This window comes from Podarcis muralis, chromosome 4, assembly GCF_964188315.1.
Source record: "Podarcis muralis chromosome 4, rPodMur119.hap1.1, whole genome shotgun sequence".
In the NCBI taxonomy this organism is placed as follows: domain Eukaryota; kingdom Metazoa; phylum Chordata; class Lepidosauria; order Squamata; family Lacertidae; genus Podarcis; species Podarcis muralis.
This window is the reverse complement of record NC_135658.1, coordinates 15,783,297-15,927,475: the sequence shown is the minus strand read 5'-3', so window position 1 is coordinate 15,927,475 and position 144,179 is coordinate 15,783,297. Positions and strand designations below refer to the sequence as shown.

The 144,179-nt window shown below is 46.4% G+C and overlaps 1 protein-coding gene across 7 annotated transcripts; it reads left to right on the top strand.

Moving 5' to 3' along the window:
* Positions 1–38,726: 38,726 nt before the first annotated feature.
* On the top strand, positions 38,727–142,833 carry NOX4 (NADPH oxidase 4). 7 transcript variants are annotated; one of them, XM_077926977.1, is made up of 18 exons: positions 38,727–38,945; positions 45,492–45,587; positions 54,360–54,470; positions 56,326–56,410; positions 57,439–57,536; positions 59,422–59,449; positions 61,040–61,112; positions 62,726–62,806; positions 69,488–69,710; positions 70,680–70,847; positions 72,491–72,553; positions 92,468–92,528; positions 109,312–109,393; positions 129,406–129,525; positions 130,786–130,894; positions 132,089–132,199; positions 133,056–133,156; positions 142,262–142,833. In XM_077926977.1, the coding sequence occupies exons 1-18, from the start codon at positions 38,889–38,891 to the stop codon at positions 142,380–142,382; spliced, it is 1,788 nt and encodes a 595-aa protein (XP_077783103.1). In that variant the 5' UTR covers positions 38,727–38,888; the 3' UTR covers positions 142,383–142,833. The 7 variants fall into 7 exon arrangements, 6 of the variants coding, with proteins under 6 accessions (XP_077783103.1, XP_077783104.1, XP_077783107.1 ...); XM_028726030.2 differs by having other exon boundaries at positions 38,728–38,945; positions 132,089–132,157; XM_077926978.1 differs by lacking the exon at positions 133,056–133,156 and having other exon boundaries at positions 132,089–132,157.
* Positions 142,834–144,179: the final 1,346 nt, after the last annotated feature.

Below are 144,179 nucleotides of genomic sequence, written 5' to 3'. Positions count from 1 at the left end.
CCAATAAATAAATTTTAGAAAGGGGAAAGATTAGAAGCACAGAAAGCCTTTAAAAAAAAAAAAAAAAACTAGACTCCTTGCGATCCACTCTGTCTGTGGGGGAAATAGGGACATTCCAGGATCAAATTAGAAGCTGAGGTGGCTTTTGTAATTCCTTAATTTTAAAGGAGGGGCTGACTGAATGTGATTGGCAAGAGCCTTGAGAATCTGATCATGAGAGCTTTAAACTAGATCTTGGGGGGGGGGGGATGACAATAGGAACGACAAAAGAGCACCTGGCACTGGGGATAATAGCTTCATTGATGCACAGGAAACTGAGCTGGTGCTCCAAAAACCTGCTAAAGGGCAAGAAACTACAGGAAGGAACCAGCTGCAGGGAATGACTCATGGTTTCAGTTGTCTCTACACAACTGCACAGAGTATGGGAAACAAACAAGATGAACTGGAGCGTTAATACAGGATGGCAAATACGACCTGGTAGGCATTATTGAAACCTGGTAGGATGAGACTCATGATTGGAATGTGGGAATTGAAGGTTATAACCTGTTCAAAGGGAATAGATCGAACAGGAAGGGAGGAGTAGCAGCATTGTATATAAAGGATGTGTACACTTGTGAAGAAATCCATAACCTGGAGTATGAAAAGCAGATTCAGAGTATATGGGTAAAAATTGTAGCAGAGAGAAACAACAGTGACCTTACTGTGGGTGTCTGCTATGGACCACCAAGCCAGACTGAAGACTTAGATCAGTGTTTCCCAACCTTTTTTGGGCAAAGGCACACTTGTTTCATGAAAAAAATCTCGAGGCACACCACCATTACAGCCCCGTGACGTCAGCGCGCAGCGTCACGCCGGGAGGGACGCACGAAAGTGTAAGTTTCAATTTTTTCCCCTCCCCCTTGCCTTCCTTCTGTGCCAACCGCCAAAAAGCCAAGAAAAAAGCCAAGACTTTAGGGCAGCAGGTCGACACGGAAGAAGCTCCTACCTAAGGACAGGTGCGACGGCCGTGTCCTCTTCTGCCACACTTGGCAGCCCTGCCTCACGGTCGTGACTCCCACCCTGATTTCTCCCCGCAGGTCGAGCGGCACAGGCAGCCCAATGTGTCCAGCCCAGACACAAGCCCCGCTTCCCCACTCTAGATCCTGAATGCGACCAAGTGCTCTGGACTCCCGAGCAGGGTGGGAAAGAGGACTCGCATCTGGTAGCCTCCGGGCTCCTCGCCTGCTCGAGGGATGGCATTGCAGGCAAGCTGCCAGCCGTCGCCATCGCCGCCCCCTCATGCGAGTGGACCTGCCCGGAGTGGTGGGCCGGGGGAGGCTCGCTCTCTGTGGGGATGTGGCCCGCACGCGCGGCCCCGCTTCCTCCTGCCCAGGGCTGAGCTCCTTACCCGCGATCTCGGTCTCGCGCACGCGGATCCCACTTATTCTGAAGCTCGTGCCACTAGCCGGGGCTCTCACACCGTGCCAGGGCGAGGCGGCGCGGCCCACTGACGTCATCGCGGCTCGCCGCCGCCCTCGACTTCCCTGTTCCCTCCCCTCCCTCGGGTTGCCGTGGTTACCGAGGACTGCAAGCTGCTCGGGCGAGCGTGGGGCATTAAGTAGGAGAAGGAAAATTAAAATTAAAACTCGCCTGAAGGCCGCCTCTCCGGATACAGTGGTGCCTCGCAAGACGAAATTAATTCGTTCCGCAAGTCTCTTCGTCTTGCGAGTTTTTCGTCTTGCGATGCACGGTTTCCCATAGGAATGCATTGAAAATCAATTAATGCGTTCCTAGGGAAACCGCCTTCAGACCAGGTCCGGGGACAGTCTGTCCCCCGACCTCTTCTGAAGGCTGGGGGGGGGGGGGGACAAGGGCTTTTCTTCCCACCCCCAGCATTTTAAAAAACCCCGGGACAGCGGAGGACTTCTCCGCTGTCCGGGGCAATCTTAAAATGCTGGCGGGCGGCATTTTAAAATCACCCGGGACAGCGGAGGACTTCTCCGCTGTCCGGGGCGATTTAAAAGCCCCTGGGAAGGCAGGCAGGGGGGACAAAGATTTTCGCCCCCCGCCCGCCTTCAGAAGAGGTCCTGGACCTCTTCTGAAGGTGGGTGGGGGCGAAAGTCTTTGCTCCCCCCTGCCTGTCTTCCCGGGAGAGCGGAGAAAGGCAGAGCGTTTCTCCGCTGTCCCGGACGGCTTTTGAAGGCAGGCTTTTGAAAGCCGTCCGGGACAGCGGAGAAACGCAGCGCGCCCTTGCCGCTGCCCCCCGACTTGGCTGGAAGGCTGGCGGGGGGAGAAGCCTGCTCCTCCCCATCGCCAGCCCCGCAAACTCGGGGGACAGCGGGAGAGGCGCAGCGCGCCCTTGCTGCTCCCCCCCGACTTGGCTGGAAGGCTGGCGGGGGGAGAAGCCTGCTCCTCCCCATCGCCAGCCCCGCAAACTCGGGGGACAGCGGGAGAGGTGCAGCGCGCCATCCCGCTGTCTCCCGACATGGTTTGGAGGCTGGCGGAGGGCTTCCTCCTCCCCCAGCCCCGCAAGCTCCCAGAGCGATGCCAAAGCTGCGCGCAGCTTCGGCATGGCTCTGGGTCCCGTTCTGGGGGAGGGGGAAGCTCGGGCTTCCCCCGCCCCAGCCCCACGCCTGGCGGTGGGGGAATAATTTTTTCCCCTTTATTCCCCCCCCCCCCGCCAATTTTTCCCGCGGCACACCAGGCAACGTCTCGCGGCACACTGGTGTGCCGCGGAACACCGGTTGGGAAACACTGACTTAGATGATGTCTTACTAGAGCAGAATACCAAATATTCAAAAAGGAGTGAAATAGTACTCATGGGGAACTTCAACTTCCTCAATATCTGTTGGGACTCAAACACTGCCAAGAGTGTAAGGTCTGATGCAATTCCTCAATTGCATTGCTGACCATTTGATTTCCCAGAAGGTGGAAGAACCAAGAAGGGGACCATCTATCTTGGACCTGGTCCTCACCAATAGTGAGGAACTGATGGATGAAGTGGGAGTGCTCGGAAACTTGGGAGGAAGTGATCATGTTCACCTGGGTTTCAGTATACAGAGGCAAGGGGAAACCAGGTGTAGTCGGACACACACTTTGGTCTTTAAGAAGGCCAATTTCGAAAAGCTGAAGGAGTTTTTAGGATTCAGGATACACACCTAATACCTATGCCAAAACCTACTGACATCTGTAATCAATAAAACTGTGGCTTGTATAAAACCCAGGTTGCTTGTCCTGTGATTATTTCATCTTCCATTGCTTTGGGCCCACAATCTATTACTGCAAGGACCATGACTGCCTCTGTGTTCTAATGAGATATTTTATTTTCATACAAATGTCTCTCTCTCTAATTATTATTTTTTTAAAGAAAAGAAAACGTGGTTTGTACAAATTGTCTTTGAATACTAATGCGGACTTGCCTTGTGCACCCAGAATTAGATACTCCTTCTGCGGAAGATTGCCACATCCTGAAAATTGCCTCCATCCCTCTCTGTTCTTAAGGCTTCCCATTTTGTCCTTTTCTAATGAGAGCATTTCGCTTGTTATTTGACTAGGGAGGAGAATGCATCAGTGAGTATTTTGAGATTGCCTTAACCTCATCAGTCATAGTGCATCTTCCACACCTCTCTCCGTATGAGATAAGAGATCAGAGCTTTGCCAAGGTCAGAGGCAAAGCTTTTAAGTAGGTTTTAGTCTCAAGCAAGCTCTATTCGCCTACAGTGAATTAACTCTGTGCATTACCTTCTGAATTGCAGCCTAGCTTCCTCTCTTCCAGTGGCCTTGGCGAAACAAGACTGTATTAGCCAGTAATGGGGATAAAAGATATTCATAGATGCATAGAATTGTAGACTTTGAAGGGGCTCCAGTCCAAACCCTTGCAATGCAATTCGCTTTTACAAATGCTCCACTAGCTACCAGTCCATTTCCAGGCACAATCCAATTTAAATGTTTTCAGTGCTTTTTTAAAAAGAGGGCTACTTATTTAATTGTGTTTAATAATTGCATCGGCTTTAATTGATGCAGTGACCAGCCCTGGGCACTGCCTTGAGATAAAGGTGGGTATACTTAATACAAAAACTTTGTTCCATCTATGTTTCCCCAGAAATATGCCCCGCTCTTGTCAGTGGGGTTTATTCCACAGTCAGTGTGTTTGGGATTGCAGCCTTAATAATGCTTCTTTCTTGCGATTCATCAGCACTTGCCTGCTTTAGCTCTTCCATTAATAACCTCTTAGACCCGAGTATTCCCTCAGAAGAATCTGCCGTAAGTTATTGCACACACATTTAATTAAAGTGGCGCCCTTTAGTAATTATAAGACCAAACAGGATGAATGAATATCCGGCGTATCGGAAACCTGAATGTTGTAATGACTTCTGGGTGCAATGGCAACAGCTCAATACAGTACAGAGGAACAAACCACAGAGGTAAGAAATTACGAGGCAATTGCAAACCCTACATTTCCTAACAGCCTGGAGTTGTTAGGCTAGTTCACATAGCCATCTTTTCAGAGGTGGTGGCAGGAGGGAGCCAGCGAGAAAGCACACCAAACAACCTGGAGCTAACTATTAGCAAAAGCAGGATCTGCCAGGCCTAATGAGAGCAGCAACTCTCCTGCATCAGGTCTTGCCTCCCCCCAAAAAAACAGTTGCCAAGACTAAAGGTTCTCGCCTCCCCACAGCTGCCAATGTCTCCTCCTCTCCGTGGTTTTCCCCAAGCAATCTGAGACTGCGCCTGCATGAAGCTAACTTCTCCTCTGCTCTCTTCATGCCTCTCCTGGTTCTGAGAGACCAGCGGGAAGAGGAGCTGGACACAGTAGGATGGGAAGACGCTTGTGACTTCACCAGCTGGATTCATCTCTGCTGTTTGGCTTCCCTCCTCCCCTGCTTCAGTTTCTGGACTTCTTTTTTTGAAATACTTTTTTATTGGTTTTACTAAATAAATCACACAACACAATTAAATTTTGAAATAAAACGAGATTCTTCAGAATCTTAGGACTCCCCCCTCCCCTCTGTGAATCCTTTAAATATCTTAGTCAACTCCATATTATAGTTCATCCAAATTATAATCCTCCAATATATCCAAAGCCCTTGCAACACTGCAAGAGTTATACAAAGCCTGCCATAGAGTTCAAGCGTTTACAGTGTTCTTTTGAATACAATCTATATTTGTCCTATTCTCTACTGAAGTTTTGATCCTGCTGATTTCTGCTTTTCCCAGTCAATCTAGCCATCTCTGCATAAAGTACAGTGTTACCTCGGGTTACATACGATTCAGGTTACATACGCTTCAGGTTACAGGCTCCACTAACCCAGAAATAGTACCTTGAGTTTAAGAACTCCAGACTGTCTTCTCAACCACTCTAAACCCTCCCAAAAAACCCTCTGTGCTTAAACCTTATACACAGTTAATTCTGCTCCCTGGGTTCCCATTGGTTAGTCATTTTACAATTAGTTAACCCTTTCCCTATGAACCCAGTATGGTGTCACACGCATAGAAGGGCAAACGCCACAGTCACCAACTCTCCCAGCTCACTAAGGCCTGTCACTTCTTCAGCTTCTGACTCCTCTTCTCCCAGCCTTCTCCCTCTGGCCACTCTCCGTTGTCCCACCACCACTCCCCACGTTCTGAGCCTTCTTCCCTTAGGGGTTCCCCACCTGGTTCTTTGCCACCATTCCTCTGAGACCAACCAGTCTATGACCAGTGGGGAACCTCAGGCCCAGGAAACATGGCATTTACTGTGGTGGCTTCGAGACTATGGAAATCCCTCCCATTACGTATCAGGCAGTCTCTGCCTCCATTGTCCTTTTGGTGTCCATTGAAGACCTTCCTTTGCCCCAGTCTGCATTTGTATTGGATTTTGAAACTGTTTTAAATACATGGGATTGCTTTTAATTGTTTCCCCAAAGAGTAGCATTTGTATTGCTTTTTTAAACCTATTGACTGGCATCCATCTGAATCTCTTATGTTGTAAATAGTTCTAGTTGCTACCTTCTACCTATGGTTTATTTATTTTGGTTTCATTTTATGTCCGTATTTGTTTGGCAGTGATCTATAACTGTATATGGAGCAGAGCATGAGACTCAATCTCAGGGTTGTGGGTTTGAGTAAAAAGATTCCAGCAATGCAGAGGGTTTGGACTAGATAAACGTTCTTTTCCCTCCCAGCTCTACAATTCTGTGATTCTATGTACCGTATTTGTCGCTCCATAAGACACACTTTTCCCCTCCTAAAAAGTAAGGGGAAATGGGTTTGCATCTTATGGAGCGAATGCAGGCAGGAGGCAGGTGGGAAAAGCCCCCAAGAGCCACACACACACACTGATGGGCTGTCCTTCTCCCACCTTGTAAAATAGCCTGCAAGAGCCACACTCCCTTTAAAGAGCGTGCGACTCTTGCGTGCTTTTGCGGGAGGTGGGGGAATTCCCCACCTTGTAGAAAAGCCTGCAGGAGCCGCACACCCTTTAAGGAGCGCACAGTCCTTGGGGGCTTTTCCCCGAGGAGGGAGAAGGGACTGATGCGGCCAGTCAGTCCCTTCTCCCTCCTCAGGGAAAAGCACCCTTTAAAAAGCGTGCGGCTCTTGCGGACTTTTGGGGGAGGTGGGGGAAGGGACAGAGGGCCATGTGGAGCATGTGTGCGGCTCTTGGGGGCTTTCCCCCTGAGGAGGGAGAAGGACAGTCCTCCTGGGGAAAAGCTCCGCACAGCTCGTGAAAGGGAGCGCTGAGCAGAGCCTGGGATGCATACAGGTTCTGCTCAGTGCTCCCTTTAAAATTCTTTCCCCCCTTGCATTCCCCTTCTAAAAACTAGGTGCATCTTATGGTCGGGTGTGACTTATGGAGCGAAAAATACGGTATATTGCCATCAGATCCTGTGTGATGACACTGTATTTTGCAGAATCTTGTATAACAATTTTTAATAATTTGTTGTTGTTGTTTAGTCTTTTAGTCTAAAGGAAACAGTTCACGTTGTGCTGTATATGTCAATGCACAAATTGTTGGAGCATGCATGACGTATTTTGTTGTTGTTGTTTAGTCGTGTCCGACTCTTTGTGACCCCATGGACCAGAGCACGCCAGGCACTCCTGTCTTCCGCTGCCTCCCGCAGTTTGGTCAAACTCATGTTAGTAGCTTCGAGAACACTGTCTAACCATCTCGTCCTCTGTCGTCCCCTTCTCCTTGTGCCCTTAATCTTTCCCAACATCAGGGTCTTTTCCAGGGAGTGTTCTCTTCTCATGAGGTGGCCAAAGTATTGGAGCCTCAGCTTCACGATCTGTCCTTCCAGTGAGCACTCAGGGCTGATTTCCTTAAGAATGGATACGTTTGATCTTCTTGCAGTCCATGGGACTCTCAAGAGTCTCCTCCAGCACCATAATTCAAAAGCATCAATTTTTTGGCGATCAGCCTTCTTTATGGTCTAGCTCTCACTTCCATACATCATTACTGGGAAAATCATAGCTTTTACTATACGGACCTTTGTTGGCAAGGTGATGTCTCTACTTTTTAAGATGCTGTCTAGGTTTGTCATTGCTTTCCTCCCAGGAAGCAGGCGTCTCTTAATAATAATAATAATAATTTTAAAAAAGAAAATGAAAACTGAACATCTTTCTTACTCTCTAACTCACTCTCCCTCACACATATAAGCTTGGAGGTTTAATAGGAAGTGACTCATAAATGGAATAAAATCAAATAGTCTTTTCTTAACACGGCCCAACATACCTTGGGAACAAACAGTTAACAGCATCTTTCGTGTCTGCCACTGGACCCGCTAATTCCCAGCGCAAAGAGTGTTTCCACTATATCACATTGCCTTAACACCTGGCAATGTTTGTTCAGCACTCCAGCAGCAAGCTTGGGAAAAGAAAAAAATGGGGGTTGAGTAGGGGGTTGAAAATGAGCAAGGAGGTGGAAAGGAGGAGAAGAAGGGGGAGTTTTTCTATCGAAGCGCTTTGCCAGAGATGTCATCACAAAGAGTGCAAATTCAAAGCAGGAAACTTGCCAAAGCAAAGATTTTCTTTGGAGACTTGATTTGCAGCCATGAGTGGATTCCCTCTTCCAGGCAAGTGAGCTGCTGCTGCTGGAGGATCTCCCTGGCTTGGGAGGGAAGAAGACTTCAAGGGTTCATTTCCCATCCAGCCTTCATGGCAGAGGAACCACCATCTCGTTCTCCATCCACACTCATTCTTTCTCTCAACCATCTTGCAGTGTACCAGTCACAAGGGAGCAGTTTCAAAATTATTATCAATCAATCAATCTTTATTATGGTCCAGAAACTCAACAAATCATTACAAAGCAATGCACAATTCAGACAGCCTACCTCCAGGTTAAACAAGCATTTTGTTCAAACTTAAAGATAGGGATCATTGATTCTTGCAACCATTGATAAAAACTTTGCCACTGCTAATGTTCTAGTGTTTGTCTGGTCTTCCAATAGGAACCTGACATAGTGAGCCTCTGATTTTCCTGGAAAAGGTACCAGCAAGGGTAATATCAGTTCAGCCCTGGCTTGCTCATATTTCACACAGTGCAGCAAAATATGTTTTATAGAATCGATGTCTTGAGCACACGAGCAAAGTCTGTCCTGGTAGGGAACTCCTCTCAACCTGCCATCCAACACTGCAGAAGGAAAGACGTTTAGTCTGGCTTTGGTGAATAATCTTAGATAATTTGGTACTGTCAGGTTTTTAATGTAAGGTGTTAACTTAAAGACATGCCCATATTGTACTCCTACAGGTTGTTTCTCAATAAGGAAGAAAGAGCGTCTTGTTCCCTTAGCAGTTCTGCAGGACAGAAAAACCCAGTAACTGCAGCTTACTCTCTATTTATCTTTGCATAACAAACTGTGCCTGCTACCATCTCATACCCCAAGCAAAAGAGTGTTGACCCTTACATAGCCAGAATGATACCATCCGCACATTGCCAGGGAGGTATGATCAGAATCGGGAGCTTGCAAAGGAGCAGCAGAAACAGAACAGGAACCCATGTCTGCTTGTACACTGCTTTAACTGATTTTAATATTGTGGTTTTCTATTGTTATTGTATGAGGTGTTAGGGGATGGGGAAGTTAGGGCTGGGGGACATGTTGTGCTCCTTCTGGGGTAAGTGGCTCACCTTTGGTCCCCAGCCTGCACTCAGCTCTCACCTGTGGCTCCTAGAAACTGTCAGCATGTGTCAGCGGCCACATCCCACGAATGGCTTTGACTGGCCAGCTAAAACAGGGTAGTTGATAGGCCTCAAACCCTTGGTGAGTTAGGGACTCCCCCTGCATGTGAAGACAGGCTCTGGCACATTGAGTGGTCAAGACCAATGGATGGCGGCTAACGGATTGAGGTTGAATCCTGACAAGACAAAAGTACTGTTTTGGGGGAACAGGGGGCGGGCTGGTGTGGAGGACTCCCTGGTTCTGAATGGGGTAACTGTGCCCCTGAAGGACCAGGTGTGCAGCCTGGGAGCCATTTTGGACTCACAGCTCTCCATGGAGATGCAGATCAATTCTGTATCCAGGGCAGCTCCCTACCAGCTTCATCTGGTATACAAGCTGAGACCCTACCTGCCCACAGACTGTGTCGCCAGGGTGGTGTATGCTCTGGTTATCTCCTGCTTGGACTACTGCAATGTGCTCTATGTGGGGCTACCTTTGAAGGTGACCTGGAAACTGCAGTTAATCCAGAATGTGGCAGCTAGACTGGTGACTGGGAGTGGCGGCCGAGACCATATAACACTGGTTCTGAGAGACCTACATTGGCTCCCAGTACGTTTCTGAGCACAATTCAAAGTGTTGTTGCTGACCTTTAAAGCCCTAAATGGCCTTGGTCCAGTATACCTGAAGGAGCGTCTCCATCCCCATCATTCAGCCCAGACACTGAGGTCCAGCTCCGAGGGCCTTCTGGCGGTTCCCTCACTGTGAGAAGCGAAGTTACAGGGAACCAGGCAGAGGGCCTTCTCGGTAATGGCGCCCATCCTGTGGAACCCCCTCCCATAAGATGTCAATGAAATAAGCAACTATCTTACTTTTAGAAGATATCTGAAGGCAGCCCTGTTTAGGGAAGTTTTTAATCTTTAATGTTGTATTGTGTTTTTAACATTTGGTTGGGAGCTGCCCAGAGCGGCTGGGGAAACCCAGCCAGATGGGCGGGGTATAATAATTATTATTATTATTATTATTATTATTATTATTATTATTATTATTATGGCAATTGATTCCATCAACCTGGGAAGGGAAGGGCAGTGAAGGGCTCTGTTTGAGCACCATTTTTTTCAGGGTATTTTTTCAGCCAGAACTTGCCAGTACTCAGTTCCAGCATCTCTCAGGTGGGCGCCATTGCCATTCTAAGAGGATGAGGGAGCTGTTTATGGTGAGTTTCAGCATCTCTTTTTCTCAAAAAATAGCACTGGATGCATGGTGGAATGGTGAGATAACAATGCCCCTCCCACTTTTGCTCTGCTGGAATCAGTTGCCATTTGGCTCCTCCCTTTCTAAAACTGTCTTTCCATCACTGACCATTCCATTTGTCTGCACCAGGGATAAATTAGGCAGTAGCCTGGCAGAGAACAGCTGCCATTTAACTTCTTCCTCCCAGAACTGTCTTCTAAGGCAGCATTCATTTTTCAGTTTTGCTCATTTCCTTCTTCCTCCTAACCCTTTTTATCTTTTGTATCTTGTCTGCTAGTTTGGAAGCCGTTGCTTTAGACCCTGAACTGCCTTGAAAGACAGGGGCATATTTGTGTAGTGATTTCTTTAAATGTTTGAGGCATTTTTAGGGTTGCGTTTTCTGCCAATGAAGCACTGGCTTGTAGATTTCTGAGCCTGCCTTCTCTGCCTGACACACACATGACGCACTCAAGGTCACGTACAGGGGATATGAAACAAAAATGCATTCCATTGTGAACATTTTTTAAAATGAAAGAAAGAAAATGCTCCAGACCAAACCCAATAAAACCCAATGTTGATTTACTTATTTAGAAAGCATCCTGTTTACTCTAAGTCCAGCAATATTTAGGATTCTAAATCTAAATTCTGAAGACAAAAGAATTCAATTTATACATGGAAAAACACACACAGAGAGAAACTAGAGCATTGTCAGGACATCCTCAAATAAAAAACCTTGGGAAATGCCTTGAATGGATATTCACTGAATGCAAACATTATGTAGTTATCTCCTGCTTGGACTACTGCAATGTGCTCTACGTGGGGCTACCTTTGAAGGTGACACGGAAACTACGACTAATCCAGAATGCGGCAGCTAGACTGGTGACTGGGAGCAGCCGCCGAGACCACATAACACCGGTCCTGAAAGACCTACATTGGCTCCCGAAACCTACATCTGTTTCTGAACACAATTTAAAGTGTTGGTGCTGACCTTTACAGCCATAAATGGCCTCTGCCCACTATACCTGAAGGAGCTCTCCACCCCCATCATTCAGCTGAGGTCCTCCTCACTGAGGTCCTCCTCTGAGGGCCTTCTGGTGGTTCCCTCACTGCAAGAAGCAAAGCTACAGGGAACCAGGCAGAAGGCCTTTTCGGTGGTGGCGCCTGCCCTGTGGAACACCTTCCCATCAGATGTCAAGGAAATAAGCAACTATCCAACTTTTAGAAGACATCTGAAGGCAGCTCTGTTTAGGGAAGTTTTGTAATGACTGATGTTTTATCGTGTTTTTAATATTCTGTTGGGTGGGAGCTGCTCAGAGTGACTGGGGAGACCCAGGCAGGTGAGTGGGGTATAAATAATGAATTTTTATTATTATTATTATTATGTAGAGATAAAGTCTTGCTTTGTAGCATGACCCCCCCAATGGTGAAAATACTGAGCTCTGCAGTGCTAGGCTTTCTACAGCCAAATGCAGTGACTAGCTGTCAGCAGCCTAATGGTAATGATAATGATAATGATAATCATCATAATAATATATTTATACCCCAGCCACTCTGAGCAGCTCCCAACAGAATATTAAAAACAAGATAAAACATCAAACATTAAATGCTTCCCTTAGGAGCCAGGAGTGTTGATAGGAACCAAGAGTGTTGAGGACCAAATCATAAGCCAGAACTACAGACAAATCCAGAGCTGGATGCAGGAGCAAACCAGAAATCAAGATCAAAGTAAGATAAAGGTAAAGGGACCCCTGACCATTAGGTCCACTCATGACCGACTCTGGGGTTGCGGCGCTCATCTCGCTTTATTGGCCGAGGGAGCCGGCATACAGCTTCCAGGTCATGCAGCCAGCATGACTAAGCCGCTTCTGGCGAACCAGAGCAGCGCACGGAAACGCCGTTTACCTTCCCGCCGGAGTGGTACCTATTTATTTACTTGCTTTAACGTGCTTTCGGACTGCTAGGTTGGCAGGAGCTGCGACCGAGCAACAGGAGCTCATCCCACTGCGGGGATTCGAATCGCCGACCTACTGATCGGCAAGTCCTAGGCTCTGTGGTTTAACCCACAGCGCCACCCGTGTCCCTTTTCAGGATCAAAGTATAACCAATAATTTAGGAGCCCACCAGAGCTCAGGAAGACCTTGATGCTCACGCCATGCCCAACTGGAACTGAATGCCCTCTTAGACTCTTTCCTGCTAAGGAGGACCCAATGGTCATCTGGGGTAGGCCTGGACCTGCAAAGGTTCACCACATGGGGCAGCTGAAGACAGACCCACCGGTTCTTTCCTGACATGTCCTCCAACGCTACTGCTAGGAATGTGAACTGCTTCTAAAACTGGAATCAGGAATCTGTGGACTTCAAGATGCTGTTGGACTGAAGCTCTCATCATCCCCGCCCACTGGCTGCACTGGCTGGGGCTGATGGGAGTTGGAGTTCAAGTAACATTCAGTGACCTATCTAGTCCAGCATCCTGTTCTCACAGTGGCCAACCAGATGTCTGTGAGAAACCCACAAGCAGGACCTGGGTGCCACAGTGCTCTCTTCACTTAGGATATCCTAGTGTGTGATGGCCTGGGATTCGGACTCAGATGCTGAACCTGAGGGATCCCAGCCTGCACAGGATTCCCTGCCTCCAGAACCAGCTGGGGCATGAGCCTGAAGGGTCCTCACCTGTGCTGGATCCTCAGGTGCAGGCACCAGCTGAGTCTGCTCTGGCTCCTGAGGTGATGGAGGACCCATTGCCTGCAGGTGCTCCACTCTCAGCCCCATCAGAGGAAGCTGAGGTTGTCTCTGGGTCCAGTAACCCTCCAGCCTCTCCTGAGCTGCAGAGGCTGAAGGCAGAGAGGCGGAGGGAACTAAGTTCCCGCAGGAGGAGTGCTCGCCTCCAGGCCAGGAGAGGTGAGTCACCAGAGGATCGGGGCTGCCTCGGGGCAGATAAAAACCAGCCAGCCCCAGTCCCAAGTTGAGGGAGCAACTTTGTAGGTTGCCAGTTCCTGCCTGAACCCTGCCCTGTTCTCCTGCCCAGACTCCCTGCCCCCGCTTCAGCTTTAGCTTTTACAGACTGCCTCCATATTGCTCTTTCGACCTCGGACTGGACTCAGACCTTGCCTCTCAGTTGACCCACGGGACCAGCATATGGTGTAGCCTAGCATGGAGAGGTTAGAATCCAGCCAAGTCATGCCAGATTTCTTGCTTTCCAAAGTCTGAGTATTTTTTGTGCTTCTCTGCTGTTCTGGGAACTGTTCCTTCCCCCTTCAGAACATGTAGGGCTTCTGCCGAAAGCAAATATGATGAGGAAACATGATGACTTTGTCCAAAAAAGAAAAATAACATTGGCTCAGGCTGGGTGGGGGGGGGGGAGTTAATTAATTTGTATTCCTCTAGCCTATGTTTATCTCAGTCTTGTCCTCTGGATGATCTGTCTTCTCAAGAACTTTGGATTCCCCAAGTATCCTGCAGTATAATCTAGGAACATTGCATTATTTGAACATCCTATCTTGCCTGAAATAATAATGATATGATCTGATATGACATTCCTCAATTGCACAATGTAACATTGTTTTTGGCTTTGTAAGGTTGATGCATTTTGGGGGGTGGGTTGTGTGTGAAGGTGTATGTACACACACACACACACACAGAGAGAGAGAGAGAGAGAGAGAGAGAGAGAGAGAGAGAGAACCCCCCCCCATGCTGTTCCTTTCTTCTCTCGCACTGACCTAGTCACTGTGATCCACACAACGGTCACCTCCAGACTGGATAATTGTGACTCGCTCTACGTGGGGCTGCCCTTGAGACTGACCCAGAAACTCCAGCGGATGCAGAATGCCGCGGCGAGACTCCTTACAGGGTCCTCGCTGCAGGATCACATTCACCCAGTGCTATACCAGCTGCACTGGCTCCCAGTGGAGTACAGGATCAGGTTTAAGGCGCTGGTTTAAACCTTTAAAGCCCTATACAGCCTAGGACCCTCGTACCTACGGGACTGCTTCTCCCGGTATGTCCCACGGAGGACCTTATGGTCTTCAAACAAAACCATCTTGGAGGTCCTGGGCCACAGGGAGGTTAGGCTGGACTGAACCAGAGCCAGGGCTTTTTCGGCTGTGGCCCTGATCTGGTGGAATGCTCTGTCACAAGAGACTAGAGCCCTGCGGGACTTGACATCTTTTGGCAGGGCCTGCAAGACAGAGCTGTTCCACCAGGTCTTTGGCCAAGGCACAGCCTGACCCCCTCCTTTGGGGGTCTCTAACCCAATGGTTGCCATCAATTTGATTTGAACTGATTTTATAATGAATTGATTATAGAAGGCTGTATTATTTTACTGTTGTTAGCCGCTCTGAGCCCGGCTTCGGCTGGCGAGGGTGGGATATAAATTATTATTATTATTATTAATTATTGGTAGGAAATTTGGGGGTGGAGTTGACATTTTACCCTGTAGTTTATAACTTTCTTCTAACAAGACTCCTGCCCCAGGCCTGAGACAAGCTCTATGTGGCCTGGTTCCCACTCCTGCTATGAACTCCAACCTCCATCAGGCTCAGTGAGCAGGCCTGATGGGAATCATAGCCCAGTCATAAACTGGAGGGCCAAAGGATTTGCCATCCCTGCAATAAATGGTCTCCCCCTCGCTTCTGAGGGCTTTGATGACCTCGAGGTCCATAGTTTTCATTCTCTGCCTTCCCTTTTGATGGATTGAAGGATACACTTTGTGGCCGTTCAAGAAGTTCCTCCCTGTTCTGTTCCAGTTCTTGTGCCATTAAGAGCAGCTGTGTTCATGCATTCTTCTGCGTGACCTTTCTTCCTGTCTGTCTTTCGCTGGTGTTAGTCACCACCCTCCACATTTACAGGGGTAATAATGGATGTGTGATCATTCTTGGGAGGTGATGCCTCCAGCTCATCCTTGTTTCCTTCTGCAAAGATGAATTGTGCAGGTTCTTTGAATACAGGGCTGCCTTGGACATGCTTGTCAACAAAGCTCTTTCCCTCTTTCCCCACTTGCAAATTACATTCTTCAAGGCTTCACCGCAGGACTTCGCTGACGGATGTTTCCCTCTGACCTAATAGATCAGCCAAAGTTCCTGTTTTCACTTTCTCTCCTTTGGCTACTGCTAACCTCCCTCGATCGTTCCATAATGTCATTGCTTTGGGTTGCTTATCTCCTCCCTTCTCTTCCAAGAAGGCAAATGTGACTCATCAGGTTTTCAAGCAACGTTCTCCTTTAAGCTCAAGAAGTGATTCAGGTTCACCTTTAGTCAACATATATCGCCCAACACATTTCCCAGTAATTCTTAGCAATGTTAGTAACTCAGAGCAGCAGAGCATAAGAACCCTTAAGAACATAAGAAGAAGAAGCGTTTGGATTTGATATCCCGCTTTATCACTACCCGAAGGAGTCTCAAAGCGGCTAACATTCTCCTTTCCCTTCCTCCCCCACAACAAACACACTCTGTGAGGTGAGTGGGGCTGAGAGACTTCAAAGAAGTGTGACTGGCCCAAGGTCACCCAGCAGCTGCATGTGGAGGAGCAGGGAAGCGAACCCGGTTCACCAGATTACGAATCACAAGAGCCCTATTCCCTCCAGCAGTTTCCAGCAACTGGTGTCCAGAAGCATATAGCCTTGGGGGGCAGAGTATATGCATTCCTATGCACACTTTACCATGGTGTGTGCATTTTTTGAACCTATTACTTGCCTGGGGAAATGCATAGCAAAATTCAGAGAAGCGTGAATTTTGAAGGGTTGCTGAGTTTCGTTTCGTTTATTGCTCAGGAAAGTGCAGATTAGGTACTTTCCCTTTTGAATGCAAACTGAGGTGAATTTCTCTCCTAACCCCATAGACCAGTGTTTCCCAACCGGGGGCCAAATCACCCCCTGGAGGGCCCTAGGATATTCCAAGGGGGTCACAGGTGAAAATTGTGTAAATGTGTGTGTGGTGGGGGGGACAGCACGAGGCTAGGGGCCACAGAGGGAATTGAGAAGTGAATATATATACAGTCATACCTTGGGTTACAGACGCTTCAGGTTGTGTTTTTTTGGGTTACGGACCACCAGAACCCAGAAGTACCAGAACAGGTTACTTCCGGGTTTCGGCGGTTGCACATGCGCAGAAGTGCTAAATCACAACTTTGCACCTGTGCAGAAGCCCCGAGTCACAACCTGTGCATGCGCAGATGCACTGCTACAGGTTGCAAACGCTGCAGGTTGCGAACGTGCATCCCGCACGGATCACGTTTGCAACCCGAACATCGACTCTGTGTATGTCCTGATTGGCTGGCTATCCGCTTGGCCAATCACAAGCAGGTAAAGGGGCGACCCACTAGGGCCTAGCGCTCATTTTTGCCACGAGCGCTTTCTTGGTGCAGTCTTGGTTTGTTTCGGGCAGGAGAGGGCAATCGCTGAGGCTCCCATTTTGACCAGTAGAGCCCGCGATCCAGAACTCCCAAGTCAGGTAAGTGCGGTGGTGGGGTAGCAATGGGTAGGGCTGGACGAGCCGAGAGCTGCTTGTTGCTGCTACCAATGCTGGGCCTGGTAGCAGCCTGGGCCTGACTCTACAAGGCCCAGGGTGCAATCCACCACAGCACCTAGTGGATCAGGGCCTTCGGGGTCAAATAAGTGTTGTTTACTTTTTATCATACATGGAAGATGGATATTCCTCGGGAGCTTTCTAAGCAGAGGTTGGATGGCCCACCTGTCATGGATGCTTTAGCTGAGTTTCCTACATTGTAGGGGGTTGGACTAGATGACCCTCGGGGTCTCTTCCAGTTCCATGATTGTACAGTGCTACCTCGGGTTAATAACTACGCCCATGGGGGGCCATAGGAAGGAAACAAGGTTGGAAAAGGGTCACAGTCGGAAAAAGGTTGGCAAATGCTGCTATAGACAGCACAACCAGTTGCCTTTGGCAGCAGGGAAATGCCTGATACCCACACACCTGTTGTAGACACTTGAGGCAACACAAATAGGTGTGGAGACAATTGTGCTTCTCTTTTCCTTTCCTTTCTCCTAGCGTTGTGTGGGACCAGAAATCACTTTGGGGTGTAGTGAGGAAAACCCTTGAGGAGAAAATGCAGTTTATCCTTCTCTCTCTCTCTCTCTCTCTCTCTCTCTCTCTCTCTCTCACACACACACACACACACACACACACACACACACACACACACAAAACACAGAGGCACTCTGTACAAGATTCTGGGAAGAAATTTAATGGGTTTTTTTAAAAAAAATGTTTCTATTTCAGTTTTATGATTAACAGTGCAAAATACAACAATTCAGCACAGAGCAGTCCTGCCGTTCATACATATTTCACCGGAACAATCATGTAGAAGGATAAATAAGTTGGGTATAGGTCCATAATGTCGTGTCTATTTTAATGTTTGCATCACTTTTTTTTAATGCTTCAACACTTAGAAGCCTATTTTGGAATTAAGCAGTAAAGCAACAGTAACAGCAGCAGCAGCAGCAGCAACAATTTATTTATCTTCCTTTAGGGTATCCAAGCACCGTGAGCTGGTCCTGTGTGTGAAATTCTCCATTGACACAATTCAGTAAATAAAATAGAGCCAGCACTGCCTACCAGCTTTATTCCTCAGTGAAACTCTTTCGTCAATAAACCTGCCCTGTTTTGACGGTCACTAAAAGGTCTCTCTTACTTTACAGTAACTCCACAGCACGCCAGATACTTCTGGGAGCAGCCAGCAATAGAGTCAGAGAGCTCGATGCTGTATTTAGGTGGAATGAAGTGTTGGAAACATCAAGCGGAAGGAAAATCTGTCTGCAAACATTTGCTCGCGGCTTCTCAAGACCTGGTTTAAGGTCTGGTCTGCGGCAGCACATTGTGGACTGAGCAATGGGATGGAGACTGTAAAATTGGATCGTGCCATTTCAAACTGCAATGCTTTTTCTATTGCCACTTTGAATGAAAGTCCACATTAAACAAAAGAAGAAGGAAGTTTTCTTCCCAGAGTGGTTTAAGAGAGAACTCTGGGAATTGTAACTCTGTGAGGGGAATAAAGGTCTCCTCCTAGCAAATCTCAGCATCCTTAACAAACCACAGCTCCCAGGATTCTTCAGGGGGGAAAGCTCTGGCTGTTTAAAGTGGCGTAATACTGCTTTAAGGGATGCGGGTGGCACTGTGGGTTAAACCACAGAGCCTAGGACTTGCCTATCAGAAGGTTGGCGGTTCAAATCCCCGCGACGGGGTGAGCTCCCATTGCTCGGTCCCAGCTCCTGCCAACCTAGCAGTTCGAAAGCACATCAAAGTGCAAGTAGATAAATAGGTACCGCTCTGGCGGGAAGGGAAACGGCGTTTCCATGCACTGCTCTGGTTCACCAGAAGTGGTGTAGTCATGCTGGCCACATGACCCAGAAGCTGTACGCCGGCTCCCTCGGCCAATAAAGCGAGATGAGTGCCACAACCCCAGAGTCGGCCACGACTGGACCTAATGGCCAGGGGTCCCTTTACCTTTACCTTTAATACTGCTTTAAATGCATCATGCAGATGTGGCCATTGGTACATGCAAGTTTCCCTGTGTGTGGCTCATGGAGAGTCATAGTTAATTTTTAAAAAGATATTGGTTTTACATAATTTTATACATTTTAACTTTAACCATCTCAAACCATTTAAATAAAAAGGTTCTTTTGAACCTTTGGGCCTCCCTCCCTCCCTCCATGGGTTCAATTTCCAAAGAAAATATATTCTTTCTTCTTTTTCTGCATCTTTTACCATTATCTATCTGTTATATATTCATAGTTTCTGTTATGTACTGAGTTGAATAGGATCCAAAAGGCAGCAGTCTGATTGGTCCACAGGAGCCACCCAATCCAGCTCCAGGTGGAAGTGAATCCGTAACCTGAGTGGTCTACAGGTGAATCCCAGAATTAGCCAATCACGTGGGGCCCATTGTGTAAATAATGTATATAAAGCAGACATTCTAGGGGAACTTCCATTCCTCCTCACCACTATGAGCTGAATAAAGAGCATGAAATCCACTCTCGACTCAGAGTATATTTCAGTTTTCAAAGTTCATTTCACATTACAAGTGTTGTTGTATCCCTGCCAATGATTTTAACTGTTTACAGTGGTCTTTTTAAGTATGTTAAAAAAATATTCCAGTCTTTTAAACATACTTGATCTTCCTGGTTTCTGATCTGCCCCGTCAGCCTTGCCATCTCTGCATATTCCATTAACCTGGCCGGTCATTCTTCTCTGGTCGGCACTTCTCCCTCCTTCCATCTCTGGGCTCATGGAGAGTCATAGTCAATTGGCTGCAGCTCCTGAGCCACCATTTTGGACCTGGTTCCATCCCCACCTGCCACCATTTCCCACCTGGTTTCAGTCCTGTGTTCAATTAGTGTTGCCATATTTCAAAAAGGGAAAACCAGGGCACCCCAAAAGTTGTTTCCTTTCAGAAATCCCCCCCGGGCGTCAATTCCGCCTTTGAAATTCTGGTAATGCCTGGGGAAATCTGGACGTATGGCAGCCCCTATTTTCAATTTAAAAGCAAAGTAGGTTCTGCAAGCCTGAAATCTGCCCGTATTTGAACGCTGGCACCTCTTCTGAGAAACAAATTGCCAAGGCAAACCACCGAACTTTCCCTGTTGTGTTTTGTTTGCGTGTTTTGCGGAGGAAAGTGCTGCCAGTTGCATACCTCACCCGTTGCTATTTATGCAGTAAATTCTAGACATACCAATAGATCTAAACAGGGCTGTTCTAGGGGATAAATGGTCTTATCTCAGACGAGAACTGTGCAGACAAAACAGCGCTCATTTCCCAAAAGCAAGAAGGCTAAGAGCCAGCCTGCAAGATGGCCAACTATGTGGACTTAATGCTCACTGAGATTTCAGAACTATGGCTGCCCAGTCAGATTGTCACTTATCCCAAAAGCTTCCTGTGGCTGTTGTGAGCATGGGTGTGCTTTTTTGCGTTTATGTACGCGTGAATGAATTGCAGGTGTTTGAATGAGAATGTTCATGTTTTCTGTGAATTTTTATGGTATAATATATTTAGGTTTAGGTTTTCAATGCAAGCTGTTTGGAGACCTTGGTAACAAAGTGACTAATATATCTAATACAGTGGTACCTTGGGTCACATACGCTTCAGGTTACATACGCTTCAGGTTACAGACTCCGCTAACCCAGAAATAGTACCTCGGGTTAAGAACTTTGCTTCAGGATGAGAACAGAAATAGCACGGCAGCGCAGCGGCAGCAGGAAGTCCCATTAACTAAAGTGGTGTTTCAGGTTAAGAACGGATCTCCAGAACGAATTAAGTACTTAACCCGAGGTACCACTGTAATTGCTAGAAACAAACCCCACTTATTTGCATATCACTGTTGAAGCTATTTACAGCTCATAACACAACACCATTAAAACATAGTAATAAATAAATACATTTTAAGCAGGTTAAAGCGTAGCAGCATTTAAAACCAACTATAATTTTATAGTTGAAAAGTAGTGTGGAAATATATCAGTACTCGTAATAATATAAACTATAATTTAAATGAATAATATAAAGACAGAAATAAATTCCCACATAGCACAAAAGCTATGTTCACACACTGGGGAGTTAGTTACTACAGTGGTACCTCGGGTTACATACGCTTCAGGTTACAGACTCCGCTAACCCAGAAATAGTGCTTCAGGTTAAGAAGTTTGCTTCAGGATGAGAACAGAAATTGTGTTCCTGTGGCACGGCGGCAGCAGGAGGCCCCATTAGCTAAAGTGGTGCTTCAGGTTAAGAACAGTTTCAGGTTAAGAACGGACCTCCGGAACAAATTAAGTACTTAACCCGAGGTACAACTGTTGTTGTCCTTCCTAGGTAGAAACCCACCTAGGATCTTTCTACATACAAAGCAGGTAAAAGTATTATCTGGCCATACCCAAAGTCTTAAACAAACACACACACCCACACCTACATCTGAGGCCCTAACTTCCATTGACACGGCCAACACTTATTTCTGAGTAACTATATTTAGGGTGAGCATGCAAGATAATGCATGCAAGTCCTTTGTTTCTTTGAAGCGGGAGAGCATCCAAATTTCTTCATGCGTCTTCATCAATGGATTTTCTGGCCCAGCTCTATAATCGTTCTAATCTTGGGCAAAAGGCTTCCTGATAAATGAGGTTATCCTCTAGACACATCCAAAGCCCTTTTTTAAAATCCCCAGAGCCTGTTAAATTATTGAAAGCCAAGATCAGATACGCTTCTCGCTATGTACTTGTTGCCAAACAACCAACCAGCAATATATTTTATGGAGGCTTTTTCCATTTGCTGTGACCTTTCTTTTCACCCCCCAAATTGCAATTCTTCAGTCAACATTCAGAATCTAAGTAAGGTCTATTAATCCAATGCAACTTTTGGTATACCTCCAATCTTTGGAAGCAAACCTCCCTAATGGCTGTCAAAAGTCCCATTTCTGCATTCAGAGAACATGTGGGCAGTCCCTGCCCCTACATATTCCCATTTCTGCTTGCTCCACCCTAAAGCTCCCTGCATCAAGTGGGAAAATCTAGTGTGTTTGTGAACATTCTTAGACCTGTCAGATCTTCCTGGTCAGCTCAGGAGCAAGCAGCCGTGAGAGCAATGGGGAAAGGCAATGGTGTCTCCTTGGCTCAACTGCTCATCTAGAAAACCCTTCAGATCCCCAGTGAATTTCCAAAGAATAGTAGAGAACTGCTAGCAGGGCTGAGGTGGGAATGCAAAGCAATTACATATAGCTTTCTGAATCCTTTCCCCTGCATTTCAACCTCCCTTTCTAACTATACTTGTGTTTTCTCCTGAAGCAGGTGACGACAAAACAACTAGCTTAAAAGCCACCATATAATAAACGCCACTTATTTCAAGAGCTCCGTGCACAAAGGACTATTTTTCTGCCTTTCATTCCGAATTCAATTGGAAGGTGGCTTCATAAAATAATGGCTGCCATAGGCTGCAAACGTACTCATTCTCTGCATTTGATCGCTCTCCTTGCAGAGGGCTAATTCTCGTGGGCTTAATGGCCTGACTTAAGGCTCCTTGTGTGATTGCAAGTGTAACTTTTGCAAAGCCCCCCCACAAATTATAGTATGCATGTAGCAAGGAACCGAAATATCCCAAAAGACCAAACAATGGGCATAATCCCAGCTAATCTAACTTCTTCTTCTTCTTTTTTTTTAAAAAGAGACCCTGAAATTATTGTAGAAGGAACAAATAATGAAAATGGACAATTTTGAGATGTAGTCTGAAATTTCTTAGCCACCCACAGCACTTATCAGAAACCAGTGCCATTTTCATATTGCAACAGTTCACAGTATACCCTGGTGGCTGCAGTTTGTGAATGATGTGCATCCTACATGTTTTGCAATCAGTGTGCATCACAGAATAATAGAATTGTCGGGTTGGAAGGGATCTCAAAGGTCACCTGGTCCAGCCCCCCCGCAATGCAGGAATCATTAAAGATTCCCTTCAGATGTCAAGGAGATAAAGAATTACACAACTATTAGAAGACATCTGAACGCAGCCCTGTATCAGGAGGTTTTTAACGCTTGATGTTTTTATTATGTTTTTAGATATGCTGTAAGCCACCCAGAGTGGCTGGGGAAACCCAGCCAGATGGGCGAAGTATAATAATAATAATAATAATAATAATAATAATAATAATAATAATAATAATTCCACAAGGATGTTACACCCTGCACCTTTATAAGGGTATTCCCATTTGTCAGGGGTTTATGTTGGGAATATTGATGTGCCTATTAAAATACATAAATAAACATCTTCCCAGACTTTTGGCAGCCTTTCCATTGGGGTTGGCAATATTCATGATGTATGGGCTGTTCTTGGGACGCGGGTGGCGCTGTGGGTAAAACCTCAGTGCCTAGGACTTGCCGATCGTCAGGTCGGCGGTTCGAATCCCCACGGCGGGGTGCGCTCCCGTCGCTCGGTCCCAGCGCCTGCCAACCTAGCAGTTCGAAAGCACCCCCGGGTGCAAGTAGATAAATAGGGACCGCTTACTAGCGGGAAGGTAAACGGCATTTCCGTGTGCTGCGCTGGCTCGCCAGATGCAGCTTGTCACGCTGGCCACGTGACCCGGAAGTGTCTTCGGACAGCGCTGGCCCCCGGCCTCTTAAGTGAGATGGGCGCACAACCCCAGAGTCTGTCAAGACTGGCCCGTACGGGCAGGGGTACCTTTACCTTTACCTTTATGGGCTGTTCTTGGTGGCAGAAGAAGAAGAGTTCGGATTTGATATCCCGCTTTATCACTACCCGAAGGAGTCTCAAAGTGGCTAACATTCTCCTTTCCCTTCTTCCCCCACAACAAACACTCTGTGAGGTGAGTGGGGCTGAGAGACTTCAGAGAAGTGTGACTAGCCCAAGGTCACCCAGCAGCTGCAGGTAGAGGAGTGGGGACTTGAACCTGGTTCCCCAGATTACGAGTCCACCGCTCTTAACCACTACACCACACTGGCTCCCAGAAGCCTGAGAATCAGAGCCATGCTTGATTTCTGCTTGAATCTTCGGCTGTGGCTATGGGAGAAGCAAGACCTCTTAGGGTGTTAATGCTGCAAGCCGTCATAGGCTCAGGTTGTATATATGTGCAAATAAACCATGCATCATAAACACAATACAGTCCCTCACTCCTAGGAAAATGAATCCTGGGTAAGCGTCAGAAAGCCTTGGAATCTTGTGCTGCTTGGAGACTGGGGTGGCGCGCCACAATATAAGATGAAATCAGGAGTTTTAAAACAATTATACTTACTAAAATTACATGGTAAGTGGTTTAGCCTGGACTACATAAGAAGTCTGGCCCCACCTCTCCAAAGTCCTCAGGGTGCATTGGAGCATTGCAAGGGGTGGGAGTTTTCCTTCCTTTGCACTCAGTTCACAGGGAGTTCGAAAGCTGGGAAAGACTCGTGTTAATTTTGATTTTCCCAGGACGAAGTGAAAACAGCAGCACAGCCAGCTTGTTGGCTCATGTAGGACCACCGGCTGAAATATCTGACGCCAAGAGCAAACTGTGTGGAACTGGTGTGCAAAAATCCATGCCTCTGCAGTCGACTGGAAAATTCTCCGTGTTTGAAAACAAACAGAATTGTATCATTTTATCATTCTGCTGCTTTGCGTCACAAAGCTGTCGGCTCAAGATGAGGTCAACTCAAGATGAGGCCCTCCTGATCCAAAATGGAGGCTCGGGATCTTATGTAACTCCCTGATTCCAGAGGCGAGTGCTTTCTAATGCCCGGGGGGTGTTATCTTAGGACACCACCAGGCAGACCTACCTAACGCTGCTCTGCCTTTGAAGTTCTGGGTTTTTCTTTTGCAAAAGGGCATCTGCCCGAAGCAGCAAAGATAGACGCACCCGGTTGAATCTGGTAATACATAGATTAAGAGTTGTTTAACCAGAGAGTATTGTTGAGGTTAGCAAAGCTCCGAGGGGCATTCCTGTAGGACAAAGAACTTGAGAGGCAAAGACTGAATGACTCTTGGCATCTGGAGCAAGCAGAAGACAGAGAGGTTTTCTGCAATGAGGGGGTGACGAGGAACAAGGCAGTAATGGGAACTCCTGAGAATAAGTGAAACTCACCCCAACCTTCATATCTTTCCTAGACAACCAATGGTGTTCTACGGGAAGTGTGGTGTAATGGTTAGAGTGTCAGACTGAGGCCTCTCCAATTGTCTTTTTTATTTTTTTTATAATTTTTTATTAATTTTAACATACCATTTTCAACAGTAATTAAACATACTTTTACATCTTATTCAGTTTTTTTGACTTCCATCAGTCCTGTCTGAAACTTTTCCAATCTAATCTCTTAGTATACATTTCTTGTTTTCCTATTACATTTAAAACTCATAACCAATATCTCTATTCTTTATCTACTTTGTAACACTTCATATATTTCTCCTTACAAAACTTCTTGTAATCCTACTAGCGTAATTTGTTGGTTACAATTGCTCTTCAAATAGTGCATATACTTCTTCCAATCTCTGGTCCCGCAGGTTTCGAATCCTTCCTGTCATTTTGTCCAATTCTGCATAGTCCATTAATTTCATCTGCCATTCTTCTTTCATCGGAATTTCTTCTTGCTTCCATTTCTGGGCTAACAATACTCTTCTCACTGTTGTTGCATATAAAAACAATTTAACATCTTGCCTATTAATATCCTGGCCTAAAATACCAAGTAAAAATGCTTCTGGTTTTTAAAAATATGTTTATTTCAACATCTTTTTCACCTCATTATATATCATTTCCCAGAAGTTCTTTACTTTCTTACATTCCCACCAGTTGTCTTATTTTTTAAATCATGCATAGAATGTGTGCAGAAGAGGGCAACCAAGATGATCAAGGGTCTGGAAACCAAGTCTTATGAGGAGCGGTTGAAGAAGCTGGGTGTGTGTAGCCTGGAAAAGAGGAGACTGAGAGGTGATATGATAGGCACCTTCAAATATCTCAAAGGCTGTCACATGGAAGATGGAACAAGCTTGTTTTCTCCTGCTCTGGAGTGTAGGACTCAAACCAATGGCTTCAAGTTACAAGAAAGGAGATTCTGGTTCAACATCAGAAAGAACTTCTGACAGAGCTGTATGACAATGGAACGGTCTCCCTCGGGAGGTGGTGGACTCTTCTTCCTTGTGGGTTTTTAAGCAGAGGTTGGGTGGCCATCTGTCATGGATGCTTTAGCTGAGAATGATTCCTGCATTGTGGGGGGTTGGACCAGATGACCCCTGGGGTCCCTTCCAACTCTACAATTCTATGGTTCAATAATAATAATAATAATAATAATAATAATAATTTATTTATGCCCCGCCCATCTGGCTGGGCTTCCCCAGCCACTCTGGGCGGCTTCCAACAAAATATTAAAATACAATAATGCATCAAACATTAAAAGCTTCCCTGAACAGGGCTGCCTTCAGATGTCTTCTAAAAATCTGGTAGTAGTTGTTCTCTTTGACATCTGGTGGGAGGGCATTCCACAGGGCTGGTGCCACTACCGAGAAGGCCCTCTGCCTGGTTCCCTGTAACTTGGCTTCTCGCAGGGAGGGAACCACCAGAAGGCCCTCGGAGCTGGACCTCAGTGTCCGGGCAGAATGATGGGGGTGGAGACGCTCCTTCAGGTATACTGGGCCGAGGCCATTTAGGGTGATTCAGGATGACTTGTGCTCCTGGTTTCAGCGCAGTTTCTGCTTGCAAATGTTCGCTGTTGTACTTACTGCTTCAATTCCAATCAGTGTGTGTCACAGAACAATAGAGCTGTAGGGCTGGAAGGGACCTCAAGGGTCATCTGGGGTCATTAACCCCCTGCAATGCAGGAATCACTAAAGAATCCTGGACAGATGGCTATCCGACCTTAAAAACTTCATTTGACTGATCCCCAAGGCCAGACATGAGTTTATAGGAAGCCTTCCATGTAAGCACTGACCAATTGCAGAGCTTCCACAAGGATGCTACTTACATCCTGCACCTTTACAGTGGTACCTCAGGTTAAGAACTTAATTGGTTCTGGAGGTCCGTTCTTAACCTGAAACTGTTCTTAACCTGAGGTACCACTTTAGCTAATGGGGCCTCCCGCTGCCGCCGCATGATTTCTGTTCTCATCCTGAAGCAAAGTTCTTAACCCGAGGTACTATTTCTGGGTTAGTGGAGTCTGTAACCTGAAGCCTCTGTAACCTGAAGTGCCTGTAACCTGAGGTACCACTGTATAAGGATATTCCCATTTGTCAGCTGCTTGTGTTGGGAATATTTATGTGTGTATTAAAATATATAAATAAACATCTACCCAGGCTATTTGGCAACCTTTCCATTGGGATTGGAAATATTCAAGAAGTATGGGTTGTTCTTGGTTTCTCTTTTTTTGTCTTTAATTACAGATTTTTATCAATTTGTCTTGTTTTGTTTCTGCGACTGACTGCGTTTTAATTTGACGATAAGCTGTTTTGGGGGCAAAAAAAGATATCTCACAAATATATTTAAAAATTATTCAAGAAGCTCTGTGTCCAATGAAAGCTTTTGTTAATATTCTGTGCACTGGCTTTTAAATTTGCTTCTGTTGCCCATAATGGATATTTTGCCACTGATGCATAATACTAGGCTTTTCTCTCTCTATTCATTAGCTGTAAATCACACTGCGATTTGAAAATATGTATTCCCAGAAATAATCAGGACCCAATTTCTGTAGGACTTCAAAGCAAAGAATCCATACTTTGAGTTGGATCCAAAAACAAACTGGCCAGTCAGTGCAGGTATATATATATTTTCCAAAACAGGTGATATATGAAAATATCAGTGCACCTGTTAAAAGGTAGGCTGCCACATCTTATTCCAGCAGATGTTCCTGAACTATCTTCAGAGGCAGCCCCATGTATAGTGAATTATAGTACAGTAGTCTTATCTGGTTCCTACCAGCTCATGAATGACAGTTGGCAGGTCTCAGCCTTCCAGTAACAGCTGCACATGGCAAAGTTTATCAAACAGTTTCAATGAATGAAGCATCAAGGTCCTCACAACTGACTTCCTTCCACCAAAGGGAGGCCAGTAATTCATTTCAAAAAACGCTGTTGGCTTGATGGGATGTTTGGCAGAGGAACAGGGCCTACAGAAGGTCAGGGGGTGGAGCCCAGCAATTTGAGTCTGTGCACTGGATGAAGTCCATGTTCTTCTTAAATGGGATAGTTAGACAAATTGATGGAGGTCTGTTAAAAGCTACACGACTATCTGGAACCCCTGTTTCTCTAGCCTGAGTCCCACAGCTAACCCCTACAGCCCGTTGGATGTGAAGAAGAAGATGCTCAGCAAATCACAGCAGTGATATTTTAACAAACTAGTCCAAGAAGGCAGAGACTGGGGCAGTGATTTTTCAGTCGAAACTGCCCAGTAGTGATGTATGGAAGTGAGAGCTGGACCATAAAGAGGGCTGATCACCGAAGAGTTGAGGCTTTTGAATTATGGTGCTGGAGGAGACTCTTGAGAGTCCCATGAGCTGCAAGAAGATCCAACCAATCCATTCTTAAGGAAATCAGCCCTGAGTGCTCACTGGAAGGACAGATCCTGAAGCTGAGACTCCAATACTTTGGCCACCTCATGAGAAGAGAAGACTCCCTGGAAAAGACCCTGATGTTGGGAAAGATGGAGGGCACAAGGAGAAGGGGATGACAGAGGACGAGATGGTTGGACAGTGTTCTCGAAGCTACGAACATGAGTTTGACCAAACTGCGGGAGGCAGTGGAAGACAGGAGTGCCTGGCGTGCTCTGGTCCATGGGGTCACGAAGAGTCGGACACGACTAAACGACTAAACAACAACAGCCTTATGCAGAACCAAACCATTGGTCTGTCCAGCACAGCATTTTCTGCAAAGAAGAGGTGGTGGCTTTTCAGGGTTTCAGGCTGGAGATGAAAATGTCAGAGCTTGCATTCGGGACTGGCTATTTGCACACAGACCACTGATCAACAGTCCTGAGCAGATAGGAACTGCCCTTGTTCAGCAAGGGACAGTTGGAGCACGTGGGATCATCAACCAAGTACAACTTCTACACTGATGACTTCTCCTGGAAACAAACAACGCAGCTGCGTCCTATTCTCCCCTTTTGTTCTCATCCTTAAGCAGCAGGAGAATGTTGGCTTGTTTGGATAAGGAGGATTTGAAGGGATGGAACGTACTTGTCAGGAATGCAACGTGCAATCTGCTGCATTGTCCAAAGCCATTCCAAATGGTTGCCTTTGCATTGACCTTTGATGGTGAAGCATCCTTGCAAGTTTAAGCCCGGAGAGCCACTTTTTGAACCCTTTGATCTAGAGCATAGATTAATGATTCTAGACACCTTGAGCCCCAAAGATGTGTGAAATGCCCTCTTTGGCTGTGCAATTTTGCATGCTGAACACATGCTTGTTTAGCTCATAGAAATATATCGGAAGATTACATTGATCCTACAGCTCTTACCGACTACCCCTATAGGAAGTTCAGTAAGAAACTCAAGATGTACTCAGCCCTCCCAATTAAGTCTAGATGAGGAAGCATCAAAATGACAAAAGTCTAAATCTCATCTGCATTCTTGGCCATGCTTTGTCTAGTGATACCTGAGCAAGCTCTTCCTGCTGCTTTTAAGGGTGTACTATTATCTGCACTGCCACTTATATCAGTTTGATACCAGCTTGTCATGGCTTTGCCTCCAAATAATCCAGTGGACATGATGATAATTATCTGTTAAAGGTGACTTGCCCTCCTCAGTGAACTATGGACCACAGGCTTCCTTGGGCAGAAGGAGTGATGTTAAAACTAGCTTAAACAGAATAGGGATGCCCTGTCAGAATACATGTAAGTTACAGCAAAGAGGCATAGTTTCTCCTTCCCAGACCCATCTTCTCATATCTGCCCAGGTTTTTAGCTTTTGGGATTTTAGACCTGGACCAGAGATTCCCCATCCTTTCAGGGTCTGGAGGGATTAGGGTGCAGGCCAGGTTGAAAGTGAATGAACCACAAGGAGGAGGAGCAGAGATCCTGCCAGTCAACACTTAGCTCCCGGACAGCAGATTGAGCAGGGACACACCTCACCTGGTCACTCTAATGAGTTGTGTTTTGTTTATATTTAAGGTTTAGTCATCATTTTTAATTTTGCATATATGTATATAAATCAGCATGGGACGCGGGTGGCGCTGTGGGTAAAACCTCAGCGCCTAGGACTTGCCGATCGAAAGGTCGGCGGTTCGAATCCCCGCGGCGGGGTGCGCTCCTGCTGCTCGGTCCCAGCGTCTGCCAACCTAGCAGTTCGAAAGCACCCCCGAGTGCAAGTAGATAAATAGGGACCGCTTACTAGCGGGAAGGTAAACGGCGTTCCGTGTGCGGCTCTGGCTCCCCAGAGCAGCAATGTCACGCTGGCCATGTGACCCGGAAGTGTCTCCGGACAGCGCTGGCCCCCGGCCTCTTGAGTGAGATGGGCGCACAACCCTAGAGTCTGTCAAGACTGGCCCGTACGGGCAGGGGTACCTTTACCTTTACCTTTTATATAAATCAGCAGAAGAAAATTTGATTCAAATCAATATCCTGTTTTGTGCTCTTCCTGGGTGGGAGGGTTGAGAATAGAATCCTAGAGTTGGAAAGGACAATACAGGAATCACAGCAAATGAATCTCATCCAACCTCTGTTTTTAGAAACCTCTGATGAAGGAGACGCGGGTGGCACTGTGCATTAAACCGCAGAGCCTAGGGCTTCCTCATCAGTAGGTCGGCGGTTCAAATCCCCGTGACGGAGTGAGCTCCCGTTGCTCTGACCCAGCTCCTGCCAACCTAGCAGTTTGAAAGCACATCAAAGTGCAAGTAGATACTGCTCCGGCGGGAAGGTAAACGGTGTTTCTGTGCGCTGCTCTAGTTTGCCAGAAGCGGCTTAGTCAGGCTGGCGACATGACCCGGAAACTGTACGCTGGCTCCCTTGGCCAATAAAGCGAGATGAGCGCCACAACCCCAGAGTCATTCGCAGCTGGACCTAATGGCCAGGGGTCCCTTTACCCTTTATAGGAGAGCCCACCACCTCCCGAAGCAGTCCATTCCATTGCCAAACAGCTCTTACTGTCAGATGCCGGTGGCGCTGTGTTCTAAACCACTGAGCCTCTTCGGCTTGCCGATCAGAAGGTTGACGGTTGGAATCCCTGAGACGGAGTGAGCTCCCATTGCTCTGTCCCAGCTCCTGCCAACCTAGCAGTTTGAAAGCACGCCAGTGCAAGTAGATACATAGGTACCGCTGTGGCGGAAAGGTAAACGGCATTTCCGTGTGCTCTGGTTTTTGTCACGGTGTTCTGTTGCCCCAGAAGCAGTTTAGTCATGCTGCCACATGACCCAGAAAGCTGTCTGCGGACAAATGCCAGCTCCCTCGACCTGAAAGTGCGATGAGCACTATACCCTAGTCGCCTTTGACTGGACTTAACCATCCAGGGGTCCTTTACTTTTACCCTTTTTACTGTCTGAAAGTTCTTTCTGATGTTTAGCCAGAATTTCCTTTCTTGTCATTTGGATCCATGGGTTTGAGTCTTGATCGCTGGAGCAGCAGAAAACAAGCTTGCTTCATCTTGAGCCAGTGTGGTGTAGTGGTTAAGAGCGGTAGTCTCGTAATCTGGTGAACCGGGTTCGATTCCCCGCTCCTCCACATGCAGCTGCTGGGTGACCTTGGGCCAGTCACACTTCTTTGAAGTCTCTCAGCCCCACTCACCTCACAGAGTGTTTGTTGTGGGGGAGGAAGGGAAAGGAGAATGTTAGCCGCTTTGAGACTCCTTAAAGGGAGTGAAAGCTGGAATATCAAATCCAAACTCTCTCTTCTCTTCTTCATCTTCTACATGACCAGCTTTTTAGATACAGTATTGAAGGTAATGTCACTTCTCAATTTTCTCTTTACCAGGATAAACATACTCAGCTCCTTCAGTGTGCGTAGCTATACTATCCAGAAACCAGACCCCAACCAAATAACCCTTTTAGAACATGCTCAGAGTCCTTTTTTCCCCTTTCCCCTTTTTACATTGCTTCAGCTGTTCCAGAGTTGTTCTTGGGCAGCAGGAACCCAACTTCCGGACCTGACCTGTGGCTCAAATTCAGGTTTGGGATTGCTCGACAATGAAATAGTCTTGATCAACAAAAGATAACATGCAAAACAAAATCATAACAAGAGGCCAAGGTAATGGAGAAATCAATGTCATTTTCTGGCTATTCTAGTTTACACAGCATTCATAACATCTTAGACAAATAAGCGTGAGCAATAGGGCAGGAATTTTTATTTTGGAAGCAGACGCAACGGTTTGCACCAACCAAGGCCATATAATTATGATTCTTCCCCTCCAGTGAAACGAAAACAGGAATAAGTGATTTATAATTCATTGTAGATTTTTATGAGTTCAGAAATCAGCCCTGCTGTTTATAGGTAGTTGCCAGGGAGATATTTGGAGTTCTGAGCAATATTATGAAGGCAGAGCGGCAAGTGTGCAATAAGGAGAAAGAAACTGTATTATTCTAGGCCAGATGACAGTCCTAATGTCATCTAGATGCTAAAGGCCTAGGTGAGAGTAGCAGAAAGGAATTCAGGGAGAGAATTGTCCATGCCCATGTTTGGCTCTGACTCTCCCCACCCACTGTCAGCTTGTGGCCCCCAACAGATTGTCTCTGAAGGAATGTGGCCCTCAACGAAACAAAAAGGTTCCACACTCCAGTTTTAGGCTAGAAACTTGCCATGGAGATAGGGGAGAAAATAGGGCAATAAGCAGTGAGGGCAGCTGGTAGGATGAAAGGCAGGGAGCTGAACAGTAGGTGGCACCAGTGCCAGAGCCAACAAGATCTAATTTGGTCCCCATTCTCCTCCTCCTCCTCCCTGTTGCAGTCTACAAGGGCAAGACCTGAGGCTAAAGAGGAAGGGAGCTGGCAGGCAGTGCACTGGTTATAAGTAGCAGGAAAGGCAAGTGGCTGCTGGCTGAGGGCAGAATGAGGTTGATGGGGCAGTGTCCCATTTGCCCTAATGGACTAGCCTCCACTGGGCTGAGTTAAGGACTGGAGATGCAGGACATCCTCTGATGGCTCCAGAACTCTTGAAGGGAATGAGGTGATGGAGATGGAATGTACCACTTCAGGCTGAAGGTGGGGGACTCCGCTTTTTAGAGTCTTTCCCCATTGTGAGAATGGGGTGAGAAAAAGCTGTCACTCAGCGCTCTTGCCCTGCATTGGCATTTTCTGTATGTATGTATGTATGTATGCATGCATGTATACAGGGGACTATGCACAAACAAGGGAGGACTTCATAATATTATGGATACCGTGTTAACTCTGAAAAGGCACACATCTAATATTGGGTCCAGGGATATGATGAAGGTGTGGAACAAGAGATGTGACATGCCAGGAAAATTGGGAAGGGGGAAATCAGGACAAAAATAGAGGTCGTAGTGATTGTTGCTTCATTTTGGTAGAGTTTTCTCCGCTGGAAATTTGGAGGGATGCTGATGAAAAAACCCTTAGCTGTCAGGGCACAGAATAGTGTGCAAAAAGTTCTGTTGTGCTCAGGTTCTGTTGCCACTCTCTGCACAGTTATTTGGGAGTGAGGCCCATCGAATAAATTGAAATTGTCGTGCGAGTATGCAAAGGACTGCATTTTGATGGGTATTATTTTCTCTTTAGAAAGAGCTATTTTTTCAGTGTGCATCCCCCGCCCCATTCCTCAGCTTTCATTTTGGCACAATTCCTTCTCCCGACTTGCTTCTCTGCGCCTGTTATTGCTTTGCTGTAACTTAACGCGATCGTTTTTTCCTTTCCTGGCGATGTGAGACTCTTCCTGTGTTTTGCAATTTATTTAATTATTTTGAGCATTTATGCTCCACTCCTCAGCCGAAAGGGCTCCCATACAATCAATTAAAACAATACAGTCCCTGCCTGCAGGCTTACAATTTGAAACAGCAGCAGCAGCAGCAACAACACAACACAAGAGGGGAAAAGGACAGGGAGGGAAGAGGAAAAAGAAATCAAACTCAGGCACTGCGTTTTATAGTACTGTTACTGTTATAGTAACTACCAGCTTGCATAGCTCAGGGGTAAGAGGTTCCCAACAGAACTGTCAGAGCAAAGCCAATAGATGATGATGATGATGATGATGATGATGATTATTTCATTATTTATACCCTGCCCACTCTGGGCAGCTCCCAACAGAATATTAAAAATATGATGATGAGCTCTGCTTTCCATCTTTCCCACTGACAGTTGAGAGACAGGAAACATCAATTGATGATGGGCTACTCCCCCCCAAAGAAAATCTTTCTTAACCCCCCCCCCAATAAAAACAGTTGGGGTGGAGCATAACCAGTCTTGGAGGTGACTGTGACTATAAGCAGCAAGCCAGAGAAGAATGTTCTTTTCCTATTTCTACTTTGGGGGGGGGGGGATCTGTCTACCTTTATTTGATCTGGATGAGAACATGTCAGAACAGAAGGTTAATTGCATCTCCTAATGTTTCCCCGGAGGAAGAACCTGAACATTTGAAATGTGTTGCAAATCAGCTAAGCAATAAATTATTTTCTGCACCCCACATGGGCCTTGTGCATGGATCCATGATGGCCAGCTTGCAAACTGCATATTCCTGTTCATTTCATCGCAGCAGCTTATAGGGGAGTTGACTAGGGCTCAGAGACAGAGCTCCAGGTTCCATCACTGGCATCTGCAGCTGAAATTATTATTATTATTATTATTATTATCATTATTATTATTATTATTATTATTATTATTATTATTATTATTTACACCCCGCCTATCTGGCTGGGTTTCCCTAGCCACTCTGGGCAGCTCCCAACAGAATATTAAAAAATATGATAAAACATCAAACATTAAAAACTTCCCTAAACAGGGCTGCCTTCAGATGTCTTGTTAAAGTCAGATACTTGTGTATTTCCTTGACATCTGATGGGAGGGTGTTCCACAGGGCGGGTGCCACTACGGAGAAGGCCCTCTGCCTGGTTTCCTGTAACCTCACTTCTCGCAGGAAGGGAACCATCAGAAGGCCCTCAGAGCTGGACCTCAGCGTCTGGACTGAACGATGGGGATGGAGACGCTCCTTCAGGTATATTGGGCCAAGGCCGTTTACAGCTTTAAATGTCAGCACCAACGCTTTGAATTGTGCTCGGAAACGTACTGAAAGGATTGGAGAGCAGGGAATGATGGGAATGGCCTCTGCCAGAGTCTGTGGAGAGCTGCCATCAGTCAGGGAAGACAACAGCAGTGGCTGCTGCCCATTGAGACTGGTGGAGCAGAAGGACCAACCATACATAGGTGGAGCCAGAACCAATCGCAGGTGGAGCCAACTTCAGTCTTGCCCGCATCCTCTCCTTGGAAACAAAGTGAATCTGGTCCTACATGGAAGGCTACCAAAGGATCATCTACATACAAGCTGCTTTTTGGTCCTGGGAGGAAGAGCACTGCATTGAGCCATTCTCTGTGCAAGTCAAACACCGTCATTGCACATTTGACCCAGGGTGTAGCCCTAAGCAATCCATAAGAATAATTGTGTTCAATTTCAGACCCTCCAAGTGTCCCTATTTTCCACGGGCAGTCCTGGATTTACAGAATCCCAGAATCCCAGTTTCTAAATTGATCCTGGAATGCCCCGCTTTTCCTTAGGACGTCCCTATTTTCATTGGCGAAATGTTGGAGGGTATGTAATGTTCATTTCTTATATAATGTGTTGGGGGGGGGGTCTGTGTCAATTTCCTAAAGCTATGCGCTAGAAACTGAGATGAAACGCTGCCCTTGGAGGAGGTGGATGGTCGGTATGGCAAAGTTCAGTACAAGGAGAGACTTTGCCAGTGTGGGCAACCTTGAGTAGAGGACCTGTACCACTATTTATTGCAATGCCCCCTATATATAGAACCAAGAGACCGATATATAAAACCCCTGCTCACGAATGAAACACACTTGAACAGGGCAGAAAGGGTGAAATGGCTGCTGAGTGATAATGATGACTTCATAACTTATAAAGTAGCACCATATGCTTTGGCAGCTAAGAAGATCAGGAGAAAAGAACTAGATAAAATAGTGGTCAATTGCAAAGGTGATTCAGAAATTTAAGCTGGCATATTCTACCTGGAAGGGATGCGGGTGGTGCTGTGGGTTAAACCACAGAGCCTAGGACTTGCTGATCAGAAGGTCGGTGGTTCGGATCCCTGCGATGGGGTGAGCTCCCTGCTCCTGCCAACCTAGCAGTTCGAAAGCACGTCAAAGTGCAAGTAGATAAATAGATAAATACGCCGGCTCCCTCGACCAATAAAGCGAGATGAGCGCCGCAAACCAGAGTCGGCCACGACTGGACCTAATGGTCAGGGGTCCCTTTACCTTTCTATGTGTTGGCAGCTAAGAAGATCAGGAGAAAAGAACTAGATAAAATAGCGGTCTATTGCAAAGGTGATTCGGACATTTAAGCTGGCATATTCTATCATATGCAACAAATAGCTTCTAGGAGACGCGGCCGTGGTTTATTGTATTTGTTTTTATGGTTTTTATGATGATTGTTGCTTTTCCTTTTGTTCCCTTTGTGAATGATACCATGGCCTTTGGCTAGTGCAATGAAGTTTATGATGATGATGAGATGAAACGTAATATCACCCGGACAGCAGGACCAAATGGATCCAGTTGATTCTTTTTAGCCATTTGGCATGGCTTGCTGATGTCATGCTGTTCCCACGCACTCATGCTCTTGCATTCCCATCCCGCTCTGTTTACCTTTGCCAGCCCTGCTGCCACGCATGGCAGCCGCTGCCTCCCCGCTTTTCGTTTTCCTTTAAGGTAGGAATGTGTGGGAGGGGTTATTTGAGGACATCGCTCCGGGTGACCTTATATTTTGAATGGAACTCGGGTGAGGGAAATTGGTCTTCATGCTTCAAAGAGGAAGGGAGGGAAATGAAACTCCTGGGGTGTGGAATCTGGGGGTTGCAGTTTCACACTCTCCTGCTGGTGAATTCAGATACTGCAAAAAATACATCGGAAGATTTCGGCTGAAAAATTGGCTCATTATTTCGACTCGGTATAGAACATTTTTGCCTTCCCCTCCTCCACATTTATTGGCCTAAGATCAGGGAAACGCCTTAGAGCAAATGCCACTTCAGGACCTTATTTGTTGGTGTGCATTAGACTGGGGGAAATAATATATATTAATTGCTCGATGGGTACTGTTCTCTCTTCATTTTTGAAAATGATAATGTTCTTTGGAGAACGATTCAAGCTGAATTTAGGCAGAGTGGCAGACCGGAAAAAACTTCAGACAAGAAGCTTGAGCAAGATAAAGTCTTGGACTCTCATTTCATCCCACTCAATTCCATTTGACGCTTGTTTTATCCTTAAAAGCACTCAGTTACCCACCCAGCTTTCTGCTCAGATGTTAAAACATGGCAGTATATCTCTGGCCTCGTTGCTTCAAGCACTGTTACTAAAAACAGAACTTATCAGATGATAAGAGTTTCATTTTCATCCATGCTTGCATGGGTTTCTGCTATTGCACAGGACTGTGATGGTAAAGGTAAAGGTAAAGGGACCCCTGACCGTTAAGTCCAGTCACGGATGACTCTGGGGTTGCAGCGCTCATCTCGCTTTATTGGCCGAGGGAGCCGACGTACAGCTTCCGGGTCATGTGGCCAGCATGACTAAGCCGCTTCTGGCGAACCAGAGCACTGCACGGAAACACTGTTTACCTTCCCACCGGAGTGGTACCTATTTATCTACTTGCACTTTGACGTGCTTTCGAACTGCTAGGTTGGCAGGAACAAGGACGGAGCAACAGGAGCTCACCCCGTCGTGTGGATTCGAACCACTGACCTTCTGATCAGCAAGTCCTAGGCTCTGTGGTTAAACCCACAGCACCACCCGCATCCCATTTTTAAATGGTGCTCTCTTCCTAATGAGAGATTCATCTGTTCCCCATATTACATACATTCAAGGATTTAAGATGTAAACATCACTTCTGTAGACTTGGCTGCTGTTCTTCACCATTGCCGTGTTGTCGTATTATGTATTGCTAAGAGCTCCGTTATTACTTTTTCATTTTCTTCACTAGATTTTTTCTATTGCAAGGTGCCCCCATAACTCCCCATGAGGTGCAAGAAAAGCATGAGACTATTAATCTCATGGGGCATCAGTTCAAGCCCCAGGTTGGGCAAAAAAATAAAATAAAAAAATCCTGCTTTGCAGGGCATTGGACTAGATGATCATCTATAATTCTAAGAACAATTAATTAATTAAGCAAGCAAACCAGCAAGCAAACAAACAAATAAAACCTCTTGACTATGCCTGGAGAAACTGCTGTTGCTGTGATTACAAAACTGAGCCAAATGCAATTTCTTTCCCTTTCCTTGAAACAGAGGCCCTACCGCTTCTCTTTCTTCTTTAAAAAATAATAATAGCTGGATTGCAAGCCAGGCAACCAACTGGGGGAGTTTTTCGCAAGTCTGGAGACAAAGGCGCTTTGCAGTGCGAGACGGTAAGAGCTTCACCTGCCGAACGTCTCTTTCTTTGTGTGCCTCTCTTGCAACTGTTTCAAAACCTGTTGCTGCTGTTCTCGTTGTTCGAAGTAAAACCACAACTTTGCGCTCTGGCATCAAACTAATCATAAAGTTCCAGGGTGATGGGACGACGGATGTGCAAAAAACACAGGGAAAACGTTGCACGCGCAAAGAGCGCCCCCCACCACCACCATCAAAGAGAGAGAGAGCGGTGAATTCTTCGGAGCGCAGGAGACCCCCAACTCCACGCGCGGAGCAAAATCGCTCCTCCTTGTCCCAGACAAAGGAGCCCGTCGGCGCCACCCTGGAGCTGTCTGCTAGGCGCAGGGAAGGTGGCGAGGGAAGGAGGAGGGAGGGAGAAGCGACTAGATTTCTCCCCGCGGGGCAGGAGGGGAGGAGGGGAGGGGGTCCAGGGAAGAGGAGAGAAAGAGGGAGGGGGGAGGCCGGAAAGAGGGGAGGGGGGAGGCTTGGCTTTCCAGCGGCTGAAAAGGAAGCCAAGCCTCTCCCTCCGGCCGCCCCCAAAGTACAAAAGCAGAGAGAGAGAGACAGAGCCGGTGGCGGGACTCCTTCATCGGCCGGGACCATGGCTGCCTCCTGCCAGAGCTGGCTCGCCAACGAGGGCAGCAAACACCTCCTTTTGGTAAGAGGGACCTTTGCCTTTCGGGGGTGCGCGCAGCCTCGCCGCCTCCATCGCAAGGATGTTGCTCTCGCTGCGCTTGCGCGCGAGAGATGCTCAGAACCTGCCCATGCTCAGGAGCGCTCTTGCCCTTTCCCCCCACGCAGGGTTGGGTCCAAGCCCTGCTCGGGAACGCCGAGCTTGGAGCCGTCCTGTGTGGGGAAAGGCCAGGAAGTAGAAGCAGGGGAAAGGAGAGAGCGCTCCTGAGCATGGGCAGGTTCTGAGCATTACGCGCAGGGTCACAGGGTGAGGATCAGTGCTTTTGATTCAAATCTAATGGAGAAAATCATCTCCGCCTGCCTTCTGGAAGGCTCATAGCTCATTGACAGAGCAGTTGCTTGGCATGTAGAAGGCCCCAGGTTCGTCTCCAGGTAAGGTTGGGAAAGACTTCTGAAACTTTGGAGAGCTTCTGCCAGCCATGATACTGAGCTAGATCAGCCAAAGACCTTAATGGATATAAGACTGGTTCCTGTGTTTATTTCCCCACATAAATCAGCTTGCATTATTCCCACAACAGGCCTGCAAGGTAGGTTCGCATTACTGCCCCTCACATTTCTTCCCTGGTCTTTGACACTGGAAATGTCTGGTTTTAGGACCCACCCTGTTAGTTGTTTAAAACTGTTTTTAATGTTGTATTATTATTTTTTATTGCCATCTGCTCTCAGACCTTAGGGTGAAGGGAGGTTATTAATAAAGTAAAATCGTCACCATCCTAATTGCAATGTCAGAATGACAGGCGTGCCTAACAACACAGTCCTAGACAGGGCTGCTCAGAAGTAAGTCAATGGGTTCAATGGGGCTTACTCTCAGATGCGAGTGTAGGTTTGAAACCTAAGTAGTGATTTTGCGACAGATTTGCTGTGTCAATTACAGTACTCTGTTTGGGAGGTGGCACGAAATGCAAGGTTCATGGCACAAAATTAGCGGTAAACTTTGCATTAGTTTTTTGGGGGGATCCAAAATTTTGGGGTCACACATTAATGGAGCTTGGAATTTGAAATGGAGGCAGTGGAGTAGCATGGGTTGTCAGCACCCGGGGCAAGGCAAGTAATTTGCGCCCCCTAACCCGTGGATTTGCGCCCCCTAACCTGTGGGTTTGCGCCCCCTAACCCTAACCCCCAGATGTTGCGCCCAGTGCGGCCACCCCCCACGCTACGCCACTGAATGGAGGTTCCCATTAGCTGTCTCCTTTGTTGAACTGCGCTGGCTTTTGCTACAGAGGAACCCAAACCAACTGGGTGTGTGTGTGTGTGTGTGTTTGAGTTTGGGTACATACATATGGCATAAGCACATCTGGGATTAAGAAGTACTTTCAGTGCTGCTTTAGTTGAGATTCCTTCATTGCAGGGGATTGGACGAGATGACTCTCAGGGTTCCTTCCAAGCTTACATTTCTATGATTCTATAGATGACCATGAGAATTTAGGAAGCTGCTACAGTGGTACCTTGGTTCTCAAACTTAATCCGTTTCGGAAATCCGTTCCAAAACCAAAGCGTTCCAAAACCAAGGTGTGCTTTCCCATAGAAAGTAATGCAAAATGGGTTAATCCATGCCAGACTTTTAAAAACAACCCCTAAAACAGCAATTTAATGTGAATTTTACTATCTAACAAGACCATTGATCCATAAAACGAAAGCAATAAGCAATGTACTGCAGTCACACAATCAATCAATCAATCAGTCAGTCAGTAGCTGAACTGGGTTCCACACAGTCACACAAAAAAGGAGCCACAGAAAGAAAAACGCAAAATAAATAGCAAAAACAGACAGACCTCAGCGTAACACTCAAAACGGAAGTGTGGCACTCAAATTGGAAGCGTAACACTCAAAACAGAAGATGTTCGGCTTCCAAAAAAAGTTCGCAAACCACACTTACTTCTGGGTTTGCAGTGTTTGAGTTCCAAGTTGTTTGAGTACCAAGGCGTTTGAGAACCAAGGTACCGCTGTATTGGTCCACCCAACTCATTATCATCCACACTGGCTAGTTTTGGCTCTTCAAAGTTTCAGGCAGGAGTCTGTGCCCGAGCCCACCTGGAGAAGCTACGGATTGTGCTTGGCACCTTCTGCACTGAAAGCAAATAAGTTCAGGACCTTTCCCAAATTCCCTATTAATGTCAGTTCCCCACATTTTTGTTCTGAGTGTATGCTTGATGGACAGATCTGTGCTTGTGCAGGTTTCGTGGACTCTCTCAGCCGGTCAGGGTTATACTGTGATAACTTCATTGGGATTCATTGCTCCTCTGCTGCTGTTCACTTAGGCTGGAAGGTGTTAGTGATGGGTGGCCTTGGATGACTTAAAAAGTGCTTTCAACAAATTTGCGGAGGCTAGTGGCTAGTAGTCAAGGTGTTCTGCCTCCACTGTTGAAGGCGGTAAGCTCCCAAATGTCAGTTGCTGGAGATAGATGTGGACAGAGTTCTATTTCACCCAGGTCCTGCTTCTGAGCTTTCCATGGGCATCTGGTGGGTCGCCATTGTTCTTAGAGTTCCTACAAATCCAGTAATCTGAATTGTCTGTTTAGGGGCATTGTCCTCGCTTCAGCATTTGAGAGGTTCTGGGTTCAAATCCCAGATAACTGTGGTGGGGGCCAGCTGTCTTTACCATTAGGATTTGTAGCTCTGAGGTATAGCACCTGCTTTGCGTGGAGAAGATTCCAGGTTCATAGAATTGTGGAATCATGTTATAGAATAACGGAATCATAGAATTGTAGAGTTGGAGCATCATCTAGTCCAGCTCCCTGCAATGCAGGAATCTCAGCTAAAGCATCCATGACAGATGACCACCCAACCTCTGCTTAAAAACCTCCAAGGAAGGAGAGTCCACCACCTCCCAAGGGAGATCGTTCCACTATTGAGCATCTCTTAATGTCAGAAAGTTCTTCCTGGTGTTTAGTCAGAATCTCTTTCTTTGTAACTTGAAGCCATTGGTTTGAGTCCTACCCTCCAGAGCAGGAGAAAACAAGCTTGTTCCCTCTTCCGTCTGACAGCCCTTGAGATATTTGAAGGTGGCAAGCAGTCTTTGGCATCCCCTATTAGAAGCATCAGATGATGGAGAAAGCCTTTGAACCCTAGAGCAGGGGTGGGGAACCTGACACGCTTCAGATGTTGTTATTCTCATTACCTCTGACTGACACCTTTTTCAGGTGGGAGCTGTAGTCCATTGACATCTGGAGGGCCACAGGTCTTCCACATCCCTGCCCCAGAGGGCCACTCTCAGTCAGACTAGATGCAGCTGGACTAAGCAGACAAATAGCAGCTTCCTAAGAAGAATGCACGGGATGCGGGTGGTGCTGTGGTCTAAATCACAGAGCCTAGGGCTTGCCGATCAGAAGGTCGGCGGTTCGAATCCACGCAACAGGGTGAGCTCCTGTGGTTCTGTCCCTGCTGCCAATCTAGCAGTTCGAAAGCACGTCAAAGTGCAAGTAGATAAGTTTGGTACTGCTCCGGCGGGAAGGTAAACAACGCTTCCGTTTGTTGTTCTGGTTTCGCCAGAAGCGGCTTAGTTATGCTGGCCACATGACCTGGAAACTGTCTGCAGACAAACGCTGGCTCCCTCGGCCTATAGAACGAGATGATCGCACAACCCCAGAGTCGTCCATGACTGGACCTAACAGTTAGGGGTACCTTTACCTTTAAGAAGAATGCACAGAGGGGCCACAGCTCACGGATCATGCATATTTTCTTCATGTGCAGGTTTGATTCCTGGCACCTCCATGTAGAATAATATGGTAGCAGGAGATTGCTATGACTTTTGTGCCTTCTTGTGGACACTGTGGGGAGCAGAATACTAGGCTACATTGGCTAGACCAGTTTCCCAGCCTTTTTCGGACTGTGGCCCCCTTTTGACCATGCTTTCTGTGTCTCCCCCCATGGTTGTAGCCAAGGGGAGGCAGGGGGCAGCTACATAACAAACGCCAGCTCCCTTAGGTTTAGCTAGCATGGCGCAGTGGTCTAAATCACTGAGCCTCTTGGGCTTGCTGATTGGAAGGTAAGCGGTTTGAATCCACACAACAGGGTGAGCTCCCATTGCTCCCGTTGCTCTGTTCTAGCTCCTGCCAACCTAGCAGTTCGAAAGCACACCAGTGCAAGTAGATAAATAGGTACCACTGTAGAGGGAAGGTAAACGGTGTTTCCATGCGCTCTGGCACTCGTCACGGCGTCCCGTTGCGCCAGAAGCAGTTTACTCATGCTGGTCACATGACCCAGAAAGCTGCCTGTGGATGAACACTGGCTCCCTCATCCTGCAAGCGAGATGAGTGCCACAACCCCATAGTTGCCTTTGACTGGACTAAACCGTCCAGGGGTCCTTTACCATTTACCTAAACATATACTTATGGGATGCCTGCAAGCAGTGCCTAAGCAAAATTGCACTCTCTCCATTTGTGGCTCTCAGCAGCTGGCATTCAGGGGCATGTGTCCTTTGACAGTGGAGGGAGAATACAGCCATTACGACAACTTCCTATTAGGTCTCCTCTTAGTCACTCCCCCTCCCCATCCTAAACTTAAGATCTAGCCTAAGGGTGCATTCTTGGGATGGCTGAGACTGCATGATTACCCTGTTATCATGCATTGCAGCTGGCAGGTCCATTTAGAGCCATCTGAGCTCATCATGTTTGCTAGCCTCAGCGCCAAAAGCGATCTCTTATCATTTTTAATTACAGACCCCACTGAAGCAAGTTGCTGAGGACAATATGCATGCCCACTCCCCGCCATCGTGGCTCCTCATTTGTAAATTCTGTGGGTTGAATACACACTAAACCAGCTGCACTTAGTTCCCACTGACATCTATGCCCCTTAAGCCATGACTGCGTTGGGACAATAAATAAATAAACCCCAGTGCTTGGACGCAGAGCCTTAAAGCGCAAACCTCTGCCTGGAAAGAGTGAGGTGAAAGCTAAGTGTGGATCAGGCCTTAGTTGCACTTAGTTTCCACTGAACTCAAAGGGACTTAAGCTGTTATTGTCTCATTGCTTTCCATGGGACCAAAGTGTGGCCGATTCAACCTGGATCCAACCACCAAAGGAGATGGCGTTGGACTTTCGGAGGAAGAGAGGAGAACTAGCCCTGCTGTACATCGGGGAGGGCTGTGTGGAGAGAGTCTCTTCCTTTAAATTCCTAGGAGTTTATCTCAGTGAAGACCTTACTTGGAAAACCAATACAACCCAGGTGGTTAAGAAAGCCCAACAGAGACTCCATTTCCTCAGAGTATTGTGGAAGAATGATGTCAGTCAACATTTGATGATCTCCTTCTACCGGTCCACAGTAGAAAGTGTCCTTTCATATTGCATCACGGTGTGGTACGCTGGTTTGACATCATCTGATAGGAAGTGCCTACAGAGGGTGGCAGATACAGTGCAAGATATGGGCTGTCCCGTGAATCCGCTGGATGAAATAGTGGAAGAACGTTGCCTCAGGAGAGTGAGGAAAATCCTCAGGGATGATTCACACCCTGGCCGGCACTTTCTTGATCTCCTGTCCTCAGGCAGAAGATATAGAAGCATGATTAGTCGCACCAACAGGGTAAAGAACAGCTTCTATCCGTGGGCTGTTAGGCTGCTGAATGAAAAGATAACAACAGGGCAACTGACTTTCGGGTTTGGTGGGTGTGCGTCAGTAAACAAGAGGAATTAAGACTAAGCTGAATGGGGGGTGCTCGTGTATACAAGTTGTACAAGTGACAATATCTGTGGTGGGAGTCCAGAGTGTATTGGGGATTCTCAGTCACATAGGACGGTTCTTCCAGACAACCCATTTACCGAGCATTCATTTTGATCTGTTTACAGTGAGGTTAGACAGTGTTGGATATTTATTGAATAATCATTGTGATCACACACACGGAGACACACACACCTCTGAGGAGGATAGATGACTTTCCATCAAGAAAGAGTTATCCCACACTTTCTAGAGCATTTTTCTGTCCTTTTCCTTATTGCGAAAAGTCTGATTATTTTGAGAGGGTGTGGTGTGGTGGGGAGTGGTTTTATTGTGCAAGAGCTCCCAATCAGCTGCAATTGAGAGAGGCAGGGTGGTGCAGTGGTTAGAGTGTCGGCCTGGGAGACCAGGCTTCAAAACGTCCCTTGGCCCAGTTGCCTAACCTACCTCACAGGGTTGTTGTGGGTGTTAAATGAGGATCATGTACACCAGGGAAAAAAAGAAAGATGGAATTTAAATACTGTAAATAAGCATGTAATCTGAATTTGCTGATATGTGAGCAAATCCCACCAGAAAATAGTGATGGTCTGAAAGCATCCCATGTTACAGTGAGATCATCGCTGTTGGAAACCTTCCAAAAACACAGCTGGTGGGGCCCAACTATCCCCCCCCCCATTTTATTTCTTAAAAGCCTTTGTCTCGTTTTTTCTCACTCAGCTTTTGAGCCTCCCCCTGCCCTGAGAGTTTGTTGCCTGTGTCTTCTCTCTGGTGGAGAGAGTTCTGGTTTTGCACATGCCCTTTCTACATGTAATAATAATTTCTTCCTTGTTCTCCCCCCCCCCCCCCCAATTGCTTCCTTCAGCTGCTCTGGCTGTCTCTCAACGTGGGGCTGTTTTGGAAAACCTTCCGGGTATATTATCGGGGGCCTCAGTATTACTATCTGCATCAGATGCTGGGGGTAAGTGGTAGATGTTTGCCCCCCCCCCCCCCCGCTCCTTCCCTCTCCCCTGCTCTCTTTCCTTGGGGCTCTGGGAACGAGAAGGAAATGGAAAGTTTTGGCTAACCGGGCAGATTCGAGGCTTCTTGGTGACTCATGAGAAGGAGAAGGGGCGAATGTTTGGGGGGAGGGACGACAGAGGGGTTATGTAAGGGCAGGGGTGGGTGGGAGGGAAAGGAATAGGCTGGAGACTCTGTTTCTGTGCCTGAATTAAAGGAAGGACTCTGTCCAGGGTCTGGGGAAAGAGAGCTCCCTGTCTGTCTGTTCTTCCTCAGCTCCCAGCTGCAGGCATCATTTTTGGACTCTGGCGCGTGAACCCCACTCAGCGGATGGCTGGGCTTGCAACTGTTAGTCATGGTAACTTTAACCAACCTCGTGGGCCCGTTCCGGCGAGAGCGCTTACAGGCCAGCTCTCCTGATGTGCATTTCTCAAGGGAAAGGATCTTTTCTTTTCTTTAAATAAAACGAACCTTCCCATCCTTTCCATCGTACTCTCATGAGTCCTGGTGCGGTTTTCTTTTGGAAAGAGCTGTCAGCCAAAAGAAAAAGAATAAAACAGGAGGGGAAGTTGTCTACCCAGGATGTTTTAGCTAAGGGTGTGTGGGGGGGGAATTTTGATACAGCTTACATTTAAAGGTGGACGTACCTAATGCACACTTTTCTGGAACAAGATTAATGGGGCGAAATTATTCCCATTTTGCAGTTGGAATCAAGACTGAGAGATGGCTATTTACACCCCAGGCAAGATTCTTCCCTGATTGCTGTTTCTGCGTGTGTGTTTTGCAAGGAAACCTAGATGTTCAAATGTGCACGTGTTATTTGTGCTGCGCATGTGTTTTGCACTCCAAAGTCTCTTTGTTTATTGCACCTGTATTGAATAAAGCAGGGACACGGGTGGCGCTGTGGGTAAAAGCCTCAGCGCCTAGGGCTTGCCGATCGAAAGGTCGGCGGTTCGAATCCCCGCGGTGGTGTGTGCTCCCGTTGCTCGGTCCCAGCGCCTGCCAACCTAGCAGTTCGAAAGCACCCCCGGGTGCAAGTAGATATATAGGTAAACGGCGTTTCCATGTGCGGCTCTGGCTCGCCAGAGCAGCGATGTCACGCTGGCCACGTGACCCGGAAGTGTCTGCGGACAGTGCTGGCCCCCGGCCTCTTGAGTGAGATGGGCGCACAACCCTAGAGTCTGTCAAGACTGGCCTGTACGGGCAGGGGTACCTTTACCTTTACCTTTATTGAATAAAGCAGCGAAGGCATTGCTCGCTCAGTTTCAAATTTATCCTTTCACCCATTGGTGCTGCCTTCTTTTTAATTGCAATGTTCCTTTAAAACCTTCAGGGCAGAAATCCAGGAAGAACAACTATATCTTATGCGGAGGTATAATAACGAGAGCATCTTCACGTGCTGGTTTTCTCCCTGTCGCAAGGTGGCTCAAGGAACCTAAAAAACCTGCCTTTAAAAAGCAATGGCCGCCCATGTCATCATAAGGCCTAGAAGGCCTTGATTTCTGTTTTTAATAACAGAAGTAAAAGTTCTGATGCACCGTGAAGCTATTATGAGGCACAGATAACAAGGATAGGGGAACGTATCCTGTAATATTCAGATGCAGAAAACGTTTCTGGTTTTTGTTTTTCGTTCTCATTGTGGATTTGTCTCGGGGGAAATGATGCTTTAGCCTCAGCTGCTAAGGTGCTCTGCAATGCTTGCTTGCTTTGGAATCAGTCCGCAGCATTTGGTGTGACTTACTTCTGAGCAAACACTCCCAGGATCGGGTTACAGTTCTCCTTTTCTTTAGGAAGGGAATAATTGCCCCTGTTTTGATTTCAGGCATCCCAAAGCCTTCTGAAATTCAAAGAGCCATTTCTGTTGTTATCCCTTGTGTGGGGGAGAAGAGAGGAGGCAGGCAGCACTCTTTTGAATGATGTTGGGATTTCTGTTCAAAAATGGCCCCCCCTCTCTCTATATATATGGGATGGAGAGCTTCATATTCAGATCAAACTATTTTATAACTGAGGGTGCTTTTGGACTGTGTTTCTGGCAAGGCCAGGTTGCACAATTATAGAATTGTAGAATTGGAAGGGATGCAAAGGATCGTCTAGTCCAAACTCCTGAAATGCAGGAATCTCACATAAAGAATCAGTGATGGAGGTGTCCGCCTTTGCAAAAGTGTTATATTATCTTACATGAGATGGGAAAGGTGAAAAGCAGCTCAGTTTTTCTTTTAGGTTGTGATGACGTCTTTTTTCTTTTCCCACTTTTTTAGTCTAATACAGTGGTACCCCGCAAGACGAACGCCTCGCAAGACGGAAAACCCGCTAGAGGAAAAGGTTTTCCGTTTTGGAGGCGCTTCGCAGCGCGTCTTCCCCACTGTCCTCGGACCTCCTCCCGCCACCCGGCTTCGGAACGAAGCTCCGATGCCGGGCAGCGGGGCGGGAACTCCTCCTCCCGCCGCCTGCATCGGAACCAATGGGCGGGGGGCGAAAATCTTTGTCCTCCCTGCCTGCCTTCCCAGGGGCTTTTAAATCGCCCCGGACAGCGGAGAAGTCCTCCGCTGTCCCGGGCGATTTTAAAATGCCGCCCGCCAGCATTTTAAGATTGCCCCGGACAGCGGAGAAGTCCTCCGCTGTCCCGGGGTTTTTTAAAATGCTGGGGGTGGGAAGAAAAGCCCTTGTCCCCCCCCCCCCAGCCTTCAGAAGAGGTCGGGGGACAGACTGTCCCCGGACCTGGTCTGAAGGCGGTTTCCTTAGGAACGCATTAATTGATTTTCAATGCATTCCTATGGGAAACCGTGCATCGCAAGACGAAAAACTCGCAAGACGAAGAGACTTGCGGAACGAATTAATTTCGTCTTGCGAGGCACCACTGTAATAATAATAATAATAATAATAATAATAATAATAATAATAATAATTTATTATTTATACCCTGCCTATCTGGCTGGGTTTCCCCAGCCACTCTGGGCAGCTCCCAACAGAATATTAAACAGAATAAAACAGGCATAGGCAAACTCAGCCCTCCAGATGTTTTGAGACTACAGTTCCCATCATCCCTGACCACTGGTCCTGTTAGCTAGGGATGATGGGAGTTGTAGTCCCAAAACATCCCTACCTTTATGCTATAACTATATTTCTGGTCTTGTGCCAGCAAGCCTACTTCACCAAAATACCAGGCGTTTTGCAGTAAGGACAGTTATGTGAGAAAAGGGAAATGCGCTTGCTGTGACGTAATGTCATCGAACCTACCTGAAAACAAATCAAAATGAATGCTCATGGAATAGCCAAGAGGGAAGAGGGATCTGTTGTTAGACTTCTCTGGGAACTGTAGCTCTTCGAGAGGAATATGGGGCCTCCTAATAACTCTTAGCAACCTAAACAAACTACACGCCCTAGAATTCTTTGGACAAAGCCATGGCTGATTAAGGCCATATAGTGCTTTACATGTAAGGTGTCAAAGTGGCCATGGATGTAACAGCATGTAAAAGAAGACTGGGAGACAGTCCTTTGGCTGAGGACAGTGGGATAGTCAAAATCTGGGGAAGGAGGTTTCTCCTTCAAAAGGGGCAGGAAAAGCAGCAAGAAAAGCATGGAATCTTGTCTTTCGTTCTGGCTTCGGCTCAACTGCATTTGCTTGTGTGTGATTTTTCTGCGCAAGCCGAAGAACAGATTTGGCTTGGCGGGCAGAGAGCATAGGTTTGCAGCAGAGCCTTCTCCTTAGAGGCAAAAGGCAGTGAGACAGAATGAACCGATTTGCTGGGTTTTCTCTATTTATTTTTAGCCGTGCTGGCTGGGGGCTGATGGGAACATCTGGAGGGCAACAGATTCCTCCATCCCCCTTTACAGGGTCCTCAAGCGCATACTGAGGGATAGCTCAGTCAGCAGAGCATGAGACGCTTTATCTCAGGGCCATGGGTTTGAGCCCCACGTTGGGCAAAAAGATTGCTGCATTGCAGAGGGTTGCACTGGAATATCAGTGGTTCTCAACCTGTGGGTCCCCAGATGTTGTTGGACTACAACTCCCATCATCCCTGACCACTGGTCATGCTGGCGAGGAATGATGGGAGTTGTAGTCCATCAACATCTGGGGACCCGCAGGTTGAGAAACACTGCACTAGATCATCTCATGGCCCCTTCCAAATCTATGATGAAGTATAATCTCAGATAAATTGTTATGTACTGAGTTGAATAGGATCCAAAATTCAGCAGTCTGATTGGTCCTAGAACAATAGGATTCTGAATGCAGCCGTCTGATTGGTCCTAGAACAATGGGATCCAGAATGCAGCAGTCTGATTGGTCCACAGGAGCTACCCAATCCAGCTCCAGGTGGAAGTGAATCAGCAACCTGATTGGCCTACAGGAGAATCTGGGAATTAGCCAATCATGTGGGGCCCATTGTGTAAATAATATATATAAAGCAGACATTCTGGGGGAACTTCCATTCCTCCTCACCACTATGAGCTGAATAAAGAGCATGAAATCCACTCTCGACTCCCAAGTATATTTCATAAATAATCCAATTTCAGATGCTAACGAAGGGATTACCTGCTTTGCTTAAGGGCCCCAAACCATCATTGCAGGCCAGAAGGACACTTTTTTAGGAAGTGATGCCACATATAGCTCTGCAGTTAGGAATGAAAGACCTTCCTTTGTTTACACCACTGTCTTGCTGCTTCTCTGGAGAAAGCTTTCTCATTACGTCATAATTGCATCCTTTATTATCTTCTTGCCTGCAATATGGTCCAGATGTCTCATCAGTTTGCTGTCCCTTGATGGGATAGATAATAAGGAGGCCTCTGTACATCCTTTGCTCCAACACGAGAGGAGCCTCACTCTTCTCTGTGACCTCCACATTGTGGTGGTGGTGGGGAAATGGAAATGCTTTGTTCCTTGGTCCCCGTAGTACAAGGCTGGCTTTTGAAACAGTGGGGTGAAGGAGCACAGACCTAGACCCTCCAATATACACACATACATACATACACACATATGATTTTCAACAGGAATTAAACATACTTTAACATCTTATTCAAATTTTTTTGACTTCCATCAGTCATGTCTGAAAATTTTCCAATCTAATCTTTTAGTATGCATTTCTTATTTTCCCTGGTTCATTTCAAACTCATAACCAATATCTCTGTCTTTTTCTACTTTGTAACACTTCGTATATTTCTCCTTACAAAACTACTACTAGTGTAATTTGTTGATTACAGTTGCTCTTCAAATAATTCATATACTTCTTCCAATCTTCTGTAAATCTCTGGTCCCGCAGGTTTTGAATCCTTCCTGTCATTTTGTCCAATTCTGCATAATCCATTAATTTCGTCTGCCATTCTTCTTTCAACCTAGACCCTCCCTCATTCTGCCAAATGATGATAGGGACCTGCTTGCACTGCCCAGATTCTCACACGGAGAGAAACACTCTCACACTGCAGTCATAGACTCATACAGCTTTGTAAAGTTGGAGGTTAAGGGGTTATATGATAGCCATGTTCAAATATATAAAAGGATGTCATATAGAGGGGGGAGAAAGGTTGTTTTCTGCTGCTCCAGAGAAGCGGACACGGAGCAATGGATCCAAACTACAAGAAAGAAGATTCCACCTAAACATTAGGAAGAACTTCCTGACAGTAAGAGCTGTTCGACAGTGGCATTTGCTGCCAAGGAGTGGGGTGGAGTCTCCGTCTTTGGAGGTCTTTAAGCAGAGGCTTGACAACCATATGTCAGGAGTGCTCTGATGGTGTTTCCTGCTTGGCAGGGGGTTGGACTCGATGGCCCTTGTGGTCTATTCCAACTCTATGATTCTATGATTCTATAAGGGTCCAACTCTACAAGGGTCATTTGGTCCAACCCCCTGCAATGCAAGGAATCTCAGCTAAAGCATCCATGACAGATGACCCTCCAACCTCTGCTTAGAAACCTCCAAGGAAGGAGAGTCCACCACCTTCCAAGGGAGACCATTCCACTGTCGGACAGCTCTTACTATCAGAAAGTTCTTCCTGATGTTGAGTCGGAATCACCTTCCTTGGAGCTTGAAGCCATTGGTTCAAGTCCTACCCTCCAGAGAAGGGGAGATCAAGTTTGCTCCATCCGCCATGTGACAGCCCTTGGGATATTTGAAGGTGGCTATCATATCTCCCCTCAGCCTCCTCTTTCCCAGGCTGAAAGACCCTACTCCAATAGTCTTTGACCTTTACAGATCTGAGAGCCACTTTTAGCCCCAACATGAATGGTGGGACCCATTTCTTTTTTCTTTTCCCCGCAATTTTTTTTATTCATTTTATAACACAACTAAACAACACAAACAGGAAAACAAACAATACAAACAAATTCTTGTCTTGTCCTTATTTTTTCTAAACATTGTTAGGTGAGCTTCTCCAAGTCTCCCTTATCTGATTTTCTTTTTACCTCATCTTTAGCAGTTTACATATATCATAATTTCTAACCATTTTTTTTATCACGCTTACTTTTACCACAAAAATCTTCACATTTTATCACTTACAAATAATACTATTTTAAAATACACTATCTTCTACAGTGGTACCTCAGGTTAAGTACTTAATTCGTTCTGGAGGTCCGTTCTTAACCTGAAACTGTTCTTAACCTGAAGCACCACTTCAGCTCATGGGGCCTCCTGCTGCTGCCGCGCCACCGGAGCACGATTTCTGTTCTCATCCTGAAGCAAAATTCTTAACCTGAAGCACTATTTCTGGGTTAGCAGAGTCTGTAACCTGAAGCGTATGTAACTTGAAGCGTATGTAACCTGAGGTACCACTGTACTTCTAACCCTACAGCCTATATCCACTTCCAGAGCTATTCTAAGATTTAAATATTAACATATTTTTCAAATATTCTTTAAACTCTTAATTTGTTACCGTGTGCGTGATGGTAAAGCTGCTGGGACAACCCACCACAGTTTGGACTGTGATGCAGATGTGGGTTTGGACTTGCCGGTTGTAGACTAATGCTTGCTCTCCTCTTTCTGTTTCTGGAGCCATGCAGCAAAAGTAACAGAGCCTCATGGCACCTTAAAGATTAGCACAGTTACGAACATTAGTAAGGCCCTGCTATAGCAGCCCAAAGGTCCATTCGAGGAAGGTCTGTAGCTTAGTGGTATAGCATCTGCTTTGCATGCAGAAGGTTGCAGGTTCAATCCCAGGCATCCCCAGGGTGTTAAAAACAGACATTAATTAACTATTGTGGAAGGATGTATTCTTAATTGCCTGCATGTGCCCTCGGATGATTGACAGGTGGGCGAGCCTGCAGATAGAAAGTCAATGTTTCGGGGGAAAGGTCCTTCTTCCTGACATAATCCTTTTCTGTCTGCACTGATTGCTGTGTAAAGCAGTCTGGCAATTAGAGCCCTTTCCCGCTTCACAGTCTGAAATAATACAGCCAAGCCAGTTGCATTGCAGGATTCTGCCGAGTGTGTGTTTCGGCTCTGAATCTCCGAAAGGGTTACATGCCTGCTGAACATCTTCCATTGATGTTGGGAGAGGAGAGCGGCTGCAAATGCAATTTGAGGGTGCCTGGAAAGTGGATACGCAGGATCGCTTGTGGGTGGTGCAGACATGTGCTCGGACGCTGGGAATGCAAACATCCATGCGGAGCCTTCAGAGCAACAGTTTCCAGAGCAGGCACGAGCTTTGCCATTTGGCTTTCGGACTCCTCCAGGCAGCAGCTGTCCGTGGGATGCCGCGTGATCTCCCTTGGCCACTGTAAAGCACACTCAGAAGTACAGGAAGTTGGGTCATGGCTGTGTGTGCCCTTGGACCTCTCCCTGAGATTTTAGCATTCATTAAAAGAAAAAAGAAAAAAAGATTGAGCCTCTGTAGCCCTTTTGCTTTCCAGTGATCTATGGCATGAATGGGGAACCTCTGGGTGCTTTGGAATTAGACGAATTCATAGAGGATCAGATTATGAATGGCTTCTAGCTATGCTTTGCTTCTATAGCAGGGGTCAGCAGACTTTTTCAGCAGGGGGCCGGTCCACTGTCCCTCAGACCTGGTGGGGGGCCAGACTATATTTTGAAAAAAATATATGAACAAATTCCTATGCCCCACAAATAACCCAGAGATGCATTTTAAATAAAAGGATACATTCTACTCATGTAAAAACAGCTGATTCCCGGACCGTCTGCGGGCCAGATTTAGAAGGTGATTGGGCCGGATCCAGCCCCCGGGCCTTAGTTTGCCTACCCATGTTCTATAGTTAGAGGTAGTAGTAGATGTTGGCTTCCGTCTGTCTCGATATATAATGGAGTACACCTCCGGCGGTGAAGTTAGAGGTATTGCCAAGCATGGTTACAAAGGAAACTTCCTAACACTAGCTGAAACTGTTTGTCCACCCAGTCCAGTATTTTCCTCTGTTGTGTGAATGACAGCAGCTCATTCTGGGGCAGGGAAGCGTTTATTCTAGGGGTGAGAAAGCTGTGGCTGATGCTGCTTTTATCCCAACTGCCATCAACTCCACCCAGCATGCCCAATGGTGAGGGACGATGGGAGTTGGATTCCGGCAACATCTGGAGGACCATAGGTCCCTCACCCCTGGTCTGCTTCATCCCCTGCTACCCTGAGTAACTGGAAATGGCTGGGATTGACCCTAGCACCTTCTGCATGCAAGACAGATGTTCTGCTCCTGAGCTGCGGTCTCTCCACAGATCCTAAGACGTGACTTGTGGGCTCTTCTCAGCTTGGTGGCTTGGGAGCCTGAGCAGGCCTGCTTCTGACCCTTGCTGTTTTTGTTTAGCTAGGATTGTGCCTCAGCAGAGCTTCTGCGTCGGTCCTGAACCTCAACTGCAGCCTGGTCCTCTTGCCCATGTGTCGGATTCTCCTGTCCTTCCTCCGAGGATCTCGGAAGGTAAGAAAGAACCATGTGGGCATAGCGAGTGAAAGCCAATGGGAGGCTGCAGGTGACAAGCTCCCCTTCTGACCTTTGCTTTCAATCCCTTGTGGGGTGGCAGGGAAGTTGTATCAACACATTTAATGAGTCACTTTCATTGCAGTCGTATCCCACCCCGCCTGCAAAACACAATTTATGAGACACCTGGATGCTCAAGGCTGAAGATGCTATGTGTGAGCTAACTGGAGATTAAAGACATAGAGGACAGGGATGGGGTTCCTGTATCCCCCCAAATATCTCTGGGTTCCAGCTACAGCTAGGAAGGCTAATGATTAAGGAAGAGCTTCTGACAATGATCTCTGTGTACGCTAGTGGTGGGGAACTGGTGATCCTCTTCAGTAGAGCTGGGTGTGCTGGGCCCGGGGGTAACCCATGAAACGCGGTCCAAGACCGGACCAGAATCTGAAGGTTCTGCTAGGAGTCAGTCTGACAGGACCAAGGCAGGAGACAAGGCAGGAAACCAGGCAGACAGGTACAGGATCTCATGAAGGATGTAACATACAGCAATGTTGCTCCTGCAACCTGGGGTGGGGTCCAACAGCCTATTATCTTTGTCGGGGTAGCGGCCGGTCCTGATCCCCTGCCAACTCACCTCCCTGTTTCACCCGAAGGTGAGCATTCCTCCTGCAAGTATTCAGGTTTCTCCTTCTCTCAGACCTTAGTCTCTGTAGTTTGGGAGATGTCAGTGGGTTACTAGACCCAGAGGCCGCCTCAGCCTCCCCTGACCCAGCCGGTAGTGGAGCAGCTGTAAGTGATGGCCCAGTTGAAGGCAATGAGTTAATCCCCGCATCTGGAGCCAGGGCAGGCTCAGGCCCCTGACTTGGCCCAGCTGGTGCTTGTTGCAGGGGAACCTGTGCAGACTGGGGCTCTTCAGGATCAGGCCCCAGACTTGGTTCAGATGATGCCTGAGGCAAAGGATTCGGTGCAAACTGAGACTCCTCTGGTTCTGAGTCTGAGCACGAGTCCCAGGCCATCACACTGGGGGACCTTTGGCCCTCCAGATGTTATGCAACTCTCTCCACCCTTGAGCATTGGTTGTGCTGGTGGAGCTGATGGGAGTTGGAGTCTAGCCTTGCTCCAGAGCACTGTTCCTCAACCGTTAGTCCTCAGAAGTGTTTTGACTACAACTCTCATCATCCACAGATAACTTAGCCAGTGGTCAGGGAGGACAGGAGCTGTAGTCCAACAACACCTGCAGTCCCAAGATTGGAAGACTCTGCTCTTAGAGCAAGGTTGGGGAACCTTTGGCCCTCCAGATGTCATTGGAATACAGTTTTCATAATCCCCATCCAATGTAGTCACTGGTCTACAGCTGACAGGAGTTGTAGTTCAACAGGGAGCAGGGATGTGGCCTTCCAGATGTGGTTGGACTCATCCCTGACCATTGGACTGATGGGATCTGTTTAGTCCAGCATCTGGAGAGCCGCAGGTTAGACCAAGAGTGTGCAGGCTTCAGACTTGTTTTGCCCAAGAGCCTTGGGATCCACCAGCCAGCCACAAGAGACATACACTGAGAATTCACTGTGCCCGTGAATTCCTTTTGAGTACCAGAGCTGAAGAGAACTCACAGCCCTCCTGTAAAAATAAAATAAACCCCAGCTTCCTTCACTTCATCAATATAATTTAAGGTGCAGTGGAGGGGATTCATGTTTATTGCTGCTTTAGTTGCACAACCGGGACTCAGAAATCCTTGCCGATCTACTGCAAATCACCTCAATATTTACCAGGAGAGCTGGGTCTGTCTTCTTCCCACAAACTGCTGATTCACTTTGAGGCGAGAACCGCTGGCTCACTTGCGGACGTCTTTTTCCAGGTGGCAAGCCGAAAAACCAGGAGGCTTCTGGACAAAAGCAAAACGTTCCATGTGGCGTGTGGTGTGACGATATGCGTCTTTTCAGGTATGTTCCTCCGTTGGCATAAGCAGCAGCTCTCGCTAGGAAGTCCACTAAACATTACAAGTGCTCTGTGGCTTTTCTTCAGATGTACACAATGGGGTAGCCTCTTTCCACACTTCTTCTTACCCACGTGTGAGAGTTTTCTCAGAATTGCCAGTGTCTCGGAGGAGGAGGTCTGCGTCTAGGCGCATGGGGAGTCCAAGCTTGGCAGAGTTGTCTTTGATACTGCGCATGAAATACTGCTGAAAGCTTGCTGGTGTAGAACGGATATCAGTGTGCATCCAATTTAAATAATGCAGCGTGGATGTCGGTTCACTTTCGAATCGAGGACTGACAGCCCTTCAAAATACAGTGGTACCTCGGGTTACAGACGCTTCAGGTTACATACGCTTCAGGTTACGGACTCTGCTAACCCAGAAATAGTACCTTGGGTTAAGAACTTTACCTCAGGACGAGAACAGAAATTGTGCAGCGGCAGCAGCGGGAGGCCCCATTAGCTAAAGTGGTGCTTCAGGTTAAGAACAGTTTCAGGTTAAGAACAGACCTCTAGAACAAATAAAGTACATAACCAGAGGTGCCACTGTAGTGGTACCTTGGTTTACAACCATAATCCGTTCCAGAGGTCCGTTTGTAAACCAAAACAGGTTGTAACCCAAGGCGCGCTTTCACCAATGGGGACTCCCAAAAAATTTTGTTCGTAATGAAAAAAAAATGGGTTGTAATCCAAAAAAATGTTGCAAACTTCCGGGTTTGATGTGTTTGTAATCCAAAATGTATGCAAACCAAGAAACTGCTGTAGAGGAAGGATGGTGGGGTTTATCAGAGAGTGTGTGCAGAAACTATCCAGGTAAAATGTGCATTTGTTGCTCTGCCCACTTCTGCCTCTGGCCCCGCCCACTGCTGGCAGGTGTCCCACCAAAGGCTGCCCAGAGGGAAACGCGGCCGTGAATGAAAGGTTCCCCTACCCCTGCTTCAGGGGGTGAAACCTTCTGAGAGCATTCTGATGAGCTGAGCTGTCCTCTCTTTTCTAGTGATCCACGTTGCTGCTCACCTGGTGAACGCTCTGAACTTCTCTGTGAACTACAACGGAGAGTTCCTGGCGCTCAATGCAGCCAGCTACCATGGCGAGGTGAGTGGGCAGGACTTCTTCTCCCTCCTCCCTGAAATTGCTGCCTCCCATTCTGCCATTATCTGGTGGTACCTTAAAGCAGTGCGCTCAGGTGGCGTGTGTTCCCCATTCATTTGCCACTTTTGCACCAGGGTCACACACCCGACATCGCTCACTTATGTGTCATAATGCCTGTATGACCACAATAGGGGGATTGGAAGGGGCTGAGCCGTATCTACTGGACTTTTGCCCTGAGTGAAGCCCCCGGAAGGGCACCATTGAGGCTCCTCACCTGTGCGTGTGTCTATAATAATAATAAATTTTTATTTATATCCCGTCCTCCCCAGCCGAAGCCGGGCTCAGAGCAGCTAACAAGAATACAGTGGTACCTCAGGTTACATACGCTTCAGGTTACAGACTCTGCTAACCCAGAAATAGTGCTTCAGGTTAAGAACTTTGCTTCAGGATGAGAACAGAAATCGTGCTCCGGCAGCGCGGCAGCAGCAGGAGGCCCCATTAGCTAAAGTGGTGCTTCAGGTTAAGAACAGTTTCAGGTTAAGTACAGACCTCCAGAACGAATTAAGTACTTAATCCGAGGTACCACTGTAAAAATAACACAGTTTACATAAAATCACAATCAATTGATTGAAATACATTCTAAAATCAATTCATTCTAAAATCAATTCAGAGTCAAATTAGTGGCAACCATTGGGCTAGAGTTCTATGAGAATTACCAAAGGAGGGGGTCAGACTATGCCTTGGCCAAAGGCCTGGTGGAACAGCTCTGTCTTGCAGGCCCCGCGGAAAGATGTCAAGTCCCGCAGGGCCCTAGTCTCTTGTGACAGAGCGTTCCACCAGATCAGGGCCACAACCGAAAAAGCCCTGGCTCTGGTTGAGGCCAGCCTAACCTCCCTGTGGCCCGGGATCTCCAAGACGTTTTTATTTGAAGACCGTAAGGTCCTCCGTGGGACATACCTGGAGAGGCGGTCCCGTAGGTACAAGGGTCCTAGGCCATATAGGGTCAATGTGTGCAAGGTGCATGCCAAACTGGGTCTTTGACCTGGGTGAAATAAAGCCTCGTTTCACCCCTGGGAAGGGGAACAAGTTTCTATTTAGGTTTTAAGTGGCTTTTGTTTGTTTTGTTCTGACACAGTGGCAAAAATGCATTTTTTCATGTTCCTGTGTTGGGATATACAGTGGTACCTCAGGTTACATACGCTTCAGGTTACATACGCTTCAGGTTACAGACTCCGCTAACCCATAAATTGTGCTTCAGGTTAAGTAATTTGCTTCAGGATGAGAACAGAAATTGGGCTCCGGTGGCGTGGCGGCAGCAGGAGGCCCCATTAGCCTGAAATGGTGCTTCAGGTTAAGAACAGTTTCAGGTTAAGTACGGACCTCCGGAACGAATTAAGTACTTAACCTGAGGTACCACTGTAAATGGAAAGCTTTTGAGGACTGGTGCTGTGGATCCGAGGCAAATTCTAAGAAAGTGTGGGAGAAACGAATGTGTGGTCATGCCCCCACTTTTCTTTCTCATCCTGGATAACCCATCTTTACTAAATGATTTTCCTCATTGCCCTGGGATGCTCTTGTTCAGCCTTTGCCCGCTGTTTGGCTGGGGATGCTGCGAGTTCTGGTCCAAAATATCTGGAAGGCACCAGCTTGGCAAAGGCTGTTGTGGTCCTATCACACACACACACACACACACACACACACACACACACACACACAGAGGGAGAGAGAGTGCTCCTAATCAGCATTCTGAAAGTGCTTGGATGTTACATATGATTTGAGGAAGTCAGCATTTCAAACACAGAAGCACCAGCTCTCGCTCAGAATACAGATTAAGTTATCCCTGGGTAAATTTGCTCAATAATTCATGCTGTCTGTCTCTGGTTTCCAGGATCCCAGGAAACTCCTTTTTGCTACAGGTAAGTCAGCAAAAGCTACTGCAGGATTGTGTTGAATCAGCTAACTTTCCAGGCTACGCTTTGAAAAACAGAAATGGACTAGTATTATAAATTACTAGATATTGCGGCAGCATCGCTGTTCTTCGCTGGAACAAAGAATAGAATTCCTTGTTGAAATGAGCAGCGACGTCTTGTCTTGTCTTTTTAACTTTGATTTAAAAATAAAATAAAATAAAAAATCACAGTAACGTTTGTTCCATTCCAAAAATGTGACACATAATTGATCCATACAGAAGATGGATTCACAGTGTCCTTTTGCTATGCATATATAACAGAAAGTTTGCATCTTTCAATCATCATCATCATCATCATCATCATCATCTTCATTCTGTTGAATGGCCATGGACCATTACTAGAAATAATTACTTGGAAGAAGGTCCCCCTGGGTTCATTATAACTTGCTCTCAGGGGTTAGTAACATAGGATTACATAGGATTGCAGTCCTGTCCACACATAGGCAAGCAGGCTGAAACTTAAATTTAACTAATGCAATAAATAATAACAATGTTTCCCCAATACCCACCCTCCTTATTTTGGGAATTAGACTTTTATTCCCATTTGCAGATTATGTGGAAGACAGACCTGAGTTGTTTGACCCTTCAGTTCTCCTTCCCCTGCTATAAAAACTACGCAAGACACTCTCGTTTGAAGTTTAAAGAACATATAGCTTTTTCTTAGTGTACTTGCATTTGCAGATTAATCTTTCCTGGAGGTTTTTAAGCAGAGGTTGGATGGCCATCTGTCATGGATGCTTTAGCTGAGATTCCCGCATTGCAGGGGGTTGGACTAGATGACCCTTAGGTGCATTCCAACTCTACAATTCGATGATTCGATGAGATATACAATGCAGGTGGATGTTTCTCTTACATAGGTCAAACTGTTAAAGGCTAACATTTACAGGCTGACTAAGGCTGGATCTAGATATGTAAAAAAAGCATTTCAGGAAAATGCATTATTAACTTCATAATGGGAAATTACGTTCCCGTAAAACAGGACTCTATAGCGCCATCTGGTGTCACAGTGTTATAATGAATTTAAAACGCTTTTAAAAAATGTTTTACTAATGTAGTTGGGTTATTAATGCAGCACAACACAAAATACACCTGCTGTTCTAGCTGTTTAACAAGGCTGTTAATAACCGAGCCGACTGAAATAGCTGCCCCAGAGTCTTTGACCTCACAGGGTTCTACAGCCCTTTCAAGCATAAACCTTTTACACATGCATTTTGGATGCTAACATCCGACACTGATAAAGTTCTGACCACTCTTGCAGTAGAGATACTGCCAGTTTCTATCCTGGTAGATACCCCCAACCAGAACAGCATAAGCTGATTAGGACCGATTTCAACCAAGAAAGCTTATAATACCTCCCTGGGGAGAGAGCATTCTGTAAGCAGGGAGCCACCACTGAAAAGGCGCTTTCTTGTGTCAACACCCTCCACAAAGTGTATAGAGTCTGATATGATGAATGACTTTTTTTAAAAAGAAATGCTAAGACTAGTGTACTTTCCCCCAATACAACCTACGACCACCATTCTTATTTCTTTTTCAGTTCCTGGATTAACTGGGGTTCTTATGGTGTTGGTGCTCTTCCTAATGTCCACAGCCTCTACTTATGCCATTAGGTAATTGTATGTTTGTTTGTTTGTTTGTTTGTTTGTTTGTTTGTTTGTTTGTTTGTATTTAATCTGACCAAATGACTCTTAGTGAAGTGAGTACAGCTGTGTACATGCAACATAATTTTCTGCATTCATTCCGCACAGAGATCTTGCTTTTATTTTCCTAACAAGTCTACCCACAATCTGGACCTGTTTCATATTTTATACCCCTGAAAAGCACCTTTTCCCAAACAAGTTTCACGCTGGAAAGGAAATCTCAGTACAGATTGAGCCTGCGTTTCCACCCCTGGTGCATCCTTTTGAAAATGGATGGAGGTGGTCCTAGCACTGAAAGGTGTATCCACACCTGCAGAACTGCATTGTGGGTGGGCATATCCCATAATATTGCCATTGCCACTTCCTTCTTCCTTCAACTGGGACATGTGCTGGGAGGAAAAGGTATGGGTAAGCAGGGGCAGCCTTGCCTGTTTCGCCCCCTGAGGTGAAACAGGAAGGTGCCATCCTGCACTCATGCCACCCCCTCTGAAGCATCACTTACTAGGATCGTGCGACTGTGACTTCCGGGTTTTGTTGAGATTGTACGAGAGCCCTGTGAGATTGTGCAGAGCCCTCAGATCTTGCAGGGCCCTAGCGAGTCCTTGTCAAAACCTGGAAGCTGCCACAGCTACTTCCCCTTGCTTTGGTGTGTGTGTGTGTGTGTGTAAGCGTGCGTGCACGCACACAGAGGCGCCCTTGAATTCTGCCACCTGAGGCAGCTGTCTCAGTCTGCCTCACGGACCGACTGGCTCTGTGGATCAGTCAATCAAGGGGAGGGTTTTCAAACATGTATCAAGTAGTCAAACTCGCTCCTGTGGACAGTAGAATCTAGAATTAATCTAGATTGAAAGTGGTCCAATGAGGACAAGCACGGATAATTACAGAGGGAGAAAAATGACTCTTTGAAGTACAAAGTGTGTGCACAGCCATTGTGAACTTGTCTCACTAACTTAATAAGAATAATAATGAAAATTTATTATTTATACCCCGCCCATCTGACTGGGTTTCCCCAGCCGCTCTGGGCAGCTCCCAACAGAATATTAAAAACATGATAAAGAAATCAGGCATTAAAAACTTCCCTAAACAGGGCTGCCTTCAGATGTCTTCTAAAAGTCGAATAGTTGTTTATTTCCTTGACATCTGGTGGGAGGGTGATCCACAGGGCAGGCATCACCACCAAGAAGGCCCTCTGCCTGGCCCTCTGCCTGTAACCTCACTTCTCGCAGTGAGGGAACCGCCAGAAGGCCCTCAGAGCTGGACTTCAGTGTCCAGGCTGAACGAAGGGGGTGGAGATGCTCCTTCAGGTATACTGGGCTGAGGCCTTCTTCCTTTCCCTCTCCTAGTCCTGTCCTTCAGCGATCTAGATCAAGCTCACTTTTGGGGGGGGGGCACAATCTCCCCTGGGAGTAAACAAAATCTGTTTTTGATTGCTCCAGGTTTAAAAATAAAAATAAAAATCTAGAATGTATCCAGATTTAAGTTGAGCAGCTACTACTTGGAATATGGCCTCCTCAGCATAAGTGACTTCAACAATGCAAAATGCTTTGATTGCCTAACATTTAACTGTACTTTGTTCCTTTCAGGGTTTCTGATTATGACATCTTCTGGTACACCCACAACCTCTTTTTTGTCTTCTACTTTCTGCTGATGCTGCATGTTTCTGGGTAAGTTATCGCCCCTGTTGATGAAGCCCAGCCACAGAAGCATGCCATAAAAACTGAAGCAGGCCAGGGCAGGACAGACAAAACCACAGCTCTGGAGCTGTGTGAATTTAGCAGATTTCAAAGGAATGTTTCGAAATGAAAGATGAGTTCAGCACCCATGCTATGGGCATTGGTGGTGGGGCTTTACTACCGGTTTTGAAGTCTTGGGACTAAGACACAATGTTGGTTTTAACGAGGAAACAAGCTGGGAGAGACGGCTTGAATGCAAATGGAGGAAAGATCCAAATGAATGCAACCAAACCCTGGTAAGGGCTCATTATTGAGCTTTCCTAGTGGCAGTGAAGGCCATTGCATCCTCATTATGTCGTCCGACAGAACTTTTCTGGGTTTTACGAGGCCTTTTACAGGCTAGCCCAAAGAAGGTGATAGAACCAATGGTAGCTCGCCGTGACTTGTTTGCAAAGCATTTTGAGGATAAAATTGCTTGCATCCACCAAGACCTTGACTCTGCTGTTATAGCAGATGAATCTCATGGGGTGTCCAGAGCACAGTCTAGTCCTGTTGTGTTGGATGAGTTTCAGTTGGTAAGACTTGAGGATGTGTTCAAGGTGCTCAGACCAGTCAGGGTGACCACTTGCCCTCTAGACCAGCCTTTCTCGACCTGTGGGTCCCCAGTTGTTGTTGAACTACAACTTCCACCACCCCTAGCTAGCAAGGCTAGCAAGGCTAGCAAGGCTCAGGGATGATGGGAGTTGTAGTCCAACAATATCTGGGGATCCACAAGTTGAGAACCACTTCTTTAGACCGTTGCCCCTCTTGGCTGATAAAAAACAGCAAGGAGGGAACAGCTGGCTGGGCCAGGGAGGTGATCAATGCCTTTTTACGGGACGAGGTGGCCCTTGCCTGTTTGAAGGAGGCGGTTTGAGCATATTACACCGACTCTGGTCCGACTGCACTGGGTACGTTTGTTCCATTCCAAAGATGTGACACATAATTGCTCCATACAGAAGATGGATTCACGGTGTCTTTTTGCTACGCATATAGAACAGAAAGTTTGCATCTTTCAATCATCATCATCATCATCATCATCATCATCATCATCTTCATTCTGTTGAATGGTCATGGACCATTCCTAGACATAGTTACTTGGAAGAAAGTCTCCCTGGCTTCATTATAACTTGCTCTCAGGGGTTAGTTCCTGGGCCCAATTCAGAGTTCTGGTTTTGACCTATAAAGCCTTAAACAGCTCAGGACCGCAATACCTCAAGGACTGCCTCTTTCCATATGGACCTACCTGGACCCTGAGATCATCTTCTGAGTCCCTTCTCAGTGTGTCTCCTCCTAGCAGGAGAGTCCTAGCAGGATCTGGGTGAAAACTAAGGGTAAATAGAAAAAACAGACCAGGCAGGATTCACATGCATGTAGACATATTAAGTAAAAGGTGTTGGCTCACCTGCGTTTCAAGGAATGATTCCTGACATACAAGCTAAGGAGGGTCATTTTTAAATTATTTGTCCATGTATGTCTTGTCCAAAATATCCTTGGTAATTATAAAGGCCAGAGTATCTATCTATCTATCTATCTATCTATCTATCTATCTATCTATCTAATCTATCATCTATCTATCATCTATATCTATCATCTATCTATCATCTATCTATCATCTATCTATTATCTATCTATCTATAGTTTTTTAGGGGTGAGTTTCTAGTCCTTAAGGCTGTAAAGTTATTCCTCAAGACTTGTGATCATTGTGAGTGAAATCTCCCAAACTAGCAGGATTTCCAGTGGATGGGGCTCTCTCCATAGCTCTTTGCCTCTCCCATGGCGAAGAAGAGTACAATGAACTGATGTGCAAATAAACAGATTACGTGGGTTTGCACAATGTAGGCCACATGCAAAACATTAGTTCCGCCCCCCTCCCATCCCAGCTTGGTACATGTAAGCTCCGTCGAGACATCTAGCCTAAAACTGCCTTGACTCCACTTGTTCTCCTTGACATCTTTTTTTGTCTGTTTGAAAGCATCCTTCAGCATCCTATGTCATGCATTCCATCCCCTTTTGATATTTTTGCAGTTTGCCTCTGGGTCCTCTGAACCCTGGAATGGTACCCCCCAATGTTCCTATGTTCTCTCACTCTGCTGTTTCAGTTTCTGAAAAACAAAACAGTGCAATGGGTGACTAATGTTTGGTCCAAGCCTAAACTGGCTGCTCCTCTGAGTTTAGCCAACAATAGCCAAGCTGGGCAGGGCCCAGACACATGCTCTCAATCAATGACATAGCAGACGTTGGAGTTATGGGAGCCTCTGGGACCATGTCCTCAGCTGGTGTTAATCACCTTTGTTCTCTTTGCTGCGATGGAGTTTTGCCAGTTGCCAGTTGCTCTGCCTGGATAAATGGCCTATACGTTGATGGCTGAGTCATTGCCACAACAAGAGCCAGATGGGCAAAACACTTCCTAAGACTTCATCTGCTCTGGCTTTGATCAAGTCCAGAACCGCCGGAGGAAAATGAATACTTGGCCATCGAGAGTGTGGAAGGGGAGCAGTTAGTGGATCTGCAATGAAGTTTGGATGGGGAGCAAGTTCGTAACAATACTTCCCTCTCCTTCCTCCCCATGGAGAAGCAAGTTGATTTCTCCAGTTCAGATTGGAGGAATATGTAAACCCATTTGAGATCAGGGATCTGTCCTATGCTCAGACCATTGAGCCACCTAGCCAAGAAGAAAGGGCAACCAAAACTCCTCCCTGTGAGGAGATGTTGCAGTGTTTGAGTTTAGAGAACAGGTGACATGATACTAATTTATAAAATTATTCATGTTGTGGAGAAAGTGGAGAGGGAAAAGTTTTTCTCCATCTCACAAAGCGCTGGAACTGATGGACCACCAGTGATGCTGAATTTTGAAAGATTCAGGACAGATAGGGGGGGTAGAAGTACTTCTTCACATAAAGGTAAAGGGACCCCTGACCATGAGGTCCAGTTGTGACCGACTCTGGGGTTGCAGCGCTCATCTCGCTTTATTGGTCGAGGGAGCCGGCGTACAGCTTTCGAGTCATGACTAAGCCGCTTCTGGCAAACCAGAGCAGCGCACAGAAACACCATTTACCTTCCCGCTGGAGCAGTACCTATTTATCTACTTGCACTTTTGGGTGTGCTTTCAAACTGCTAGGTTGGCAGGAGCAGGGACCGAGCAATGGGAGCTCACCTCGTCGCAGGGATTCGAACCACCGACCTTCTGATCGGCAAGTCCTAGGCTCTGTGGTTTAACCCACAGCGCCACCCGCGTCCCACTTCTTCACATAGCACATAGTTAAACTATGGGACTCTCTCGCACATGGGGCAGTGATGGCCACCAACTTGGAAGGTTAGACAAATTCATGGAGGAGAGGGCTACTAATGGCTGCTTGCCGTGATGGCTATGCTCTGGCTTCACAGTTCCTAGAAGCCACAGGAAGGGAGAGTGCTCTGGTTCTCAGGTCTTTGCTTGCAGGTTTCCTAAGGATGTCTGATTGGTCACTGTGAGAAGACAATACTGAATTAGATCCAGCAGGCTCTTCTTGTGTTTTTAGGGACGTGGGTGGCGCTGTGGTCTAAACCAGTGTTTTTCAACCACTGTTCTGCGGCACACTAGTGTGCCGCGAGATGTTGCCTGGTGTGCCGTGGGAAAAATTGAAAAATTCGAAAGGTTTTTTTTTTTTAAAAAAAAAGAAGTCAAATTTTCGCCCACTAGGCGGGCGCCGTACTGTGTCCACCCTATTTTCCATCTGTCCTGGGTGGGGATCAGATCGAATGGGATCGGATGAGTGCGGACAGGTGGTCCGCGCTCATCCGATTCCCCATAGAGAGCAGCGGGGCTCTGACATCTCCCTCTCCGCACACAGTGGTGGTGTGCCTCGTGATTTTTTTCATGAAACAAGTGTGCCTTTGCCCCAAAAAGGTTGAAAAACACTGGTCTAAACCATGGAGCCTCTTGGGCTTGCCGATCAGAAGGTCGGCAGTTCGATTCCACAGGATGGGGTGAGCTCCCGTTGCTCTGTCCCAGATTCTGCCAATCCAGCAGTTCAAAAGCATGCCAGCACAAGTAGATAAATAGGTACCACTGCAGCAGGAAGGTAAACAGCGTTTCTGTGCGCTCTGGTTTCTGTCATGGTGTCCCGTTGCGCCAGAAGCAGTTTAGTCATGCTGGCCACATGACCCAGAAAGCTGTCTGCGGACAAACGGTGGCTCCCTCGGCCTGAAAGCGAAATGAGCACCGCAACCCCATAGTCTCCTTTGACTGGACTTAATTTTCCTGCTTGGCAGGGGGTTGGACTCGATGGCCCTTGTGGTCTCCTCCAACTCTATGATTCTATGATTCTAATTGTCCAGGGATCCTTTACCTTTACTTTTTTTCAAACCTCTTGTGTTTTTATTGTCTTCACTCATTGGTCAAAGCTCTCCACGATTTCAGACAGTGGATATTCCAAGCCCTGCCTACAGATGTCTGATGACTGAACCTGGGATTTGTATGCCACTGTACCACCCCAAATTTGGTCTCTTTACTCTTGCAATTTTCAAGGTTAAGGAGGCTGCAAAGAGATCTTTTCCTGGAAATCAAATAACATGGAAATATCCTGTTCCTGAAAGCACAAGGACCAACTTCCATGCCCGCTCAATGGGGAGCAAATCTTGTTTGCTGGAGGTGATCTGTAATATGAGTGGCTGTTGTACGCATGTGTTCGAGATCAACAGCCAATATGTGGCCCTAAATCCTTAAATACAAACCCGAGCTTTCCTTCAATCGTTTTGCAAGTTGAATCATTCACAAGGCCTGGATAATATGTGTGCACCTGAGTCCCTACATTTTGGAGAGGACCACTGCTAAATGGTAAAGTACCTGTCTTGAATTCAGACTGCTCCAGTTTCAATCCTTGGCAACTCCAGACAGGCCTGGGAGAGAACCTTGTCTGAAATCCTGGAAAACGACTGCCAATCATTGCTGACCATTCTGAGCTAGATGGATCATTGGTCTTAAACCAAGGCAGCTTCCTAGGTTCCTATCCGAAGACCCCCTCCTCACAATTCCGTTAATGTATACAAACTAGATTATTCTACTAACAGCACACCGCAGAGAAAATATATCCATGGTTATTTAGCCTGGTTCTCACGGGTATTCTGGGGGAAAACAAAATGGCACCCGCAAACCATTGAGCAGGAGGAGCACCCATGAGTTTTGACCCCATGTCTCCCTCCTGATTTTGTGAATGGGGATGCAAAATTAGGAGAGGGATTTCAGCCCAGCACTAAGCAGAGCTACTGTATTTTTGGCATTTTTAGGTATAGTCTCGTAAGTCAGCACCGGTGACAAAAATGAATAATGTAGCACTGCTTCTGCTGTCAAGTGCTTTGTGTGGTTCTAAATTTGCAATAATAGATTGTATATCTTGGCAGAGGATCAGGGCATTAGTAGAATGATTCACTGCAACGAGTCCCTTTCAGAAGAGTATGTCTTGTGTATATACTCCTGTATCTGAAAAAGGTTTTCATTTTCCTTCCCTTATGTCAGCTATTTCTTTTCCATTGTTTTATTTTTATTGTGTTTACTGCAACAAAACAAAAGTTAGAAAACTTATTTGATCGTACGAAACAGAAGCCAAATATTTGCATTTGAGTTATTCCCTCCCTCCTAAAGAGGGATAACACAGGATGTAGTTTGTTACATTTCTCCAGTGTTGCTCCACAGCTTCTTCTACGAAGAGTATTGATTATTATATGCAATAACATCTATTGGAAAAAGAGGGGAACCCTGAGAAATTCCTTACCTTGGCACCTCACTATTTTTAACTATTCATGTGTGTTTTGTGGGCAGAACTGGATTTCCTTGTATAGCCCTCCCCCTACTTTTGATTCCTAACTGTGTCTTCAAATCCCCTTCATTTTAATATAAATGCAAGTCTGAAACCAATAGAGGACCATGGCACTCAGGCATATTATTTCTGCAAAGGCCAGTATTGGCCTTGTTTCAATAGAAGACAGGTTATTTCCCTTTCTTTCTCTCCCGCTGAAGCATAATATGCTGCTAACCATAAAATTAATAGCAGGACAGGATTGTTCCCCAAAGAATTGATATTATATCTCTGTTCTGAGGTGGCTTCTGCTGATGGCTGATTTTCTGAGCTGAGGGCCTAGGTCAGGGGTCGGCAAACTAAGACCCAGGGGCCGGATGCGGCCCACCGGGCTCGTGAATCCGACCCGCAAACCTTGCGGACCCTGCCGCCCGCTTGGTCAGTCCTCGCACTAAACTAGCGCGGCACAGAGGCCTCGCTGCACTGGGGCTGACTTCTGTGATGCTGGCGCGGCTTCGGATTGGCCGCAGGAAGCTCCTGCAGCCAATCTGAAGCTGCGGACGCCTCTGGGCAACGCCCCTTCCTTCCGGCTAAGACGGCCAAGATCCAAGCGGGAGGAAGTGGCAGCAGCAGGGAGGCTTCCTCCATTGCCCAGGCCAGCACAGCGGGGGAACAGGTGTAGAGTGTACTGAGGATGTGGATCACACTGGAAACTGCAAGATATGCACGGCTTATGATAATCAAGGTTGTACATTTTGATCAGTTATTTTCTGCTCATCAGAACTTCAGATGGGGAAAAGTTCAAATTTTTAAAAGGAGCACAAAACAAAACGTTTCTCTCTTTGTATTTCTCTAGAGGAGTTCTGAAATACCAAACTAATCTAAAGGAGCACCCGCCAGGGTGTTTGAACCCTAATGCAACAATTCAAGAGGACAGGCAATTTGCGCCTGGTTTTGAAAAGCTGCCCTCTGAAAATGCCCTGGAACCTCTCCCTGGAGGGTTGGTAGAGTTGGAACCACTTCTTCAAAGTAGCTTTGTGTGCACCGAGGAACCGAAATTTCAAGCCCGTTTCCCCGAGGTTTGTATGAACATCTTCGCTGTATTTTGCTCGTGGTGGTGAAGAAACCAGTTGGCTTTGCTGATGTGAAAACACGGAATGTTCATAAACATTCCAACTGCTCAGGGGAAGAAAGCTGTTTTCAGATAAGTTTGAGGGAAGGAGAAATTGTCATTTAGGCCAAGATTTCAAACTTGCGCATGTTTGCCTTTGTGGTTCTGTTTGAGGTCTGAGGAGATGGTTTGGAAGATAAAGCAGAGGTACTAAGGGGCATACAAGCCAGAGGCAATCTGGCTAAAAGAAGTTTGCTGCAAAGTTTAATCAGTGAACAGGGATTGCTGCACTAAAACAGCTGACGAAAGGTTGTCAGTTAAACTAAAGGTTGTTGGACTTAATGTCTTTTGTTAGCAGACTTTTTAAAGTTTTATTTTCAATGCAGGTATTTATAACAACTGCAAGTGCTAAACACAGTTCTAACTGGGGACTTCCCTATTTTCTCTGCAAGAGATGGCAATGCCTCTTCTAAGATGGAGCGTTTTACTGTGACGGCAGTGTCAGGCTTAGAGTGCCAGAGAAGGCCTGAGTGGACCCAGATTCAAATCTGTGACTCCATGGAGGCACATCCTGATATTTTGTGGCTTCTCCTGTGCCTACAGTAGTGAGTCTGGGGCTTGAATACAGTAGTACCTCTGGTTGTGAACGGGATCCGTTCTGGAGGCCCATTCGCAACATGAAAGGAACGCAACCCACAGTGGCACGTCTGCACATGCACGGGTTGCAATTCACTGCTTCTGCTTCTGCGCATGATGTCATTTTGTGCATGCGCGAGCAGTGAAACCCAGAAGCAACCCTTTCCGGTACTTCCGGGTCGCCGCAGGACACAACCTGAAAAAACATAACATGAAGCAAACGTAACAAGAGGTATGACTGTACGGCTTACTAGCCAGTGTTTTGGCTTACAAGACCTTGGTCCTGTCCCCCACTTTTCAGACATGGCTCTGGATCTCTGGACCGTTGTGTTTGTACTGTGCCGAAAGGCTTTACCGCTACATCTGTAGTAGCAACAAACCTGTCACCATAACTGCGGCCATCAGCCACCCCTGCGATGTCCTTGAGGTGCGGATGGTGAAGGAGGACTTCAAAGCGAGACCTGGACAGGTGAGCTAATGGATTCTATTCCTTGCCCCTGAACTCTTGTGTCCTGAACATAAGAAGAGCCTGCTAGGTCAGGCCAATGTTCTCACATGCCTCTGGGAAACCGGCAAGTGGGACCTGAACTCGAGAGCATTTCCCCCTCCTCTGGCTTCCAGGAACTGTATTCCAAAGTGTTGCTGCCTCCAACTGTGAAGGCAGAGAATGGCCATCATGATTAGTAGACATTGATTGCCTTATCCTCTTCGGATTTGTCTAATCTCCTTCAAAAGCCACCCACGTTGGTGACCGTCATTGCTTCCTAGAGGTGCAAGTTCCATAGTTTAGCACTGCACAGTGTGAAAAAATTACTTTGTTCTGCATCTCCTGAATCCTTCAGAGAGAGCCAGTGTGGTGTAGTGGTTAAGAGCGGTAGACTTGTAATCTGGTGAACCGGGTTCGCGTCTCCGCTCCTCCACATGCAGCTGCTGGGTGACCTTGGGCTAGTCACACTTCTTTGAAGTCTCTCAACCCCACTCACCTCACAGAGTGTTTGTTGTGGGAAATGAAGGGGAAGGAGATTATTAGCCGCTTTGAGACTCCTTCGGGTAGTGATAAAGCAGGATATCAAATCCAAACTCCTCCTCCTCCTCCTTCATCATCTTCGTTAGATATCCATGAGGTTTAGTATTATATGCAACAGAGAAGATGCAGGAGAGTGGGGTAGGAGCAGAAACTGGAATTGAGGTTAGGCCGCAAACCCAATCCATGTGTTCTCAGAGAGAGCCAAACTCAGTAAAAACAAAGATCCGAAAGCAGACAGTGTATAAGAGCATAAGAGCCCTGCTGGATCAGGCCAGGGGTCCGTCTCAGCTAACGCCCTACTTTCAAGAGTGCCAACCAGGGGCTTCTGGGAGGACAACAGGCAAGGCAAGAAGACTATCTCTTCCCAGCAACTGGTGTTTGCTGGGTTGGGACCCATTTACACTATACATTTAAAGCGATATCATAGAATCATAGAGTTGGAAGGGACCCCAATGTCCCCAAGTGCAGGAATCTCAGCTAAAGCATCCATGACAGATGGCCATCCAACCTCTGCTTGAAAACCTCCAAGGTAGGAGAGTCCACAACCTCTTGAGGGAGACCGTTCCACTGTTGAATATCTCTTTCTTGATGCAAATACATCAGCAGAGCCAATTCCATACTCCTGCTCCAAAAATCAAATGCCATTTGGTGATCCCACCAGGTGGAAATTTGTGGCTGAACACTTCCAACATAGCAGCAGTTTATACTGGGCTCCTTGTATTGATAGACTCAGCAATGACCTTTGTTTTTTTGCTCCATATTTGGATAATCAAATCCAATGATAATCATGTTGCAAACACCCACCCCACAAACTCCAGTGCCAAATACCGCTAGAAACATCAGCCGCCTAATACGACAACAGCTTGAGAGAAAGCAATTGGAGTGGGCATGTTATGTATGAATGCTTAAAAGGAACTATGCTGCAACAAAGCAATTTACAAATGAGGTCAGAGGAATAAAATCCGCAGAGCTAAAACAAACAGGGGTGGGGAGTCTGATTGGGAGGCTGAGTTTCTGGAGGGAGGTGGGGAAGACTTACTGCATATTAGAAGCAGCATCTCTAAGAGACATCTTTGCCATTTTAGTACATCATTCTGCATTGTCCCAGCGTGTCATCAGTAGAAAGCCACCCGTTCACCCTAACGCTGGTAAGGAATATCTTTTAATATTTGTGCTATTGGTATTTGCTTTCTACGCATCTTCGGCAGACGAATGCTCCTATATTTTCCTTTGTCAAATTTGCTGGTTCATTTTTGTACCCCATCACCAATTAGAACATTGTTGCCGTTGTTTCTCAGAGGTTTTCACATGCACCATCTTCTTGCAATCCTCACAATAACCCTGTAATGCAGGACAGTATTTTCTCCCCCTCCCACCCCTCCTGGGGATGAGCCTGAACACGGGGTGTCTGCTGTGAATTAACATGGTGGCTTTAGGAAATAGGTGAGATTCAACACGGATGGAACCGCATTGTGCTACACCAGAATCATATGCAGGTGTGCCCTACCTGAGTCCTGGGCAGGATCTATACAGACCTGTTTAACATCATTAGAACGGTATTAGCTATATTGCTCTAAAACATCACAGGGTGTACTTGTAAAAACAAAGCATTTTTTTTTTATATACCTTTGTTTCTTTCGTTAAAAGTCTCCCTACTGCCGGTTGCTGGTTGCTCTGCAACACCCTGTGGTGTCGTATTTTTATAATTCATTATGAATGTTAAAAGTAGGATGCCATGTGTCCATATGGTTATCAAAACCCTTCCTTAACATTAAAAGCCATGAGTGTAGATTCGTCCCTGGTGAGTGGTAATACAACCATGGAAGAATGAGTGGCACAATAGCAGTGTCCCAACTCACATGACATGGCTGTGATAGTTTGACAGCCCTGCAGGCAGTGGTGGAGGGTGTCCATTGGGGCAAGTAGTAGTAGTAGTAGTAGTAGTAGTAGTAGTAGTAGTAGTAGTAGTAATAATATGCTACCCACCTGACTGGGTTGCCCCAGTTACTCTGGGTGTCTTGCAACAAATATTAAAAACACAATAAAACACCAACCATTTAAAGAATCCCTGTACTATTTAAAGCCTTCAGATGTCTTCTAAAAGTCCTATACGGTGGTACCTCGGGTTATATACGCTTCAGGTTACATACGCTTCAGGTTACAGACTCCGCTAACTCAGAAATAGTACCCCAGGTTAAGAACTTTGCTTCATGATGAGAACAGAAATTGTGGTCCGGTGGTGCGACGGCAGCAGGAGGCCCCATTAGCTAAAGTGGTGCTTCAGGTTAAGAACAGTTTCAGGTTAAGAACGGACCTCCGGATCGAATTAAGTACTTAACTTGAGATACCACTGTAGTTGTTTATTTCCTTGACTTCTGACAGGAGGGTGTTCCACAGGGTGACGTTAATACTGAGAAGGCCCTCTACCTGGTTCCCTGTAACCTCACTTCTTGCAGTGAGGGAACCACCAGAAGACCCTCAGAGCTGGATCTCAGTGTCCGAGCTGAACAATGGGGGTGGAGATACTCCTTCAGGTATACAGGGCCGAAGACGCTGCATTTGGATAATTTGTACTTCTGTTCTTCAGCCAAAAGGTCTCCTGGAGCAGCTTACGTCCAATCAAAATGAGACAATCCTTAGCCACAGGCTCACAACCTGAAAAGGATACGTCCCTTGAGAGATGCAAGCCTTTGCCATTCCCTCTTGGGGGATGGCTGGCTGATTCCCCAGTCCGTGCCATCTATTGCACTACAGTAGTAGGAGTCAGTGCTTGGGGAAGAGAAGCCTAAATGTGCCGCTGGAATTCTGAACTCCTGCTTTGTATTTGTGGCAAGACTGTGAGCCTCTTAATTGCGTGTCTCCTACTTGTGAACAAAATACAATTTTGTTCTTGTTGTTTTTAATGGCATTCCAATGATGGGGGAGACTTCAGAAACTTTTTTTTTCTGCCCAGCCAAAGGAATGGACAGAAATTTTCCTTTAAAAAAATTCTAGGTCGTGTTGTGCCTGGGGCTGCTCTTTTGCCTAGAGACGTGTATGTGTGAGTGCCTCTTGCTTTGAGGGTAATGCAAGACTTGGGGCTGCGCTTATAGAAAATGTAGGCAATATATTAATACTGTTGTCTGTCTCCCCTCCTGCTCCTGTTTGACCTACTTGCGCTGACTAAGTAGCAACACTGGCAGCTTGAGGATTTTTGCCAGCTTTCTCAGCATACTTTTGTTTTTCTTGTATCCCCCTATTTCCCCCCTGGAAATGATGTGATGCTGACTCAGTCCCTCTGCCATCTCCAGCATGGCACTCTTTGGATGCTGCCTACAACTGATGGGACTTGTAGCCCCGAAACCTCTGGAGGGCACCAGGTTGGAGAATGCTGTGATAGAGGATGCAAGTGGGTAGCAAGGATGGATAAGCACCACTGAAGATGGGAGCTGTAGTCCTATCAGCCCTGCTGGCTGCAGCTGATGGAAGCTAGGAACATTGTTGTTGTTTAGTCATTTAGTCGTGTCCGACTCTTTGTGACCCCATGGACCAGAGCATGCCAGGCACTCCTGTCCTCCACTGCCTCCCGCAGTTTGGTCAAACTCATGCTGGTAGCTTCGAGAACACTGTCCAAGCATCTCGTCCTCTGTCATCCCCTTCTCCTTGTGCCCTCCATCTTTCCCAACATCAGGGTCTTTTCCAGGGAGTCTTCTCTTCTCACGAGGTGGCCAAAGTCTTGGAGCCTCAGCTTCAGGATCTGTCCTTCCAGTGAGCACTCAGGGCTGATTTCCGTCAGAATGGATAGGTTTGATCTTCTTGCAGTCCATGGGACTCTCAAGAGTCTCCTCCAGCACCATAGTTCAAAAGCATCAATTCTTGGGCGATCAGCCTTCTTTATGGTCCAGCTCTCACTTCCATACTTCACTACTGGGAAAACCATAGCTTTAACTATATGGACCTTTGTCAGCAAGGGATGTCTCTTCTATTTAAGATGATGTCTAGGCTTGTCATTGCTTTTCTCTCAAGAAGCAGGCGTCTTTTATTTTCGTGACTGCTGTCACCATCTGCAGTGATCATGGAGTCCACGAAAGTAATATCTCTCACTGCCTCCATTTCTTCCCCTTCTATTTGCCAGGAGGTGATGGGCCCAGTGGCCATGATCTTCGTTTTTTTGATGTTGAGCTTCAGACCATATTTTGCGCTCTCCTCTTTCACCCTCATTAAAAGGTTCTTTAATTCCTCCTCACTTTCTGCCATCAAGGTTTTGCCATCTGTTAGGAACATAGAACCATAGTATTGTCGAGTTGGGAGAAACCTCAAGGGCCATCTGGTCCTTGCAATGCATAAACTTAAGAAGTTACAGCAGGATCAGGCCAGGCATCTTGCCCAACATCCTGTCCTCACCACAGCCAATCAGATGCCCATGGGAGGGCCAGATTAAGTCCTTTAGAGCACCTAAACACTTAAGATATTTTGGTGCCTCCTAATTCAAAATACAAACAATAGTAAACCATAAAATTAAATTTTATTTTTTGACATGGAACAACACCTTGTTGGAACACACCTGGTGGGCACATGCAGCCCCCGAAATGAGACAAACCTCTCTGGGCATCTTCCTGATGCAGTGCAGCCCGGGGCGTCCATAAATCTTCAGTCCCAATATGCACCAGTGACACATATCAGAAGACTATGTGCATGCTCACTCAGCAGAGTATAGCAGAAACTAAGTGGAGCTTTGGTGTGTGCATTCAAAGTAATTTATAAAGCAACATACAGTGGTGCCCCGCAAGACGAAATTAATTCGTTCCGCAAGTTTTGTCGTCTAGCGAATTTTTCGTCTTGCGAATCAAGAAATCCCATAGGAATGCATTGAAAATCAATTAATGCGTTCCTATGGTCAAAAAAAGTCCAAACAAAGCCAAATTTGGTACAACAACAGTTTATTAACTGCTCTTTAAAGTCACACATATTGTAAAGAGCAGTTCAAAAATTGAAGGGAAAATAAATTAACTTTATAAACATGACAGAAAAACATTTAAAAATCAACAAAGTGCACAACCTTGCCCAATGGTCACAGAAAATCACAAAAATTCCCAAAAAACCCCCACAAGCTCCCAGATTCCTGCAGAAACCTCTCCAACTGTTCCCCCAGCCAGCCAGCACTCAGAAATTCAAACTCAGAAAAATTTTCAAAAAAAAAAACAACCTGGCCCAATGGTCACAGAAAATCACAAAAATTCCCAAAAAAACCCCACAAGCTCCCAGATTCCTGCAGAAACCTCTCCAACTGTTCCCCCAGCCACCCAGCACTCAGAAATTCAAACTCAGAAAAATTTTCAAAAAAACAACAACCTTGCCCAATGGTCACAGAAAATCACAAAAATTCCCCAAAAAACCCCACAAGCTCCCAGATTCCTGCAGAAACCTCTCCAACTGTTCCCCCAGCCACCCAGCCCACAGAAATTCAAATCCAGAATTTTTTTAAAATAACAGCAGAGTGGCCCAATGGTCACAGAAAATCATAAAAATGCAGAAAAAAACACACAAGCTTCCAGATTCTTGCAAACCCCTCCCCAACACCAAGTCCTTGAATTCCAAACACCCCAACCCAAAATCCAGCCCCCCCCCCAAAGTTTTAAAAGCTTAACTTACCAAATGGCTGCAAAAGAAGTTTTGGAAAAGCTTCAAAAATCACCAAAGTCTTTAAAAACCTCAAAAAAGGCTACTATGTACACTGCGTTCTATGAGTTGCTCCTCGAAGTCAAGTCGCAACTGTATTAATGGTGTTAAGAAAAGGGAAACAAACTTGCAAGACGTTTTCGTCTTGCGAAGCAAGCCCATAGGGAAATTCATCTTGCGAGGCAACTCGAAAACAGAAAAACCTTTCGTCTAGCGCGTTTTTTGTCTTGCGAGGCATTCGTCTTGCGAGGTACCACTGTATACAGGACAAAACAACCATGGCGTCCTCTCCCTTCTCCTCCAAGAGAGAGAGAGAGAGAAAGAAAACAGTACAAAAGTACAGTACAGCGGAAGAGATAACACTGACTTCGATTCTCAGACTTTCCAAGCCTTGAAAGTAAACACAGACATGTGATGAAACAATCACATATCCAGCAACGGAGGAGTGGAATGCTAACGCACCTACGGTACAGTGAAATTTGAAAATAATGTTCATTTTCATATACTGCCACTTTATTCCATGACATGAACAATTTACTGGTAGTTACAAGCTTACAGCTAGTAAGCTTAATTCTTCTCTACACAAGGACGAACCCAGCAAAAATCCCCTCCCCTTTGCAACTGGCGGTCCCATTTGCTCCCATTGGTGACAATGGGAGAATCTTCTGAATAGCAGTGAAGGGTCGGGGATTTAGTTGGAAGTGTGGCTTGGGAGATAAGGGTTGTTCCTCCTCTCCCTATGTGCTGTGGTCCTGATGTGCCCCCCCCACTGAAGCCCCCTCTTAGGATTTTGTTGTCCAAACAAAAACCTATATACCTATTGACAACACATTTAATGCCACATCTGAGAAGCTGAACCTCGGGATGACCTATTTTAAAGGTGGTTTGGGATAAGCAGGAGTACTTGAAATGCATCGTGCTGGATAAATTGCATATTTTGTGCACAGCATATTTTCTCGTGTTCCTGCATTGGTGTCTCCACTCCCTTACTCCCTCTCTCTTTTGTTCATCCTCCACCCCACTCCTCTGCCCTAAGCCTGAACTACATTTTTACAGCTTTACTGATAAAACATTGGAGTTGTTATGAGAGGCTGTTGTTGACGCAGCAAATAATTTTATGCCATCTTTGCATGAAAAGGTGTGCAATTATTCCCTGTATTTTGTGGGGGAAGTGGTACACGGGGATCAAAATAACCAGTCAGCAATCACATGGGAAACTGCTATATACCTGATCATAGAATCATAAAATTGTAACGTTGAAAGGGACCTCGAGGATTGTCTAGTCTGACTGCCTGCAATCCAGGAATCTCAACTAAAGCATCCGTGAGAGGGCACCAGAGTTGGAGGGAGCTGCAGACCTGCAGGAACATGAGCTTTTGGACTTGACAAATGAACTTGGGAAAAACCAGACTTGGGAAGATAAAGTTTGGACTGGCGTGGAAATGGGGGGTTGGATTGATCCCCCTGTGCAGGGATGTCTGGACTTCCCGAGTCTGGCAATGGGCCGTGAGAGGTTTGGAGCGGTGGGGGCTTTCAATTTTGGAAGGATCTTGAAACATGTTGTTAAACATTAAATGGAGTTGAGTTTGAACTATAGAAAAGGTGCAGATTTATTGAGAAGGGTCAAAAACATTACTAAGCTGGAGTTCCCACGAGTGAAAGGAGAATATGAAGAAGAGCTGTGGAAGGGACATGGAAGAGACTTAAGGGCCTTGGATATAAGGTTACCAGGTTAATGCGCCAGATCAATGGGATAAAAAGGACTGACAAAACCCGGGACCAGGAGAAAGGGATGCTGGATGAAGATTGTATTGTTTTTATTTCTTTTTTGTTTGTTACTAAGATTGTTTTATAAAATTGATGAATGTTAGAAGGATGTTGAAATGAAATTGCAGGGCCCTAGCAAAAATGTTTAAAGAATTAGGAAAGAATATTATGGTTATTAGAAGTTGGTAAGAATAAGACTTAAGATGTAAGTTTGAAGGTTGTTTACAAGATAAGATGATATTAGATTAAGGTAACATTATTTTAAGACTAAAGATTAGGATAAACAAAGAGAAGGATTTGCTGAACTAACAAATTGAACTGGAATACAAAAAGGGAGGTGTGAGGAGGTCCGGGAAATAAACAAATGAAAGAAAGTGATGGAAAGATGGAATTGTTTTTTATCTATTTTTATTTTGTATTTTTCTTTTTTCTTTTTTCATTTTGTAAAATTCTAATAAATATCTTTTAAAAAAAAAAAATAAAGCATCCGTGAGAGATGGCCAGCCAACCTCTGCTTAAAAACCTCCAAGTGGAGTCCATTCTACTATTGAACAGCTTACTTCCAGAAAGGCCTTCCTGATGTTTAGTTGAAACTGTCTTTCTTATAACTTGAAGCAATTGATTTGGGTCCTACCCTCCGGGGTAGGAGAAAACAAGCTTGCACTATCATCCATGTGGCAGCCCCTTAGATATTTGGTGTTTTTTGGGGGAGGGGGATTGTATACGATGATAGATGTTTTGGAATATTTTAGGAGATGTAATAAAAATGATTTTTTAAAAGATACTTGAAGATCACATCTCTCAGTCTCCTCTTTTCCGGACTAAACGTACTCCTTCAACCATTCCTCATAATGCTTGGTTTCCAAGTTGATGTAGCCTAGAATAGCATTAGCCTTTTTTTCATGTTTGAAAAAAACACACCATTGATTCATGTTCAGCTTCTGGTCTGCTAAGACTTCTATTTATTAATATACCTCCAGTTCAGTACTGTTGACACGGACTGGCATTAGCCCCCCCATGGTTTCAGGCAGGGGTCTCTCTCAGCCCTACCTGGTGATGCCATGGATTGAATGTGGGACATTTTTCTTGCAAGGCAAGTGCCGTAGCACCGAGTGACAAGGGGCCTTTCTAGAGCAGCTTTCTTCAACTTTGGGCCCCTCAATGTTGCAGGTCTACAACCACACTCATCCCAGCCAACTTAGCCAATGGTAAGGGATGCTGGGAACTGTGGCCCAACATGATATGAGGAGGAGGATGGTGCTGACTGAGATGCTTCCTTTACTTCCATGGCTTCTGTTTCCAAGTGATCGATGTTAGAATTCCTGCTCCATGATTGCAGTCATGGGATTGTTGTCTTTCACATGGCGGTGTATGTTTTGACTCCACAGAGTGGGAAGTGATGAATCATAGAATCATAGAATCATAGAGTTGGAAGAGACCACAAGGGCCATCGAGTCCAACCCCCTGACAAGCAGGATGGAGAGAGGATGTTTGTGTTACTGTGTTCTGTGAAGTGGGACTATTGTCCTTTGTCCTTTCTCTTTGCTGTCTGATGCTAGAGAGAGAGGGAGCCATGTTGCAGTGCTCTGTGTGTGTTTATATGTAAATAAACTAGATTAGCCAAAATGCTGAGTTGCTGAGGTCTGTTACACAACTGAGCAAACTCTGCGGATCCCTAAGTGTGCCGGTGTCGGTTGGCATTGGTCACTGTGATGTTCAGGCTGAAGAAAGCTTTTGAAGCTCCCGAATGATCAACCAGGAGGGAGGGAACATGCCAGTCGGGCATGTGTCTCTGCCAGGGTCCTACTCGAGTGTAGACCAAGCTCCTGACAATCCAGTCCATGGAAGGTGTAGCTGGTTCAGCCCTTCATTTTGTCCAGTGGATCCACACCTGTACCTTTAATGGCAGAGAACAAGTGAAGCTATTTATCTCATGACGGGGGGAAACCCTTTTCAGCCTCAGCTTCTGCATCAACACATAGAAGCAAGTTCCACTGTGTGATAAAGAGGGTTTTCACCTTAGTGCATGGGAGTGCAGCATTCATTGACTTATTTTATTCAGTTTTATTTGCTTGTCAGGCTGCTGCTAAACTCCCAAGAGCAGTACCATTTATTTTTCTTAAGTTGGCAATCCTGCTGCTGCCATGTAGTTTATATAAAGATGCCTCAGGTTAGACATTTGCAGCAATGTGTAGCACTGGGTTTGGTTAAGGTTGATTAAATTTATACACTGCTTCTTACTTAAAAATAAGGAGCGCCAAAGTTATTTGCAACCCCAAAAAACAAAAATACAATAATGCCGCAATTTCTCCTCACAGGGCTCAGTGCCTCTCAGGACCCCATGTATGATATATTTTCACTTCTTTTAGCTTCCATTCTGAAGTGACCATTAATGGCCCTCCAGATGTTGCTGAACTACAACTCCCATCATCCCTAGCCATGGCCCATGCTTACTAGTACTGATGGGAGTTGTGGTTCAGGATTGTCTGGAGGGCCAAAGGCTTTCCATTCCTGTAGTAGTGCATGCATGAATTTCATAACTTGTTTCTGAGTACCAAATTAACTCCTAAGAAGTAGCTCTGGGATTCCTGAGTACCTTGTCCCCACTGGCAATTAGTGTGGAGATTCTTCCCACCCCAATTTCCCCAAGCAGCGACTGATAGTTCTCCAGCATTCATTCTCCGAAAGCAATCCTCTACTTACAGGCTTCCCCAACCTAGCGCCCTCTAAGCTGTTTTGGCCTGCATCTTCCATCAACCATGCCTATGTTGTCTGGGGCTGATGGGAGTTGTAGTTCAAAAATAATTGGAGAGTACTAGGTTGGGAGAAAAGCAATGACAAACCTAGACAGCATCTTAAAAAGCAGAGACATCACCCTGTCAACAAAGGTCCATATAGTTAAAGCTATGGTTCTCCCAGTAGTGATGTATGGAAGTGAGAGCTGGACCATAAAGAAGGCTGGTTGCCGAAGAATGGATGCTTTTGAATTATGGTGCTGGAGGAGACTCTTGAGAGTCCCATGGACTGCAAGAAGATCAAACCTATCCATTCTGAAGGAAATCAGCCCTGAGTGCTCACTGGAAGGACAGATCCTGAAGCTGAGGCTCCAATACTTTGGCCACCTCATGAGAAGAGAAGACTCCCTGGAAAAGACCCTGATGTTGGGAAAGATGGAGGGCACAAGGAGAAGGGGACGACAGAGGACGAGATGGTTGGACAGTGTTCTCAAAGCTACCAGCATGAGTTTGACCAAACTGCGGGAGGCAGTGGGAGACAGGAGTGCCTGGCGTGCTCTGATCCATGGGGTCACAAAGAGTCGGACACGACTAAACGACTAAACAACAACAGGTTGGGAAAGGCTGGCCAGTTTTAACAGGTATCCAATAGAGCATCCTTTTTGAAAATACAAATAGCTTCAGCCTTATATCCAGTGACAAAGTACATACGACTCTCATCACAGTTGTGAGTTTTCCTTTGTGTGAACTCCAGACTTGGCCGCTTGCTGGCTGTTTTGGGCTCTGCCTGACTTCAGCAGTCGCTGTGAATCCTGAGAGTTATTTTAGTAACAAAGAAGCTCATTTTATATCATGGGAAATCTATATATCTATATATATACATAAAAAAACACCCCTGCCTCCATCCGGCTCCAGGAGCAACAGATGGAAGGAATCAAGCACTAGGGAGCAAATTTTGTATAATCGAAGGGGCACACCAGATCAAGGTGAAGATGTTTGGTCCTTATTTGTAGTGTGCCTTGGTGGGAACGAAGTGCTTCTTCCCTCGTCTTTTTCTGTTTCTTCTGTGATCTTCATAATAATAATAATAATAATAATAATAATAATAATAATAATAATTTATTATTTATACCCCGCCCATCTGGCTGAGTTTCCCCAGCCACTCTGGGCGGCTCCCAATCAGTGTTAAAAACAGTACAGCATTACATATTGAAAACTTCCCTGAACAGGGCTGCCTTAAGATGTCTTCTGAATATCAGGTAATTATTTATCTCTTTGACATCTGATGGGAAGCGTTCCACAGGGCGGGCGCCACTACCGAGAAGGCCCTCTGCCTGGTTCCCTGTAGCCTCACTTCTCGCAATGAGGGAACCGCCAGAAGGCCCTCGGCGCTGGATCTCAGCATCCGGGCTGAGCGATGGGGGTGGAGACGCTCCTTCAGGTATACAGGACCGAGGCCGTTTAGGGCTTTAAAGGTCAGCACCAACACTTTGAATCGTGCTCGGAAACGTACTGGGAGCCAATGCAGGTCTCTCAGAACCGGTGTTATATGGTCCCGGCGGCCACTCCCAGTCACCAGTCTAGCTGCCGCATTCTGGATTAATTGCAGTTTCCGGGTCACCTTCAAAGGTAGCCCCACGTAGAGCGCGTTGCAGTAGTCCAAGCGTGAGATAACTAGAGCATGCACCACTCTGGCGAGACAGTCCGCGGGCAGGTAGGGTCTCAGCCTACATACCAGATGGAGCTGGTAAACAGCTGCCCTGGACACAGAGTTAACCTGCGCCTCCATGGACAGCTGTGAGTCCAAAATGACTCCCAGGCTGTGCACCTGGTCCTTTAGGGGCACAGTTACCCCATTCAAGACCAGGGAATCCCCCACACCCACCCGCCCCCTGTTCTCCAAAAACAGTACTTCTGTCTTGTCAGGATTCAACCTCAATCTGTTAGTCGCCATCCATCCTTCAATAAGCAGAGTTAGTTGTAGAAAATGCAGGCGTTTGCACATGCCTTGTTTTCTGCTGCCCCAGAGGGGAAGACCCAAACCAGTGGATTCAAATTCAAAGACTTTTTGAGATTTATAAGACTTATGTTTATTTGGTTTTATGTTTTCAAGAGAATCCATTAAGAGTGCATATTTTGTGACTTTCAGAGATTCGTAAGTGTCAGGGGTTCAGGAGCAGAGGCGAGGGCAAGGGAGGAAACAGAGAGCGAGGGGGAGGAGTCCGAAGAAAGGATGAGTGATGACGACGACCCGAGATCTCCGAGTCTTTCCAGTGAATCGGAAGATTCACAGAAAGGAGCGCCAGTGGCCAGAGCAAAGGGGGGGCCTAGGGGGACACCCCAGGAGGAAGGGACCAGCGGGGGTTCAGAGGGCAGCAGTTGGAAATCGGGGCCAGCGTCCCCACCAGAGCGCAGTGGAGAGGAAGGACGTCAGGGATCGAGCCCTGGCAGCTCGCAGCAGGGAGGAGGGCATGAGTCAGGAGTGACCACGCCCCCATCGGGGAGCGAAGAAACGGTCAAGCGGAAAGTGAAAGGCTGGGCGCGCGCGCCAAGTTCAAATGCACGGGAAGGCGGCGCAGTAAGCAGCCCGGAAAGGGAGCCAGGTCCTAAAGCCCGACGCAAGGAGACAGGAGGGTCCGGGGGGTCAGCGTCAGAGGAGTCCCGGAGGGAGGAGACCACGGGGGGCAGAGGGACCCAGAGAAGGACGGTCAGGCGGAAAAGGTGGAGTAAGGCGAGGATATTAAGTTGGTGTACGAGGGGCGGAGATTCAGACGGAGCTTTGCCGGTCTAGCCATAAGACGTAGAGTTGCACGCAGCAGCTTGGAAATGGAAACTGTAACTCAATAAAGACTTTTATAAAGCGAACGCTGGCTAGCGTGATCCTCTGTGAGCTGGGATCGGAGAGCAGCTCTGACAGTAAGTTTTCTGTTTATGTGATTTCATATATTTCACATTATATAAAGAGTGTATATTGATATCGTATCATTGTATTTGGTCATCGTGTAGCCTTGGATATTACTGACTATTGTTTGCAACACAGCGGTTAAATTGTTTGGTTACCTGTGATCTTCATAAGCAGACTTGGTTGTAGAAAATGCAGGCGTTTGTACATGCCTTGTTTTCTGCTGCCCCAGAGGGGAAGACCCAAACCAGTGGATTCATTGGAGATTCCGACTAAACATTAGGAAGAAGCTTCTAATGGTAAGAGCTGGTTGACAGGGGAACAGACTACCTCGAAAATAGTGGACTCTCCTTCACTGGAAGTTTTTAAACAGAGGTAGGATGGCCACCTGGGATTCTTTTCCTGTGATTCCTGCATCACAGAGGATTGGACTAGATGACTCTACAATTTTATGATCTAGTTCAGGGGTCAGCAAAATTGTTAAAGCCGCGGGCCAGTCCACTGTCCCTCAGGTCTTGTGGCGGGTGAGAGACGCAGCACCGGGGGTGGAGAGCTGGAATAAGAGGCGATGGGGGCAAGTAGTCCTCCTCTCCACCCCCCCCCCAACTCCAGCCGCTGCACTTACATTCCCTGGGGCTGCCCCCACCACCACTGCCGCTGCTGCTGCTGCTTCTCGTGGGTAGGCAGAGCAAGCTCATCCACTCCTCTCTCTTGAGAGCCAGTGGGCTGTAGTGGTTAAGAGCGGTGGACTCATAATCTGGTGAACTGGGTTCGCTTCCCCGTTCCTCCACATGCAGCTCCTGGGTGACCTTGGGCTAGTCACACTTCTTTGAAGTCTCTCAGCCCCACTCACCTCACAGAGTGTTTGTTGTGGGGGAGGAAGGGAAAGGAGATTGTTAGCCGCTTTGAGACTCCTTTGGGTAGTGATAAAGTGGGATATCAAATCCAAACTCTTCTTCTTCTCTTCTCTCTGGCCCACAGGAGCACCAGGGCGGCAACGGCGGAGGGAAGTTGAGCGGCGTGAAAGGGCTGGCTCCGGAGAGGGGCTGCTTAAAATGGCGCTCAGCCAGCTCAGTCCAGCCCCCTTCCTCCTCTAGCCAGGGCGGGGAGAAGCCAGGAGGAGGGAGGGAGGAGGTGCCGTCGCGGTGTGTTTGTGGGAAACGGAATGGCGCTGGGAAAGAAATGGCGCAGCCCGAATGAACAGAATTCCCACGCCGATCCATGGACAGTCCACGGGCCGGATCCTGAAGGCAATTGGGCCTGATCCTGCCCGTGGGCCTTAGTTTGCTGACCCCTGATCTAGTTGGTGGGCTACAGACTTAGCTTGAATATTAGTTTTACCACTCATGATAGCCATTTATTTCCAGGAGCTACGTTAAACAAGTAATTTGGGATTAGTTTCTGAAACTAAACTCTATTATTTTTGTGTGTTGTTTATTTAGAATCGATATTGCCCTACACTTGTCGGAGAACTGGCTGTGTGCATGTTTTAGTGACAATGTTGCCAACTTATCAATTGGCCTCTGTAGCTGTGCCTCTAGTAGTAGCTTGACAAGTGAAATTTAGCCAAAGCTGATCATGTTTATGTACAATACAGCTGATTTGTACACATCCAGCCGTTCTCTCACAAGCAACGAGAGCAGAACATGGCCATTTTTGTGGCAAGAGGTGCGTGAAATGATCCTAAGACAGCATGTTTTGTTTTGTGGGCTTAGAAAAAATAAAAATAAATCCTGGCCTGCGTGGATCTTAAGGATTTCCATGGAAATTTGGCATTGCAAGCTCTCTATAAACAGAGATGTGCCGTATATAAACATAGCAGGTCTTTATACATTCACCAGCTGAAGCCTTATTCCCTCATAAATGAATATTCCCTGATTGCAGAGGGACACCCTGTGAATACAAATTATATGTGCTTCAACTTTGTTCATCAAGAACTTTGGGTGATAGTGAAGCATTCCGGTGGTGGGGCCAGAAGGCAAGAGCTCTTCCGCCCCCACTCGCCTGCTCCAAGCTTTCAGATTGATCAATATACTGACCTGGTTCAGAGCTATTTGTTTGTTGTTTAGTCGTTTAGTCGTGTCCGACTCTTCGTGACCCCATGGACCAGAGCACGCCAGGCACTCCTGTCCTCCACTGCCTCCCGCAGTTTGGTCAAACTCATGCTGGGCGCTTCGATAACACCATCCAACCATCTCATCCTCTGTCGTCCCCTTCTCCTTGTGCCCTCCATCTTTCCCAACATCAGGGTCTTTTCCAGGGAGTCTTCTCTTCTCATGAGGTGGCCAAAGTATTGGAGCCTCAGCTTCACGATCTGTCCTTCCAGTGAGCACTCAGGGCTGATTTCCTTAAGAATGGATACGTTTGATCTTCTTGGAGTCCATGGGACTCTCAAGAGTCTCCTCCAGCACCATAATTCAAAAGCATCAATTCTTCGGCGATCAGCCTTCTTTATGGTCCAGCTCTCAGTTCTATACATCACTACTGGGAAAACCATAGCTTTTACTATACGGACCTTTGTTGGCAAGGTGATGTCTCTACTTTTTAAGATGCTGTCTAGGTTTGTCATTGCTTTTCTCCCAAGAGTTCAGAGCTATAGAGAATCTCTATAGCTCAACAGTGTAAGTGCAAAAGGTTCCTGGTTCAAGCCTGCATGAAGCTTGCTAAGATGTATAATGTTATGTTGTGGGTGAACACATCAGACGACACAGCGATTCTTCAAACAGCTCTTGTTTATTCATAGGCCAGAACAGAACAGAACTGAAGGGTTCAGCCAGTCTGCTTATATAGAGCTCCAGTACAACGTAACTGTAACAACTTTCTATAACTATCCAATCACTGAACGTCACTTTCAACCCCTTATTTGCATATGTGGACCTGAACTATCTACAGTATCCCCCTGCTTGCCCAGGGTGAGAACTTCAGTACATAACATAAAAGACTGAATCAGATAAGTGCTAGAGATGCAAAGAGGTGGAAGGAACGTTCTTTCACATGTGGTGCACTTGTAAAAGGGTAAAAGCGTATTGGGAAATGATCCATAATGAATTGAAAAAAATGTTTAATAGTACAAGAGTCCTTTCTGTTGGGGATAATTCAGACTGATATTCCCAGGTGTCAAAAAAGGTTATTTATGTATGCCACTACTGTGTCCTGTGTTTTGTTAGCCCCAAAATGGAAAACAAGTGAGGTCCCAAGCAGAGAAGAGTGGCAACTTAAGCTCTCACAGAATATGCGCAGCTTGCAGACTTGGAATATGAGATCAGGAAGAACATACGTTTAGAGAAGATTGGAAAACGTTTTTTGAATATATTGTGTACAGCTGAAAACGCTGGCAGCATTAAGATAAATTCGACAGTGCAAATAAGTTTTGATGGATGCAATAATGGAATGCTGAATGGCATAGTTTTTGTAAAATATGCAGGGATTTATGAGATATAAAATGAACCATGGAAAGAGAAAAGGGGAAGTCACAGATTTCTTAAGGATGTAAAAACGAGCAATTTAAATTGTAAGACAGGAAATTTAATAAAATATATATATAAAAGGTTCCTGGTTCAATCCCAGCCAGCTCCCTATAACAAATTTTAGAAAGGGGCAAAGGACGCTGTGTGTTCTCTTTGCTGTTTGGATTGCCTCGTGTGGTGCAGTGGATCAGTGTGTCTGGCTGTTAACCAGAAGGTTGGTGGTTCAAGCCCAACCAGGGGTGGCTGTGGGCAGGATAATAATAATAATAATAATAATAATAATAATAATTTATTTTTTATACCCTGCCCATCTGGCTGGGCTTCCCCAGCCACCGGCTTCCAACAAAATATTAAAATACAGTAATACATCAAACCTTAAAAGCTTCCCTAAACAGGGCTGCCTTCAGATGTCTTCTAAAAGTCTGGTAGTTGTTGTTCTCTTTGACATCTGGTGGGAGGGCGTTCCACAGGGCGGGTGCCACTACCAAGAAGGCCCTCTGCCTGGTTCCCTGTAACTTGGCTTCTCGCAGTGAGGGAACCGCCAGAAGGCCCTCGGCACTGGACCTGTGTCCGGGTAGAAGGATGGAGGTGGAGATGCTCCTTCAGGTATACTGGGTCAAGTCCATTTAGGGCTTTAAAGGATTGCTGTGTTGCAGGGGGTTGGGCTAGATAACCCATAGGGTCCCTTCCAACTCCTGTGATTCTTTGCTTATAATGCTGAACTACTCTCATCCTCCTAAAGTTAGAACCAATGTGAGCTTCCCTCCTGCATCCACACGGGGAGTTTAAAGCTTTCAGCCACAGTTTCCTGTTACATCTAAATGCAGGAAACCATGGTTTGTTTTAACCCTATTTAGTGTAAATGAACCAAGATCTAACCAGGGTTTCTGATCTAAGGGTAGGGAGATTCACAAAACACTCCCCCAACACACATGTTAAATGGCTGCAATGGGGTTGTGTGGGGCAGCCAGTGGCACACACCTCCCAACACCCCACAGGGGAAATGTTTCCCTACCCAGTCTGAATGCAACTCCATATATTGTGACCTTCCGTGATTTTAAGTGTAGAACTAGGCTCTCCCAAAGCGGAAGGTCTGATAACAATCTATGGCCTTATAAATTGTATTTGGGGCGAGGTGGAGGTTATTGTTTTCATTTGTTAATATGGTATATATCTTTGTGTTTTTATATTGCAAACTGCCCTGCAATCTTTGGGTGAAGGGCAGTATAATAATAATAATAATAAGAATAATAATAATTATTATTATTATTATTATTATTATTATTATTATTATTATTATTATTTATACCCCGCCCATCTGGCTGGGCTTCCCCAGCCACTCTGGGCGGCTTCCAACAAAATATTAAAATACAGTAATGTGTCAAACATTACATGTAGAATAGAAATTTAATCAATTGAAGGGCTGGTGGCTGCATTAGTCTTGATGGGACGCTGTTGGTACAGCATTACACAGATCTGGGCTATGAATGATGCAAAAGAACACGGCACACACGTGTGTATGTGTTTAAATTACACTGTATTAGCCAAGAGATTTTACTTTCTTGGGCTCCATGATCACTGCAGATGGTGACAGCAGCCATGAAATTAAAAGATGCCTGCTTCTTGGGAGAACGGCAAGGACAGGCCTAGACAGCATCTTGAAAAGCAGAGACGTCACCTTGCCAACAAAGGTCCGTATAGTTAAAGCCATGGTTTTCCCAGTAGTGATGTATGGAAGTGAGAGCTGGACCATAAAGAAGGCTGATCGCCGAAGAATTGATGCTTTTGAATTATGGTGCTGGAGAAGACTCTTGAGAGTCCCATGGACTGCAAGAAGATCAAACGCATCCATTCTTAAGGAAATCAGCCCTGAGTGCTCACTGGAAGGACAGATCGTGAAGCTGAGGCTCCAGTACTTTGGCCACTTCATGAGAAGAGAAGACTCCCTGGAGAAGACACTGATGATGGGAAAGATGGAGGGCACAAGGAGAAGGGGGCGACAGAGGACGAGATGGTTGGATAGTGTTTTTGAGGTTACCAGCATGAGTTTGACCAAAGTAGTGGAGGACAGAGGTGCCTGGCGTGCTCTGGTCCATGGGGTCACGAAGAGTCGGACACGACTAAACGACTAAACAACAACAAGCCAAAACTTGGATTCTCCCCGTCTAGTTTGTAGATGACATTTCCTTCTTTGAGATTTATCAGCAGAGCAAGGCACCCTAGAATCCCCGAAGGAGCCCTGAGGATCTGTAGACAGTGTTGAAATATATCCTTCCTAAACTCCAAAGGGGAGAGGAGGGGAATCTGGCTTTTTACGAGTAATTTGTTAAAGTGATGCTACTGGAGTGTCCGTGGAATTGGGCAAGCGGGATTAGATGGACTTCTCCATATTTCACTTACTTCAGAGGGAGGCAGTGTGGCGTGCATGTATTTCAAGTAGCATTATCCTGCCTTAGAAAAAGCACTAAACTATGTCAGAAAATAACAATCAACATCTAAAAAAAGTGTTGGAGGCAGACAAAGCGTTGAGAAAAAGGCTTATAAATGGTCAAATGTAGTCCTTGCAAATCATAACTTTTCTAGAAAGGCAAGAGTTTGGCAACGGGGTGTTGGTGGTGGTTTCAACTAAGTTTTACTCGGTGTAGACCCATTGAAAGTAATGAACCTGACTAAGTCCATTAATTTCAATGGGTTTACTTTGAGTAAAGCATAGTTGAGTTCCACGCAGGAACTAAGTCTCCATTAATTAAATAATAATAATGATGATGATGATGGCTGAAGTGGTTATAGTAATCTTAGTCAATTGGCCATATGCTTTTGTCAACTGGTAACTCCATTAATTAAATCTCCAGGCGAGAGAAGCAAGAATAAAAAAAAATAATTAGGAAAAATCACACCCGATTTGCTTCTATATGATACACACAGAGGCACCCCCCCCCTCTTTCCCAGGAGGGCTCTGTCTTTAAAATGAAAACAGGAGACTCTTAAATGTTATGTTCCAAAGGAAGCTACCTTACAATAGTCAGACTGCTTGTCTACCTAGTCAGTGTAATCTGACTGATGACAGCTCTCCAGGGTCTCAGGAGGAGATAGATATTTCCCATCATCTAGTACCTGTTTGTCACTGTTTTTTATTGGGTACCTGGGACTGACGTTGGGGCCCTGTGGGCAGGGAACACCTGCTGTACCACTGACATTTGGTTCTTCCTCCCATAACAAAATTTGCATTTCTGCATAATTCTCATTTCTGGCCAGGCAGCTCTGGTTTTTGTGGGCTCTTTCGTCACGTGCCTTTTCAGGGGAGTGTGTGTGTGTGTGTGTGTGTGTGTGTGTGTGTGTAACCAAGCATCCTCCCATTCATTCAAATAAATGTCCAGTATCCCATTTCCATTTTTAAAAAAAGACCCTGTAACTTAGAGGAGATATTGTTTAACAGAAGATAGAGTAGATAGTTGTTCGTATTGACAGATGGTTTTAAGTAATATTTTCTTCCAGTATGTGACCAGCAAAGAATAGAATAGAATAGAAGGAAAATCAGAAGTCTCTTTTTTATAATTTTTTGCTAATGTTTCTCTGTTTCTGCTTTGTTTTTCCCCTCTCTCTTTCTCTCTTTTTCCTCTCTTTATCTCTATTCCCTCTTTCTCTTTTGATTCTCTTTCTCTTTTTTTTGTATCTCAGATGGTTGTAATCTTATCGTATTACGGGGAAATCTCAATAAAAAATCTTATTGCAAAAAGAAGAAGAGGCCTTCACATGTTATTGATGTACAGTGGTACCTCGGGTTAAGTACTTAATTTGTTCCGCAGGTCCATTCTTAACCTGAAACTGTTCTTAACCTGAAGCACCGCTTTAGCTAATGGAGCCTCCTGCTGCCGCCGTGCCACTGGAGCACGATTTCTGTTCTTATCCTGAAGCAAAGTTCTTAACCCGAGGTACTATTTCTGGGTTTGTTTTTTTAAAAAATAATTTTTATTCATTTTCCAAACAAGTTTTATACAGTCAACAAATTATTTTACACTCATGCTTCAATTTTTGACTTCCCTCAGTTTCTCTGTCAATCTTTCGAAAAATTTCTATTTATTGACGCATTTCTAAACATAATATTGCCTTTCCCCCCTCCTTTTCCTCTTACTCTCTTTTTTGCAGTATTTCTTACTATTTCACAGGGTGTCTTCAAAACCAACAAGCGTTGTCTGTGCATCACATATATTTCTCAGATATTCTGTAAATTTTCCCCAGTCCTCGATAAACTTTTGGTCTTTCTGGTATCGAATCTTCCCAGTCAATTTGTCCAATTCTGCATATTCAGTCAGTTTCCTTCAAGGTACTATTTCTGGGTTAGTGGAGTCTGTAACCTGAAGCATATGTAACCTGAAGCGTCTGTAACCTGAGGTACCACTGTAGTGGGCTAAGCAAATGAATGGTTGATTCAGTATTAAGGGAGATTTGGTGGAGCTGTGGATTAAACTGTATTGCTAATTACTTCCCCCCACAACTGCATTTCAACACGCTTCATTTTATTTCCCCTCACAGTGCCCAACAGCTTCTGAAGCAACTTTTGGGGTCCACGTTAAGGTCGTTGGCGACTGGACAGGTAGGTGAATGTTGGTTTAATCTCTCTCTTAACAGATGGCTTTGACGTGAAACCCCCTTTCCTCAGCAGCTTCCATCTAGAGGGCAATTTCAAATCATACACTGTTTAGAACATGATTTCAAGGGGCTTGCCCCCCACCCAGGGCGATTTCTATTGCATTTGTGCTGATGGCTTCATTCAGCTATGCTTATACATGTCACTTGGTTGTTGTTGTTCTGAGTCCAGACAAATTGTTCTGATTGTCATGCTAATTGTTAATAATACGGCCCGTGTCTTGGCTTTTTCCTTTCAAAATATTATTTTCTGTGTGCAGCAACCTGCTCGCCTTTGGGCCACATGCGGTGGCTGCGGAAGTCAGTGCTGAAATGTGCATTTGCTAGATAAGGGGATTTTTTAATGCCAGCCGCTTGGTTGGCTTCCAGGTTAGTTAACACCTATGTCATGCTGAGATTACGGAGTTCCTTTCATGTTCCGATATGCTTCTCTCGGGCTGTGTGAGAACGTCACTGGGGTCCACTGGGCCTCTGCAGGAAATGAGGAATTCTACTTTTAATTTTCGTAGAATTGTAGCGTTGGAAAGGACCCCAAGGGTCATCTTGTCCAACCCCCTTGCAATGCTGGAATCTCAGCTAAGGCATCCATGACAGATGGACACCCAACCTCTGCTTAAAAGCATCCAAGGAAGGAGAGCCCTCCTGGGGGGAGGGGAATTCGAAAGGCTGGATAGCAAGGGGAGTATGAAATGAATTTGCTCAAACTTGAGTCATGGGTCAGTGTGTGATGGTGGTGGAGGAGGATGAAATTGGGTAGGGGTGGGACCCACATATATAAATGGATGCCAACAGCATCAGTGGCTGATTGTATTCTCATTTTCCTGATTACTATATGACCCAGGGGTCGGCAAGGTTTATCTTGAGAGCCAGTGTGGTGTAGTGGTTAAGAACAGTGGACTCGTAATCTGGTGAACCGGGTTCGCTTCCCCACTCCTCCACATGCAGCTGCTGGGTGACCTTGGGCTAGTCACACTTAGTCTCTCAGCCTCACTCACCTCACAGAGTGTTTGTTGTGGGGGAGGAAGGGAAAGGAGAATGTTAGCCCCTTTGAGACTCCTTCGGGTAGTGATAAAGGGGATATCAAATCCAAACTCTTCTTCTTGCCTGGGCCACTTCACTTCAGCAGAGATCCCTCTGTGGGCCATAGTGCACGCCTCCTCACGATTTTCGGCGTCTGCACAGACACAATTTCCGGTGCCACGGAAGCGAGTCTCCGTGCCATGCTGTGCTGCGACGATTTAGCGCAGTGCGTGGGGACTCACCGAGCGGGCGGCTCGGTTTGGGGGCAGCTCATGGGCTGGTTAAACAACTCCCATGGGCCGCTTGTGGCCCATGGGCCTTAGGATGCCGACCCCTGTTATTACCAGTTGCAGTGAAGGGTCGTTTTGCACACTTTTAAGCTCTAATCGAATTGTCATAAACTGTGCTTTTGCGCTGCTGTTCAGAGTAGTGGGTGGAAACCTACCATCGGCAGAACCGCCTCTGCTTGCTCAACAGCATGATCTCACATCTTCTTCGCCTGCCCACTGAGGGTTGTCCTGACCCTGCAGAGCCAATTTTGGGAGCAGGGACATGGGGGGATGCACAGAGGGAAGGAGGGGGCAAGTCCCTTTGCACTAGCAGGACTCGTGCTGGTTCCCACTAGCACATCGCCTTAGCTGTATCCAGCCCAATAGTTATCTGTCTGTAGATCTATCTATCTAGTTTCTAGTTCAAGAAAAAACTTACATCAGGTTTTGGGCAACCTGTGGCCCTCCAGATATTGCCGGACTCCAACTCCCATCATCCCCAGCCAGCCTAACCCATGGAAGCTGGAGTTCAAGAACTTCTGGAGTTCTACAGAAAAAGCCCCATTGAAGTAGGAGGGCAAAGTTCCCATTGATCAGGCCTGGCATAGGGAGCAAACAGATTAATATATACATATTAGCACCAAAGCATCTAAAGGGCCACAGTTTACTTATTTTTGGCTTAGCACATGACACAATTCATTAGTCTTTAAGGTGTTGCAAGTGTCTGTAGCTTTTTGTTGTGACAAACTCAGTGTAGGCAACCCTCTATAAGTGTTGACAGAGGAGAGTGTTCAAATAACAGGTTTTAATAATAATAATAATAATAATAATAATAATAATAATAATAATAATATATATTTATATCCCGCCCTCCCCAGTCAAAGCCGAGCTAAGAGCAGCTAACAACAATAAAATAATACAACATTCTAAAATCATTTCATTATAAGATCAGTTCAAATCAAATTAATGGCAATCATTGGGCTAGAGTTCTGTGAGGATTGCCAAAGGTGCGGTCAGGCTGAGCTGGAACAGCTCCATCTTGCAGGCCCTGCGGAAAGACGTCAAGTCCCACAGGGCCCTAGTCTCTTGTGACAGAGTGTTCCACCAGATTGGGGCCACAGCCGAAAAAGCCCTGGCTCTGGTTGAGGCCACCCTAACCTCCCTGTGGCCCAGGACCTCCAAGATGTTTTTGTTTGAAGACCGTAGGGTCCTCCGTGGGACATACCAGGAGAGGCGGTCCTGTAGCTACGAGGGTCCTAGGCCGTATAGGGCGTTAAAGGTTAAAACCAGGACCTTAAACCAGATCCTGTGCTCTACTGGGAGCCAGTGTAGCTGGTATAGCACTGGGTGAATGTGATCCCGCAGTGAAAACCCCGTAAGGAGTTTCGCCGCGGCATTCTGCACCTGCTGGAGTTTCTGGGTCAGTCTCAAGGGCAGCCCCACATAGAGCGAGTTACAATAATCCAGTCTGGAGGTGACCGTTGCGTGGATCACAGTGGCTAGGTCAGGGCGAGTGCTTACGTCGGTTACTGTGGCTGTGTGATAGCTCTGCGTGCATGCACAACACACACACCCCGACACACACAAACACACACACACACACACACACACACACACACACACACACACCGTGCTTGCCATGTGACCAGGTCCTGCATCACTTTGATGAAATAGGTTCATGAGACCACCTGGATCAGATTCTTCCTCTTCTCACCTGCCCTGCCTCCCAGTCTAGGGAGTGGTGTGGGCAGGAATGAGGCTATAAAGAAGAGCCTCACAGGACCTGATCCCCCATAAATTGCTATGGCAGCCTGGGAGCTGACTGCAAACATGTGATTTGTGGTCCATGAATGTGCTAAGTACCATCAGTGCGTTCATGAGCATGACCTGTGCTACTTTCTTCTGCCCCCAAAAGCTTAGCTATGGTAAATATTTTGTAGATTACGTCACTCGTTTCCAACTCATTCTGCTCCTTTATTTGATCTGCATCCCTTTGCGCCACCTTTTAGTACCATGTCGTGTTTGTTTTAAGGCTGACATCCTTTGAAGACAGCTGTGGCCAGAGGGCTTGTCTTTACTTTCCTAGAATGCAACAGCCAGGAAAACAAAACCAGCCACATAAAAGCATTCTGCAAATCCGAGCAATATTCTAACCTCCCTCCTGGTTCCTTTTCTAAATATATTTCAGGCTGACATTAATACTATAAGGTATGTTTGTACGACGTTGCGCAGTCTACTACAATAGAAACTATATAGTACACAGAATAATTAGGATGAATGCTAATCTGATAGTTTTGCTTGCAAGGCTCACTTTATGCTGCATTACAAAAATAAGTGGAATAATTTCCTAGGTCCTTCCCTATGTAACACATATGTTCACGGCAAAATTTGTGCCTGGGGTCAGCATCTGAGCTGTGTGTGTGAACACATGTCTCTGCTACAGCTTAGTCCTGGGACATCAACAAACATTCATAACCCACCTACTTTCAGCAGCCAGAAACACTATAACCAGACACTGGAGAGACCTGTCAGGAGTACCAATGGTACAAAATAGTATGGGAAACAGCCCTGCTAGAAAAATTAACCAATAAACTGAAACTGACACGGGGACAAACAGAAGAAAACGCCTTTACCCCGGTATGGCTCCCCTTTATCACATACACAGCCCAACAAGACAATGACAATAATCCACCAACAGCATTTAAATCAATATGGCTAACCTGATCCAAAACACCCACCCACCCCACTCACACACGAAAACAAAGATCACCACAGCCAATCACAAATGAGCAACCACACCCTAGGCCAACCCCAACCTCTCCCACCACCAAAGAAACACAAATGAACAGCACGAGCAACGCTGACACCAAACCCTACATACATTAAGCAAAATAGAAACATCGCCACCCGACCCCACCCACCTATTTCCCCCCCCCCCCGGCACCCCTCCCCCCCAATGTCTCAACAAATGAAACTGATTTGTAAAAATGTTACATGGAAAAAATACGAGAGACATTACACATACTTCTGTAAAACAAGAAAATCTTTAATAATAATAAAAGTTTTACAAAAAAAAATTCCTCAACCGAGCATGTGCAGAGTGCACTTCTAATAGCAACAAATAACTGCAACTGGGACCAGTAGACTCTGGAGAAGGGCTTTTAGGCTATGGGAGTTTAAACCCTACTACCCATTTGTTTTGTTTTTAAATCTTGCTAGTCCTACTCAGAGTAAACCCACTGAATGAAATTGATAGGCATAACTAACTTAGGGTCATTTATTCCAATGAGAACTCTAGCTGGGTACAGCCCTAAATGATTGCCAAAATATGAGGCAGAGTGGCAGAGCACAGATTTTACATCTAGAAGTTTTCTTGCCAATTGTAAGTGTGGTACACAGCTAGGCTGGAGTAAACCTCTGCCACAAACTGGGGAGATGCTCTATGACTGAGCTAGGGCCTTCCCTTTACCAAGATAAATCTCCCTTAATACAGAATCAGCCATTCATCTGCTTAGCCCACTATTCTCTCTCTGTCTCAACTGATGGCAGCTCTCCAAATCTCGGACATTTCCCAGTTCTGGCTGCTGACTAGCACCTCTGAACCACCAGTGACAGAACTTGGCATCCACCATCTGAATTTCCCACAATGCACTTCTCTGGAAGTGCCAGAGTTCTGGTGCATTACAAATCACGGTGGCCAACAGTGGCCAGCACCTTTCTGAGTAACCCCTCAACCCTGGGGCTGGCTGGCCCTACTGAGTAGGAGCTGTGCTTGGAAGGCTACTGAGGTCCTTTGCTGCTTGCAATAATTTAGTGATAAAAAGTCAGAGCTGTTCGCTGAGCAATGCATCATCCTCCGCAACCCAAGAGATGTGATTAGAGCTGCTGAAGAACTGAAGCATGTAATCGATAGTGACCACAGTCTGACAGCGCTGGATGCAAGCTGGTGGGGGCCCAGGAGTCAGTGGGTGGGCAGGGGTTAGAGAAATAAGACTGTGGCTTCAGAACGAGGTGAGCGACACAGCCCACTCGTTAGCCAACTTTCATTAATTGCTTGTGACTTTTTAAAGGGAAAGAAAATCTTCTAATGAACAGAGTAAACAAACAGATCAAGCAATTATCGCCTTAATCTCTCTTTGAGCTTCTTTCTGCAAGAGTTTCATTTTTCTTTCAGTGTTAAAAAAAAAATCACCTTACAGGAGTTAATCCCAGAGTGGGAGAAGAATAGAGCAAGAGGCATAAGTAAATTATTGTATCTCTGTAGTTTATTGTTCATAATAATGTTAAATAATAATAATAATAATAATAATATGCATTTATATCCCATCTTTTTCTCCAAGCTCAAGGTGGTGTACTTGGTGCACTCGCTCCTCATTTAATCCCCAAAACAACCCTGTGAGGTAGGTTAGGCTGAGAGGCAGTGACGGTTAAAGGTCACCCAGTGAGCTTCATGGCCGAGTGGGGATTCGAACCCTGATCTTCCAGATCCTAGTCCAATATTCTAACCACTATGCCACATCGTCTCTTGGCTGCCCCGCTCACCCTTTGCAGAAGTACTTCTGTTGGCCTAAAGCTATCCAAGTCTTTGTTACTATCCAGGAAAGATTGCGGCAATGCATTCTGGGTGGGGTGTGTGACATATCTTGCCCCCTTAAAGTGGACCTGGTAAACTGCTGGTCCAGAAGGCTGCCTCACCAAGCCAACCCTTCTCTCCCAATGAAGTGTTCAAACCAGCTTGCATTTCCAGTGGGCAGAACACTCTTTTCATGCCTAATAATAGTGTGCTTTGCATGTTGGGGAAGTTGGGCTTGGTGAGGCAAGGGTTAATTCTCTTCTCCCTATGCACTGTGACCCCCCCCCGACCCCCCCTGCACTCCTGTGTGGCAATAAAGCGCTCTCTCTCTCTCTCTCTCTCTCTCTCTCTCTCTCTCTCTCTGTGTGTGTGTGTGTGTGTGTGTGTGTGTGTGTGTGTGGAGCTCAAACAGGAAGCTTTCAATCCTAGTAGCTTGGAGAGCAGAAAATCTTCATGGAGAGAATCACTAGATACAGAGGAAGGTTTTACCTCTCCCTCCCTCAGCTGCAGTTTCCATGAAGTTTGCCTCCCCTCCAGACTTTAGGCTTGGAAAAAAGCTGGGAAAACTTGTGTGTGTGTGTCCAAGTCCCAGAGCCTGTGCTTATGCATGTCTGAGAAAGAGAGAGAGAATGAATTCAAGAATAGGTCCTGATAGATTTGATTGTGTGTGACTGTCATGTGTGCAATTGAACACCCATGTAAAAATGGGTGGGTGTTGCTGGCACCCATCTGTCTCAAGAGACAATGGAGTTCGCCTCCGGAGGTGAAGTCAAACCTCTGCGTCAGCACCACCAAAGTGACCTCAGCGGGGCACAAGCCAGGGCAGTGTGGATGGAGGTCTGGGCTGGCCACATCACAAGGTCACCACCCTCTTGGCCTCGCTGATATGACCCAAAGGAAAGCAGAGCAAGACATTTGGTACCCGCTGGGCTGCAGGAGTTACCAGAAGGAGGCATACAAGGCACCATGAAACCATGTTAGGGACTCCACTCTGCATTTCTGTAGGGTTTACTCCTGAGCCTTTTCTTCCCTGGAGAAATCCCACAAGGCATGGGGTGTCCCCCACCAGAGGTTCTGCTGCTCCCCTAACACCCCAGTGGGTGGGTGTAGATGAGACGATATCAGACCTAGATGGGACTATATCAGAATATAAACAGCCTCGGTCCACTATGTCTGAAGGGCATCTCCACCCCCATCGTTCTGCCCGGACACTGAGGTCCAGTGCCGAGGGCCTTCTGGCGGTTCCCTCACCGCGATAAGCCAAGTTATAGGGAACCAGGCAGAGGGCCTTCTCGGTAGTGGCACCTGCCCTGTGGAATGCCCTCCCACCAGATATCAAAGAGAAGAATAACTACCTGACTTTTAGAAGATATCTGAAGGCAGCCCTGCTTAGGGAAGCTTTTAATGTTTGATGGACTATTGTATTTTAATATTTTGTTGGAAGCCGCCCAAAGTGGATGGGGAAGCCCAGCCAGATGGGCGGGGTATAAATAAATAAATAGAAGAAGAAGAAGAAGAAGAAGAAGAAGAAGAAGAAGAAGAAGTACCAGAAGAGTGAAGGAGTTGCTGGAAATCTCCGGTGGGGAGAGCCCTGTAGTGGTGTGTGTGTGTGTGTGTGTGTGGCTGAGCTAAAAAGCCCTGTGCGATTTCTGGGCTGCAAAGGTCAGCTTGTTTTCATGACGAGGAGCTGTACGTTATGGAAGCGCAGAGGGTAAAATGCATGGCGCCCGTCCCGGTGGCTTATTTTCCTATTGCAGTGCTTATGGAATGACAGGGTGTCCCCAAGCATTGCTCAAGGGGGATGTGCCGGGGCAATGTGAACAACGGGTTAGATTGCACAGTGCTCGGTCTCATGTCTTGAACAGCACATCTCATGTCTTGAACAGCATGTCTGGATGCTCTGAGATAGGGGTGCCAGGTACACTGGGTTACCATGGCAACACCATTGGACGACTTGCTGTGTTGTTCACCCACCCATTGGTTCAGGAAAGTTGGATCAGGATCGCTTTCATTAAGTCCTGTTTTGTAAATCCTGATGCTATCAGACTTTGAATCTGCGAGAGTCATGGGGAAGAGGCTGTGGGTTTAGCTAGCATGGTGCGGTCTAAACCACTGAGCCTCTTGGGCTTGCTGATCGGAAGGTCAGCGGTTCGAATCCCCACAACGGGGTGAGCTCCCATTGCTCTGTCCCAGCTCCTGCCAACCTAGCAGTTTGAAAGCATGTTAGTGCAAGTAGATAAATAGGTACTGCTGCGGCAGGAAGTTAAACGGCATTTCCATGCGCTCTAGCACTCGTCACGGTGTCCTGCTGTGCCAGAAGCAGTTTACTCATGCTGGTCACATGACCCAGAAAGCTGTCTGCAGACAAACTCCCTCGGCTGAAAGCGAGATGAGCGCCACAACCCCATAGTTGCCTTTGACTGGACTTAACCATCCAGGGGTCCTTTACCTTACCTTTTACCTTAGTGTTGGTGGATCTGTACCTATGTATTTTTACTCCAAAGAACAAAAGAACTTTACATAGTAGGTAGCAATCTTTTGCTTTGTCTTGTGTCTGGATGCAATAGACCCTTTGAACTGTGTGGGAGAGAGGTTTTCCCTTTAACCAGGGACTCTGGGACAAGCTTTCTGCTGGGAGCAGAAAATCTCTGAAAACTCTGCATGCTTAGCTGATACATCACACAAGTTGAGGTGTGCTGACTTCCCCAATTCACCAAAAAAACCAAGATGCAAAATCAGCAAACAAACAAAAAGATGAAAGAATGCAAAAAAATTTTTAAAAAAGCGTGAGAGAAAGAAAGACAAATAATTAAAACCAGAGTCAGCAGAAAAACCTGTATAGGAAAGCTTGTCTAGACAACCGGAATGATGGAACGTAGGGAAGGGAAGGGTGTCAGACAAGCCTCTTGTCAAAGATTCACCATGGAATGACATCATGTGATTATGCAGTTATATTTTATGGGTATTCGGGAGAGAGGAGAAAATGGGGGATGGCAGCTCCGAACAACTGTTTCAGCAGCTGTAAGAAAGGCCACTTCTGCCATTCGGAGGAGGTGGAGTTGCAGGCTTCACGGCTCCATCACACACGCGCGGCGGCTGGAACCCAGCCCTCGTGTGATTGGGGGGGATTCCTGGCTGCGTCACCTCCTGGCCAGCCAATCGACTGGCTCTGGGGGCGTGGCCTGCCTTATTTAAACCAGGACGCGGTCGGGGATCTCCCTCTTTGCTGCCTGCCAGCTGTTCCTGTTTCCCACCCTCCCACCCTTTAAGGTTTTCGTTCCTTGACTTTGCTATGGGCCTCGGTTGGTCGCCGTTGAGGGGCCTGGTAGGAATTTTTCCACTTGGCAAATTGGCACCAGCCACTTGGTTTTCGCCTACCTCATAGCAAATCGTCACAACTTTCTGGGTATTGGCGGTTAGGCATTGGTATTGTTTTGTAGATCGAAGAGGGGAGGAAGCGCCATCACCTACCCCGCATATTGCAGGGTAGTCCGGTAAAGGATTCCGGGGGGCGTGGCCCTGGCCGAAGCCTATGGAGGTGAGGGCCTAAGGCATGCCCCCTATCGGTGACCCCGGGGGATTTCCTAGTTGATGTGCATCAGCAGGACTCCCCCTACTGGTGGTTAGCCCTTCCCAGACTTCAAGCGGACGGGCTGAAGTCGGATATAGTCAACTTGTGCTTTGGCTGATGGGAGTTGTAGTTCAGTTGCACTGGGCAGGTCAAAGGTCCTGCACGCCTCTGCTAGGGGAAGGGCCAAAGCTCTATGGTGTCAGTGTTTTTCAATCTTGGGTCCCCAGCTGTTGTTGGACTACAACTCCCATCATCCCTAGCTAGCAGGACCAGTGGTCAGGGATGATAGGAGTTGTAGTCCAACAACAACAGCTGTTTTCCCAGTAATGATGTATGGAAGTGAGAGCTGGACCATAAAGAAGGCTGATCGGCGAAGAATTGATGCATTTGAATTATGGTGCTGGAGGAGACTCTTGAGAGTCCCATGGACTGCAAGAAGATCCAACCTATCCATTCTTCAGGAAATCAGCCCTGAGTGCTCACTGGAAGAACAGATCCTGAAGCTCAGGCTCCAATACTTTGGCCACCTCATGAGAAGAGAAGACTCCCTGGAAAAGACCCTGATGCTGGGAAAGATTGAGGACACAAGGAGAAGGGGACAACGGAGGACGAGATGGTTGGACAGTGTTCTCAAAGCTACCAGCATGAGTTTGACCAAACTGCGGGAGGCAGTGGAAGACAGGAGTGCCTGGCGTGCTCTGGTCCATGGGGTCATGAAGACTCGGACATGACTAAATGACTAAACAACAACAACAATAGCTTCTGCTTTGCATTCAGAAGGTTCCCCTCACTGCTCCTCATAACTGTCCTGGATAGTACTAGTTACCTCCAAAATAAAGGAAGGAAGTGGAGAATGTTGCATGCCTCTTGGCTTTGTGCTAGATTGGTCAGCTAGCTGCCATCTGCCTTGTCTCCATCTGGTTTTGTTCCTTCACTGAACCTGCCCTGGTTCCCAGTGGGCTTCTTCCAAGGTGTGCACTCGAAAGCAATTATCTTTTTTAAAAGGAACACAATTCTCTGTGCCAGCCACAGCATAAATCCCAAACGCACTTCTTTCATGGGAATAGATGCTGTTTTGTGCTTACAACACAAGATTCAAGCCCCAGAGGTATGCAAATCTCTGTTTGGCCACATGCCCACTCACAGATCTGTAGCTGCTGTGTAGGGAATTTCTAAGAAAGCCATGCAGCCAAACTCATGTTAGTAGCTTTGAGAACACTGTCCAACCATCCCTTCCTCTGTTGTCCCCTTCTTGAAGGAGCGGGTTCCGTCCCTTAACCACATGCCATGTGAAGAAGTGCTTTTTTTTATCTGTCCTGACTCTTCATACACACACACACACACACACACACACACACACACACACACAAACCGTTATTTAAATAGTATCCTTATACAATTAAATCATTTTCAATTTTTTATACATCTGAGATTATTTGAATCACCTGGTTCCCCCCCACCCGATTTCCAATGTTTCTCTCTTTCTACTGCATCTAATTACATTTTTCAAATTTGATTAATATCCATTTTTAACTTTAGCCTTATCACATTATATGTGTTCTAACAATCCTGCTAACGTTTTTAAATATCTACGGTGATCTTTAAGGTACTGTATAATTTCCCCCCCACTCTTTACTAAATTTTTTGCCATCTTAGTGTCTGATCTGCATGGTCATTTTTGCCATTTCAGCATAGTCCATCGTCTTGGTTATCCATTCTTCTTTTGTTGGGACTTTCTCTTCCTTCCACTTCTGGGCGGAAAGCATTCTTGTGGCTGTCAACACATACATAAATAATCTTTTCAAGATGAAATACCAAAGGCCTGCCTTGACTCTTCCAATATCCAGCTTCCTTGGGTAGCCCCGGTTTCTACTATTATGAGAGAAGAAAACCTTTTCGCTATCTACGATGGGCAGCCTCCTCAAGGAGGGGGATCTGCCGAGGTAATTCATCCAAGGGCTCTTCTCCCTATACAGAACATTTCCTGCTTCTCTTGCTCCCAGGGGGCTGGGAGAAGGCTCGTTTTGTTTTGTTTTCTTTGTTAGGAGAAAGGGTTTCCCACAACAAATGATTCTCAAGGATTTCAGCATTGAACTCCAGTCAGCTGTTAGCAGGAAATGGAACCTCCAAAGAGACCAGGTCTTGGGAAAATGCATGAGCGCCCATCCCAGCAGACTCTCCAAGTTAATGTGAACAGGAAGTTTAATTAGAATCCAGCTGGGGTCTGATGGTTGTACACACTGCCCTGCTCTCTTCAAAGCAGCTGCTGAATGAAAGCGTTTACAGTGAGACTTTTCAGTGTTTTCAGCCAGACAGGTCCACTGAACAGCAAATGGGAGCCTTCCTCTTCCTCAAAGGCTTCTTGCAGCTTGAACTGTGCCTAGAAAGCATGGCTCTCTGCGGGTTTTCCTCTTGCCCCACTCCTTCCCAAGGGAAAACCCATTCTTTGGTGATGAATCGGAACAGAGGGAAATCTGGGGAAAACTCAAATCGCTGTTTACTCCAATCTAGCAAATAATAAAATTATTATTACTGAGTGCTGAGGAGCTGTTTTCCCCTGGGGGAAAATTCAACGGGACAAGGGGAATTGTGGATAAGCCCTCGGATATCTCTTTTATCCACTCTATTTCTCCATCCTTCTTCCGCTAAATATCAGACTGCCTATCTCAAAACACAAATGGGAAGAAGTCATGCAAGATTCTCTCCCTCCCTCTGCCGCTCACCCCGATTTGAAGCTGCAATCCAGGAAGATGAAATGGAAGGAGTTTTCGAAGTTCTTTTGGTGGTGTGTGTGTGTTTCAGCCCAGGGAATTGCTCAGAGAAAATTGACCAGAGGCTGTGTGCTGATGAGCTGCAAAGCTGTGGATTGTAGCTGGTGTCTGCAAGGTCTCCAGTTTTAATAGTTTGACTCTAGAGTAAGCTATTTGGAATTTGCACCTAATGTTTCTTTTCCATTAGTTACACAGGTCACTGTTTTTATTTTGGTGAAAGGGTTGCATCACCACAGCATAGAAACCCAGAGACAGAAACATTCCAGAACACACACACACACACACACACACACACACACACACACACACGATGGAATTTGTTCTTGCAAAAGAAGTCTGCATGGCCACCAATTTGGATGGCTTTAGAAGAGGATTGGGACGCGGGTGGCGCTGTGGGTAAAAGCCTCAGCGCCTAGGGCTTGCTGATCAAAAGGTCAGCGGTTTGAATCCCCGCGGCGGTCCCAGTGCCTGCCAACCTAGCAGTTCGAAAGCACCCCCAGGTGCAAGTAGATAAATAGGGACCGCCTACTGGCGGGAAGGTAAACAGCGTTTCCGTGTGCTGCGCTGGCTCGCCAGAGCAGCGATGTCACGCTGGCCACGTGACCCGGGAGTGTCTCCGGACAGCGCTGGCCCCCAGCCTATAGAGTGAGATGGGCGCACAACCCTAGAGTCTGTCAAGACTGGCCCATATGGGCAGGGGTACCTTTACCTTTACCTAGAAGAGGATTAGGCAAATCAATGGAGGATAAGGCTAACTATGATGGCTATTTTCTATTTCCGCTCTCAGTGGCAACAGGTCTCTGAATAGCAGTTGTAGGAAATTATAGATGGGGAGAAAGATGTTCTGCTTGAAAGTTTCCCATGGACATCTGCTTGTGAGAACCGAAGGCTAATGAAAAAAACCTCACAGCTACAAGTGTCTAGGGATCAAAGTTCTCAAGACTGCTAATGTGCCATTTGGTCTAATTTTATTTTATATACAAATTTAGTGGCTCAGGAGTGTCAGGTACCCCAAATCTATGGGCGTGTCTGGATTTAGTGTGGCTCAATATTATTTTTTAAACATTATTTTTTCCTGTAAATATTCAGATCAGCAGAAGTTGTGGCGAGGGGGAGAGTATTTTCTTCACCAGTATGGCGCTGAGCTGGGAGGGGAGGGAGACTGCCCCCTCTGCTCTACACATTTAAGGTAGTTTTCTACCCGGCGAGGGGGAGAGTATTTTCTTCACCAGTATGGCGCTGAGCTGGGAGGGGAGGGAGACTGCCCCCTCTGCTCTACACATTTAAGGTAGTTTTCTACCCATTCGTAGACATTACCCTTACTGCTGGCTTTTGTGGCTGCAGGAGAAGAATAGAATAAAATGCTTGAGCAGCAATTTACCACCTCAGGTGTGGGGGTGTAGCTGCATGAAGGCCCTCCAAATGTTGATGAACTACAACTCCCATCAACCCTGATCATTGGTGATGCTGCTTGGGGCTGATGGAGCTCTTAAGTCCATCAATATCTGGAGGGCCACAGGTTCCTCACCACTGGTCTACTGTGGCCAGGAGCAAATCCTCAAGGCCTGGAGTCCTGTTAGAGGTTGAAGCTGGCGCTGTCTGCATGCTCTCGACCCCTGAGCAATGGTATCTCCTCAACGGAGGGAGCAGAAGGTAATTGACCATGATCAGGAGAAGGAGGAGAAGGAATCTGGTGGTCTTCACAGATATAGACCTATTCAAGTTGACAAGCCAGTTCCTGACCATTCGGCACCCTTCAGCCCTGATGCATTTTTCAGTGGCCTCCTCTAAACAGCGCTGTGTCTGTGTGTCTTCTGGAACATTTTCAGCACTGGTAACCAAAAAAAGCAAGGATTAATTGTGTATGAAGTGCAGCTGTTTAGGCCTGCTGCCCCAGGAGGAAGGTTTCTCCATTCACCAGGAACAGGAGAGAGAGAGAGAGAGAGAGAGAGAGAGAGAGAGAGAGAGAGAAGCTTTGTGGCTTTATGTTCTAACTCTCTAGGAATGCTTTTGTCTTTCCAAGTGGTTTTCTTCGCCCAGCTCCTTAAAGGAAGCTAGGGATGTTTGTAGCATCAATGGGTCCCCTGCCACCACCTCGTGATCACACAGCAGAACTTTTAACCCTTGAGTGTTAGGAACTCGTAAGATAATTTGCATATTGAGGTCCTCTAAGCCACCCCCAAATAATTCACACTTCACACATAATTTTTGTTTAATGTTTTTGGCATAATTTTGGCCACAACTTTATTAAAATACATAAATGTGAGTGGTTGCTTAGGCATTGGTTATGACTGCCTGTCCCCACGCCCAGGGACAGAACTGACTTCCAGATTCCAGTGAAAGCCAGTAAGGTAAAACCATATTGGGGAGAGCATGGAGCCGCGCAACAGACCCTCACACCCCCTTCCGCATGCTCCCGGGGGCTTGCGCAGCTCTAAGCCCCCTTAGAATGGCAAGCCCCTGGATTCCTTTAATGGAAGTCCCTTTCTGCAGCAGCATTGGAGGGGCAGGCACCGCCAATCCTTACCCCTCCACCAACCAATTTTTTAACCAATGCCTAACCGCCAACCTTACAAGTTGTGGCGATTTGCTACGCAGTAGGCAAAAACCAAATGGCACCAGCCAATCAGCCAAAATTCCTACCAAGCCCCTGTCCCAAAAGCAGATGACCCCATGACAGGCATAGCAAGGTCAACCAAGATCCCTAAATTAGGGTGGGTTGGTGGGTGATTCGATGCACACAGCAAAAGAGCCCAGTCAGTGCTGTGTGACTTCACTTTATAACCTTTGGTCCAACCCCCTAAACTGCAACACCAAAATTTGCACAACAACCCAACCGCCCAATCACTGCGGATGGTCATCCAAACTAACCCGCCCAGCAACTGAGGGGTGGCCTGCCAGACCCCACCACAACATGTGCTCTCTATGAATGAGAACACGCTTTGGCATCAAACTAAGCCCACTGCTCCTGAACTAACTCTCTCTTTCTCTCTCTCTCTCTGGCTGTGTGCCCACCATACAGTTAAAGCACATTGAATCCTGGGGAAGGAAAGTTTACCCAGCAAAAACCCACTAAGTTCACCAAGCCCTTGGTAGGCTGGCTTTGGCTTGCAAAAACACACAACCTCTCTCCACATGTGGTGGGCCGGGTAAAGGACAATCAATTGTACAAGAATCCCGGGGAAATGGAGGTTCTTTGGATAGGCGGGTCCACAAGATAGAAAAGTTGCCTGTTCTGAATGGGGTTGCTCTCCTTCTGAAGGCGCAAGTGTGTGGTTTGGGGTTACTCCTGGATACCGGTCTTTGTCACCGGTGGCCCAAGTATCCTCTGTGGCAAGCAGTGCCGTTTCCTAGCTTCTGTTTCTCCAGCTACAGCAGTTCCTGGACAGGAATAGCCTGGCTGCTGTAAAAACTTTGCCATTGTTTACTGAGATTCTGTTTGGTATTGCCCAACTGTGGATTTTTGTGTTTTTCTTCTTCTTATGTACCGGCATGCAGGCCTGAGGTGGCATCCAAGAAATTCATCCTATTGACACAAGGAATTATGCTTCCTTGACACAACTCCCACCCGCCCCCGGAGCAGGGTTTTTAAAAAATCATTTTTATTTGGTTTTACGAATACAGTGGTACCTTGGTTTAAGAACAGCTTAGTTTATGAACAACTTGGATTAAGAACTCTGCAAAACACCCAGAACTAGGTGTTTTGGTTTGTGAACTTTGCCTTGGAAGCAGAACAGGTTTCGCTTCCTGTTGAGTGTGTTTCATTTGTAAACTGAGTCCCCCGCTGCTATGGGAAAGCACGCCTTGGTTTAAGAATGCTTTGGTTTAAGAATGGGCTTCCAGAACAGATTAAGTTCATAAACCAAGGTATCACTGTACAGAGTTATAAACAAAGAATTGAAAATTATATCCACATAGATTCCTCCGAATTTCCGGACTTCCCCCCACCCCCTCCACGGGGTCACATTTTCAACATTTAATACTACATATTCTTCCATGCTCCAATTTTTATATCAAGCCATATTATTCATGGTAATTGTTACACTACGAGTGAAATCAAAATCCTGCTAATGTTTCCATCTGCTGACAGTGGTCTCCTAAATAACTTATACCCCCCCCCATTCTTTTATAATGTTTTCTGTCCTCTTGGTTTCTGAGTTTCCTAGTCATTTTTGCCATCTCGGCATAGTCCATCTGCTTGGTTTGCCATTCCTCTCTGGTAGGGACTTTATCTTCTTTCCATCTCTGGGCTAGTAGCATCTGGGCGGCTGTTGTTGCATACATAAGTCTTTTCTGTTCCCTTGGGATGTTGGTACCTATAATTCCTAATAGAAAAGCTTCTGGTTTCTTAACAAAGGTTATTTTAAGCATTATTTTTTTCATTTCATTATATAGCATCTCCCAGAAAGCTTTTATTACCTTACAAGTCCACCACATATGATAAAAGCCTTGCACCCATGCAGTTGAGCTAGTTGGATTCTGCAGCCAAAGGCTGCATCATTTTTGTTGTTATTGCTGTTTTACAGAGAGATTTCGGGACCTGCTGTTCCTCCATTCCACTTGGGATGCTGAGATCCTGCCGGTCTTCCAACAGAGGCGTTATCCTAAGTAAGTAAACGTTACCTTCTCCTTGGGAAGAATTAGATAAGAAAAAAAAGGCAAGTTTCATCCTGTGGTTTCCCGTGCTGCAAAAGAGATGGGTCTCTGTGATCCCAGACTGATGGATAAGCCACTGGTGTCAGTGTCTGGGCTGCATTTTGCTTTGCTTGATGCAAGCATCAACACAGGGAAGCGTCTAGTTCGGTTAATCCCTCTGTGTATCTTTTGGTATTCCTTCTCTCGTGATGACAGACGCACCTGGATTTTTAACAAGGCATCCTAGGTAGGTGCCACACACACCCACACAGTCACAGCCTGCTACAACCATTGAAGCATGCAAGCCGACTGAATCAGGAACCGGGCTTTTGTGGCAGCCAAATCGTAAACAGAGGCACCTTCTAATGAGAGCTTGCTTGTTTTCAGAAGAAAGAGAGGTAAGACAGAGATAGATGAGAGTGCATCCATAATTAGAAGGCGCCCATCAGAATCAGATGCCAGTTTCATTGTTAATTAACAAGCTGTCCGTCATTATCAAGGGCTGTCGGGGGAGGGGGCTTGCATGCTGCGAAGATTTTGAGATTTTTTCCTATCATGTAAGACATGCAAGATATCTTTGGGTCTGTCAACGATGGAGGTTCGGTTTTGACCTCAGCACAGCAGTATCCCAAATTGGGGTGGTTTTTACTTTTTTTTCCCATACAGAAATGCATCCTTTGAGGAACGGGGGCTAAATCTGCCCCCTGCCCCTGGCGACCTATAGCCTTTGAGAAGGAAGCCTCATTTTTTCTGCATAGCTCCACTTCCTCATGTGCATAACCCCATTCCAGGTTCTGCACTGGGGACTCAGCTACACTAGTAAAAAAACACCATTGTTTTAAATGCGTTATAAACATGCAGCACCAGATGGCGCTGTAGAGCACAAAACTTTCCTATGTGATTTTACATAGCGTTTTCTCTCTCTTTTGTTACAACGATTTAATTTATGACTTATTTATAGCATTTTTTTTCCTGTGTGAAGATCCACCTTCTGCCATGCTTGAGACCTCTTTGAGTGCTGCCCCTTAGATAGCCAAAATGGCAACAGCCATGCTCACTAAGAGGTAGCACAGATATGGCGTGACAGGACCCTGCTTTTCTTGTATCTTCTCTTGGTGTACTTGGTCTACATCGTTCTATTTATCTAGTTGAAGGTGACCAACATTTTTGGGCTGGTGGATCTGTCTGGAATTTTGTGAAAGTGCCGTGAGCTCTAGTCGCAAGATGGCTGCCATGGGAGCGTGGCAGAGCACAAAATGGCTGCCACACCTAAAAGACCAGAAAAAGAGATAGGACCCCAAAATGGTCTTTCAGCACCTCTCCTCAGCTACTGCCACACTGTCTCTCAGAGAGAAGCTCTTTGCAACTCTCCTGTGTTTAGAACAGAAAGGAGGGAAGGAAGGAAGGAAGGTGTCTATTACTGCCATTCAATGATATTTAGCCATGTCTGTGGGTTGGGTGTTCAGTGAAGGAGAGGTTGAGCCACTGCAAGCAGGAAGTGAGCCTGGAACAGCGAAGAGTTCCTCGTGCATTTTATAGAATATATAGTGCTGATAAACGTTTGCTAGAATTGTGACTTCAGTCCTATGCATGCTGAAGAGGAAGTCCTATTGAACCAAGTAAGGGGACATTGAATGGTTCTGCTTGTCTGATGATGTTGTTTTTAGTATCATCATCATCTGTATGGCTTCATGTAGTTAGTATGCTTTACGATACGATACGATACGATAATCTGTATTGTCCTCACAGCATCCTTTATTGCTGCTATTCAACTGTGTGAATATTTCTTTTCCCCCCGCATGTTGAGTTTAAAATACACCGAGGTTGGCTTTTGTTTTTTTTAAAAAAAACCGAAATGAAGAAAGCTGAAAGGGGAAGGAAGAGGGCATTTTTGCCACAGATTCGAAATGAAACAGTGTAGTGGGAAGATGTGAGGAGGTTGTTCCAGGTGGCACGAGATGAAGGGGAGAAGGTTCTCTGGAACACAGCAGGGACAGATTGAGCGGAGGATCAAGACCATTGGAATTCGAGCGTTCGATGACCAGAAGGAAGAGGGATTGGGCCAAAGAGAGAGAGAGAGACTTCATTAAAACAGACGACTGCCAAGAATGGCTTCAAAAACCAGAGACTGGCTCCAGAAGCAGAGATAGAAATAGCAGAGCTGTTGGCTCTGAGAAGGAAGCCCTCGCAGCATTCTGAATTGAAATGCTTCCCTGCTTCATTCAAACACATTCCAGGACTAGGTACATCCACACCAGCACCTGATCTGACTCAGGTTGACCCAGGAAACAGCCAACCCAATCCCAGCCCCAAAGCAATCTTTCTGTCACCACCTGATTTGGCCAGAGTCTGGATCTTACCCGAATCAGCTCAATTTGGTTCAGGCTTTGGCCAAATCCAGTGCACAGATCTGCCACATACTTTAAAAACTGAGTAATGAATGATCCCTTAGGTTGTGGCCCGGAACATTGCAGAGGGAAGTTAATATAATCCCACCCTGTTCCAGATTAGGATTGTAAGGGCTGTAACTCAGTGGTGGAGCTTCTGCCTGGAGTGCCACATGTCCCAGACATCTCCAGGTAGGGCTGGGGAAAGCTGCTGCCTGAAACCTTGGAGAGCCACTGCCAGTCAAAGTAGACAATATTGCAATAGTTGGACCAACAGTCTGATTCGGTGCACAAAATGCATATATGTTTCTGCATTTGGATATTTTGAGAAATGATACTCTTAAGGGGGAAAATTGCAACTGTATTACCAGTTGAACAACATTTCCCTGCCAAATTCTTCTCTTAGTGTGGACTGTATAAACTGAGTGCTTTACCCTTTACTTTACTCTTCTGGCACGTTGAATGCTGTGCCAATGAAATGCTGGGTGCCCCTTTCCCAAGACTCCTTGTGCCCGGGATGGTGCCAAGCCGCTCATGAGATTTGGGGCATGTAATTTTCTGGATTTCTGAGTACTAAAAAATGATGTGGCCTGGAAACAGAGAATTCAGCCCCTGAGCTAAAGCATCCTCATCTGCTAGAGATAGATGGACAATAGATAGATAGATGATAGAGAGATAGAGATAGAGAGATAGATAGAGAGATAGAGAGATATACCGTATTTTTCGCTCTATTGGACGCACCGGACCATAGGACACACCTAGTTTTTAGAGGGGGAAATCAAGGGAAAAATATTATCCCCCCCCAGCCCCAAAGAGCAACGGACAGGCTGCACACAGCCTGTCCACTTCTCCCAGAGCTTCTTGGGGCTGCGGGGGAAGCCCGGGTCCCCCCCCCCCCAGCACCAAAGAGCAAAGAAGCCAAGACAGCGTGTGGGATCCATAGCCGCGCAACCTCTCCAGCCAGGAGCTAAACCTCTCCAGTGCAGCTAAAGAAGAAGACAAGGCAGCAAGCGCGATCCATCCCGCTTGCTGCCTTGGCTTCTTATTTAGCCTTGTGCAGCATCTTTAGCCTTGCACAACGGGATGGATCGTGCCCGCTGTCCACCGGGGCTGGACTAGATGACTCCTGGGGTTCCCTTCCAACCCTGCAATTCTATGACCTCGGAAGGTGTTGGGGGTCTCCACCACTGGAGGCTTTTAAGCAGCGGTTGGGGGACCATCTGCCTGGCGTTCTTTAGCTGTGATTCCTACATTGTGAGGGGGCTGGGCTAGATGACCCTCGGGTGGCCCTCCCAACTCTATACAGTCCTACAGTTCTGCGGCAGGAGATCCACAGCCACTTCACACAATGCCCACTCCCAATTTTCATCTGAGAGACATGTGGCTTCAGTGTCTAGGTAGGTACCCCCCTACCTGCCACACTTCCCCCACCCCACTTAAGCTGACGAAATTCCTGCCCAGAAAAGCTCCCAGCAATCATGGAGGAGGAATCCGCTGCAGCTGTGCGGAGGATCCATGGTCCCCTTCCTTTCTCTCCTCCGTAGTTGCTTTGAAGCAGGAAAGTGGGAGAGGAGCTGCTTACACAAGTGTAAGCTGCCCCCTCCCACTTTGCTGTTTCAAAGGGAGCCCAGGAGGAGGGAATCTGCTGCAGCCTCGAGCAGCGAAGAGGATCCATGGGTCCCCTCCTTCCCTCCTCCGTAGTTGCTTTGAAGCAGGAAAGTGGGAGAGGAGCTGCTTACACGAGTGTAAGCTGCCCCCTCCCACTTTCCTGCTTCAAAGCAATCACAGCAGAGGAATCCACTGAAGCCTCCAGCAGCGGAGGATCTATGGTCCCCTTCCTTCTCTCCTCCATAGTTGCTTTGAAGGAGGAAAGTGGGAGAGGAGCTGCTTACACGAGTGTAAGCTGCCCCCCTCCCACTTTCCTGCTTCAAAGCAATCACAGCAGAGGAATCCGCTGAAGCCTCCAGCAGCGGAGGGTCCATGGTCCCCTTCCTTCCCTCCTCCGTAGTTGCTTTGAAGGAGGAAAGTGGGAGAGGAGCTGCTTACACGAGTGTAAGCTGCCTCCCTCCCACTTTCCTGCTTCAAAGCAATCACGGAGGGGGGAATCCGCTGAAGCCTCCAGCAGCGGAGGGTCCATGGTCCCCTTCCTTCCCTCCTCCGTAGTTGCTTTGAAGGAGGAAAGTGGGAGAGGAGCTGCTTACACGAGTGTAAGCTGCCCCCCTCCCACTTTCCTGCTTCAAAGCAATCACGGCGGAGGAATCCGCTGAAGCAGTGAGCAGCGGAGGATCCATGGTCCCCTTCCTTCTCTCCTCCGTAGTTGCTTTGAAGGAGGAAAGTGGGAGAGGAGCTGCTTACACGAGTGTAAGCTGCTCCCCTCCCACATTGCCGCTTCAAAGGGAGCCCGGGAGGAGGGAATCTGCTGCAGCTTCCCCCACCTCCCGCAGAAGCCGCACGCTCTTTAAAGGGGCTGTGCGGCTTCTCCTGTCTTTTCTGGGAGGTGGGGGGATTCCCCCACCTCGTAGAAAAGCCTGCAGGAGCCGCACAGCCTTTAAAGAGGGCGCCGCTCTTGGGGGCTTTTTCCCCAGGAGGGAGAAGGGACTGCTGCGGCCAGTCAGTCCCTTCTCCCTCCTGGAGAAAAGTCTGCAAGAGCGCACGAAGCTTGTGTGCGGCTCTTGAGGGCTTTCCCCCCCTGCCTCCCCCCTGCATTCGCTCCATAGGACACACACACATTTCCCCTTGCTTTTTAGGAGGGAAAAAGTGCATCCTATGGTGCGAAAAATACGGTAGATAGATGATAGATAGATGATGATAGATAGATGATAGATAGATGATAGATGATAGATAGATAGATAGATAGATAGATGATAGATGATAGATAGATAGATAGATAGATAGATAGATAGATAGATGATAGATAGATAGATAGATAGATGATAGATAGATAGATAGATGATGATAGATAGATGATAGATAGATAGATATTTTTTTAAATAATTTTTATTAATTTTCCAATCATGTAATAAAAACAAACAATAAAACAAAACAAAACATACAAACAAATAAACATGTATAATTTCATAAACTCATTTTCCTTCACCTTATTTCCCGGACTTCCCCATACCTCCCTTTTTCTGCATCCTTATTTTTCCCTTTTGACAGCAACCCTCCATTTAATTAATTAACTCATCTTCATTATAATTCCCTTAAATTTATGATTTACAGCTGCAATTCTCTGTTTCTTAACACCATAGCATCTCAGCACTCCTCAATGTTACAACAATTTTTAAGGTATATTTTAAATTTCTTCCAATCTTCTTCCACTGTCTCACTCCCCTGGTCACGGATTCTGCCGGTCATCTCTGCCATTCCCATGTAGTCGATCACCTTCGCTTGCCATTCTTCCAGAGTGGGTAGCTGCTGCGTCTTCGAATACTTTGCCAGAAGAATTCTTGCTGCTGTGGTAGCATACATGAAAAAAGTTCTGTCCTTCCTTGACACCAATTGGCCCACCATGCCCAGGAGAAAAGCCTCTGGTTTTTTAGAAAATGTCCATTTAAGGACCTTTTTAATTTCATTATAGATCATTTCATTATAGATCATAGATAGATAGATAGATAGATAGATAGATAGATAGATAGATACATAGATGATAGATAGATAGATAGATAGATAGATAGAAAGAAAGATAGATGATAGATAGATAGATAGATAGATAGATAGATAGATAGATATAGATAGATAGATAGATAGATAGATATAGATAGATAGATAGATGATAGATAGATAGATGATGATAGATAGATGATAGATAGATAGATAGAAAGATAGATAGATGATGATGATGATAGATAGATAGATGATAGATAGATAGATAGATGATAGATAGATAGATAGATAGATAGATAGATAGATGATGATAGATAGATAGATAGATACAGTGGTGCCTCGCAAGACGAAATTAATTCGTTCCGCAAGTTTTTTCTTCTTGCGAGTTTTTCGTCTTGCGATGCACGGTTTCCCATAGGAATGCATTGAAAATCAATTAATGCGTTCCTATGGAAACCGACTTCAGACCAGGTTCGGGGACAATCTGTCCCCCGACCTCTTCTGAAGGCTGGGGGGCGGGCGAAAGTCTTTGCTCCCCCCCCCCCCACGGCAGCATTTTAAAATCGCCTCGGACAGCGGAGGACTTCTCCGCTGTCCGGGGCGATTTAAAAGCCCTCCCGGGAAGGCAGCCAGGGGGGACAAAGATTTTCGCCCCCCGCCAGCCTTCAGAAGAGGTCCAGGACCTCTTCTGAAGGCTGGCGGGGGGCGAAAATCTTTGTCCCCCCTGCCTGCCTGCCTTTAAAAGCCCTCCCGGGAGAGCTTTTAAAGGCAGGCAGGCAGGCAGGCAGGCAGGCAGGCAGGCAGGCAGGCAGGGGGGACAAAGATTTTCGCCCCCCCCGACCTCTTCTGAAGGCTGGGGGGGCGAAAGTCTTTGCTCCCCCCCCCACGGCAGCATTTTAAAATCGCCCCGGACAGCGGAGGAATTCTCCGCTGTCCGGGGCGATTTAAAAGCCCTCCCGGGAAGGCAGCCAGGGGGGACAAAGATTTTCGCCCCCCGCCAGCCTTCCCCTCTTTTGAAGCAAGGGGCGGAGGGGAGAAGATCGCTTCTCCCCTTTGCCGCCCCTTGCTTCAAGAGGGGTCCGGGGGGAGAGGAAGGCGCGCGCCTTTCCCTCTGTCCCCTCTTTTGAAGCAAGGGGCGGCAACGGGAAGAAGATCGCTTCTCCCCTTTGCCGCCCCTTGCTTCAAGAGGGGTCCGGGGGGAGAGAGAGGAAGGCGCGCGCCTTTCCCTCTGTCCCCTCTTTTGAAGCAAGGGGCGGCAACGGGAAGAAGATCGCTTCTCCCCTTTGCCGCCCCTTGCTTCAAGAGGGGTCCGGGGGGAGAGAGAGGAAGGCGCGCGCCTTTCCCTCTGTCCCCTCTTTTGAAGCAAGGGGCGGCAACGGGGAGAAGATCACTTCTCCGCGTTGCCACCCCTTCCTTCAAAAGGGGTCTGGGGAGAAAGGGGAAGACGCCAGCATTTTAAAAAACCTCGGGACAGCGGGGGACTTCTCCGCTGTCCGGGGCGATTTTAAAATGCTGGCGGGCGGCAGCGAAGCCTTCGCTGCCGCCCGCCAGCATTTTAAAAAACCTCGGGACAAAGGAGAAGTCCCCCGCTGTCCCGGGGTTTTTTTAAAGGCTGCTGGGCGGCAGCGCTGCCGCCCGGCAGCATTTTAAAATCGCCCCGGACAGCGGAGAAGTCCCCCGCTGTCCCGGGGTTTTTAAAAAACCTCTCCGCGCCCCGCCAGGCTTCGGAGCAGCCTTCCGAAGCCTGGCAGCGGGAGGAGGTCCGAGGACAGTGGGCAAGACGCCCTGTCCCGGAGATTTCCCTATGGGCTTTCGTCTTGCGAAGGAAGCCCATAGGGAAATTCGTTTTGCGAAGCGTCTCCAAAACGGAAAACCCTTTCGTCTAGCGGGTTTTCCGTCTTGCGAGGCGTTCGTCTTGCGGGGTACCACTGTAGATGATAGATAGATAGATAGATGACAGATAGATAGATAGATAGATAGATAGATAGATAGATGATAGATAGGTTCCATTGTCAGATGGCTCCTACCATCGATACAGTTCCTCTAATGTTCAACCAAGATCTAGCCTTCTGTAAGTTGCCCATTAGATCTGGGTCTGTGGGGGACTAATCTATGTTGCTGTTCTCGAAGTTTTGGTAAAGTGTGATCATGTCCACCTGCATTCTTCTCTTCTTGCGGTGTTCAGGGAAAGAGGGAGGGCTCTGATTCCAAGCTAGAAAGGAACTTTGCTTGAAAATGCTGCTCAGTTTGCAACCTAGCCGAGCTTTGCAAGCTGGACGAGTTTGCATTTCAAGCCAGGTAATTACAAACCTCTGTGACACCTTTCAGCCAGAGCTTTAAGATGATGCAAATTTGTGACAGTCCACCTGCATGAGTAACATTTCTCCGGTGCTAATCAACCGAAGTTGAATTTTCCCAGTGGGTTTGCAAGTGTCAATCTGGTATAGTGAGTAGTTCGGTGCGCCAGAAAAAAGTAGACCTAATTTGAATAAAGAAAAAGTGTGGGGATTTTGGAATGGCATGCAAAGTAGCGTTGGCCTATGCAACAGCAAAATAAGAGAACATTAAGTTGCTATTAGGGACGCGGGTGCCGCTGTGGTCTAAACCACAGAGCCTAGGGCTTGCCAATCGGAAGGTCGGCGGTTCGAATCTCCGCAACGGGGTGAGCTCCCATTGCTTGGTCCCTGCTCCTGCCAACCTAGCAGTTCAAAAGCACGTCAAAGTGCAAGTAGATAAATAGGGGTACCGCTCTGGTGGGAAGGTAAACGGTGTTTCCGTGCACTGCTCTGGTTCGCCAGCATCGGCTTAGTCATGCTGGCCACATGACTCAGAAGCTGTATGCCGGCTCCCTTGGCCAATAAAGCAAGATGAGTGCCGCAACCCCAGAGTCGTCCACGACTGGACCTAACAGTCAGGGGTCCCTTTACGTTGCTCTTCTGCCTTTAGCATCAAATTGATGTGTATAGAAAAGGCACAGCAGTGGGTGGCAGTTGAAAAGTTGGCAACGCTAAAGCAGTCTTGTGAAGGGGTCAATGTGTATTCATTTGCAATGCAAAAAATGAATGAGTCAAGACAGATCAAGCTTAGATGCTTAGCCAATGATCTGGAAGCATGTTGAACCATTCATATGACCCTCTCAGTGTGTTCAGATTCATTGAAAATACCAACATAGGCCAATGTAAGGTGTGGCAGAGATGCCTTATGAATGCATTCACCTTCCAGATATTAAGAAATTGCTTCGCTCATTTGCCCCACCCTCAAAAAGCTTTTTTTTTAAAAAAAAAGAAGAAGAAATGGCAGCTCATTTTTACTGGTAAATTTCAATGGAATGCCACCCTCCAAATATATCTGTGTGTGTGTGTGTTTCAAAAAATCAGAGTTGTGGTGTGTGTGTATTTATCATATAATTAGATGCAAGGAACAGTTTCCCACTGTTACTGCTTGAGGTCTTGTGTCTCCTGGCAGCTAATGGCGAGATCTGCTGAACATTTTCAACTCCTTGTTCATTTCCATAGAAGCAGTGGGTACTCTCCCTCTCTTAAAACTACAAACTCTTTGAACCACAATCTCATGCTGCTTAGATTATTGAGCTGTAGCACTCTTTGAAATGATAATGGTCCTTCATTATAGCTCTGCAACAGGATTGGCTGAAACGGTGCCCTTCTCAGAGAAGAATAAGGACTGGTTGCTTTCCCTTCCCTTTCTTTTGCTTCGTTTTGTTCTGTGTTTTCCACACAGGGAGAGTCAGCCCACGTTGGCAGCTCATTAAAAGAGAAATCTTTACATATGTTATTTTGAGCCATTGGCTGCCGTTTATAATATAATTAATCCTTTGCAATAAATTGTATGCTCATTACAGGAAATGGTTCGTTGGCATCACAGCTCATTAGCAAACAAGCTGATGACTATATATAAATATACCCTATAGAGCAGGGGTCAGCAGCCTTTTTCAGCTGTGGGCCGGTCCACCGTCCCTCAGACCATGTGATGGGCCGGACTATATTTTGAGGGGGAAAACCAATGAACGAATTCCTATGCCCCACAAATAACCCAGAGATGCATTTTAAATAAAAGGACACATTCTACTTGTGTCAAAACACACTGATTCCCGGACCGTCTGCAGGCCTGATTTAGAAGGCAATTGGGCCACATCCGGCCCACAGGCCTTAGGTTGCCTACCCCTGCTATAGAGAGAGAGAGTCTACAAACACACACATGCTAATATCGAAGAAATTTATGAAACCTATGAAAAACAGAGTTTGAATTAAAAATTAGGGCTGAGCTGAAAGTTGCTCTTGTTTTAATTTATTACCTGCCCTTCACCCTAAAGTCCCAGGGAAGTATTAGTATACAATACTAAAAGCAACTTAAGACAATCACAGAAATAATGTGGGTCCTGAAAACATACAATTCAAGTGCATCCTCAGCATTCTCCAAAATAATGGAAGTGCCAGACACAACTCTGTGGGGAGGGAGATCCACAATTTAAGGATATGTAAGTACCCCCCTGGGATGCGGGTGGCGCTGTGGGTTAAACCACAGAGCCTCGGGCTTGCCAATCAGAAGGTTGGTGGTTCGAATCCCCACGATGGGGTGAGCTCCCGTTGCTCGGTCCCAGCTCCTGCCAACCTAGCAGTTCGAAAGCACATCAAAGTGCAAGTAGATAAATAAGTACCGCTTCGGCGGGAAGGTAAACAGTGTTTCCGTGCGCTGCTCTGGTTCACTAGAAGCGGCTTAGTCATGCTGGCCACATGACCCGGAAGCTGTACGCCGGCTCCCTCGGCCAGTAAAGCGAGATGAGTGCCGCAACCCCAGAGTCGGCCACGACTGGACCTAATGGTCAGGGGCCCCTTTACCTTTTAAGTACCCCCCCCCCCAATACTCTGCCAAGGCCACTTGTTTTGCCAAGGGCAGTGGGGGGTTTTATGGATTTGATGGCATTAAGCATTCTTGTGGTGGATATGGATGGTTCAACTACTCTGGAAACGTTTAATAAAAAAGTTCCCAGGTTTCTTTGGGGAGAAGCTGATTAAAGTGGCATGATACTGCATTAGATGTACAGTGCAGACACTTACAATGCGACATTGATCTTCGCACCTAAGATCAATGTTTTTTCATCCTCTTCTTTTCTTTCCCCCTCTTTTCTAACTTCTTCTCTCTCTTTTTGAGCAGACAGCACAGATTGAAAACCAGATCTGACATGACTCAATATCCTTTCTCATTTCGGAGATAGCTGCCATTTTGAAAATAACACCAAAAAAGAGTGCTTCAAATATACAGCGAGTGATCTGAAAGTGTTGACATCAGCCGTAAAAAAAAAAAAGAGGTTTCGAAAAGGAGAGGGATATGTTCATTTATCAAGCTGTCAGACTCTGACTCTCAGCGATTCGTGTAGAGGTGCCTGTTTAGCTACGGACTACGAGAAGTCTTGCTCTACTTTTGTTAAAGCTAGATCTCTGTGACATCCTGGCTATGCACAAATGTGTGTGTCTTCTTCAAGCTGCATGCTCTCATCCAAGTCTAGTGCAATCTTTCCAACTAAATGAGGTCTAGCCTCATGGACTAGACTTGGAGAATTATGTGTTCGTTGTTTTATGTGGAACAGAAGGTAAAGGATACAGCACCATTGACTACACCTGCAGAATTGCTCCCGTGCTTAGGCAACAAACCTATGAACAACAGCAGATGCTATGCCAGAGCCAGGACTGGGGTGGAACAGGCACTCTGAGCAACGTCTTGAGACCGAAGGGAGCATAATTCATGGCCTCTCTGTGTAGTCTGTTGATGTAAATAAAAGAACTGAAAGAAGCTCTCCACATCTCTCCACATCAATAGGAGTATAGCATCTAGATCAAGGGAAGTAATAGTGCCACTGTATTCTGCTCTGGTCAGACCTCACCTGGAGTACTGTGTCCAGTTCTGGGCACCACAGTTCAAGAAGGACACTGACAAACTGGAACGTGTCCAGAGGAGGGCAACCAAAATGGTCAAAGGCCTGGAAACGATGCCTTATGAGGAACGGCTAAGGGAGCTGGGCATGTTTAGCCTGGAGAAGAGGAGGTTAAGGGGTGATATGATAGCCATGTTCAAATATATAAAAGGATGTCACATAGAGGAGGGAGAAAGGTTGTTTTCTGCTGCTCCAGAGAAGCGGACACGGAGCAATGGATCCAAACTACAAGAAAGAAGATTCCACCTAAACATTAGGAAGAACTTCCTGACAGTAAGAGCTGTTCGACAGTGGAGTTTGCTGCCAAGGAGTGTGGTGGAGTCTCCTTCTTTGGAGGTCTTTAAGCAGAGGCTTGACAACCATATGTCAGGAGTGCTCTGATGGTGTTTCCTGCTTGGCAGGGGGTTGGACTCGATGGCCCTTGTGGTCTATTCCAACTCTATGATTCTATGATTCTATGATTCTATCTCTGATTTCACTCGGCAGTCAACCTGTGAGTTGGGACAGGTGGCAGCAGCAGCGGGTGAAGGGTTAATTGGCACAGGTAGATCCATCCTCCCATGCATTTGTCCGACCTCCCTTCGCAAGCCCTCTCAGCCAGTGGGCACCACTGCCTCCTGTGCCACTCAATTCCATCCATCCATTAAGTCTTGCCACTGACAAAACAAGGAGCTCCCATAACCCCCCAGGCTTCCCATCCCTCGTGCAGCTGCCCTTCTCTGTGCAAACGTGGTCTCTCTTCAGAAACTCTTGCAGAACTGCCGGTGCAGGACAGCAACACAATAGAGGCATTGCAGAAATTACAAAACACTGGTAGCCTTTGAGTGCAGACAAGGGGCATGGTCTGGTTGGGGCGTGAGGCTTATTTGGAAAACCTGCTTAGGGCTGTTTTCTAGCCCGGTAGGGAAAGCTGATATGGTGTCCCCAGGATATCACTGGAGTCTTGTGCCCCCTGAACATTGGCGCTGTTGCCTGGGGCTTTTGGGAGTTCTAGTCCAGCCACATCTGAAGGGCGCAATCTCAGCTGCCCTGGCTTTACAGCATCTTCTTGTGGGTGAGGAGATAATGCTCCAAGGCGTCCTTTTCAGGAACCTTTCTCAGTGAGGTACATTGTCGGCGACATGTTTTTCATGCTGTGTTTTCTTGTTTGTTTGTTTTTTCATAATACTGCGGAGCTGGCACAAGATGAGAAGCTGCAAGCGCCTCTCCGAGGAGCATTTAAATGAAATACTTTTAGGCCTCTCCTCCAGGCTTCACCTCTCCCTGCCGCTTCTCATTTGGCATTCTCGTGACATTTCCCGATCTCCACGCTCAGCTTTCCTCTGGGAAGCTTTTCTGTTTGAGCTGCTGGAATATTGACCACCTCCGTGCTCAGTTGCATCAGCTTCTTGGCCTCAAAGGGATCTCGGTGTGGGTTGTTTAGAACTGAAACAGGGCACGCTGCAACTTTTAGAGACCAAGCTCTTCCAGATTGAAGCTTTGAAATGGTGGTTCTCTCAGACAGGGGTTGGGGAAAGACAGAAGGATGAAGTGGCAGTTGGATCATAGAGTCTTAGACTTGCAGAGGGTCATCTTGTCCAATCCCCTGCATTGCCATCCAACATCTGCTTTAAAATCTCCAGGGAAGGAGAGTCCACAACCTCTTGAGGGAGTCTGTTCCACTGTCGAATAGCTCTTGCTATCAGAAAGTTCTTCCTGATGTTCAGCTGGAATCTCCTTTCTTGTAGCCCAAAGCCATTGGTTTGGGGTCCTACCCTCGAGAGTAGGAGGAAACAAGCTTGCTCCATCTTCCATGTGACAGCCCTTGAGATGTTTGAAGATGGCTATCATATCAGTCTCCTCTTTACAGGCTAAATATCCACAGCTCCTTCAACCTTTCCTCATAAGACTTGGTTTCCAGACCCTTGATCATCTTGGTTGCCCTCCTCTGCACACGTTCCAGCTTGTCAACATCCTTCTTAAATTGTGGTGCCCAAGATTGGACACAGTATGCCTGGTGGCACTGTGGGTTAAACCACAGAGCCTAGGACTTGCCGATCAGAAGGTCGGCGGTTCAAATCCCCGCAACGGGGTGAGCTCCCGTTGCTTGGTCTCTGCTCCTGCCAAACTAGCAGTTTGAAAGCACGTCAAAGTGCAAGTAGATAAATAGGTACTGCTCCAGAGGGAAGGTAAACGGCGTTTCCGTGCGCTGCTCTGGTTCGCCAGAAGTGGCTTGGTCATGCTGGCCGCATGACCCGGAAGCTTGGACCTAATGGTCAGGGGTCCATTTACCTTTATGCCTGGTGTGGTCTGGCCAAGGCAGAATAGAATGGGACTATTATTTTCCTTGTTCTGGACATTATACTTTTGTTGATGCAGCCTAGAATAGCATTAGCTTTTTTTGCTGCTGCATCATACTATTGACTCATGTTCAGATTGTGGTCTACTAAGACCCCTATTTATTAAAATAGCTCTAGCTCAGTTCTGTCAACACTGACTTGACTGGCAGTAACTTTCCAGGGTTTCAGGCAGCAGTCTCTCTCAGCCCTCCTCAGAGAAGCCAAGGGTTGAATGTGGGACATTTTGCTTGCCCTACCACTGAGTGACAGGGGGCCTTCTAGAGGAAAAGCAGTGAAGGATGCAAACAAGGAAGGATGCAATGTGTGTAATATGAATTTGCACAGCCCTTTGTTACCCTCCTGCTTCTCCAGTTCACTTCAGAGCTCAAGCGTTGATGGCATCTTCCAGCAACCTAGTTGTTCTGTCCCCAAAGCAAAAATCAGGTGCGCTGCAGAATAGCTGGACAGCTAGCAGCTGGGGAATGTGGCTAGCAGCCACAGAACAGCAGCGGCAGCCAATGAAATTAGGTGCCAAAGCTATTGCAAGTGGTGTCTAACCAGCTAGCTGGAGCTGCTTTGTGCTGAGACCAAAAAGCGCAGAAGCTCTCAGGATGAAAGGGATGGGGTTTTGTTCTGTTCTGTTCTGTTCTTGCATTGTTTTTGCATTGTGGGTATCAGTAGAGTGAGGTGTCAGGCTATAGGCCTGTTGGTAGCAATACAGAATTGAGTGGGATTTCCTCCCAATATTTTTATTTTGGGCTGCTACTTTAAAAAAAGTAGAAAATTGAAGCATGCCGTATAGCTCAGAGTACAACCTTCCTTCCTTCCTTCCTTCCTTCCTTCCTTCCTTCCTTCCTTCCTTCATTCCTTCCTTCTCTCCTTCTCTCTCTTCTTTCTTATTCTATCTCTTTATCTTTCTTTTGCATTTTCCTTCCTTTTCTTTCTTTCTTTCTTTCTTTCTTTCTTTCTTTCTTTCTTTCTTTCTTTCTTTCTTTCTTGGTGCCATTTAAGGACATCACATCATTTACAGAGTACCTTGAGCCAAAATGTATGCACAAAGACCTCAGCTGAATGATAGACCATCTGCTCTGCAAACAGAAGGTCCCTAAATCAATCCCTGGCATCACTATGTCGGGCTGGAAGAAACTCTAAAGAGTCCCTGTCAGTCTGTGTAAACAGTACTCACCTTGATAGACCAATGACCTGAGCTTCCTATGTGTCTGCTCCATGAAGCTGAGGACCATTTTCTAATGTTATGGGGAAGAGTGGGGAGAGGGCTTCCATGGGCTCCTTTGCTTTTCCTCCTCTCTCATTACACTCCAACCTGTGGACATCCAATGAAGCTAAATGTTGGAGGATTCAGAACAAATCAAAGGAAGAAGAAGTGTGACTAGCCCAAGGTCACCCAGCAGCTGCATGTGGAGGAGCGGGGAAGCGAACCTGGTTCACCAGATTACAAGTCTACCGCTCCTAACCACTACACCACACTGGCTCACACAGGCATCTGGCTGGCCACTGTGTGAAAAGGATGCTGGACCAGATGGGTTGTTGACCTGTTCTGGCAGCCTCTCCTTATGTTCTCAGGTTCAGACTCTGTCGTTGCTGGTGCACACTCTTGCTGTAACCTCCAGAACCTGCTGTTAAAGTAGTCCTCACAATTTGTGATCTCCTGCTCTGGAGGGGAAGGACTCAAACCAATGGCTTCAAGTTACTGGAAAGGAGATTCTGACGAAACATCAGGAAGAACGTTCTGACATTAAGAGATGTTTGACAGTGGAACAGGTTGTGGACTCTTCTTCCTTGGAGGTTTTGAAGCAGAGGTTGGATGGTCATCTGTCATGGATGCCTTAGCTGCAATTCCTGCATTGGTGTGGTAGCCAGGGAATCAGATTCTGAGGCTGAACCTGAGGAATCCCAGCCTGCACAGAAGTCCCCGCCTCCAGGACCGGCTGAGCCGGGGCTGGGGCTTGAACCTGAAGGGCCCTCACCTGTGCCAGATCCTCAGGAGCAGACACCAGCTGAATCTGCTCTGGAGGTGATCAAGGACCCATTGCCTGCAGGTGCTCCACTCTCAGCCCCATCAGGGGAAGGTGAGGTTGCCTCTGGGTCCAGTAACCCTCCAGTCTCTCCTGAGCTGCAGAGGCTCAGGGCAGAGAGGCGGAGGGAACTAAGTTCTCGCAGGAGGAGTGCTCGCCTCCAGGCCAGGAGAGGCGAGTCACCTGTGGACCAGGGCTGCCCCATGCCTCGGGGCAGATAAAAGCCAGCCAGCCCAGTCCCAGGTTGCGGGAGCAACATTATTGGTAACCTATTTCCTGCTGGCACCCTGTACTGCTCTTCTGCCAGAGTTCCTGACCTCATCCAACTCCCTGCCTTGGACCCAGCTTCAGCCTTGACGGACAGCCCCCATACCACACCCTCGACCTCAGACTGGACTCGGACCACGCCTCATGGTAACCCCCCGGGACCAGCACAATTGCAGGGGCTTGAACTAGATGGCCCTTGGGTTCCCTTCCAACTCGACAGTTCTATGATTCTAAGCATGGCCTGTTGCCCATTCATTATGGCCAGCCAGGGCATCCAGGTTCTCAGTAACCACCACCACCTTCATCTGTCCTTCTTGCCAGGCAGCAAAAGCTGGAAGATCTTCCAAGCCCTTGAATAGGCCTTCATGAAATGGCTAGTGGGCTTCAAGTTGTCAGGCCTGTCTTAGCTTGGCCTCTTACGGACAGCGCTCTGCAACCCTGACCACTTAGCGGTGGCCTTTTCCAGCTCCTCTCCTTCTCTGCCTTCGACAGGGTGGCTTGAACTCTACACTAATTGCCGACCTGAGTCTTTTGCTCAGTGACAAGATAAAACAAACAGTCTACTCAGGCGCAGTCTTCTGCCTCCAGGCACACAGCGAGGCCCAGTTTGTGGAGCAATAGCAGCCGACCTGAAGCGTAGGTCACCGTCTACAATATCTCCAAGTAAAGAAGGAGAAGAAAAACTCTGCCTGGCTTTCTGTGGAGCTGGAGGAAGGAAGCATCCTTCACCCGAGCAGTAATCATTGCAAGCTGGCCTCTGGGCTGACCTTGGCTTGTTAGAAAATGAAATGTACGGGACAAAGCTTCCTTGGGCTAATGGAGCCTTGAACTTTGGGTTGTGAATCTCAGAAGCAACGGAAGCAGCGCTGACGTTTGGCTAATGCCAAACATCTCTCAATTTATTTTGGAGGAAGGCGGTTGAATAGTGTAGCAAATACTGGCAACAGAAGTTAGGGAAGGGTCTAAAATGGTACATACCACTTTAAACAGCCGTGGCCTCCTTCCAAAGAATTCTGGGAACTGTAGTTTGCTAAGAGTGCTGACAGCTCATGGCTGACCCCTGTTCCCTACACAAATCTACAGCTTCCAGAGTTCCCTTTGAAGAGGGAGGGGAATAGAGATCTCCTCCCAACTCTGGGAACCCTTAAGAAACAACCAATCCCAAGATTCTTTGGGGGAAGACGTGGCTGTTTAAAGCAGGGGTCAGCAAACTTTTTCAGCAAGGGGCCAGTCTACTGTCCTTCAGACCTTGTGGCGGCGGGGGGGGGGGGGACTATATTTTGAAGGAAAAAAATATGAACAAATTCCTATGCCCCACAAATAACTCAAAGATGCATTGTAAATAAAAGGACACATTCTACTCATGTAAAAACACCAGGCAGGCCCCACAAATAACCCAGAGATGCATTTTATAAAAAAAAGGGCACATTCTACTCATGTGAAAACACGCTGATTCCCGGACCATCTGCGGGCCGGATTGAGAAGGCGATTGGGCCAGATCCGACCACAAGCCATAGTTTGCCTACCCATGGTTTAAAGTAATATATTGCAATATATCATGAATCATGACATGTGTTAGGGCTGAACGATATATCGCCCAAAAACGGTTTGAAGCCATTATTGTGATATCAGTTTCATATTTTTTTGACCTGGCATATATGGCAAATCATTATGTGTGTGTGTGTGCGCGCGCGCACGCGCAAAAATCATAATAAACAACCAGGAAGCCAGCCAATGCCTCAACATAGCTCCATTCTTATTTTAGATATTGTGATATATCGGTATATCACGAAGTATAGCTGTTGATATATCACACAATGTTGAAAACCAGCCCTTTTCACCAACACCTAGGGGGCCACAGGCTCTTCAACCCTGCTATAAATGCAGTGGTGTTACACATTTATTTATCTCTACAGGAAACAAACAAAAAGAGAGAAATCCCTAAAGAGCTTTTTGCTTTTCTTTTTAGTCCTGACGACTGATTTCTGAAGTCCTTATTTTCCTCTTGCAAATTAAAAAGCAAGCAGAACATCTTACAAACAGACCCAATTCTGTCCAAAAGAAATAAAAGGAGATTATAAACTCCTTGGGCGAAAAGGGTGCATTTTTCACCCCGGATGAGGAATTTGCTGCCTTTGCCTCTGAGACTGCTTCTTCCCTGGAGAAAAGAAATAAACATCTTTTTTTTAAAAAAAGAGCAGTAAAATATAATTCACCCATGCATATGAAAATAAAGTCTGAAGCAAATTGATTCAAGTGGGTTTTATGCAGGTCTCTTCGCTATAAGTTAGACTTCGTGCCGATAAATACCTTAACGTTGCTGAGATTTATAAAAGAAGGAAAACCTACCAATGAGTAGAAAGTTCTGCAGGCTCTCCTTTGCCTTGAAAGAAGACGTTCAAAGGAAACAATTTGTACACTCCATTAGTTTGTAGTAAAGCTGGAGCCAGCAGAAGTAAAAGTAAAATAGGAATAATGAGACAATCATGGTTTGGTGGAAGTGATGCAGGAAGCCTACGGAACCTACTGGGTGTCAAAAAATAACTACCCACCTTCTACCTTCATAGCAGACCTTTCCCATCCTGAAAGCATCATCTTTCACAATGTTGGAGATGGAGCAGTGATTTTACTTAGCTCACACCCAAGATTCCCATACACCTGCCATGTTATGTACCACTCTGGTGAGACAGTGGCCAGGCAAGTAGGGTTTCAGCTGGTCTTAAAGGGCCCCAAAGCATGTGACAGAACAGAAGAGGCTCAGGTCTCACTGAGGCCGCATTCATGCTGTGCATTTAAAGAAATATCATGCCACTTTATAAACAGTCATGGCTTTCCCCCCCCCCCCAAGAATTCTGGGAGGTCTGGTTTCTTAAGGGTGCTGAGAGCAATGAGAAGCTTCCTATTCCCCTCCCAGAACTACAATTCCCAGAGTTCCCTGGGGAGAGGGATTGACTGTCAAACCGGTCTGGACACAAGGTGTTAGAAAAGATTTTGTTTAAACCACACCGTAATTGGAATGCGCCCCTTGTCGTTGCTGTTTATTGTGTTCATTCATTGCTTTCTCCTCCACAAAAAAGTCTCAAAGTTGTAAAATATCAACCGGCTCTCCAGCCTTTTATAAAACCACGTACACAGAATAAACATAGAAGTCTCTAAAGGAGCTCATCCAACCATAGCAGGAATTAAATGGGGGAATCCTATCCCACCCCACAAAAGAGGACCACCAAATATGGATCACCAATCATAGTGCAATGCATTCTAAAAATCCCAAACCTGGGCAAACACAAATGCCTTCGCCTGGTGCCTAAAAACTGACAGTATTGGTGCCAGGCATGTTTGCCTAAGACATATTATGATATCTTTTGAACAGGATGGTGATGGTGTTAATTTTCAAAACCGTGTTTTTCTCATCCTTCTGCAGGCTGTATGTGGACGGTCCCTTTGGAAGTCCTTTTGAGGAGTGTTTCCATTACGAGGTTAGCCTCTGTGTGGCTGGAGGCATCGGGGTGACTCCGTTTGCATCGATCCTCAACACCCTGCTGTATGTAAGCCTCGTCACACTAAAGCCTTCCTCTCTCCCACCTGCTGCAAGAGTTACTAAAATGTCCCCCCTAGATACGTCCCCTAAGAACGGAGTTGTCTCTAGAATTTCAAAACTATGAATTAGGGTTTTTTAAAATAAAACAAAACAGGGCTTTTCAGGAGGGGCGACGGGTGCAAAGGAGCCACAGGTGAGAGCTGAGTGCAGGGTGGGGACCAAAGGTGAACAAACAGCCACAGAAGGAATAATAATAATAATAATAATAATAATAATAATAATAATAATAATAATTTATTATTTAAACCCCGCCCATCTGGCTGAGTTTCCCCAGCCACTCTGGGCAGCTCCCAACAGAATATTAAAAACGCAATAAAGCAACAAACAATAATAATAATAATAATATATTTATACCCTGGGTGGCTTCCAACAGAATATTAAAATACCTATTAAACAATACCTATTAAAATACCTATTAAACATTAAAAACTTCCCTAAATAGGACTGCCTTCAGATGTCTTCTAAAAGTCAGGTAGTTGTTTATTTCCTTGACATCTGACGGGAGGGCGTTCCACAGGGCGGGCGCCACTACCTAGAAGGCCCTTTGCCTGGTTCCCTGTAACCTCACTTCTCGCAGCACGACATTTCCCTCAGCACAGGTACTCCCTCTCCCCTAAGTCGAATCGAAGCCTGTAAACTTTTCCCTCTTGTGGTTTCCGGCATGTGGTATTCAGAAGCATTGATGCCATCAACTGTGAAGGGCAGAGAACAGCCATCAGTAGTCCTCTCCCTCCATCATTTTGTCTTCTTTTAAAGCCATCCAGGTTGATGGCCAATCGGTACCTCCGAGTTCGAAGAGTGTGTGAGAGAGAAGGGGATAGAGGGAAGGGAAGAGAGAAGGAGAACATGGGGTGGTCATGCACAACTGTTGTTGCATCTGCTTTGGTTCTGCCACTCTCAAGACCCCAACTGGCTTGTGGTTTCCGGTCTGCCCTTCCTTGGCAGCGAACCTCATCATCAGTGGCTGCTTCCCATAACATTGCAATAGATAGCCTCTGTCTCCTGCATGCACAGGTGAGTCATACAACCCCACACCATAGGAACGGAAGTCCCAATTGAGATGCAGAGCGGTCCATATTAGTTCTGGTTGAACTGCAGCAACTCAAACTGTGTGCCATAAACACGATGCCTCTCAAAGCTGGTGCACCTTTCTGAAACGGCAATTTCTTCCTTCCTCCCTGAAATGTGGCCTTTGCATAAAAGTGACGGCTGGGAACACTACAAGCTCAGAAGGCTTTACTTCGTATGGGTGTGCAGGGACATTGCGTCGTTCCGCTGGTTTGCTGATCTGCTTTGCAAGCTGCATAACAAGGTAAGAGGAATAAAAAATATTTCTCTGGGCTTGGTTTTGAAGGAAACCTCAACCCTGTGTTTGAAAGCACGCTTGTTCTTGGGATAGCCTGTTGAGTGTCAGGTATTGAATTTAGGTGAGACTTGGCAATTAAGCATGTATTTTAAAAAGCTATGCAGACACTGGTGGTTTGCAGTGTGTGTGTGTGTGTGTGTGTGTGTGTGTGTGTGTGTATACACAGCAACATACATAACATGCTTAGTTCCTGTGTACACATACACACATGCACAGGGTGTGTGTTCATGCATGTGTGTATGCACACATACACACTTGGACAAAAAATACAGTGGTACCTTGGTTTTCAAACGTAATCCATTCTGGAAGGCCGTTCGACTTCCGAAACGTGCAAAAACTGAGGCGCAAAGGGCTGGCTGCAAAGGCAATGGAGAAAATGGGAGGGGGGAGACTCTGTGTAAGCCGTTCAACTTCTGAGGCGCATTCAAAAATGGAAGCATTTACTTCTGGGTTTTTGGCGTTCAGCTTTCGAAATGTTTGGCTTCCGAGGCATTTGAAAACCAAGGTACCACTGAACTGTCATTATCCTCATCATCATATTCATCATTATCATTTATGAGATTTCAACGAATCTTTGAATTTAAACTTAAACTGGGACGCGGATGGCGCTGTGGGTTAAACCACTGAGCCTAGGACTTGCCGATCAGAAGGTCAGCAGTTCGAATCCCTGCGATGGGGTGAGCTCCCGTTGTTTGGTCCCAGCTCCTGCCAACCTAGCAGTTCGAAAGCACGTCAAAGTGCAAGTAGATAAATAGATACTGCGCCAGCGGGGAGGTAAACGGCGTTTCTGTGCACTGTTCTGGTTCTCCAGAAGTGGCTTAGTCATGCTGGCCACATGACCCGGAAGCTGTACGCCAGCTCCCTCGGCCAGTAAAGCGAGATGAGCGCCGCAACCCTAGAGTCGGCCACGACTGGACCTAATGGTCAGGGGTCCCTTTACCTTTAATGTCCAAGGGCGTTTTGGCCCAGCTTAGCTGAATACCACCCAGTATGTGGCACAGAGACATGATGGGTTAAATATTTGTCTCTGTCAGGGGATTTGGCAAGAGAATCTTTGTTTCTGCTTAAGAGGAAATGCGCAAGTTCACTTAATGTCTCCCCTCCGCACAAACACTTTACTCCTTTTTCATCCTGTTTCAGCTCTGGCAAGAAAATCGACCAGACTTTGTAAACATTCAACTTTACCTCAGTCGAACAGATGGGATGCAGGTATGCCCAGCTGCGGAGGGGCCTTGGGGAGACAACTGGAAAGTAAGCTGATCATAAAAGAGGCTCTTGCCACAGGGCTAGAGCAGTGTGGATAATCCGTTGCTACTGGGGAGACGAGAGTTCCCAGCCCAACCCATCACTAACACCGCATTTCGCTCTGTCCAAAAATGAATTGTCTGCTAATGGAAATCCTTCAACTGTTCCTCATCAGGCTTGGTTTCCAGACCCTTGATCATCTTGGTCGCCCTCCTCTGCACACCTTCCAGCTTGTCAATATCCTCCTTAAATTGTGGTGCCAAGAACTGGACACAGTATTCCAGCTGTCGTCTGACCAAGGCAGAATAGAGTGGTACTTTTAATTCCCTTGATCTGGACACTAGAGCTCTGTTGATGCAGCCTAGAATAGCATTAGCTATGTTTGCTGCTGCATCACACTGTTGACTCATGTTAAGCCTGTGGTCCACTAAGACCCCTAGATCCTTTTCACGTGCACTTCTGGCAAGCCAGGTGCCCCCCATCTTATAACTGTGCAACTGGTTCTTCCTGCCTGAGTGTCGAACCTTATATTTGTCCCTATTGACATTCATGAAAGTGTTAGATTCTTATTCCATTATGGGGCCAGAGGCTGTTTGTAAGAGGGTGGGTCCCAGGGCAGGTTTCTGCAGTAGGCCCTGCCAGGGCACAGGGGTGCTGGTACCCTGTAGACTTCCCCTAGCAATCCTTTCGCATGCATAGATGCACACTTGCAAATCCAGTCATGCCAGTGCAGGCGCTTGCAATGGATCGAGCTGCCTACCAGGCCGCTCTTATATGCACAAGGCTGACGTGCAAAGTGGCCGGTGATTGATTTGCAGCCGTCATGCGAGGCGCACCAAAGGGGATGTCTTGTTTCTTGCAGAAAATAATTGGCGAGAAATACCAAGTGCTGAACCGCCGGCTTTTGATTGGTCGGCCTCGCTGGAAACTCCTGTTTAATGAAATCGCCAAGTGCAACCGACAGTAAGTGAGATTCCTAACCCGGCTCTCGCAGTATCTCGGAGAAAGGGAATCGGGCGAGTTTAATAAACTGTATTTGTATGGAAATGACTTAATGCACCAAAGCGCCTGATGGTTTGGCGTTATCAAATATGTCGCATCTGAGAAATGAGGCCTTAACAAAAGGACTGTCAGTTTCCACAATCGGAACAGTTCGTCTTCCGGAGAACTGCTGGGGATGGTGGGAGCTTTATACATTTTCATAACATGCACAGAGATTTTGTGTCTTGCTCCATTCTTCCATATTGAAATGCCTTGTCTGGCAATATAGGTTGGTTCTGCGCTGCCAGATGGTTTGTCCCAAATCATTTTATGGTGTATTGCACTGGGAATATCCCCTGCACAAGGCTTCCATTGATTTCAGTAGGGCTTGCACCGGAGGACTGCTAAGCGATCTGGCCATATTTTCCCTGGCAAACAGTGCTGTCCTCTATTTTAACAGCTCAGGACTGCAATACCTCAAGGACTGCCTCTTCCCACATAAAAGGTAAAAGGTAAAGGACCCCTGGATGGTTAAGTCCAGTCAAAGGTGACTATGGGGTTGCGGCGCTCATCTCACTTTTAGACTGAGGGAGCCAGCATTTGTCCACAGACAGCTTTCCGGGTCATGTGGCCAGCATGACTAAACCGCTACTGGCACACAAAGGACCGTGACGAGTGCCAGAGCACACAGAAATGACGTTTACCTTCCCACCACAGCGGTTCCTATTTATCTACTTGCGCTGGCGTGCTTTCAAACTGCTAGGTTGGCAGGAGCTGGGACAGAGAAACAGGAGCTCACCCCGTCACAGGGATTCGAACCACCGACCTTCTGATCAGCAAGCTCAAGAGGCTCAGTGGTTTAGACCACAGAGCCACCCACATCCCTTCTCCCCATATAAACCACCCTGGACTCTGCATTCATAATCTGAGGTCCTTCTTTTTATGCCTCCTCCATGAGCGGTCTGGAGGGTGGCAACACAAGAACGGGCCTTCTCTGTGGTGGCTCCCTGTTTGTGGAATGCTCTCCCCAGGTGAAGATCGCATGGCACCTTCCTTATATATATTTTAGGCACCAGGCAAAAAACATTCCTCTTCAACCAGGCCTTTGGGTGATCAATATTCTACTGCCTTTTAAGTGTGTCTGTGTGAAGGGGGGATATTGTTTTGCTGTTTTTTATTATTATAATTATTTACTTGTGTTTATCCAGTACTTTATTCTGTGAAGTGCCCTGAGATCTTATGATGAAGGGCGTAGTAGTAGTAGTAGTAATAATAATAATAATAATAATAATAATAATAATATACCAAAGAAAGAAAGAAAAAGTGCAATTTTTCTTTTCAAGAAATCCTTTTGCCTTAATGAAAATTCTGAGAATTCTGAAGATAGCCGCTGCTTCTAAACTGAGTTTTTACTGTATAAAAGCCACATTTTGATCACTCGCTTTTACAGCGTATCTGCATGGTGCTGTGGTCAAAATGCCCTCCCTCCCATTTTCTTACAGTTCAGCTTCCCTTCCTGCTCCCTAAAACTTAGAAAATCCAACTTGTTTCAATACAATGGAACAGCGGCACAATTCTCCAAGGGCAAATGTTCCCTTGCACAGCTGTTCAGTAGGTTGTTTGGCCCTTTGTGACCTGTAGAGCTTGTACTAGCACTTTCTCTGCAGTCCATCTCTATTCTCTAGGAATCAACTGCTTTAACACTTTCCTTTCCAAAGAACACGATCCCTGTATCCATTTATTTCCCTCTCCTCCTTCCGAGTTGGGCAGGTGGGCAGTAAGAATTGAGATTGTAGCAAGGGACAGGTGCCATATTGAAAGCCTTGCACCCCACACCATGGTCTCAATGGAAATTATCCACCTTCAACACTTAGGGCTGTAGAAAGAGGGGCTGCCTACCTGTGTGCAACAGAGTAGTAGCATCCTGTGGACTAGAGCTCCCACTTGACCTCACCAATGGCCATGATGGCTGGGGCTGATGGGACTTTTTTTTAGTCCAAAATGTATGACCTTTAAAGCCCTAAACGGTCTCGGTCCTGTATACCTGAAGGAGCGTCTCCACCCCCATCATTCAGCCCGGACACTGAGATCCAGCGCCGAGGGCCTTCTGGTGGTTCCCTCACTGCGAGAAGCCAAGTTACAGGGAACCAGACAGACGGCCTTCTCGGTGGTGGCGTCCGCCCTGTGGAACGCCCTCCCTTCAGATGTGAAGAAAATAAGCAGCTATCCTATTTACTATAGATCTATAGTTTACTATAGATCCCCAAGCCAGGACATAGATGATGCCTTCCTGGAACAGATGGCCAAGCATGCAAAAGGAAGGGAGATAGTAGTAATGGGGGACTTCAATTACCCGGATATTTGTTGGATGTCAAACTCAGCCAAGAGCATAAGGTCAAACAGATCCCTCACTGGACTTGCAGACAACTTCATTGTCCAGAAAGTGGGAGAAGCAACAAGAGGAACAGCCATTTTAGATCTGGTCCTAACCAATGTTGATGACCTGGTTAGTGGGGTAGAAGTGGAAGGATCATTAGGCGCGAGTGATCATGCTCTTCTGAAGTTTACTATACAGCGGAAAGGAGCAGCCAAGCATACTAGGACTCAATTTCTTGACTTTAAGAAAGCCGACTTCATAAAACTTAGGGAAGTGCTGGGTGAGATCCCATGGACAGTAATACTAAAAGGAAAGGGAGTTCATGATGGCTGGGAGTTTGTTAAGAGGGAGATAGTAAAAGCACAACTTCAGGCAATACCAATGAGACGGAAACATGGAAGGTGCCTAAAGAAGCCAGGGTGGCTATCTAAAGAACTTTTAACTGAGTTAAGATTAAAAAAGGATGTGTACAAAAAATGGAAAAGGGGGGAAACCACCAAAGAGGAATTCAAACAAATAGCCAGCACGTGAAGACACAAAGTCAGAAAAGCTAAAGCACAGAATGAACTCAGGCTTGCTAGAGAGGTTAAAAGCAACAAAAAAAGGCTTTTATGGGTATGTTCGTAGCAAAAGGAAGAACAAAGAAACCGTGGGGTCACTCAGAGGAGAAGATGGTGAAATGCAAACAGGGGACACAGAAAGGGCTGAACTCCTCAATGCCTTCTTTGCCTCAGTCTTCTCCGATAAAGAAAACAATGCCCGACCTGAAGAATTTGGAGCAAATGATTCAGCAGAGGAAACACAGCCCAGAATAACTAAGGAGATAGTACAAGAATACTTGGCTAGTCTAGATGTATTCAAGTCTCCAGGGCCAGATGAACTGCATCCAAGAGTATTAAAAGAACTGGCAGATGTGATCTCAGAACCACTGGCAGTCATCTTTGAGAATTCCTGGAGACCAGGCGAAATCCCGGCAGACTGGAGGAGGGCAAATGTTGTACCTATTTTCAAAAAGGGGAAAAGAGAGGACCCAAATAATTATCGCCCAGTCAGTCTGACATCAATACCAGGGAAGATTCTGGAGCAGATCATTAAGCAAACAGTCTGTGAGCACCTAGAAAGGAATGCTGTGATCACCAATAGTCAGCATGGATTTCTGAAAAATAAGTCATGTCAGACTAACCTGATCTCGTTTTTTGACAGAATTACAACCCTGGTAGATGAAGGGAACGCAGTGGATGTAGCCTACCTTGATTTCAGCAAGGCATTTGACAAGGTGCCCCATGATATTCTTGTAAAGAAGCTGGTAAAATGCGGACTTGACTATGCTACCACTCAGTGGATTTGTAACTGGCTGACTGACCGAACCCAAAGGGTGCTCATCAATGGTTCCTATTCATCCTGGAGAAGAGTGACTAATGGGGTGCCACAGGGTTCTGTCTTGGGCCTGATCTTATTCAACATCTTTATCAACGACTTGGATGATGGACTCAAGGGCATCCTGATCAAATTTGCAGATGACACCAAACTGGGAGGGGTGGCTAACACCCCAGAGGACAGGATCACACTTCAAAACGACCTTGACAGATTAGAGAACTGGGCCAAAACAAACAAGATGAATTTTAACAGGGAGAAATGTAAAGTATTGCACTTGGGCAAAAAAAATGAGAGGCACAAATACAAGATGGGTGACACCTGGCTTGAGAGTAGTACATGTGAAAAGGATCTAGGAGTCTTGGTTGACCACAAACTTGACATGAGCCAACAGTGTGACGCGGCAGCTAAAAAAGCCAATGCAATTCTGGGCTGCATCAATAGGAGTATAGCATCTAGATCAAGGGAAGTAATAGTGCCACTGTATTCTGCTCTGGTCAGACCTCACCTGGAGTACTGTGTCCAATTCTGGGCACCACAGTTCAAGAAGGACACTGACAAACTGGAACGTGTCCAGAGGAGGGCAACCAAAATGGTCAAAGGTCTGGAAACAATGCCTTATGAGGAACGGCTAAGGGAGCTGGGCATGTTTAGCCTGGAGAAGAGGAGGTTAAGGGGTGATATGATAGCCATGTTCAAATATATAAAAGGATGTCACATAGAGGAGGGAGAAAGGTTGTTTTCTGCTGCTCCAGAGAAGCGGACACGGAGCAATGGATCCAAACTACAAGAAAGAAGATTCCACCTAAACATTAGGAAGAACTTCCTGACAGTAAGAGCTGTTCGACAGTGGAATTTGCTGCCAAGGAGTGTGGTGGAGTCTCCTTCTTTGGAGGTCTTTAAGCAGAGGCTTGACAGCCATATGTCAGGAGTGCTCTGATGGTGTTTCCTGCTTGGCAGGGGGTTGGACTCGATGGCCCTTGTGGTCTCTTCCAACTCTATGATTCTATGATTCTATGATTCTATCTCTAAAAGACATCTGAAAGCAGCCCTGTTTAGGGAAGTTTTTAGTATTTAATACTGTATGGTTTTTAACACTCGATTGGGAGCCACCCAGAGTGGCTGGGGAAACTTAGCCAGATGGGCGGGGTATAAATAATAATAATAATAATAATAATAATAATAATAATAATAATAATAAATTATTATTATTATTATTATTATTATTATTATTATTATTATTATTATTATTATGAAGGGCATCATGCTGGCTGCCTCTGATGTTATTGGCACACTAGAAGTCTGGAAGCAGAATTCGTCTCCCACTTCCAGCTTAGAGTGGCAATGACAGAGGGCTGCTAAATTGTCTATTCCTAGAAGCACACATAGACCCTGCATGGGGATATAAGAGCAGCCCTGGGGGGCCAGAGCAAAGACCAAGCTCAGACAGTGCTTTGTTGCAAACAATGGCAAAAAAAGATGGTTCTGGGACGCCCACTGTTAATGCCTTTCTCTGCTGTTGATCTTCCAGTAACTAGGGCTCAGTTGCATCTTTCTTCTGAACCTGGAGTCTCTCTATAAATACCATGACTAAAAGCCACTCGACCCCTTCCCATCTCAGTGGATTTGCCCAATCCCCTTTAAAAGCCACCTAAGCTATTGACCACCATCCCAGCTTGTGGCAAGGAGTTCCACAGGTCCATTGTGCGGTGTTTTAAGAGGTAATTTGCTTTGCCTGCCCGGAATCCGCTATCAATCAATTTCCCCAGATTATTTCATCTCCTCCGCAATGTACACCTCTTGTTGTCTCTTTCGTTGGCACAAAAATGTAACACTTTTAAGGATGTAGGGACCGCAGTTCAGGCACCTCTAAGAACCCAGATCCATGTCCACAGCTCCCCTAGGGATAAATTCTTGCCACATTGCATCACAAGGAACGAAGAATCTGGCAACTCCGTGAGAGCCAGCAAATGGAATGCGGTACGAACTTTCACAGCCTATTCGTTCAGATGCCTTCATGATTTTAGCAGGGCTTTGCATCTTCGTTCTTCACTTGACCAATGCTGAGCAAAAGTGTGCCATCTACTGGCGACAAGCTAGCAAGCACCTTTAACATTCAAGGTACCTCTGCAAAACGTGGTGTTCCCAGGAGCCTGCAAAGACCTCTCTCTTGTGTGTCAGTAGCAACATTTGGGTTATCTAAGGAACAGCCCTTGGAGAATGAGTTGGCTTATTAGTATATTGGATGCATTGCATGCAGACTGTCCAAGGTACAGTTTTGCTTTTCAAGATAATAGGAACATGGGCTGCTAGGAAGGAAAGGCCTTGCCTGACCATAGGGATGGGAGGGTCTGTTAATCGCAATTGTCTCAGTTCCTCATTATTTCACTCTTAATTCAGTAATCTGCATTTCCTGCAGCAATTTGTGATTATTATTTTTTTAAAAAAAAAAAAATCCTCACGAGCATTCATCTCTCTTTAGCACAGATTTTGCCCAACAAACACATGTTCGTACACGGGTTTGGCTAAAGTACACATTTCTGCAAGCAATATAATGCAATTTTTTGGTGTTATTTTACTACTATCTTCGTTTTTATGCACACTTTCTCCTGATGCAGGTATTTTTGTGAACGTTGTCTCATTAGAGAACTTGGTTGTGAAATTTGGGCAAGAGTGAATTTCAAAGGATAGCTGTAGTTCGGTTCACGTGTTGTTTCGAAAAGCACAAAACTGATAGATTCTCCTTCAAATGTGGGCTGAATAAGCTTCCTCCCCCATCCCTGGCTGCTAATCAGAGGAGACAACTTTGGATTAGGTGAACCAAGAGTCTGGTTTAGTAGATAGCACCTAAGTTCATATGCTTGAACTTCATTGGTATGATGTTGTTATGGGGCAGCTATCACGACAGGAAGAATCTCACAGCAACAATTGTTGTAGGGCCATGGTTCAGTGGTAGTGTCTGCTTTGTAGAAGATCCTTCATTTAATCCCTGCCATCTGTAGATTAGGCTAGTAGTGATCCCTGTCCAAAAGTGTGGAGAGCCACTGCCATTCACTATGGAGCTAGGCACATTCACATTTAAAACACTGTGGTACCACTTTAATCAGCCACTACTTCCCTCAAGGGACGCGGACAAATGCCGGCTCCCTCAGAATATAGAGCGAGATGAGCACGCAAGTCCAGAGTCGGTCACGACTGGACCAAATGGTCAGGGGTCCCTTTACCTTTACCTTACTTCCCTCAAAGTATTCTGGGAGCTGTAGTTTGTTCAGGAAACAGAGAGTTGTTGTGAGTATTGAGATTTCCATTCCCCCTTAAGGAGCAGACGTGTGGAACTGTTGCGTGTCACAAGTCTGTTTACATTCCAGCACAGTTTGCTGGGAACTACCATTGTGTGTATAGCTTTTGCTTTTCCCGTTCTCTCTGAGAAGACGGAGAGAGAGAGAGAGAGAGAGAGAGAGAGAGAGAGAGAGACGACATGTTTCTTTGTCCTGATTTATGATTAATAAATCTGTAGTTGTAGTATGCTTTCACAAGCCTCAGGCCTATTCTGTTGCGCAGTGAGATCTGCTGATAGTGTGCCCTGGTTTTGAAGCCCGGGTCTCTGATTTACATCGGAGCAGAGGCCGATGGTCTTCTTAGTGGGACGGCTGGAAGGAGTCGGCTCAGCTGGGGCTAGCCAGCTGGCCTCCCGGCCCTGTGCATGTCGACCCTATTACTTTCGGAGAGCTATTACTTAATAGGAGTAATAGGAGAACCCTATTACTTTCGGAGAGCTACAATTCTCAGAGTTCCCTGGGAAGAGGGGTTGATTGATAAACCCCTCTAGGGTCTCTCAGATGGCTGAATAATGTTGATATAGGACAACTCACAACTTTGGCAAAGAACAAGAGCTATAAGGTGCTTCCAAACCTTTAAAAACAAAACAAAAACCAACCACCTTTATTCAGCAAAATATAACAACAGAAAGAAATGCAAACTGTGATTCAAAAGCTCACTAATCAGTCTGCAACTTTGGGTAGAATTAATTTGCAAAATAGGATGTTGGTGAGTTTTTTGGGTTTTTTTAGTCTTCTTTGAAAAATTACATTAATGCCTGGGAAGTGATTAGAACATCTGGCATCATAAATATCTGGGTCGTCACATATGAAGTGGCCCTGGCAGTGTTGAAAGAATGGTTAATTGTGACTTTCCCACGGGAGATTATAGGTGGGAGACCCTTGGTGGGCCCTGTCAATCTGGGATCAGCTTCTTCGGGCACCAGACCAATTAAACTAATTACAGCCTCCCCTTGGGAGGCTGGAAGCCTCGTGCCTTACGAAGATGGACAGATGCCAGCGAATTTGTGCATCCTGCCATCGGCCCTATAGAGGTCTGTCTGGACAGGTTTGGTGAAGTGTGACAGCCACCTGCTCTTGTCTTAAAAACAAACCCTCTGAGCTGAGATAAGAGATTTGGGGGCTGCGGTGGGAAAACTTTGATTCAGTACTCAGTACCTGTGAGAAAGGTGGATTTCATGCTAGAGATCATTAGGAAAGAAGAAAATAAAGTCCTGATCACTGCGCCTCAAAAGAGATGACAGGGAAGGGAAATGTGCAGAAAAGGGAATCAGATTTTTTATAAAATAAAATAATAAAATAAAATAAAATAAAATACAGTTGTACCTTGGATCTCAAACGCCTTGGCTCCCAAACAAATCGGCTCCCAAACAATCAAAACCTGGAAGTGAATGTTTTCAAACATTCTTTTAGAAGCTGAACATCCGATGGGACTTCCACGGCTTCCAATTGGCTGCAGGAGCTTCCTGCAGCCAATCAGAAGCTATTCTTTGGTTTCCGAATGTTTTGGAAGTCCAACAGACATCCGGAACGGATTCTGTTAGACTTCCTAGGTATGACTGTAAAAATAGTAATAATGTATATATACCCCCAATCATAAGAAATATCAGTGCCCTTCTTAAATCTCTGCTCTGGAGGGCTGGTGGGGGAAACCTAAAACAGATTTAGGGGCCACACAGGAGGAGGAGATGGGCAAGTTCCATTTCAATCATAATAATAATTTGTGCAAGTGGAAATCCTTGCTCTGGCGGAATGAGTTATCTAGCACTACATTGGATACAAGCCAATGACATTTAATTTGTCAATCAAAAACCACCTGTCAAAGTTGGCCAATGGTGTGAAGAGATCAGGATCTGGTCCTCTCTGGGCCAAAATGGTTCCTGACCGTTTAAGGTCTTCAAGCTGGGGGAGGAGAGGGAATCTGGGCTCTGCTTCAGGCATACAAATGTATTGAGCTATCATGGATGAGTTGGGTGACCCTGTTCTTGATCTCCACAGGAAGACGGTTGGCGTTTTCTGTTGCGGACCCAATGGAATCTCGAAAGCCCTCCACAAACTGAGCAACAGCAGCAACCCCTATGGGACGAGGTTTGAATACAACAAAGAATCCTTCAGCTGAAAGCCCCCGGGACCTAATAGGGACTGTTTGGAAGGCCTGAGTGCAATTGAAAAGACTTCGAAAACGAGCGGCGGTGTTAGCCTGACGTCGCATACCAAAGAGTAGCCAAAGTCTTTCGTCTGTGCATTTGTGTGTGTGTGTGTGTAATTTATAACTATTTAAAACTCTAGAAAGGCAAAGAAACAAAACGAAATACGCTCTAGCAAGAAAGCCAAAATACCTTAGGAGTTGGCCGTTCATCTTTACAGAGGGCCTGAATTAGCTGAATGCGATTAGAGACGCATAGGGTGGCTTATATGGCTGGCTTTAAGATCAATCTGTGCATTATTTGAAGTTTCTCCACCTCAGGGCAGCAGAAAGGGGCACTAGATTGATCAGGCTGGGGGGGGTGTATTGGAAGCGAAATGCTGCTCTGCGCTGGCAAATAAATAAAGCGATTTTGAAACGGAAAGGCTTTGAGCAAAATTGTTACAGGATTAATAGCCGAGGGGAAAGGTTCTGCTAGGTCCATGGGGGACCCCCCTCCTGCATATAGTTTGTAGGGAACAGATCACACCTGCTATATATGCAGACACTCGCTCCAATACTCTGTTTATTCTGCGCTCCACAAGACGGAATACCTCTGTACACATTATGCTTTTCCACATCTCCTGCGGTTTGAATGTTCACCTGTATCACAACAGGTCCCGCTGATAAGGATCAATATTGATGGCTGAAGCTGCCAAGGTGGGCACCTCAAGGGGAAGGAAGACCCTAGCAAAGGGATTTCCAGTGGGTCCCTATGAGAGGGTTTTCATACATAATGCAAATTAAATCACAATCGCAAAAATTGTGGTGCTCATCTCGCTTTCAAGCTGAGGGAGCCAGCGTTTGTCCACAGACAGCTTTCCAGGTCATGTGGCCAGCATGACTAAACCACTTCTGGCGCAACGGGACACTGTGATGGAAACCAGAGCGCACGGAAATGCCGTTTACCTTCCTGCCGCAGTGGTACCTATTTAACTACTTGCACTGGTGTGCTTTCAAACTGCTAGGTTGGCAGGAGCTGGGACAGAGCAACGGGAGCTCACTCCTTTGTGCGGATCTGAACTGCCAACCTTCTGATCAGCAAGCCTAAGAGGCTCAGTGGTTTAGACCACAGCGCCACCCGCATCCCCTCGATGAGGTCATATAAGCTGTTTGCCCATAACGGTCGCTTTCCTACTGAACATGTACAGCATTATTAAAGTTAGCCAGTCGGGTGCAGTGGTTTGAATATCAGAGAAGGACCTAGGAGGCCAGGGTGCAAATTCCCATTTGGCCATGCAAGCTCCCTGGGTGACCCTGGGCCTGTTGGTGATTCTCAAGCTAACTTGCCTCACAGTGTTGTTGTGGGGATTCAATGAGGGAGAGGAGAGTTATGTACCCCACTTTGAGCTCCTTGGAGATAAAAGTGGGATTTAAGTTCAATAAATGAATGAATACACTACATGGGGCACCCGGGAAGGCTGAAGTGATGAGATGATATATAGGAGAGAATAAAGGATGCTGACAAACACCCCTTGGCCATTTCAAAAGTAAGGTAAGCTAATAATAATAATAATAATAATAATAATAATAATAATAATAATAATAATAATGTGTTTCCACCTTATGAGAATTTCAGGGGGGAAATCTCTCTGATAATTTTTTGCATGCATTTTTTAACATATTGATAAATGCAAGCGTCGTTGCACAGAACTGCTTGTTCTGTGCACGCAATGACATTTAAAGCTTTGTAGATTCCACCAATATTGGGGGAAATGTAATTACATCCCA

Coding starts and splice junctions, on each gene's coding strand:
- NOX4 (XM_077926977.1), top strand. CDS start 38,889: ATGGCTGCCTCCTGCCAGAGCTGGCTCGCCAACGAGGGCAGCAAACAC. Junction 57,537..59,421: donor CAGCCAGCTACCATGGCGAG/GTGAGTGGGCAG, acceptor TCTGGTTTCCAG/GATCCCAGGAAACTCCTTTT. Junction 133,157..142,261: donor ATCGCCAAGTGCAACCGACA/GTAAGTGAGATT, acceptor TGATCTCCACAG/GAAGACGGTTGGCGTTTTCT.